The 124,988-nt window shown below is 46.7% G+C and overlaps 7 protein-coding genes and 3 non-coding genes across 15 annotated transcripts in view; 4 read left to right on the top strand and 6 right to left on the bottom strand.

Moving 5' to 3' along the window:
• LOC125709709 (plakophilin-4-like) overlaps positions 1 to 13,072 on the bottom strand; it is a 48,030-nt gene extending 34,958 nt beyond the window's left edge. For 2 of the 3 annotated variants that reach the window (XM_048978403.1, XM_048978405.1), the window contains exon 1: positions 12,891 to 13,072. The gene's annotated coding sequence lies outside the window, so the exon portion shown is untranslated. Of the gene's footprint in view, positions 1 to 8,939; positions 9,098 to 12,890 lie in introns of those variants that run through there. The other variant, XM_048978404.1, reaches the window with a different exon arrangement.
• A 31,619-nt stretch (positions 13,073 to 44,691) lies between these two features.
• On the bottom strand, positions 44,692 to 50,183 carry upp2 (uridine phosphorylase 2). Its single transcript, XM_048979759.1, has 8 exons — positions 49,558 to 50,183; positions 49,389 to 49,462; positions 48,932 to 49,049; positions 48,438 to 48,596; positions 48,052 to 48,166; positions 47,069 to 47,278; positions 45,872 to 46,018; positions 44,692 to 45,040 (listed from the first exon to the last, which is right to left on the bottom strand). Exons 2-8 carry the CDS (start codon positions 49,439 to 49,441, stop codon positions 44,862 to 44,864), a joined length of 981 nt encoding a protein of 326 aa, XP_048835716.1. The 5' UTR covers positions 49,442 to 49,462; positions 49,558 to 50,183; the 3' UTR covers positions 44,692 to 44,861.
• A 146-nt stretch (positions 50,184 to 50,329) lies between these two features.
• Positions 50,330 to 60,953, bottom strand: LOC125709407 (uncharacterized protein C7orf57-like). The gene is made up of 9 exons (XM_048977778.1): positions 60,913 to 60,953; positions 57,611 to 57,662; positions 57,250 to 57,334; positions 56,169 to 56,349; positions 55,644 to 55,748; positions 54,987 to 55,143; positions 54,152 to 54,231; positions 51,314 to 51,420; positions 50,330 to 51,052 (listed from the first exon to the last, which is right to left on the bottom strand). Exons 1-9 carry the CDS (start codon positions 60,951 to 60,953, stop codon positions 50,985 to 50,987), a joined length of 876 nt encoding a protein of 291 aa, XP_048833735.1. The 3' UTR covers positions 50,330 to 50,984.
• On the top strand, positions 59,571 to 77,294 carry LOC125710226 (activin receptor type-1-like). 2 transcript variants are annotated; one of them, XM_048979754.1, is made up of 11 exons: positions 59,571 to 60,089; positions 69,961 to 70,034; positions 70,523 to 70,786; positions 71,127 to 71,384; positions 72,097 to 72,308; positions 73,062 to 73,161; positions 73,708 to 73,854; positions 74,062 to 74,313; positions 75,721 to 75,918; positions 76,287 to 76,417; positions 76,552 to 77,294. In XM_048979754.1, the coding sequence occupies exons 2-11, from the start codon at positions 69,968 to 69,970 to the stop codon at positions 76,684 to 76,686; spliced, it is 1,764 nt and encodes a 587-aa protein (XP_048835711.1). In that variant the 5' UTR covers positions 59,571 to 60,089; positions 69,961 to 69,967; the 3' UTR covers positions 76,687 to 77,294. The 2 variants fall into 2 exon arrangements, with proteins under 2 accessions (XP_048835711.1, XP_048835710.1); XM_048979753.1 differs by having other exon boundaries at positions 59,573 to 60,089; positions 74,062 to 74,337.
• Positions 77,295 to 80,231: 2,937 nt separating this feature from the next.
• Positions 80,232 to 90,167, top strand: LOC125710231 (activin receptor type-1C-like). Its single transcript, XM_048979762.1, has 2 exons — positions 80,232 to 80,523; positions 89,661 to 90,167. Exons 1-2 carry the CDS (start codon positions 80,454 to 80,456, stop codon positions 89,915 to 89,917), a joined length of 327 nt encoding a protein of 108 aa, XP_048835719.1. The 5' UTR covers positions 80,232 to 80,453; the 3' UTR covers positions 89,918 to 90,167.
• Positions 90,099 to 90,169, bottom strand: trnag-ccc (transfer RNA glycine (anticodon CCC)). The gene has a single exon. It is a non-coding gene; the product is annotated as a tRNA-Gly (tRNA).
• Positions 90,170 to 91,518: 1,349 nt separating this feature from the next.
• On the bottom strand, positions 91,519 to 91,589 carry trnag-gcc (transfer RNA glycine (anticodon GCC)). The gene has a single exon. It is a non-coding gene; the product is annotated as a tRNA-Gly (tRNA).
• Positions 91,590 to 92,079: 490 nt separating this feature from the next.
• On the bottom strand, positions 92,080 to 92,150 carry trnag-gcc (transfer RNA glycine (anticodon GCC)). The gene has a single exon. It is a non-coding gene; the product is annotated as a tRNA-Gly (tRNA).
• Positions 92,151 to 93,591: 1,441 nt separating this feature from the next.
• Positions 93,592 to 102,845, top strand: LOC125710227 (activin receptor type-1C-like). Of its 3 annotated transcripts, XM_048979756.1 has the most exons (8): positions 93,592 to 97,072; positions 97,204 to 97,572; positions 97,673 to 97,906; positions 98,193 to 98,360; positions 98,592 to 98,748; positions 99,255 to 99,379; positions 100,797 to 100,927; positions 101,352 to 102,845. In XM_048979756.1, the coding sequence occupies exons 2-8, from the start codon at positions 97,401 to 97,403 to the stop codon at positions 101,469 to 101,471; spliced, it is 1,107 nt and encodes a 368-aa protein (XP_048835713.1). In that variant the 5' UTR covers positions 93,592 to 97,072; positions 97,204 to 97,400; the 3' UTR covers positions 101,472 to 102,845. The 3 variants fall into 3 exon arrangements, with proteins under 3 accessions (XP_048835713.1, XP_048835714.1, XP_048835712.1); XM_048979757.1 differs by having other exon boundaries at positions 93,592 to 97,572; positions 97,676 to 97,906; XM_048979755.1 differs by having other exon boundaries at positions 93,592 to 97,572.
• Positions 102,846 to 109,344: 6,499 nt separating this feature from the next.
• Positions 109,345 to 114,857, top strand: LOC125710228 (cytohesin-interacting protein-like). The gene is made up of 8 exons (XM_048979758.1): positions 109,345 to 109,593; positions 110,203 to 110,249; positions 110,404 to 110,458; positions 110,629 to 110,731; positions 110,864 to 110,957; positions 111,965 to 112,031; positions 112,331 to 112,397; positions 113,002 to 114,857. The coding sequence occupies exons 1-8, from the start codon at positions 109,420 to 109,422 to the stop codon at positions 113,400 to 113,402; spliced, it is 1,008 nt and encodes a 335-aa protein (XP_048835715.1). The 5' UTR covers positions 109,345 to 109,419; the 3' UTR covers positions 113,403 to 114,857.
• Positions 114,858 to 124,988: the final 10,131 nt, after the last annotated feature.

Here is a 124,988-nt window from a genome sequence, read left to right as displayed (position 1 = left end):
TGTAAATGTCCGCCGTGTGTTTTCTTAATCTTTTTATGAGTTTGGATAAATAGAAGCTCACAGCAGAGTGGCCTATGTTTTAAACACACACACATGCACCAACACACATGCCCCCCCCGCCCAAGGGGTGGTTATTTACTTAACGCCACCACCCCCCACTCCAAACCACACAGTCTGGGAACAAGGCAGTGAAACCACTGGGGCGCATTAACAGCTGCGCGTGATGAAAGCAGCCGCGTACGCGCATTACAGCGCGCATTCCGACACCCTCGGGATGCTCAAACGTGCCTCTGAACTGGGATCGGATTCTGGCCTAATAAAGTGCTCAGGTGTTCGCCAGACCTCTCCCAGACCTCGGGAATCTTTTTCAAATGGAGCCACATGGCAGCAAACTTATTGGGAATTTTGTCCCATTTCTCGGGTGAGGGTGGGGCCAACAGAGCACTAAAAACACCACCTAGCGAAGGGGGAAAAGCAGGAGCCGTCCGTTATCACTGTCAGCACTGCAGCCAGACCGGGGAGGAAAATCGAGACAGAGCAACGCCTTTATTTATGAATCACACAGACCGGGAGACAGCCGGAATCAACCCAGCCCAGATAAGGGCATCCAGCCCCCATGCGGAGAGAGCCAGCACACCCCAGGACGTTATTCGGAGAGCTGGAGATGAACGAGGCCATATTAGCCGTAACACCAGAGGAGGTCACCGCAGAGAAGAGCCCCCCCTCCCACCCCCCCAGGTGTCCAGGCCTCATTCTGGTGAGCAGAGAAGCCGACCTTAGATCAGGGCTGCACGTGGCATGGATCCCACCCCACAGACCCGAGGGTGGGGGGCAAGCAAAGGAGTAACTCCCCCGTCCCACACTCCCCGTGCCTCCCGCCATCACCCGCCTCCATCAGTAAATTAAGGAATAAACACCCCAGCAAGACCATGAGGAGAGGCCGCAGGGGTGTGCCGCCCCAAACGCAGTGTCCCGTCACTGACTGCCTCCCCCTTGCCCCCAACGGGTCGAGGCAGCACCTTTAACCACGATTCTTACTCATCCACAGGAAGTGCGATTGCGACAAAGAACACAATTGGGAGTGCTGGGGGAAGTAGCATAGGGATGGGGGCGGGGCATGCTGGGGGCAGGGCATGCTGGGGGCGGGGCTTGCTGGGGGCGGGGCTTGCTGGGGGTGGGGCTTGCTGGGGGCGGGGCTTGCTGGGGGCAGGGCTTGCTGGGGGCGGGGCTACAGGACGGCTGATTAAATCCCCCGAGGAAAAACAAAGGCATCCCTGTGTGGCAGTAACAGGGGTGACGCTCAAATGATTCCCTTGAGGAAGTGAAACATCCAGCACGACATCTTCGGAATTCCATGGAAGCCCATCCGTGCCTTTGCTCACACAAGGACATCCGCCCTGACGGGCCGCTTCCTGCCTTCACCGTGACACCCAGCCTCCGTCTCGGAGGAGCCGTCAAACCGAACGTTTCGGACGGATAAGCGTACCATCATTCCATGGGGGGCGGTAAGTGACTGCGGTTTCTGCAGCATCCAGCGCCCCCCCCCCCCCCGCCCTGCCCTGTCTCAGGTGGGCACCCCAGCCTGCTATCGGATCCCATTTCAGCACAGATATTAGAAGTGAGAGCTGTCGGCTGCAGATACAAGCCCAGACGGGCGCCATGTTCACAACACAGGCGGGTAAACAGATATTCTGCACTGGAGAATGATTTACAGCTTTCCTGATTGGCAATTAGGGGGACAGCATCCACCCCCCGGAGGGGTGAGCTCCGTGCCAGGCCCACACCGGCCTTATTACACTCGATGATGGGCTGTTTGATGGGGGGGGGGGGGGTAATCATGCAGTGTTGCCCTTGTTAGCAGACAGGCTGCTTATCTGTACGTCATTAGTCCATCATGAAGGATTTAGGGACCACAGCACCCCCCCCCAGGACATAATATTTATCCTACCCACAGCCCGGGTCCATGGAGAGGCTGTGACATTTGGGGCAGGGCGTACGACCCCCCAGACTCACACACCCATCTTTGTTTTATACTTATAGTTTGTCTGAATGAACAAAAAGACCAATGAAAATAGTAAATGAACAAAATGGCTCCTGACAGTGATGAACTGCACCCATCCCGATCAAAGCAGCCTCATTAAACACGCACTGCATGGTGGGGGGGGGGGTGGTTGCACACAGCTCATTATTCAGGACTTCATATACTACCCGCCTGTGGGCGTGGCCAGTGTACCCTTCCGCGCCATCACCTGACTCGCCTACAACAAGAACAGCCCCGCCCCCCAAATTACCACCAAGATGGACTTGTTGCCATGCAACAAGTCCCTCAGCCTCATGGTCCACATCCCCTCCTCAGGAGCTCACAGAGCCGCTACACCCAGATGGGCATTTCTCTGAGCTTCAGCAGACCCACCCCACCCCAAGCCACCTCACCGCAACGATAAGCCTAGGGAGGAGGCCTGGTTCCATCCATCCATCACTGCTTATCGAGGGGCATAAAGCAGCGGGCCTGGAACCCACCCCAGGAAGTACATGCAGGGTATGCAGGAATAAAACACTGACCCCCACCCCCCACACACACACACACACACACACACACACACACACACACACACACACAAATTCACACCCACCAGGGGGGGGTGTCACTGTCATTATAGCTACTGTGTCTAACATTCATCAGCATTAGTATCCTCCAACACGCCCCCATTTCTGTGATGTTAGTGTCACAGTGACCAATCGGTTATCCAGGTTAGCCCTGTGACGGTCACTTCCTGGCAGACGGTCAACCCCACAGTTGGGATCGTCCTCGCTCGTGCTCCCGGCCACAGGACCGCGCATGCAGAGACGTCGCGTGACATTTATCGAGCCCACAGATCGTGCGCAAGCCTCACTGTCCTGTGGTGCCGCTGCCCTTGGACACAGAAATGGGAATCGCACGTCGACGTAAATATACATCGTTAAAATCAAAGACACTGAGGAAAAAGCTCAAACTTCCAAATATGTGGCACATGGGAAGCTGCAGAGTTTTCCAGAAGTAACACAGAGCAGGAGGACAAGGGTGAAATGGAAACGCCGAGCGTGAAACAAGGTTCCAGAAGAAGATGAGAAACATAGCAGAAACGGTAGTGTTCCTCAGTATGGCAGTGCAAAAGGACGACTGCTAATCCAACCAGGTATCAGGCCTCGACTATACCAGCAGCTCCAGAAACCACCTTGAGCAAACTCACGGTCTCTAAGCTCACAGACAGGAAGATGACCTGTGACTCATAAAACCTTGCAGTCTGAGGTCATGAGGACAAAGAACGTATATGAGCAAGACCCCAGAGAGAGCAACCTCCAGACCGGAGGGCAGTGTCGAGGCATTTTTCATGTCCTGCCACACTGGTGCGGTTTCGCCAAACATCACACCGGAGACAGCAGCCACCTTTCATCACTCCGCACCCAACACCAATAATACTGTAATTACGTTGCTCGTTTTCACAATTATCGCATTACCGGCTGCGAGTGGAGGCTGAAAGCAGAGCTGCGACGAGAGGCAGGGCAGATGTGAGCGGGCGGGTAACACATAAGCGTCTTTGATGTGTGCTCAGCACTGCTCACAGCATCCGTCTCTCCAAAAAAAACGCCTGCCGGTCCCTTTCTAACCAGGACAGAACGGGACATGGGGGGCAGTCGGTGTGAACCCCCCCCCTTTCTATAGAAGCTGATTTCCATACTGCAGTAAAACCTACAGACACTTTCCACTGTGAATCCGTCAGAGCCCATACTGAGGGTCCCAAAATCCACTTGAACCCAACAGTCCAAATTCAGACTATAAATGGTAAATCTGTCGTCAGCCGTGACGTTGCAGCTGTGACCCAAGCCCGTCAGTGTGACGCTGTGACACGTAGAGGCGTCCAGGTTGCCTTCTGAGCATGGGACGGCCCCAAAGCCCCAAAACAACTCGGAATGCTCAGCCTCCCTGCAGTGCACATCATCACCACAGCGGCCCTGGCAAAATACCAGCAACGATGCATTAAAAATGCATTATGTCATTTTAGCTCCTTCGTTAAGCACTTTAAGTGCAGCGGGTACAGCGGGATCAGAACCCAGAACCTACCGGCGTCCACACTGTACCACCTAACTCAGCGATCCCATTAAAGAGTGATGAACCCATAACCAGAGCTGTTGTCACACCTGAAGGAAGGAGCTCCAAAAGGGCGACGGCGGGAGGGTCCATCTCCCTCATGGCCTCCATTTCACCATCTTCAATGGGTTCTGGTTTCCCTACTTAGTGAAGTCCAAGTTTAGCTTAAACGACATTTCTGTGGTTCCGTGGTTCTGATGAGCTGGTCATAGTCTGATCGAGCACGGACGGACGCACGGACAGACAGACGGACGGACAGACGCACCATTGTCCAAATTTTGACTGATGCCAATAACCGAAATCAGAAATTAGCAGAGGTAAATAGGGGAGAAAAAAATGCGTTCATCAGCCTACATGAATCGATTATCAAACTGGCAATAAACTTCCTCGATCTGTAAAAATTCACTTTTGGCATCAAAATAAAGGTAGGTGCTGCAGACAGACGTGCCAGCCCGCGAAATTCCAAAACGTAGGATGACAAAGGAAGGTTCCTTAATATTAATAAAGGGAACACTGCCTAAAGGGCTTTGAGCTTTTGGGAAACTGGCCCCTGTTTCGTAGCACATAACACTCCCAATCCATCATGTGTAACGATGAAAATTAATGTTCTCAGACTATACTTTCTTAAACATTCCCTTAATGATGTGTACTCAAGTTCCCAGGATAATACTTCAGTGGATCTCTAGATCTTGCCCTCAGGGCTGGTACTTCGAGACCTCTTACAAGCAGCGAAGAAGCCGACGTAACCCTGCACCCTCCGCTATGGAAATGTCGCTCCATCCTCCATATCAGCCGACAATATCAACCAAGACTTGCACATTGGACCGATGTCGATATCTTGATTTTTTTACGAACATCTGCAGTATATTGTGCATCTTTAACGCATATGCACACACTCTCACACTAGGACAGGGCAACAGCATATCGATATTATATGATGCATGTGCAATAATCGCCAGGGCTTCAGATACCGGCATTTCTGTACCATACAGACACTAATTTGCAACCACAATTTGGTAAGCAGATTAGTAGCACCATAGTAGCAAACTGGGCTTATCTTTATGTTTATTAAATTGAGTTAGCAGAGCATGCCACATACTACTGTTTTGGTATACTATGGTTTGGTATACTTCAGTGCGATATGCACTGTAGCGGAGCACACCACATAATACTGTTTTGGTATACTATGATTTGGTATACTTCAGTGCGATATGCACTGTAGCGGAGCACACCACATAATACTGTTTTGGTATACTATGATTTGGTATACTTCAGTGCGATATGCATTGTAGCGGAACACACCACATAATACTGTTTTGGTATACTATGGTTTGGTATACTTAAGTGCGATATGCACTGTAGCGGAGCACACCACATAATACTGTTTTGGTATACTATGGTTTGGTATACTTCAGTGCGATAGGCACTGTAGCGGGGCACACCACATAATACTGTTTTGGTATACTATGGTTTGTAATACCTCGGTGTGATATGCACTGTAGCGGGGCACACCACATAATACTGTTTTGGTATACTATGGTTTGGTATACTTCAGTGTGATATGCACCGTACCGGACCACACCACATAATACTGTTTTGGTATACTACGGTTTGGTATACTTAAGTGCGATATGCACTGTAGCGGGGCACACCACATAATACTGTTTTGGTATACTATGGTTTGGTATACTTCAGTGCGATATGCACTGTAGCGGGGCACACCACATAATACTGTTTTGGTATACTATGGTTTGTAATACCTCGGTGTGATATGCACTGTAGCGGGGCACACCACATAATACTGTTTTGGTATACTATGGTTTGGTATACTTCAGTGTGATATGCACCGTACCGGACCACACCACATAATACTGTTTTGGTATACTATGGTTTGGTATACTTAAGTGCGATATGCACTGTAGCGGGGCACACCACATAATACTGTTTTGGTATACTATGGTTTGGTATACTTAAGTGCGATATGCACTGTAGCGGAGCACACCACATAATACTGTTTTGGTATACTATGGTTTGGTATACTTCAGTGCGATATGCACTGTAGCGGGGCACACCACATAATACTGTTTTGGTATACTATGGTTTGGTATACTTAAGTGCGATATGCACTGTAGCGGGGCACACCACATAATACTGTTTTGGTATACTATGGTTTGGTATACTTCAGTGTGATATGCACTGTAGCGGACCACACCACATAATACTGTTTTGGTATACTATGGTTTGGTATACTTCAGTGCGATATGCACTGTAGCAGGGCACACCACATAATACTGTTTTGGTATACTATGGTTTGGTATACTTCAGTGCGATATGCACTGTAGCGGGGCACACCACATAATACTGTTTTGGTATACTATGGTTTGGTATACTTCAGTGTGATATGCACTGTAGCGGACCACACCACATAATACTGTTTTGGTATACTATGGTTTGGTATACTTCAGGCTTTTGCGGCATGACCAAAATCTCATATCCCAATAATGATATGATTCACAAACATGCTGAACCCTTTTCACTTGTACAAACTGCTCCGTATTTTTATAGATTTGATTTTACTCAACAGAAATAAAAATACAAATTTGTGGATAGTAATGTATTACTGATTATTTTTTCTCTACAGATCAGCAGCTGCGGTACAGAGTCCCTATGAGGTCTGGGTGGGAAAATATTTTTTTTTACGTTCCCTCAAAATACTTTTCTGTTACTAATAACTCTGCTGTGTCCGTTTATAGTACAAAAGAAAAAAAATATCGAACTAATAAGCTAAACAATAGAAACATGTCCAGCTAAGTGCTTTAAGCATTAAACTGTGCTGCTTAGAGTTCTTGGCGGGGGGGGGGGGGGGTTATTAAATTATCCATCACGTCCAACAGGTGTGGGTCAGCGAGATAACGTCCTAGCCCTTCCCACAGATGATTCATGAAGAGATGGCGGAATTATTGCCCCCGGGGGCACCGTGTCCCGGCATTAATCACACATATGCCACGGGCCGCCCTCCCCAGGCCAAACCCGACATTAATGTATCGCTTGTGACACGGAGCCGTTCCCGACGTGATGGATCCCATAACACAGCGGAAAGCAGAACCAGCTGACTTCCGTCAGATTCCCAGTCACGGTTCCAGCACGTCGGCCGTTCGTTTGGGCTGCGTGTTTCAGGATTTACACCCCCCACCCCCCGTCGCCCATCAGGGGGGCAGATTATCCCCACGTATACCAGGAACTTGCAGCTGGGAGCGCGCCTGTGAGGGGGGAGAGGGCTGACATAAAATGGGGGGGGGGGGGGGCTTTGGAGTGTCCCGAGCTCCCGGAAGAACAAAAAACCAGCAGCGTGAACATGGGTCGTGAGCTGGGGGGGGAGCGGAGAGGGGAGTGCCACCCTTCACTGACCACCAACACGCGCGGCTTAAGCGTGCAACAGCCCACGGTGACCGCATCTCCGCCAGTCAGCACCTTGTCACGTCTTCACGGCAGCCAATGTTATCTTTCTGTTATTCTAATGCAGTGGCGGCCATCGGACGGGGGGGGGGGCGCTCTCGGCCGGGACCGGGAATCCGGCGCCGCCGTGCGGAGGAGCCCCTCGGTCTGTGCCACGAGCGACAGATGGCCAGCGAGCGGCTCTGCTGCTCACGCTGGTCCTGCAGCAGATCGGCGTGACCACGGCGGGGGCTCTCTCGCCATGTTAAAAAAAGAGAGAGGAAAATAGGCCCCCACGATAGAACCGGCACGTGACGGCCTAGGAGCCCACGCACTCAAACACGCCGAGACCGCGCCGTGACCGTAATGCGACCGCTCAACCCCATCACAGACGGAAGCACGCGTGATTCACCTTTACGTCGAATTAGCAAAGGGAGGGACACTGAGAAGCACGCCATATGTCTGTCCTTCCTGTTATGGACATACACACTAATGCATGGTCAAATAAAGCCGGCAAAAATACCCTAGTGACCCCCCTCACCCCCCGCCCGGAGGGTACGGCAGACTGATGGTTATTATTTGATTGTATGATAGACTTGTATTTCCACCCAAAAAACCACCCCAGTGTCAAAACATAATTTATTACAGGCACTGAGAAAATGGCTAAATTATGTATAGCCCAAAAATTGCTGTTTTTCTGTAGATGGCTCCAACCAAGCGGTATAAAAACCACAAACAGACTCCAGGGGATTTTAAAAAAAAAAAAGCTAAGAAAAATCTTTTCAAGCTCTTAATTGAGAAAAACTTATGTTATGACTTCATTGCTGGTTAATTACGGGAAAAGGCTGGAAAATCTTCCCATAGCAAATCTGCCTACAGCACAAACTTAAAAAATGTAAATACAATGGAAAAACAGTGGCAGGGTGCAGGCGGCGTCCCTGACGGATAAACGCCCCCCAGTGCGGGTCCCAGCCGCCAGCCAGTATCCAAAGCGACGTGGCTGAAGCGCGTTCCTGGGACGTCTGCTGCAACACCAGACCACCACGCTTCCTAAAGGGAGGCCCGAAAGCCGAGCGAAATTACAGCCCGGCAGCGGGGCAAAATGCAAAGCAGATGGCAGCGGGGCAGATCACCAGGGCGCCCGCTGGAAACATCCTGCTTTCACTAAAAGCGCGTCCCACTGGGGACGGTCCTTCTCTCACTCGTAAAGGCAGTGTTTTAAAAATAAACGCAGATTAGGAGGCTCCTTAACATCCCAGAGGAGCCTGCAGCATGAAGCAGCTTCCCACCCGGAAGCCCACATTATTATTTGCTGTTGTTATTTTTTTTCTCCAAGCAGACAAAACCTGTTTAATGAACGCGTTTTGCATGTTACCTCCGATTCCACGTGGTCGGGATCCAGTTCACTTCCTTGCTGGGAAACTCAGCCGCCCGGATCGAGTGGGGATCCGAGCGGAAAACCCCCACAGATGGAAACATGCAAGGGACCTGACGCTGTTACCAGACAGCCGAGATAATCTGCCGGAAATTTCAGTTATCTGCCTCCGAATGGAGGAGTGAATTGGGCTCCGAATGACCAGACAGGGACAGGGGGAGGAGTGTTTGATACTCAGCTTAGGCGGGGCTCAACCCCCCCCCCCCCCCATGCCTGACGAGGCCTGACCCATGGTGCAGGGCAGCAGAAGCACAGCTAAAATTCAAATGCGTGGCTGAAAACTGAGGCTGACGACACCATCCAAAGGACAGAAACAATCGTGGCCCCAGGTTACAGCCTGTTGGGACACAGGAGGGGCACTGGGAGGGGGGGTGGGGCTCACAGCCAAACAGCTTTGGACAGACCCTTTAAATATAAACAAAGTTTGGGGTCAAATGGAACAGCAGCGGGGAAAGACCCGCCCGCAAGCCGATCTGGAGAGCTGAAAGTAAATAGTGTGTGTGGGTGGGGGTGGAGGACAACCGGGCTTTTGGCTGACCCAGACAATGTGCCGTTCTCCCAGCTCTCACCCCCCTGTAAACACACACACACAGGGCAGATTGAGAGCTCACTATTCACCGAAGACCAGAGCCTGGGGAACTCAGGGAGTCCCACGTGAGGCTGCACAGCCTCCGTCTGCCTGTCTGCACATCTGTCTGTCTACCTACTGTCTGTCTCTCAACACGTGTCTGTCTGCATAGACGCCTCGGCCAGTCGCTGCATCAGCCCTGGCTCCCCGGTCTGGGAAACCCAGGAGGTCTCTTCCCGCCCCGCTAGGAAAAGCACACTGATGGCCATCAGCTGCCAGGAGGATGGGCGAGCGGTAATGAGCGTCACGGGTCCCCCTCCCCCTTCCCAGGACCGGCGTGAGTAATGGGGAATATGGGCACACCCAGCCTGGGCCCTGTGCCACAGCGTGCTTCCAATGATCAGCTGTTAACCGCAAAGACAGACCCACCACGGCGTGAATCACATGACACGTAATGGACTGACAAGCGAGGGAGTGGATAACTACCCACAGCTAAGGGGCAAATAGCGATAGGGCCAGTCCCCCCACCCCCCAGTGTGTGCATAGACGTCAGTTACTCGTGGCCACTGGGCAACTTTCTAAACTTCAGCTTTTTTTAATGAGACATCTATGACAGAACGCAAAAGGGGAGGGGTGCGGGTGGGTTCATCAAAGGTGTTTCACTGCCACTCTGATCCTGCAAGATCTAAGACTCATCTAGTTCAGAAAGCATCCCCCAGCGTCATCTCACACCCCAGCCCTTCCGGAAACAATGCGCCGACTACAGAAGGAGCCAGAAAAGTTTACCAAATGCTTGCCTGGAAGCTAGAAGCCATAAATATTCACCAGAACTAGCAAGTCTGCCCTGGGGAAACTTAAACGGTCTTAATAACGGAGGCTTAGCAGTACTATCATGCAAGCCTGGAGGGGGGTCTTCCTGGTGCTTAACAAATGCTTCCTGGTGACACACAAACATCTTGCACATTCTGAACACTCAGTCAAACCTCTCTGCCATATTGACAGCAAGGATCCGGTTCACAAACTGAGCTGTTGGCAGCCAAGGCAGCTGTCGACTGAGTTAAACAGACAGCAGCGAGACGGAGGGCCGAGGTGACGGAGGACTGGCCTGTTCTCTGGTCTCCAAGAGCTTTTAGGTGTATTGATTTTAGAGAACCATCAATCGCTGGAGAACGGAGGACAGAAATGGAGCATTTAAACCACAGACACCCATGTGATGAGTTGCTATGCACAGACCCACCTACTGCTACAGGCCCAAAAATCCTGAGCTCCACACACTCCGAGCTTACAGTTTTAAATCGTCTCTCAATTTTGTGCAGTGGAACTGGGAATCCCAGCCCCCAAAGGAGAGCAGATGAACAGTACAGAATGTGTCAGGACGCAGAAAGGAAGCTTTGCGCAAGTTTATTTATAATTATTTCAGAAAACTCCACTGCATAGTGATACACCATGCTTGGGCAACTCAATGCTCACTTAACTCACTACTGCTCTAATCAGTCATACATCACAAGGCCTACGTGGTATTTTTTGCCATGTAATGCATGGCTAACACGTTACCAGACGCATACAGGTAAATCAAAGCGGTGCAGCTAATGACACTGTGTCCAGTTGGGATTCAGCCCGCTGAGTCCGATATAAGCAATTTTACATTTTCAGCCAACGTGCGAGTGCAAAATTCAGTTTGCAGCTCCAAAGACTTCGGCTTGAAACGACTAGTCTAAGTGGAAAAAAAGTCGCAAAGCTTCATTTTGTATATAAAAGCAAACTTTTTAAATGATGTCTTCCACGTGCCACGACGACTAGAAAGACGTACAGCAAATAGGTTTAATGTAAAAACTGCAAACTGACTGTGTAAAGACTTTGAACTTTGACTGAGGTCAGATACGCCATGGCTCCTTGTAAACAATTAACCAGTTTGTTGAAAAAAAATAAGAAACTGGCCTTTATTCATCGCGGAAATGACACTTGAAAGGTTTTGCCATCCAGGATCTGGGTGGGTAAAACACACACGGGAGATCAGTCCCTGGCAGAAGCGCTGGACTTTGAAGCGGAGTTACAAAGAAAGCAGCGTTTGAAGAAAGTGTTACTCTTCATGACTGCCATGTTTTAACTTCCACACGTACGTTACCAGCGCATTTCATTATAAGCCACTTACTAGCTAGATCAGCAATCGCTCACATGGAAATACAGAAACAGCGACAATCTGGGAGAAAAAAAAATCTCTAAACGCGATCGTGTAAGTTCACTGCGAGGTCCTGGATGTGCCCCGATCGTCCGATTAGCATTGATATGGAAAGATGCCGTGGACGTCGCCGAGGCGATCATCTCGGGCAGGACCCTCCCGGCCGACGTGCCGGGGATGGGCAGCAGGCAGATTGATTCCCGCATGTGAACCAACACGCCCGCAACTGCGCAGCCCTCAGCGGATGAGCGGCGCCCCGATCCGCCCCGACATGCGCCGCCTTTGACTTCCCAGATCCAGACTCCGCACAAACCGGAACAGCGGGGCAGCCTGCCTGGGCTCGGCGGAATGCTGTTAAATATAACTCTAAAGGCCAAGTCTCCATCTTTTCTCTCTTCGCGACCAAACTTAAAAACAACTCACGTTTCATCCCACTGCTCATTTCGTCCAAGAGAATAAAAGGTTATGAAAATGACCAGATTTTAGTTTTAAATCACAGCAGAGTAACTAGATTTTCTCGGTCCAAGTGCGTCGACGGATTTCTCTGTGTCCCAATAGAAAAGTTATTAGCAGATATTTTTAAAATGCTGCCACGAAAAAAACGTGGGGATCCGAAAGAAAAAAAAAACGCGGTTACCGGTTCCTGACCACCTCGACCGTAACACCGAGGCGATGCCCGGATTCCTACACACCTGCCTCCCAACGTGCGCTGCGATCGGGGCTCGTTAATCGATACAAAGTAAATATCAGCGGCGCAAACGGCATAACATGTAGCGGACCAGAGAAAAGTCGTCCCGGCGCACGCAATGACTTCCCATTCAAGGACTATGTGGGGAACATTAAAATGCCAGGAGACGTAAGTGTGAAGGTCTCCCGGAGGTGCGAGGTGAACAAGTGATAAAGGGAGAGATCGCGGCGCATTAGCAATTCCAACTCAGCCGTCAACGCGGAAGAAACGCTCGATGCGAATTAAAAAAAAAAACAAAAGTGTGCAGGGGCGACAGGGATGGAAACTGTAACCAGATTGTAGGCGCGGTGGTGATTTCTCTACGATCCGATCCGCCAAAACGTGAGCCAGATCGGACTCACCGACGCTGCGGGTTACAGGCAATCATTAAAAAAATATATATAAACGGAAGCTTACCGTGGGGAGGTGAAGTATTACCGCAATCCGTGCGCTCTGGAAACGAACTCCATATGAAATTGCAACTTTGGCGATTTGGAAGTAAATTGAGAGGAATCCTGACCTAGCCCCATGTACGGAGCTGGGTAACTAGTCTCATTCGGGATTGGAGCGAGCCCCCTCTTCCCCCCCTCCCCCGAGCTTCCACTCGGCTGGAATACGAGTGTGCATGACGTCACCCGCAGCAAGGGCTGAGGCTTCAGACCCCATTGGGCAGGATCGGGAAAAGGAGGCGTTCCATTGGAGAGTCGTGCCATTAAATTGTCCAATGGGAAGGGATTAAAACGGTTCCCTTAGCTACAAGTTTTGTCAACCAACTTTACGTATGTAAATTAGATGCGAGGTGGATGACAGTGATGCTTTCCGATTATTTTCATAGTCCTTCTCCAGATGGACGCTCAGTAAAAATAAAGCAGTCACTAATCGCACCACTTGAAAATTATAACCTGTATCAGATTCATGTAGTGCATTTGGACTCCAGCCAATTATGCTTAACTGCTATATAAATTGATTATCAATATCCGCAAAATAAAAAACGATATAACACACACTATATGAAATACTGGTCCCAGAGTAATTTCTTAACATTCTCCGTTGTATCCCAAATGTCATTCTAAATCGGTGTTTTCATATTTGAAGAAATATTTGCATGACTAAATCCAGCACACGAGTCAGCAATGTTCAACATAATTAGCGTTTATTTGCTTAGCAGACGAAATTCAGCATCGATAAAACAGTTTTATGTTTACAAAACAATGATGTTTCAGTTACTTCCCAGAAGCCCGACTCCCTCCTGATAGACTCCTTTTTCTGCGCAGACATCAAAGTCTTTAACTACCAACCATTTTCAGTCCTTTTAAAATGTTAATCAGGCAGCACAACATCATACCTCGTGTTTCTTTTTTCTTTTTGCATGCAAAGGTATTGTTCGGCCAAGTAGCTACGGTGCATAAATCTTTGCTGGGTTCAAGTCATATCAGGTATAAACAGGTTTTCGTCGTTGAAACACCACAAAGGGAATTCAAAAAAGGTGTGTTACACCGTTTTCCAAGTTCATGTATAGATATATGGATCTGTAATTTAATAAATCGCGTGCAGGCAAAGCATGTCTTTATTTTGTAGTATAAACTTAAATGTGTGTGCTTCTGTTCAGTAGTAAACTTATCGTCCAGTGAGGATATCAAAGAAATATACCGTATCACAGTAAACTTAAAGTATTTATCCCTGGGGATGTCCATTGTAATGCAGCCATTTCAATATCTATTTTCAGTTCTTCGTGAGTTAGAAGGACAATAGCCGAGGAACTGGCTGAAGAATTTTTGCTCGTGTCCGTTTGCTGAGATATAAGCAAGGTGGGTCTAGTTGGATAACAAAAACTGCTTCCCTATTCCCTAAATACCTGACCTTTTAAATTCCAAATTGCACAACACACTACGGATGAAAACATCAGCTGGACCGATGAAAGAGGGCTCCCCTGCAGGGCCAGACACATGAGGCACAATGGTCTGCAAGCTCAGTGCTCCACTGCCATCTTCCGCGACGCCGGTCTCTACGTGGCGTTTTCATTTCATGCAAGTCAAAGGAGATACAGATGAACCCTTGGGGGAGGGCAAGTGCATTTCAAGCGGTAATGAAGTGCCAGGATAAGTAATTAGTGTGTCATAAATTGAGGGGAAAACAATCGTCAGCCTATCTATAATTTCGCTAAAATAAATTGGTAGCGCGCAACAAAACCCTGATTAAATAAACAAACACCAATCTTTTTACAACAGGAAAATATTCAACAACGTAGCGCCTCTTTCTAATGGTCACATTACCTAGAAAGCTCCTGAAACACACACAAAGAACAATTAAATTGCATTTCAAATAATATGCATTAAATACAGGCTACATCTACTCACAAACTCTTGCCAATTTTGCATGTCATTAAAGGTTAGTATATATTTTATTTTTTACTTTATATCTGCTGTTGATTTCTTAAAATAACTATGTATTTTCCATCTTTTCCGAAGCTCCGCACTTACAACACGAGCCCAAGTTATTCATTGAAATTGCAATACAGAAGTTAATAGGCTAATTTAATATTTTGCAAATATCTGAGAATCTTGATTCTGACAGGACTCGCAATAGTCCATCAGGATTCACTGATTTCAACAAGTGGAACTCCGAAGAAGCATAACATTGTGTTGTTTCTTGCGGCCCTTATTAATTACCCATAAACAAATTGTCTGACCACCCAACGACACACCAAATTTAATCAACCATTAGAGATTCAATCGAATTGTCGCTGGTGTCACATGTGCAGGCAAAGACACAGCTCTGTTTTTGACTGAACAGAAACGGGCTTTATTCGACATACACTAAACAATCCTGGCAACAATGACCGAGCTGGCAAACACAGTGAGGGCTGAGCACATATATACACTGAACAGGATGTACAGTCTGGAGACAGGTGTGGATGGTTAAGACATCAGGGCTGGGAACAATGTAATTACAGGATGACCAGCGACCTCTGCTGGCCAAATGGGGAAAAGACAGTGACAGTAATCCCCCTCTAAATATTGCCAAAACCAGGAAAAAAGAGCCGAGAAAAGGGACTGGGAAATCTGGATGTGAAAACCCAACAGAATGGGACCAGATTAGACTAAATTCCTTGGAGTGTGTAGGGAGTCAATGACCTGTGATGCTGTAGAGGGGACTCCGGGACCTGGCGCCCCTCTGTAGGCGGGGACCCTGGAACACGGTAAAAACGGCCCTCTGTGGGCGGAGACCCTGGAACACAGGCGGAGCGCCCCTCTGTAGGTGGAGACCCTGGAACACGGGCGGAGCGCCCCTCTGTAGGTGGAGACCCTGGAACACGGGCGGAGCGCCCCTCTGTAGGTGGAGACCCTGGAACACGGGCGGAGCGCCCCTCTGTAGGTGGAGACCCTGGAACACGGGCGGCGCGCCCCTTTGTAGGCGGGGACCCTGGAACACGGTAAAAACGGCCCTCTGTAGGCGGAGACCCTGGAACACAGGCGGAGCGCCCCTCTGTAGGTGGAGACCCTGGAACACGGGCGGAGCGCCCCTCTGTAGGTGGAGACCCTGGAACACGGGCGGAGCGCCCCTCTGTAGGTGGAGACCCTGGAACACGGGCGGCGCGCCCCTTTGTAGGCGGGGACCCTGGAACACGGTAAAAACGGCCCTCTGTAGGCGGGGACCCTGGAACACGGTAAAAACGGCCCTCTGTGGGCGGGGAACCTGGAACACGGTAAAAACGGCCCTCTGTAGGCGGAGACCCTGGAACACGGTAAAAATGGCCCTCTGTGGGCAGGGAACCTGGAACACGGTAAAAACGCCCCTCTGTAGGCGGGGACCCTGGAACACGGTAAAAACGGCCCTCTGTAGGCGGGGACCCTGGAACACGGTAAAAACGGCCCTCTGTAGGCGGGGACCCTGGAACACGGTAAAAATGGCCCTCTGTGGGCGGGGAACCTGGAACACGGTAAAAACGGCCCTCTGTAGGCGGGGACCCTGGAACACGGTAAAAACGGCCCTCTGTAGGCGGGGACCCTGGAACACGGTAAAAACGGCCCTCTGTAGGCGGGGACCCTGGAACACGGTAAAAACGGCCCTCTGTAGGCGGGGACCCTGGAACACGGTAAAAACGGCCCTCTGTAGGCGGGGACCCTGGAACACGGTAAAAACGGCCCTCTGTGGGCGGGGAACCTGGAACACGGTAAAAATGGCCCTCTGTAGGCGGAGACCCTGGAACACGGTAAAAATGGCCCTCTGTGGGCAGGGAACCTGGAACACGGTAAAAACGCCCCTCTGTAGGCGGGGACCCTGGAACACGGGCGGCGCGCCCCTTTGTAGGCGGGGACCCTGGAACACGGTAAAAACGGCCCTCTGCAGGCGGGGGACCCTGGAACACGGTAAAAACGGCCCTCTGTGGACAGGGAACCTGGAACACAGGCGGAGCGCCCCTCTGTAGGCGGGGACCCTGGAACACGGTAAAAACAGCCCTCTGTGGGCGGGGAACCTGGAACACAGGCGGAGCGCCCCTCTGTAGGCGGGGACCCTGGAACATGGTAAAAACGGCCCTCTGTGGACAGGGAACCTGGAACACAGGCGGCGCGCCCCTTTGTAGGCGGGGACCCTGGAACACAAGCGGCGCGCCCCTCTGTAGGCGGGGACCCTGGAACATGGTAAAAACGGCCCTCTGTGGACAGGGAACCTGGAACACAGGCGGCGCGCCCCTTTGTAGGCGGGGACCCTGGAACACGGGCGGCGCGCCCCTTTGTAGGCGGGGACCCTGGAACACGAGCGGCGCGCCCCTTTGTAGGCGGGGACCCTGGAACACGGGCGGCGCGCCCCTTTGTAGGCGGGGACCCTGGAACACGGGCGGCGCGCCCCTTTGTAGGCGGGGACCCTGGAACACGAGCGGCGCGCCCCTTTGTAGGCGGGGACCCTGGAACACGGTAAAAACGGCCCTCTGTGGGCGGGGAACCTGGAACACGGACGGCGCGCCCCTCTGTAGGCGGGGACCCTGGAACACGGTAAAAACGGCCCTCTGTGGGCGGGGAACCTGGAACACAGGCGGAGCGCCCCTCTGTAGGCGGGGAACCTGGAACACAGGCGGCGCGCCCCTTTGTAGGCGGGGAACCTGGAACACGGTAAAAACGGCTCTCTGTGGGCGGGGAACCTGGAACACAGGCGGAGCGCCCCTCTGTAGGTGGGGACCCTGGAACACGGTAAAAACCGCCCTCTGTGGACAGGGAACCTGGAACCCAGGCGGCGCAGGGTCTGGTGAGACAGGCTCTGGCAGTGCAGGGCCTGGAAAGGCAACCTCACCTGAGTCATGCGAGTGCTGCAATCTCATCAGGCACATTTATACACGGAACAGGATGTACAGTCTGGAGACAGGTATGAAAGGTTAGGACATGAGAGCTGGGAACAATGTGATTACAGGAAAGCCAGTGACCTCCGCTCTCTAAGAGTGGATCAGACGGAGGCGGATCAGGACACCGGGACCACCCATAAGAGCTCAGGGACCCCCCCCCCCCAGATAGAGAAATCATGATTCGCACTCCCCATGACCTCTGACACAATTTGAATACTGGAATCCACCCAAAAAAATCCCCAAATGGCCATCCCAGAATAGTCGATGTGTTTGCCTGTTACTACCTGCTTAGCATTCTGTATCATAGCACGCATATCATAACAAATTCCTGGGGGGAAAAAAATATACCTGTTATTTGCACTAGGAGACACAGCTTGTTCAGACGGAATCAAACTGTATGACATAATTAACTGACCGACACAATAAAACTCAACTGTGCCGAGCTCCCTGTAGATCTGCTTACAGGGTTTGTAGCGACCGGACGTGACAGTTTAGTGCTTTGGCCTTTGGTGGCACCAGTAGCAGAACCTTATTAAGCACATCTTCAGTTTTTTATGCTGTTTTATTTTCCTTGCCGTATTTTCTTCTATAATCTGTTAACTCAAAGCCTTAAGACTTAAGACACACGAAAAGAATGGAACTACCAGTAAATTAGACCGCGGCTTGGATTAAATGTTAGGCTGCGCAAGTCACAGGAGAAAATGCCGTCGGTTCTGTCCTTGCAACCGTAAGCAAGTCACTTGCTCTTGACTGATTTAGTAGCAACACTGGCTCTATCGGTGGTTGTCATGCGGAAAACTGTAAGCCTACTGTCCTTATAATGTCTGCAGGGTGTTTCTGCATGCAGGCGTCTGCAGAGCTGCGCAGTGCAGAGACTGACGGAGCACGACCACCATGCTTGGAACCTAGCTGCTGTTATATATACCGTATCGCATTGATTATATATATATATATATATATATATATATATATATATATATATATATATATACGCACACACACACATGACAGTGACTGATTTCACCGCCGCTGTAACAAGTGAGCGGCTGGATCTAGTTGACAAACTGAGTGACATCTCATCTTAGACATTAGATTTCCTAAGTCAGGTCGCAGCTGTTTTGCAAGAAACATATCCATCCAGATTCTTAACACAGTTTGCGGAGATAATAAAGAAATGGAACAGATTCTTCCTCCGTTAAATGCACGCTGCGGAGAGATGCGTTTCATGGTACCATCACAGATAAATATTTTAAAGTGCTAGAGATGTTCTGCAGGTAGCTGGAACCAGATCTTTGTGGGTGACACACTGAAGATGCTGGAGTGACCTGGATCTGCTCAGTACAGAGTCATAACGCATCACTGTAAAGATACTAAGGGCAGGTAGCTCAGAAGCATCATGCTGGGCATGTGAACTGAGGTCGACAGAATTAACCTGAAATTAATTCTTAGTTTTTTGTCGCATTTTCAAAGTTGCAGCATGTCTGTGGTATTGGATACTCTGAAGACACAACACTCAGCATATCTGAACTAATGAACCGGACTGCCAACGGAGTTCTGGAAGTAAGATAGTTAATTAACACGTAATCTGTTACATAACACAAACTGTCGAGTGGTTATGAGAGAAATTTGGAACATGGCATATCAAAAATATCTCATATTTAATGTCAAGACTCCAGTCTGCTGAATTCCTAAACAAGTCACATCATTGGTGTTTGGTGTTTACATTGACTTTACATTATATATAAACTCATATTAATATGTTTTTTTTTGTCAGTACTACGGCTTATTTTATGTCAGGTTTAACATAATGGTTAAATGTATTTGTAAGTCATATTTGCAAAGTAACAAAGGACGTTGTTTTATTGTGAACAGTAACAGTTTGGGAATATAAATACACGACGCATTTAAATGTAAACTATTATAATAGAAACATTTCATGCAGGATCTGAAATATACAAATGAAATTTCAAAAATATTCAAATCATGTCGACCACACGCCGTTTCATTTTCCATGTTCAAGCCTAAACAAGTACATTAAAATCCAGAGGTTGCACAGCACTTTACGTAACAGCTGCTGTTTATTGTGAAATCTCTCGATGCTGAAAATGGATAAAAAGTGTAGAAATGAAAAGGCCAATGATAAAACCCTGTGAGCCCACTGATTGCCCACCTTGAAGCTCACCCCCATGTGACGAGGCGACGCCCCCCCCCGGCAGAATAGGGGATTACGCCCCCCGAAGCTAGTTAGTAAATTACAGACGACGCAGCTCAGCATTTCAGAGCATCGTTAAAACCTCCTAAGACTCGGCCGATTCAGCCCCACTGCACAAAGCAGATAAGGCCGCCTCTGTATGCATAAGCTGGCTGAACCGAACATCCCACGCCTCCCCCCCCCACTCCGACAATGCTTGTGGGAGGCGTTTAAGGGTAATGAAATAAATCAGTGAGGTCCGCTGTGGGATTTGATTAAGTGACATGGATCGTTGGCTCATGTGGTCAACCTCTGTGACATTTCAGGAGACCGACCTTATAGGAGAGGCAGTGTGCTTACGAGAGCTTCCCCTTACCTCGTCATCCTATGATATGAAAGGATGATATGGTGTAAATTGTGAAAAAGCAAAACAACCATAATTGTAAATATCGACCCCTCAGCTTCTCTTCCTTAACCAGTATAGGGTAGTGGGGGACTATCCCAAGAATCCACAATCACACGCTCGAGCCTTAAAGTACAGGACAGCAGTGATACCCACTGAGCCAATGTGATTCCCTCTTCCTGCCATATGTTTCATTATGCTGTAAATGAAAGAAAATGTACAATATGCCAACAACACAGACCAGCTCCATCCTCACCCCTGGAATACTGGAATTTGCCATCCTCAGTCAGCTAACTGTCTCCAATAAACTAAACCCAGGTAGCTTTCTGAGGGTGATGCTTCCCCAGAAGTGCCCCCTCTGCTGTCTCGGAGGCCCTCGGCACTGTTAGAGTAGCTTCATTCTCATTCTTCAGGTTCCTTTAGCTCCACCTGGCAACCATCTCTGGTGACGGTCGGAAGCCTCTTAGCAAGCTTGCAGCTCTCTGTCCCACGGGTGCTATCTCTGGGGGCTCTGCAGAGACAGACACACGGTCCCCTCTGTCTTCTTACGGCATGCTCAGCTTCTTGGTTCACTCATCTCCTCACCGTGTTTCCCGTCACTCTCATTGGGCTTGATGCTGCAGTGTGCTTTCGCACTTGCAGGTCCACTCATCTCTCACCGTGCCATTTGTCCAGCTGTCATCCAGGCTTTGATAGTCTCCTGCCAGTCCTACCACCACCGTGCACCATCAGACCACTGTGCTTGTCCAGAACACCAGTGCCCCCTGCTGCATTTATCTGTCTGCCAACCCACTCTCCTTCTGTTGGAACTCAAGGCTCAGATATCTCTCTGTTAATCATGAAATGGCACAAGACCCACCCATAAGAACTGCATCTTGGCCCAGAAGCATTGATGGCTGTATTCTGCTGGTAAATGTGAAGACTTTGCATACAATAATAGCATACAGTACTATGCATACTTTACATACAATAATAACATACAATATTATGCATACTTTACATACAATAATAACATACAATATTATGCATACTTTGCATACAATAATAGCATACAATATTATGCATACTTTGCATACAATAATAGCATACAATACTTTGCATACAATAGTAGCATACAATACTATGCATACTTTACATACAATAATAACATACAATATTATGCATACTTTACATACAATAATAACATACAATATTATGCATACTTTGCATACAATAATAGCATACAATTCTTTGCATACAATAATAGCATACAATATTATGCATACTTTGCATACAATAATAATATACAATACTATGCATACTTTGCATAATATTGTATGTTATTTAATGGTTTACCTTGGGACTTCATAGACAATACTGTCCATGGACTGTAGTATTACATAAATTTTAGCGAACCAGCATAACTCTGCCATTGTGTACACTGCATATATACTCTACTTAAATAAAATCATATTTTCTGAAAATATATTATCACTCAATTTTGTTTGGTATTTTTCACCTGCCACCCAGTAGGATAAACGGTTTGGAAAATTTATGGATGGATGGTATTTTTCACTGAGTGCAGCGTTTCTGGGATAATAATTGCTTGTTACGTGTTAAACAAATTTGGATATTTTTTTTGTATGTGAAATATTTCATTGTTACAGTGCTGTTATGATTTCTAAAATCAGATCTTATGCTGTCCCCAGATCCTCTCGTTTAGCTTGAATAGCGTTAGGCTAAGATGGTCTGAAAACGGACTGCATTCTAAATTATTCTCTGCGCAACCATCAGAAACGATACATGGTCACATATGCCGCAATAAGCGAGTGAAACACGGGTGTCATCAGCACAAGATTCCCCGTAACGTTACCGGCGCCGGGAGGAGATTGGAGCTGTCGGTGACGATGGCTGTCGGTTACATCAGAGCGAGTTTTCGAATGTGAGGTGCGTATTTAGCGCCGGTCCGTGTGGCGGGTCACGGTGTTTCGGAGATGAGGTTGTCTGTTTCTATTTGCTGTCACCCCGCTCCTTCCTCCCTGCTCACTCCAGTGTGTGTCGGCTTTAGTATTTGAAATATTAGAAGTGTATTACAGGAGTCAGGAACAAGGCGCAGGGTTAAGAACAAGGCGCTCGGCAGGCGCTGCAGGTACCTCCTGGTCTTCATGACAATGGGGTTGGCAGTGAAGCAAAACAGGCACCTATTTCTTGCAGTTTCTTTTATCACAGCATATCTGGACACACATACACACACACACACACACACACACGTACACACAGGCACGCACATGTAGGGTATACCTATCCTTATGGGGCCCACTCATTCAGTTCTATAAGAAAAATGCTAACGCTAACTATGACAACCTTAACCCCCACCCAGCCCTAACCATAACCATAAGTAACCAAGCAAAATACAAGAGTTTTTGCATTTTAAGTTTTTTCATAGCAGTCACTGATTTTTATAAAATAGAGTTTTCCCAGGAAACCAGTCCCCATAAGGGAAAAAAAAAAACGGATATTTATCACGTTATGGGGACATTGTGTCCCCATAAGGATAGGTATACCCGCTCACACACACACACACACACACAGCATTCATGTTGGAGAGCATCACCAATGTCAATGACCTCTTCAGGTTTCAGTCTTTGTGTCTCAGTCTGCTTCCTATTTCCGTAAAAAAAATTCTTCTTGAATAGTTGCTGCTGCACCTATAGAAAACCTGGTATATTTCTTTCCTTAACCTTCCCAGTGGTTTCAAATATTTCCAAATGCTGAGCTGTACATCTTCAGACTTTAATCTGACAAGGAGCAGCTCAGCGGAATAATAACCTTTGGCGCTTCGACGTGACTGAAGGCCGTCCATGTCCTGCAGCCTATCTGAGAGTGTTAGCGGGGGCTAGAAGTGCACGCAATCCCAGAAGCCTCGGCTGCAGGCCCCCAGTGGGGAGAAGGACCCTGATCTCAGTACCTGAAGCCCCACTGAAGCATGGAATACCTGCTATAGGTATCTTATCGTTCAGGGACCAATGTGAAAAGTCAGTGGGGGGAGGGGAAGTGAGATACCGCAGTGGCGACTCAGCATGCTGACCAGAAGTCGGTCACATGATGTCTGCTCCCCATCTCACAGGCCCTGCCAGAGGCCACGAGTGCTGATCACTCCAATACACTCTTTCAGGTGTAGGCAAACTTCAAAACATTCTTAGGTTGGTGCTCAATAGAGCAGAAGAGCAATTTAAAGGGAAACATATTAAATCTTGGTTTCTTCTATGTCGGCCAGATTGAATGCATTTTTTCCTTGTACTGACGAGAGCAGAAGACGTTTTCTAATGATTAGATGCATTTCTGACAGAAATGCTTCAGGCCATGTGTTCCAGACAGATGTAAAACTGCAAGTATATTGTTTCTCTTCTGTGACTGATGGATTGCTATTTGGACTGGCTGACTGGTGTTTGTCTATTATCGGGGTGATGGGTCTCTCCCTCTAGGTAATGTGACAAGTTAGCCCTTCATCAATATCAAGAGTTTTTCTCCCTGATAGGTGTGACAGGTCAACTCATGATCTATGTGTTTGGATCTCTCTCCCTGAGAGGTGTGACCAGTCAGCCCCTCATCAATGTGATTGGATCTCTCTCCCTGAGAGGTGTGACCAGTCAGCCCCTCATCAATGTGATTGGATCTCTCTCCCTGAGAGGTGTGACCAGTCAGCCCCTCATCAATGTGATTGGATCTCTCTCCCTGAGAGGTGTGACCAGTCAGCCCCTCATCAATGTGATTGGCTCTCTCTCCCTGAGAGGTGTGACCAGTCAGCCCCTCATCAATGTGATTGGATCTCTCTCCCTGAGAGGTGTGACCAGTCAGCCCCTCATCAATGTGATTGGATCTCTCTCCCTGAGAGGTGTGACCAGTCAGCCCCTCATCAATGTGATTGGATCTCTCTCCCTGAGAGGTGTGACCAGTCAGCCCCTCATCAATGTGATTGGCTCTCTCTCCCTGAGAGGTGTGACCAGTCAGCCCCTCATCAATGTGATTGGATCTCTCTCCTCGATAGGTGTGACACATATCTATCTCCCTGAGATGGACCATCACCCTCAGCATACTTGGCCCTCCCACCTCCTCCTTCAGTACTGATACCCTACCACTTCACCCCATCACCGTCACACCCCTGCTCACTCTTGCCCTTTCTATCCGCGTGTAGTCAGACCTGTAAGGCTTATGTTTTACTTGTATTTTAACTTTTACCCTTGGCAAAATGCTTATCCTCTTCGCAGTGTTACCGGTCTTTTGGCACTCCGCCCCTAAGAAATGACCTCTGAATTGGAGAATGTGCTAAGATTAATCGAAATGAGTTTCTTCATGCCAAAGCAGCCCAGATGGAGAGTGGACCTATATCTCTGTTTTTGCTCAGAGCCCATAGAAGTAAGAATTTGGAGGAAAATATCTGCCTCTGTGTCAACTCATAAGTAAACAGCAGGGAACGGCACAGACCGGTGTCACCGCCTCCGAACACAGGTCTGACATCACCAGTGACCCCCGCACTGCCTGCTCACGTCATTGGTCAGGAGATGATGCTCTGAAAGCTCTGTGCTTGGAGTCTGGGGTTTGTGAGTGTGATGCCTCTTTCCAACCTGCTTGGGGCTTAGGACGTTTTCCCAAACACAGAACCTAGAGGTTTGTGTCCAAGATTCAGCTAAACCTACTTAAATCCCTTAGGGTACTACATCTGTTTTCAACAAACACTATATTTGTAGGATTTTTGCATGGAATATATATGAGAACGCTTTGACATTTTTTTCAATTTCTCCACACACTGAGTTTTAAATCATCTTCAGATAAATCTGTGCTGTTGTCCATGAGCTTTGGATCGAAATGCTTACATTTCTCTGGACTGAAATACTATCCAGTAGGATCAGTTACATTTTTTATATTGTAATAGTATCAGATTCCTATTACAAAACCCCAGACGGACTGGAGTCACAGAAGGACAAGCACACAGGCTGTTGCTGTGATTCTGTAGCAGCTGTATGGCTGTAATTATGTGGTGAGCTGTTTGCGCTCTTTCCGGAGACAAAAGAACTCCTTTAAAAAGCGTAATCAGCTGGCAATGGCACTGGGTTACTGCGGCTGTTATTTCTGAAGGGACCAGGACGCGACCAGGTGCTAGAGGGTTTCTCATACTGCTACACACAAGGACTGTCCATCATTAAAGTCCAAAGTGTCCAACATTACTGTGCATCATCACTGTGCATAATTACTGTGCATCATTAAAGTCCAGTGTCCATCATTACTGTCCACCATCACTGTGCATCATCACTGTCCATCATTTCTGTGCATCATTAAAGTCCAGTGTCCTTCATCACTGTTCATCATCACTGTCCATCATTACTGTGCATCATTAAAGTCCAGTGTCCTTCATCACTGTTCATCATCACTGTCCATCATTACTGTGCATCATTAAAGTCGAATGTCCTTCATCACTGTACATCATTACTGTTCATCATTAAAGTCCAGTGTCCTTCATCACTGTTTATCATCACTGTCCATCATTACTGTGCATCATTAAAGTCGAGTGTCCTTCATCACTGTACATCATTACTGTGCATCATTAAAGTCCAGTGTTCATTATTACTGTTCATCATCACTGTCCATCATTACTGTGCATCATTAAAGTCCAATGTCCTTCATCACTGTTCATCATCACTGTCCATCATTACTGTGCATCATTAAAGTCCAGTGTTCATCATTACTGTTCATCATCACTGTCCATCATTACTGTGCATCATTAAAGTCCAATGTCCTTCATCACTGTACATCATTACTGTCCATCATTACTGTGCATCATTAAAGTCCAGTGTTCATCATTGCTGTCCATCATTAAAGTCTAAAGTATGCATCATCACTGTCCATCATCACTGTTTGACCCTCTTGATCCATATCAACAGTTTAATCTGTGTCTGAGCAGATGTGTGAATGGGGGGGTGGGGTATGTCTTGCAGTGACTCTGACCTGGGATCAGCCCCACCCACCTTCCCGTCCTTGGTGCGCTCGAGCACTATGGATTTAATCAAAATGCTAATGAGGATTTTCAAATCAGGCCGACATTTCAGTGCACTGTACATACAAATAAATACACAGAGCGATTATCAGTGGCTCTGACTCAGAGAGTGCGGATGAACTCTGCTCTCCCAGCTATAATCCTGACCTACTGCTATGCCTGACTCTTCTACAAAGTGAAACAAGTCATGAATATCTCTGTTTTCTAATAGCAGCTTTTTTTGATAGACCATTTCGAATTTTTTTTTTTACATTAACAGTTCTGAAACACTCCACCTTATTAGGACAGCTGGGGGTGGGTGGGGCGGGATTCTTAAATTTCCCATGAAAAGACATTTTATTGCTGTTCTCTACTCAGCTACAGGGGGAAGGGGTAGCAAATGCGGACAGACCGCTGTGCAGGAACATGCAGACTCATACGACCGCAGATGACGGCACCACCTTCAATTCCACACAAATCAGAGGAGTCACGCAGAATTAGGTAGCCATCCCTGCCCCCCCCCCCCCCCCACTCTCCCATTAAATGCCACTGTCACTTTAAGAGGTAAGAGCTGCTTGAGTGCTGCTTCCTTCAAATTAAATAGGGGGCATCTGCTGTGGAAAATCGCCTCTGCAAGCCACACAGGGGTGCCGAAGAGGTTGCTCTGATAAGGGCTGTGATGCCATGGGAACACTCACTCAGTCACACACGTGCACACACACACACACACACACACACACTCAAACACATACACTGACTCTCACAGGAGACAGATACAGACTCACATACACAACAGCGAAAGCAAACAAAGAGCACAAACACTCACTCCTCGACTGCCCTGCTCACACGCAGATTCATACACACATAACGTATAAACACACAGACGGTTTCCTTTATCCCTGAGTCACGCAGTAACTTTCGTCTCACCTCGTGGCTCTGTACCTGCCGGGCTGCTTCGTTCCCGATGAAGCCAGCCGGCCCCTAAATGCCCCCCCTCCTCCGGTCAGCCGCCATTAGCCCTCAGATTAATATTGTTCCCCGCTGCTCCAATAAGCCAGCCAAGTGCGAAGGATTCTGCACAGGCCGTGACATTATGATAAATCGTCATCAATGCACTGCACAGGGATGCAGTGCAAGGAAACTTTCCCAGAAAGTGAGAAACAACTTTTCCCAACAATGCCCTGCCACATGTGGTATAGCCCGGCTCCCAGCTGCTGTCCCCCACCCTAAGTGGTATAGCCCAGCTCCCAGCTCGCTGTCCCCCACCCAAAGTGGTATAGCCCAAATCGTGTGCCTCCCTACCCCCAAGCCTCTCCCACTTCCTACACAGTCCGCCTAGTCCTGCCATGATAAAATGATCATCGGGGCCCGGATGGATCTCTTAGATGGGCCCTGATCTTCTCCTCCCTGGCAGCCGCTGGACTCACAGTCTCTCAGAAATATCTTGTCTGAAGACCTGAGGTCAGCTGTGTTGGGCTCAGACCAAACCTGCTGGCTTTGTGCGCTTAAATCGACATTGATGTCCAGAGTTCACACATTTAGGTTTTTTTGTAACCAGCATTAAGTGTCTCTTCACCAGAATCCCCTCCAATGGGACAACAACAGACTAATAGATGCCATAGTCATGTCAATAGATACCATAGCCATGTCAATAGATGCCATAGTCATGTCAATAGAGGCCATAGTCATGTCAATAGATGCCATAGTCATGTCAATAGATACCATAGCCATGTCAATAGATGCCATAGTCATGTCAATAGATGCCATAGCCATGTCAATAGATGCCATAGTCATGTCAATAGATACCATAGTCATGTCAATAGATACCATAGTCATGTCAATAGAGGCCATAGCCATGTCAATAGATGCCATAGTCATGTCAATAGATGCCATAGTCATGTCAATAGAGGCCATAGTCATGTCAATAGATGCCATAGTCATGTCAATAGATGCCATAGTCATGTCAATAGATGCCATAGTCATGTCAATAGATGCCATAGTCATGTTAGCCACACATCGTTTCATTGTTTTTCACATGGCAATGACCTTTATTATTATACTGATTGGTCAGTATGAGGTATGACAGCCAGACTCATATGCAGACCTCCCTGGCCCCCAGCCACTGTTCTACAAGACCTACAGCAGTGCCCTCTTGCAGAAGGTTCTCGAACACATTTGGTGCTTGTTAACCCTGGAGCAGGAGCTTGTGCTGACACAGTCCCATCTGTAGAAAATGGTCACAAGAAGATGCAGCCTACTGATTGTCAGAGTCCACTCACAGACAGGGGGTCCGCTCACAGACAGGGTGTCAGCTCACAGGTCAGGGTCCACTCACAGACAGGGGGTCAACTCACAGGCTGGAAGTCTGCTCACAGGCCGGGGGCCTGCTCACATGCTAAGGGTCTGTACACAGGCTGGGGGTCTGCTCACAGCCTGAAAGTATACTTATACACTGGGGGTCTCCAGTTTTTGGTTTCACCTTGTACCTCCAAACGCCCCCAACATCCCACTTGCCCCTAGGGTTTTACAGCTCAGAGGATTAACTCCGCGAGGTGGCCAGTGAGGAACCATGCTACCCTCTGTATTTACGTAAAGACGCCCTGAGGTATCCCTTTGTTCTCGCTTTGGCTTGTGTGGTTCACTTGGAAATGAGAGTTAAGCATTTTATTCGGCGTGTGGCAGGGCTGTGCGTTTTCCCTCTGTCTCGCAGGGCAGCCAGACTGGTCCTCTGCAATGCGGAATGCGCTCGTCGCATGCGTTACGCTGTCTGCCACTCTTCAGCGGCTCTGCACACAGAAGGCCTCTGTTTCTGTTTCCTTCTTCATGGGAGTCGACTAATTAAGATAACGAGCCACCAGCGTTGCGCCTTGATTATCCCACAATGCACAAGGCCTGCTTGTCCAGTTGCTTACAACTAAACGTGAATTATAAAGGCTTGCCATTGACTAATGTGTAGAAGATCAAGGTCTCCCACACACTCTGCCCTTCATTCTGGACCTATGAGGGTAATTCTTTTCCTGATTATACCAACCGGAAGCTCTGGACGGGGTCTGATGGGCCCGTCTGATTGTTGAGGGTGTTTGTGGATGAAATATGGCTGACTATCGTCCACAGCGATTCACCTGACTCAGCATGGAGAGAACTCCTGAGTTTTGGGGAACTCCCAGGAACCCTTGTGTCATGTGGTTAGAAGAGGCTCTGGTGCTCAGAATGGCTGAGGCTTCCCTGGATATTGGTCTCTCTCGGATGAACTTATCTTAAATCTGCCTGGTTTTATATTTCTACCCACTACCCAATGCTTCCTAAAGGATTTTGACGATGTGACATCCATGTCATTCCTGATTAATGCTTATGCATTTACTTCAGATCAGAATAAAATATCACAGACTAAACAAGATCTAGCTGGCATCTGCAGCAATTAAATTTAAGTTTCCAAGGCTCAGTCACAGTAATTCGAAAAAGTTTATATTCACTAAATGTTTGTCCTTGACAGCGGTTCTCTTCTTTTATTAAAAAGTTTCCAGATCATTCTGTGTAGACTGTCAACGTTTATCTCAAGCATACTGATTCAAACAGGCCGTTGGCACACAGCCTACTTTGTGAAAGACGACAGTATTTCACAGAAATCCGAAAGCCTACCCTCCCGTCCCTCAATTAATCACTGTGGGATTAATTAAGGTGGAGTTAAGCAAATGATGTGACCAGAACGGGCGGCGGTGAGGACCTCCCCAGCACAAGCCCCGCAGGAACGTTCGGTTCGTGGTCATCGCCCGAGGCTCTCCATCTCCTCTGCCGGACCCGGTGGAACCGTGATCTGTGCTGAAACAGTTCCAAATTCTCTACCTTCTCTGTTGGACCCAATAAAATGTGACCGTCTGCCAGAGAGTCTCCTAAACTTCTGAAAATCGCCCTTCATTTTCCGTGGTTACAGTAAACAGCTGCTGGTGATGAGATGCCTGAGGTCTTCACGCTCTGAGAGAAACGGCTGCTTCAAAACGGATCCTTCCCAACCTAAAGCACTTTCAACTTTCTGACACTCGTTTTGTCATTTTATTGTTTTGCTCTTCTGGGTTTTTTCTCAGCCAGATGTTCGCCAGGGTTACCTCGCAGTGATGCAGTCCACAGCTGTGTCTCCCCCTCCTCCATTTGAGGAGTCCTCTTAGCCTGTCATGGTGATGAGTGGCAAGGAGAGAAGCCCTCGATTGCAGGCGGTCTGCATCCTGCTGCGGCCCGTCTATCCGCGGTCTAGACAGCCGAGGCCACATGTTCTCTTAGGATGATGAGTCATGGGGGGGGGGGGGGGGGGCGCTCATGGATGCCTCGCTGATTTAAATGCATGCTAGGGGCAGTTTAAGCACTACATGCCTTGCAGGGTCATCAGAGGAAGGCAGAGAACCTGAGGGGAACCCATGCAAGCATGCAGAGAACATGCAGTCTCTGCACAAGTGGCCCTGGTCCCCCTCTCTACTATGAATGTCAGAGGTGGGGAACCCATTCCATGAAAGGCTGGTGCGGGGGGGTGGCTTTTTGGGATGACCTCTCAATCAGCCAGTGATTAAACAGTGGTTCTCAACTCCAGTCCTGGAGACCCACAATAACTGGCTGATTGAGAGGTCATCCCAAAAAGCCACCCCTGCCCTGACCCTCCATGGGGCAGGTTAGCCACCCCAGATGCAGGTGGTTCCAGATCATTCCTGAGTCATGAGATGTTTCTGGCAGCTTTTACTTTTGTACATGTAGGAAATGCACCTCTGATACAAATCTGTACGATGTCTACATCATTTCAAGCATTTAAATCTCTCTTTGGTTATTTATCTAACTTACAGTAGAGGAAAGGGTTATGGTCTATGAGCACTAGCAGGGATTTAAACCCATAACCCTCACATTGTCAGTACAATGGTTGGATGAAAATAGTCACGTGACATGCCATAAAATAGATGTAATATGTGAAATTTACAAAATATTCAACTTGCCCTAACTTTAAATAGAATAATAATTTTGTGATTTACACATGTTATAGCATTAATTGTGATATGAAAAAATATTTTTGTAAGTTTAGTAATGTAATTGAGAGCTGAACAGGCTATTACTGGTTGGGGGTGTATCGTGGTTCTGTTTTCCAGAACCCTGACATGGGATCGTGAACGTCTGTATCGCAGTTTCAGTTTCGGTTTCAGAACTGGTACACCAGTAGTTTCAACCTCTACAGCCAAAAAAATTGTGCGCTATACATGAAGTGGTGTTTCTTAGCTGCTCTGTACTGGACTGCCATCCCATCCAGGATAAGTGGCTGGAAGGTGAGTGGAGACATTCACTAACATTTACATTTAGTAACATTTACTGCTAGCCAATCAGAAAAGGCACAGCCAGCCAGTGATCTTCTCACAGCGCCATCTATTGAAATGGACCTTTAGAAACCTGCATCTCTGCAGTCTTGTGAGAGGGTCTTCATATATACGCTTTCCCAACAGGTTGTAGGAGAAGGGGCAGCACCGATGTCGATGGCATAAAGCAGCCCAGCGTGACAACCTCCCACCTGGTCGCCATGGAGATGACCATGGAAACGTTACCATCGGATTTACCGGGCCGCCCGCTGTGGCTATTCGGCCCGGCGTGTGTGCCGCACTTACCGCAAGCTCATTACCCGCCTCTGCTCAGCGACCCGACCCCGACGGACTTGGTCTCACTTCTTATTCTCTGTTATTCACTGCAGATTTGTTCTCGGCTATTTACTATCTGCAAGCCCCTTCACACAGGTGAGCCTGGAAGCAAAAGCAAGCCATCAAAGTCCATTTTGGCTGAATAGCAGAGATCCTTGGAAGCGTCGGGTGTGGATGGGGCGGGGCCACCCTGCCTCCCCGGTCAGCCAATGACATACGGAGGCAGCCAGTGGCAAATAATCGCAATAATGGTCCCGTGTTCGATGGGGACTCTTTTCTATTTTGTTCCCCTCAGATATCATTTAAACAAAGCGGAGATAAAAAGAGACTGTCACACCTCTCTTCGTCTTCTGAGGAAAACCTCATAGTCCTGGCGGGGGGGGGGGGGGGGGGGGGGTTCAGGCGTGACTGGCCTGTTTATTTTTCATTTCATTCCTCACATCCTATTTCCTGTTTGTCCCACACGGGTGACGGAGGTTCAAACCAAACAGACTGAGACGCCCTTTTTAAGACAAAACAGTCTGATACGGGTTGATAAAGCGTGAAAGCGTGGGAACGCTGTTCAGCAGACAAACACGCACACACACATACACACAGATACACACACACACACGCACAGAGGTGTTAATGGCTCTGCTCACAGTCCCGCAGATTTTCGGAAGCGGCCTCTTATCTTATCTGAGGCGGGATGCAGCTTGATTGATAGTGTAATTATGTGAGGCGGGTATGAGAGCTGGTCGGGCAGCCGCAGTCTCTGTAGCTGACATTGTTCACCTGTTTCGATAGGATATGTCTATGAGAGGCTGCCAGTCTGAGGAATAGCATGGGAGAAATTAGGATCAATCAAAACACTATCAATTCCTTTAATTTACTGTTCGTCATCCTTTGTGTGTATCGAATTTCTCCTCTCAAAACAAAAACAAGGATCAGTTGTAAGGTGGGACTGGATGGTTAAATCGTAAATTCGGTTTGCTTTCTGGAGAGTGTATCTTTTTTAATAAGTGTAGAGGGGTCTCTCTCTTTTAGTCGACCCTAGTAAGGCTTTTACTTCTTTCCAGCTGGCTTATGTTTGTTGACAACCTCATGCTTTCTCTTGGGTTCCTTCGAAAGACTCCCCCCCAGCCTGGGATTTAGGCACAGACCACAGATTCCCTCTGGGAGGCTCTTTATCTGTTTATTTCTGGCAGTTTTTAAGCATATTGTGTGAAACAGAACAAGCGGAGGGTGTAGCATTCCACAGACTCTGTGGTACAACAGCCGTTTCCCACTTGCTGAACGGGGCCTGACATAGCCGCACCGCTGGGCCCGTCAGGAGATCGGAGGCCGCCAGGCTGACTGTAATCTGAAAAGGAGCCTCATTAGTCGTGAGAAGAGGATTCGCACCGCAGGCGCTGTGAAATCATGGCAGCACAGTCCCCCCACGGGAGGGACAGAGGACTGAGGCTATGATGATGTCATATCCCGTGGCTGGGGAGCTGAACTGTGCGGCAAAACGGAGGAGAGTGAAGAGTTTGCACCTGGATCTCATATCGATCTGCTTGAAAATCCACTATCTCTTCATTTCAGTTTGAGTCTCTGCCGTGACTCCATGTGTAGAGTGTGGAGTTTGCATGTTCTCCTCCTGTCACCATGGGGTTTCCTCCAAGTACTCTGGTGTCCCCCCACAGTCTGAAAACATGTTGAGGTTAATTGGAGTTACCAAATTGCCCGCTGGTGAGTGCGCCCAGTGATGGGTCGGTCCTCCATCCTGGGTTGTTCCCTGCCTTGTCCTTGTAACCCTAAATAGGACGGGCAGGTATAGAAACCACAGATAGTTCTAACCCTATATAAACATACACATGATACAGTTTAATCAGTTAATTTAATATTATTTAATATTTTTGTACCGCGGTTGACTGTGGGTAACTGAAACCATAGAAACTGAAGCTGAGGACACCGTGATACCCGTTGTATTTTGAAGTCTTTTACCATAATTATAATACCTATAATTGTTTGATGGTGGCATGCTGGTTCTCACCTTCATGGTCTGTGGAGGTTGTATAATCTCCTCATGTCACACATCTAAAGTTGCTAAATTGCCTGTAGTGTGTTGTGAGTGCGTGCATGTGTGTGCCCTACAGTGCATGAGCATCCCAGTCAAGGTGTACCCTTTGCTGTCTGGCACTGCCCTGGAGTCTGTAGGCCTGCCCTCTGGCTGAGCTCCTTTTGCTGGCTGGTAGCTCAGCCCTGGAGTCTGTAGGCCTGCTCTCAGGTTGAGCTCCTTTTGCTGGCTGGTAGCTCAGTCCTGGAGTCTGTAGGCCTGCCCTCCAGCTGAGCTCCTTTTGCTGGCTGGTAGCTCAGTCCTGGAGTCTGTAGGCCTGCCCTCTAGCTGAGCTCCTTTTGCTGGCTGGTAGCTCAGCCCTGGAGTCTGTAGGCCTGCCCTCTAGCTGAGCTCCTTTTGCTGGCTGGTAGCTCAGTCCTGGAGTCTGTAGGCCTGCCCTCAGGCTGAGCTCCTTTTGCTGGCTGGGTGGCTCAGTCCTGGAGTCTGTAGGCTGCTCTCAGGCTGAGCTCCTTTTGCTGGCTGGTAGCTCAGTCCTGGAGTCTGTAGAACTGCCCTCTGGCTGAGCTCCTTTTGCTGGCTGGTAGCTCAGCCCTGGAGTCTGTAGGCCTGCCCTCAGGCTGAGCTCCTTTTGCTGGCTGGTAGCTCAGCCCTGGAGTCTGTAGGCCTGCCCTCTGGCTGAGCTCCTTTTGCTGGCTGGTACCTCAGTCCTGGAGTCTATAGGCCTGCCCTCAAGCTGAGCTCCTTTTGCTGGCTGGTAGCTCAGTCCTGGAGTCTGTAGGCCTGCTCTCAGGCTGAGCTCCTTTTGCTGGCTGGTAGCTCAGTCCTGGAGTCTGTAGGCCTGCCCTCTGGCTGAGCTCCTTTTGCTGGCTGGTAGCTCAGCCCTGGAGTCTGTAGGCCTGCCCTCAGGCTGAGCTCCTTTTGCTGGCTGGTAGCTCAGTCCTGGAGTCTGTAGGCCTGCCCTCAGGCTGAGCTCCTTTTGCTGGCTGGGTGGCTCATCAGCTTTTTTTCAAAATGATGAATCCAACAGTAAAATATTCGTCTCTGGTTTGCTTTGGCAAGTCTGACAGAGGGTCTTGTTGTCCCTCCATGTCTTCAAAGCACTCTTCGTTAAGAACGACACCGATCAGCGAGCCTAATAGCTGGTAAAACTGCCACCCTGAACTACAAAAAAGCTGGAAAATCCCTCTAGCTGTTTAGCTGTCCAACTAAAACCTCCACATTTGCCTCATTTGCCGATTGATTGAGTTCTTTAGCTGCTAGCTGCTGATTAATCTTGCTTGAAAGAATGAAGCTTGTAATTTTCATTTCGCACGCCTAGCTGTCACGCCTCGGCAGCCTGACGCATATGAGCACAAAAATGGCGTCCACTAGTGGCGAGCCTCTGGTCCCTGGCCGTGGGTCTCTGCTAGACACAGTCGCGGTAAAGCGCTTCACCTCTGATCTGTCAGGCCACCAATGACCAAGAGCCCGTGAGCTCAGTCGGGGGCAGCTGCTTCTCCCTCGGTGGATGACAGTGTGCTGTGTCTATAGAAAGACTCATTTTTGCACATGCGGGGAGGGTGCATGTGTTGAGTACCTGCGCTCTCTCTGAGCAAGACGTCAGTCTCAGGAGACATTACACTGTCAGGAAAAAAAAGTACCAATTTATATCTTCTCTGTTCACTGGGGCTGTACCCTCAAGCGTCTGCCAATTGTACCCTATAGCTCTAGGTAACTATACCTTTTAAGATACAGAAATGGACTATGAGGAACATTATTGTACCATTGATGTTGTGTGCACCTTGAGGATGTTCCTTTGAATCCAGAGTGTAGCAAAAACAACAAGAGCAGGACAGCCTCAAGGCTGGACATGATCTGATGTATCAAACGGCTGTAACGCCTATTTATAACAACTGCAGATGACAGGCCACCTGGAGAAAGATTTATTTCCCCATATTAATGCGTCAGCGTGGGGTTACGTGCAATGTGCAAGACTAAATAACAGATTAATATGACTGGGGTTTAATCATGCTAATGCCGCTAAGATAAACACATTTGCACGTCTTTCTCGCATTTGCAGAAATACGTTTTCATTATTCTGTGGGCCTCTCCGCGGCGTGCGAATAAGCGTTCTGTAAATTCCGAACAGCTGCCGCCGTGCTCCCTGGGCAGGCCGGCTGGCTCGCGGCGCTCCTGCTGCAAACGCCTGATACACCATTAGCATATCGTCCCCCTGGAAGCTAGTCCTGGCTCGCTTGCCGCTCCATGTGTCCGTCTGTTGCTAATGCCACACGTAAGCTTCTGCCAGCTGTCCAGGGGGCTGCGCCTCTCTGCCGACCTGTTGCGGGCCCTGAGGGGGCTAGCAGATGTGGAGGGAAGACGGCAAAGAATCCGGCCTTCACCTGAGTCTCTTGGCCTAATGGGAGGAGGGGGCCAAACTCAAAGACTAGCGAACTGGGGACAGGAATGAAAGAATAGCAGAAATGCGTTTTGGCTGCAGGACGTCCTCAGGACGCATCGTCATTAGTCTGTCTGTATGAGGCATCCTCAGGGGTCACATAATCTTCAAGAATTCCAGTTCTATCATCATGTGCGCCAAGTACAGCGAAGTCCGTACTTCCATGTCTGTGTCGCATGTCCATCAGGCTGAAGGACCACGTCCCTCGCCAAGCTGACAGGAGGTAATGTGAGTCTGCCTGGGCTCGTCTCGACATTATTTCTGATGGTCCTTACATATCAGGAGTCTGGGTAATGAAGTCACCCCTGACGGACTCAGGAACACGGAGAATTGCAAAAAGACTGATAGAGGCAATCGGGCTGGAATTGATTGCGCATTGTTTGGCGGGATAATTCAACAGACAATGAAACATTATCTTATTGCTCGCTGATTGGTTTCTGTCCCTCTGTCTGATTTGTTGGAGGGCCAGAGTCAATAACAGATCATTATATTCACATTACTCACACAAATGAAGCAGGACTTCACTGGCGATCGATGTTATTGGCACGCCATATCCTCACTGCTCGTGTCTCCTCCCCACCTTCTGTCGCCTCCCTCTACCCTCACCCACCCCCCCGCCTCGCACGGGTTGTGTCCGACGTGGCTTATTTGTTACACCTGTGTGTTCCGTTTTATTTTTGTCTGCCATCGTTGCGACAGGAGCAGAAGGAGCCAAAACCTGGAGCGTCTGTGCCAGGCAGGTGGCATGGGCCGACAGAGAGAGACTGAGACTGAGAGACTGAGACTGGAAAAAAAAGCAGATAGGAGGTCACATGATCTCTGAAAAACAGGCAGAGCCGATAAATTGCTCCAGTGGCTGCAGAAGGAGGCTGAGCCACGGCAAAGAGATGTAGCGATGGGACCTGCCGCGCAGAGAGCAGAGGGGCCCCGGACGGGCCCTCGTGGCCCCTGACATTTGGAGAGCAGGTGGACCTGCACTCACGTGTACGCTGTGTGAAGTGGGAGCCAATGAGCTTCTTGGCAAACGGGTGCAGCTTCCACTACTGCCGGATTCAGTGAAGTTGAATGTCCCACTGTAAGGGGGCATGGGCATGCATCCATCCATCCATGCATCTCTTCACCACTTATCCTAGTCAGGGTAGCAGGGAACCTGGAGGGTAACCAAGACAGCATAGGCTACAAGGGATGGGATGCCAGTCCATTGCGGGACACACACATAATTACAGGCAATTTGGAGAAGCCAGTTAAACCTACTGGCATGTATTTGGAACGCAGGGGAAGCTGGAAAACGCAGAGGAAACTCACGCTACATGGGGAGGGTGATAAAAACAGGCTTCTGCGTTGCGTCTCGTCCACAGATTTGTACCTGATCCAGTCTGATAGAGCTTATGTTTTCTTGTACTTAAATGGCTGTCTTTTATTCTCCATACCTATGGCTGTGGGTGCATGTCCCCCAAATAAAGTCCTCATTCCCTCCTCCCATCCTTCTATAAAGGGGGTCCGATCACCCACCCAACTGGTGCAAGTCTTGCACCTACCTATGTCCTGAACCTGCCATTTATTATTAACACTAACTAACTAACTAACTAACTAACTAACTAACTAACTAACTAACTAACTAACTAACTAACTAACTAACTAATTGATTAAATAATTGATTGATTGATTGATTGGTTGGTTGGTTGATTGGTTGGTTGGTTGGCTGATTGATTGGTTGGTTGATTGGTTGGTTGGTTGATTGGTTGGTTGGTTGGCTGATTGGTTGGTTGGTTGGCTGATTGGTTGGTTGGTTGGCTGATTGATTGGTTGATTGATAATTTAAAGCAGAGGCTGGTGAGTCACTCGGTGGGCTAAGTCTCTGTGCCTGTGATGAAAAGATCAGTTTTTATCACTTAGGATTTATCATTTATAATGCGTTATTGACAATGCCTCAGCCAGCACGCCTCCTGCTGGTCCGAGAGCAGTAATGCAGCAGTCAAACCTATATCCCCCACATAAATGCAGAAAGCCAACAGCCAATGAATATGCATGAGTAAATTATCAGTTTGAAACACCTACAGTCTCCATGCAGCTGCTTTTAAAATCTTTGAATAACACCCCCCCCCCAAAGACCCATTTCCACTCTAATTAAAAGAGCCAAATATGCAGTATGTAAATTTTGTTGTGTGACTTGTTGAGTCACAGGTATGAAAATTCTTCAGTATAAATAAATTGCTATCAAAATTATATGGTAATGTGCCCCTCCCTCCCCCCCAGCTGCTTGGTGTCACCCTCCCCCCATGTAGGTAATTACCCCGTGAATCTCATAGTGGCACCCTGGATGGGTGCCAGCAGGCTTTTTCCCAGAAAGCTCGGCTGATAAAATCAAGCGCATAAGTAATCAGTCTATTTCTAGTCTTAAATATTCAACCAAGAGAGTCTAATGTAGCTGGCGCCGTACTCAAGGGTCAAGATGTAAAGACTGCAGCGTACCTGTACATGTAATAGCTACATACAGCAACAGACTTTACCTTCAGCATGTTCAGTCACACCCAGCATGACGAACAGCAAACGAATACAAATAATGACTAGAAAACAGAAAACAGACGTTGCTATAGTAACGCTTAAGAAATTACAAGTCACATGAGGTACAAGAGCAAGTAATAGTGTAATTTCCTTTTGGATTAATACAGTTTCTGTCTTTGTAACTATCGAGCTCTTCCAGGTTTGACTGTCGATGATCTGGATGGCTTGGGGAAGGAAGCTGTTTCAGTAGCGGAAAAGAAACTCAATTTTAATACTTAAGTGAAAGTAAAAGTGTCTGGTTCAGCGGGCTAAGCCTCCCTGCAGTCGGAGCGTTACTAGTTTGAGTCCCGGCTTTGGCAGAATAGTCATATGTGCGTGAGAACCTGAGTGAGACCCCCAACCCCCAGCTCCAGAGGAGATGCATGCTGGCTGACCCTGCGCTCTGCCCCCACCCCAAGCTTGCTGTAACCTGTATGAGTGTCTCTGTGTCTCATGCAGAGCAAGATGGGGTCGGTGTAAAGAGAATTTGCCCACAGGGATTAATGAAGTATCTCTGTTGTAGAAGTACAGATACCCCAGCGAAATGCTACTCAGCCAAAAGTCATCCAATAAAATACTGCTCAAGTAAAAAAGGAACAAAATACTTAGTGTAAAAGTAAAAGCAAGAAAAAATACTACCCATTCTAATCTATTGATCGTACAGAAAGCCACTTATTCTTTTAAATTTACTTAAGACAAGTTTGAATATAACTGTACGTGAGAGTGCAGCACAAAAATGAAAATCTGAGTAACATATTTTTTATACTTTTTATTTTAAAAAAAGCTGTGAACTCTATAGCAAGCTACTTCAGTATAGTAATAAAGCATTTGTTCCTCTATACATCTGGGTCCCATAATGCAACAGCAGTCAACCTTCCGTAGCTATAGCCAGGGTGGGAGTGGGCTGCTGATTATGTCACCCGGCATATAACCAGGTGCCCCTTTTGTAAATGTCCTCCCTAGGCAGGTTATCAGTGAGTTTCCAGTTCCCTCTGGGAGGTGTGCTGGTCGTGTAGTTTGGGCAGCCTAGTTCAGAGCAGCAGAGCAGAAAATAAAGGCTGATACAGGACTGGAAGTGTTTAGGCTGGAGGTGAAACCTAAGTAATGAAAGAGGCAGGGAGGGAGTCGAGACACACTCAGCCATGCAATGGACCCTCTGCTGTTAGTAAAAAAAAAAAACACCCTGTGTAATGACGAGCCTGACCACCAGGGGGCAGTCTTATAGGTGAAGGGGAGCCTGGGAGGATAACATAATTGACACTTTATTGATCCCCTGTAGGGAAATTATCTTTATGCCTCCCTCAACTTGCTCTTTGTGGAGTAAGTTGACCGCGAAGGGCTGCCACCTGTAGTGGCGCCCAGGAAGCTGGGGGTTAAGGGTCTTGCTCAAGGACCCGCAGATGTGCTAAGGCTGGGTTCGAACCTGCGACCTTCTGATTACAAGGACACAGGCTTAGCCCACTGAGCCACACGCTGCCCCGAATGTGGGGAATTACTATGCAAACTGCGTTCTGGGGGGTCCCTGGGTTCTGCACCCACCATTGCATCCAGCAATAAGAAATACTGACAATAATCACCATCAAGCAAGTTCCCTGCCTGAAATCTCATCAGTTTATTAGCAGAGAGTTCCGGCAACATTACATAAATGGCGCTCAATATTCTTTGAAACTTAAAATAATAAGCCACGGGCCATCTCTTACTCTGACAGGGAAAAATATAGGCTTATTAGTCACTGATTTTAATGACGACTTAAGGACTTTCCAGTGCAGTCAGGCAAACAAAACAAAGAAGGTCAAACGAATGAAAAAGAAGATTAAGGTCTGCCTTAAGCCATCCTTCTTTTTATTGCTCCAGAATTCAGTGTTATAAGGAAATCTTTTTTTTTGATAGTAACTGTGCGCTGTGATTTCGCTGTTTCTTTTGATGAAGACGAGCAGTTGGGTATGACGTTCACAAAAGCATGGCAGGGCAATGGCAAGAAAACACAAAAGCCATTTTAGTGAGTATGGGTGTGTGTGGGGAGGGGGTGCAAAGGGTACTGGTTCAGAAAAGCGTTACGGGGGAGTGCTGGTTGCGCACTAGGGTCCAGACACGTTTACTGGGGTGAGAGCAAAGGCCTGAGCACGTAGCTAAATGAGTTATTATATTAAATATGATATTTCTCTTCCTCCACAGTTTCCATTTGAATCCCTCGTCAGACTATAACTACTTGCAGGGACTTTTGCCAGCATCACCCGTCAAATTCCTAACAGTCTAGATTGTCTGTCAGCAGGGCCTTTTAAAAACGATTATTTCAATCACTAGGAGTCTTGATGTTTTCTTAATGTTATGTTTTGATGTCAGCCCCCCCGAATATACAAAGAGTGCATTAGTAGGATATACTTGTCTAACATATGCATTAAGGATGACGATGCAGTTCAAATTTATGCATAAGAAATTACAGTAGAAGAACATGTTTGTGAAAATGGTTGGAAGATGAATAGATAGATGTATGACAGTTAATCTTCCCACTGATTTCTTCTGATGAGGGCTGATTGGATGGATGAAAATAATAATAATAATAATAATAATAATAACAACAATAATAGGGTTACTTTTAAAATGCTTTTAAAATTTCATTTTTCCTCCTGCTAGTACCACATGCCAGGTGTGTTCACCAGAGATCAAATAACACGTTTGCCACTGCCACCTGCTGGTGCGGTTTAGTTACTGCATGTAGCCTGACACTGGCCCCTTCAGGTGTTTGCAAGGTGGCAGATGCTGACCTCATGCAAGATGATGGGCGGGACTTGAGTCTGAAAAGGCCAATGGTAGGAAGAGGAGGGGGTGCTTACCTCACCTCTCCTCCAGTGCCACTGTTTGGTTTTGCTTTACTGTAAGTTTCACTGCCCGGTGCAGGAGAACAGGGTTATGCTGTTATGCAAGGCGTGGGGCTGTTATCATACAATAATATTTGCCCTGTTGAAACTGCATCTAAACTGCCAAGGACACACAGTGAAAGAACACAGAATGGAATAGTTTTATTTCTTATCAAGCCTGACAGACTCTTACACAACAAGGGCTCTGCCAGGGCAGTCAGCTCCCACTGAAATCTCTGAGCGAAATCGCAGGACGGCGGCGCGACACCTTGTTTGGCTATGAGAAGTGAGTGAGACTGCAATACTCTTCCTAATCTTCTGTAAAAAAGAAAAGGAGTGTGGATGAGAATCGCGCTTAGAGGAATGTGAGAAAGGCCCACATAATCACCTTCACAGCTCGCTGTCAGGAGGAACAGATCCAGTAAGGTCTGTGTGAGACGGAGAGGGAGCGGACGTTTCATGGGGCAGTGCTCACCTGCAATTAGTTACTGACTTCCGCCAATGTGAGGCAGGCTTTCCTCTGGACAGAGTGAGCCACCTGGAAGCCACAAAGGGAAGTATGCCGGGTCCCCCTGATCACCACCTGGAGCTTCCCTGTCTGTCAGTGCATCGTTAGAGCTGAGATTCCGCATTTGTGTGTCCTGGTCTGTATGAATGTGTGCCCCCCCATCCCATTCTCCCAGCTCTCGTAATCAGCCTGTAATCACCCTTAGGGTAGGCCCAGCTTGGAACTGTGTGGCTGAAAATATTAATAATTGACAGGAGAAGAGCAAAGTGACATATAAACTGACAATGAGTAACACAGGTGGCTGGAAGCTGGAAAGAGGGAGAGAGAGAAGGGGAGAGGGAGAGAGAGAGAAGGGGAGAGGGAGAGAAGGGGAGAGGGAAAGAGAGAAGGGGAGAGGGAGAGAGAGAAGGGGAGAGGGAGAGAGCGAATGGGAGAGGGAGAGAGAGAAGGGGAGAGGGAGAGAGAGAAGGGGAGAGGGAGAGAGTGAAGGGGAGAGGGAGAGAGAGAATGAGAGAGGGAGAGAGAGAAGGGGAGAGGGAGAGAGTGAATGGGAGAGGGAGAGAGAGAAGGGGAGAGGGAGAGAGAGAAGGGGAGAGGGAGAGAGTGAAGGGGAGAGGGAGAGAGAGAATGAGAGAGGGAGAGAGAGAAGGGGAGAGGGAGAGAGTGAAGGGGAGAGGGAGAGAGTGAAGGGGAGAGGGAGAGAGAGAATGAGAGAGGGAGAGAGTGAAGGGGAGAGGGAAAGAGAGAATGAGAGAGGGAGAGAGAGAAGGGGAGAGGGAGAGAGTGAAGGGGAGAGGGAGAGAGAGAATGAGAGAGGGAGAGAGAGAAGGGGAGAGGGAGAGAGTGAATGGGAGAGGGAGAGAGAGAAGGGGAGAGGGAGAGAGAGAATGAGAGAGGGAGAGAGAGAAGGGGAGAGGGAGAGAGTGAATGGGAGAGGGAGAGAGAGAAGGGGAGAGGGAGAGAGTGAAGGGGAGAGGGAGAGAGAGAAGGGGAGAGGGAGAGAGTGAAGGGGAGAGGGAGAGAGAGAATGAGAGAGGGAGAGAGAGAAGGGGAGAGGGAGAGAGTGAATGGGAGAGGGAGAGAGAGAAGGGGAGAGGGAGAGAGAGAAGGGGAGAGGGAGAGAGAGAAGGGGAGAGGGAGAGAGAGAAGGGGAGAGGGAGAGAGTGAAGGGGAGAGGGAGAGAGTGAAGGGGAGAGGGAGAGAGAGAAGGGGAGAGGGAGAGAGAGAAGGGGAGAGGGAGAGAGCGAAGGGGAGAGGGAGAGAGTGAAGGGGAGAGGGAGAGAGCGAAGGGGAGAGGGAGAGAGTGAAGGGGAGAGGGAGAGAGTGAAGGGGAGAGCAAGGACCTAACTGGACGACTCTCAGGTGCCGCACCGTCACTAAAAGGAGAAACAGACACTTCTACCCCATAAAGGCTCCGGTTCTCAGCTTGCCAGCGTAACACATATTGCTTAGACTGAAGCTTCCTGCATACGGCCTGTATGGATCAGTGCTGCGCTCTGCAAGGCTGCGGGTTCGATTGCTGGTCCCAGTGCTGTCTGCATGCTGTACTGTCCCTGAAGGCCTTACTGAGCTCCCGTGCGGTTAGGTGTATAGGGGCTGTGAACGCTGTGTGTGAGTGTGTGTCCTGCGAGGGACTGGAACCCCATCCATTCTGCCCCCTACCCTGTCCCAGATATGACCACATTATTTCATTGCTGTTATTCTATATTGGAATAAATTGTAAGAAAAAGATAAATAGATGTAATAATTATGTAAAGCAGTCCTGCTAACATACCTGCCACAGTTCAAACAGGCCCACATGTCTGCAGCTGTCCGATGTCTCACTTGATTTTAACATGGAGTGTTATAAATATGGTTTAATTTGGCTGAATAGAGATAGATTACAGTTATAGCTTCAGTATCACGGGCGGTAATCGGGCAGGTTTTGCCGCTGAAGCTGCAGTTCCTCTCCATTCATACTGCACGTCTGGCAGCTGAGCAGTAGGTGGTGCTGTAAACGGTTAGCGGGTCATGTACTGGGCCTATGCTTCTGTGAGACCCACCTCAGGCGTCACGCGACCAAAAAGCCCTTTAAAAGCCAACAGGCGAGACGTTCACATCTGACTGCAGGCCAGACACGTTCTCATGTATGTTACTTGACATCACGCTTCACATTCATCCGCATCGTGCATCACGTGTGATTTCCAGACATACACAGACGCCAGCAGCCCAAAGAGAAGCGTGACTGATTCTGTTTGTACAGTGACTTATTAAAGCAAAACAGCATTAAAAAAATCAAGATTACTGCAATAAAACATGGATTCCAGAAATCAATAGTTACCAAACATTCTTATCAAGAAGAACAAAGTACCCACTTTAAATAAGGTTGTTAAATAAGGCTCATGCTATGATCACAGTCCTACACCCCCTGCGAGGTTCGGGGTGGGGGGGTCGGCATGATGTCCAGGCCCAGGCACTTCTTTATGAAGTGGGACACCAGGTACTGGGGGCGCTGCTGGTACTCCAGCAGGACATCATGGGGGGTGGAGATCTGGTCGCCCTCAAAGCGGTCCAGGAGAGTCACGCACACGACTGCCGCTAGAAAAGGCCACAGATTGTCCTCGTGAGGACCAGGGACAGCGAGTGATGGGGTGGCACCAAAACACAGGAAAGCATCACCGTAGTGGCAGTCATGCCATTAAGTGGTAAGCTATATTATTATTATTATTATTATTATCCAGTGTGTGTCTCTTTTCTGGGACAAAGTACTAAATGCGACGTTCCCATTTGCCCGTGTGATGTTCCCGTAGTTCAGCCCCCCCCCATCTCCAGAGGTGGAAAGTTCCAGTTCTGAAAGTCCAGACCAAGTTTTTGTATCAAACAACCAGTTACAGAGGACTCAACTTGGTCTGGATTTTTACTTTCTGAACCTGAACTTTCTACTCCCTTCCTCCACACTTTGGGATCAGGGTACGTGGCAAACATGAAACCCGAGCCGCCCCTCCCCAAACACCTTGTGTCACGTGGGGTGGACCTGGCCACCTCCTCAGGATGCACAGACACAAATTCAGCCTCACGGCAGCAAACGCTGCTCTTGAGCGCCGCAGTTAGGCTTCGCTAGGGATGCAGCATCATCGATGATCATCGATCATCGGCGAACTGGGATTTTCTGTCAGCTCCATAGCGACTGTCTCCTTAACCTCCATGCCCTCTGGCTGCTATTAACGGTATAATCTGAGCAGGAGAAGAATCTGCCCAAGTCAAGTCAAACTTCTTCTGTGCAAATGACTGGATACATTCTGCAGGAACTCTGGTTCAGCACCGGGGATTGAGAGCAGAATACCCACAATCCCCTTGGTGCTCAGTACCCGACTGTCGGCTGACACATCAGCATGTCTCAGAAAGGAAGTTCATGGCCCAAGTGGTTACCTCTGAGGCCACAGAGGTGGCACATGGCGGCGAAGACCGTGGACTCCATCTCGATGTTCCTCACCCCGGCCTTGTGGGCCTTGTGCAGGTACTCCATCTTCTCCTCAGGGGTGAAAGAACAGAGTGCGCCATCCAATCGGCCTTGACCTGTAGGGGGAGCACTATCCTTCAGCCAGGAAACCAAACCTCTTTTTTTTCTGCCCACCACCAGCCCCCCTCTTCGGAGGACAACTTTATTTAAAATTAAAGTTACAGTATAAAGATATTCAATTCCAGGGTGGCCACTCCGAACTCGCCCGCCCTACTACCGTGATTATACAAAGGAAGAAAAGATGAATAAAAATTAAAAAATTAATTAATAAATTAAACCGAAGAAAAGAAAAAAAAGGGGGGGTGGGGGGGTGGGACAGAAACACCAATCATAACAATGACAGATATTAATCACCATGGGGAGAGAGAAAATAAATAAATAAGAAAAAATACAAATACAAATAATAATAATAATAATAATAATAATAAAGGGTGGAAGGAGAAAAGGTGTAGGGGAATGCAGAGAACAAACAACCGCAACACACATGACAGCCATTAAAAGGACATCAAACAACAAAACAGTAACAGCAGGCTAATAATGACAACAATAAAACGTTATAACAATAATATCAACAACAACAATAATAATAGTAATAATGTTTCAAATAGGTATTGTATATATGATCATACACATATACACATATATTTCAATTCCTATATCTATGAGTTACTTTCTTGGCCAATCTTATCCTCAAAGGGTCAGTGTGTATGCAGGTTTTTGGGGTAACCTTTAGGTCTGCTGTTCAAACCCAGGTGTGAGGACTCTTCAGCCAATCAGTCCTCTAATTAGGGAGTCGCAGCTATGGTATGACTGGCCCCCTCTGCCCTAAGCTGTAGGCGTGGACCAACACCACGACATCCAGGATGATGTCAACATTTGCCAAAAACAAACAGCAATCTTTCATAGAAGGTTGTGTCCATCGAGTGTAGCTGCATGCATAACCTGTGCCGTACTCTGAACTTTAACCAACTGTTCCACATGTTCTCCCCAGCTGTGCGTTTTCTAACTCTGCATCGCATCGGTCTTGCTTGTCTGCCACATCCTCCACGTCCCCGCTGAGCAGAACGCTCTCTTTTTGCACCGCGGTGACGTCGAAGGGATGTTACCTTCGTAGAAGTCAAAGGTGCACATGGTGTCGCCGATGACGGCGGGAACAGCCGGGAGCTCGCTGGAGCATCGGAGCAGCTCTTGCGCGAGACCCTTGTCCAGCTCCGTGCTCCTGACGATCACCTGGCCGAGCACCACCTGCTCGAACTGCGGCCGGAAGAAGGAGTCCACTGCCTCATCGGTGATCACCACCGTCCCTGGAGGCAGGCCTGCGAGAGACATTCACCACTTGCTTATTTACTCTGCAGAAGCTACTTTCCTGAGCACCACGGATGCAACATCTGCAGATAAGCGCAGTAACGCAGCAGCCTAGAACACCGTTGGCACTGAGTGGCCCTGAGTGATTCAGCATTCGTCGCTAAGTAAGTGTATCAGATTCAATCTGCACAGGACACCATGAGGCAAGCTGTCGTGTCAAACCAATTTACTTGTTCATAAGACTATTTTCTAACGAAGCTATTTGCATGACTTACTGCAATGTTATTCGACGATAATGCTGCAGATCCGAGTCCGGAAGATTCTCCAGTTTCGACTGTCTTATTTAGGGCTCAGATAGGCATTTAAATCACTTAATTTGCTCTAATGATGTTTAATAGGCTTAATCAGGTGGTTCAGTGCTCAGCCCTTCCGGAACATGGAAAATTCCTCCATCTCCATCCATGAGCACATTTGAAAAGTGTCATTTTAATTCTGGTAATTTATGCTAAATATTGAAACAGTAAAGCCCCATTATTATTATTATTATTAGTGTTGTTTTTATTGTAAAGCATTAGATATATACAATGCTTTTTAAAACCCAAAGATGCTAACAGTTAAAAAATGATAAAGATTGGGGCAGAAAGGTACCACCTTGGTAGATGCTGAGCAGGTTCTTCACTCTGAGGACTTCGATATTTCACCTTTGAACAAGATACCGAACGCAAAGAGCGTAAAAAGTAAAAAGGACCTCAGTAAAAAGGACCGGCTGTACGGATGAGCTCACCGATGCCGCCTGATGTGCCGATGCGGAAGAGGATGACATCGCGGCAGTGGGCGTGGTGAAGCAGTTTGATGAGCTCATGGAGCATGATTGATATGGATGGGACCCCCATGCCGTGCTGGAAAACCACAGTGGACAGTCACGTGACCCTAAACCTAACCCTAAACCTAACCCTAACCCTAACCCTCCTTCTGAACTGACATGCATGTAACGGCTCATCTTAGTGTGAGGGAGCGTTCAACCCTCACCGCCAGTACCCCCTCTGTAAAAACGGCGGTGCTCGTGTGAGGGATGCTGTCACTCGTCAGGGAAACGGGTTCCGTGCGGTTGCCGTGGAAACTTCAGGACCCACGTGTGGTAGAGGTGTGGGAAGGGGGGGGTTTACTCACATTGACTGATAGCACAGGTCCCACTTTGTACATGCAGTAGCGATCTGTTCCGGCACAGATGTCCTGGATGTCCCCGGCATTCCCGGACAGACCCAGCTCCTGGTGCATGAACTCAGCGAAGGCCTTCATGCGGCTGGCGCTGCCCCCAACACACACAAACTGGGGAGGCAGAAGAAGGCGCTCAGCTTATTATGCAGGCGACAATGGTCCCGCTCCCATTTCTAATGTGCCAGGAGTCCCGGCAGCCTTATTGACCAAATAATCCTTTTTTTCTCTCTTTCTTTTAAATTCCTCTAATTGGATTTTCTCCTCTCCTCGGGGCTCTCTCCGTTTTAGATTTTCGCATCCATAAATTTTGATTAGTTGTCATCTGTTTTAGATTGCTAAACATTATTTTAATCATATTTATATGTTTCTAAAGGGCCTCACGGCAAAGTCACAGGAAAACAAACGCAGTTCAGTAACAATCTGCGGGAAGCTGAACTTCACCCCACCTTAGTATCGCCGAACATTTCAGGCAGGTTGTGGGTTCTTGTGCCCAGGTTGAAGTGATAGAGGATGTCTTCTTCCATGGAGTCCAGGTATGGGTTCATCACAAGCACCTCCTGGCCTCTGCAGAATATTAACCCTCTTTTTTACTGGGATGTCACCCCAGGGCAGTGTATTTCAAACAAAACCAGGCTGATCGTCACTGGTTTCACAATTAAAATTAGACCACACTGCACTCTTGTACTTAAATAGCTTAATGATATGAAATTTACTCTCATGAACAGAACACGGCAAATTCATCTCATCACCTCTTTCCATCAGAACGTACTAGAAAGTTCTTACTGTACACGGAATTCAAATAGATCTAAGCAAATGGAGCATCTAATTTTTTTCGAATGCTGTGCCGGAAATACTGTTGAGATGAATACTGCATTTTAACAGCAAGTATTCACATAACCTTACCTTGTATATTCACTGTGCTCATTCCCAGTGCTTTTGAGTAGTTTTTTTGACATCTTTGACTAACTGCAGCTTTCCTGAAATAACAATAATGTCAGAAGACAGGAAATATGTCTTAGACATAGTGACACATGACTCTGTGATGTGAATGCACCTCGACACCGGATCTTACAGAGTGACGATGTGTCGTCTCGGCTCTCGGTACGCAACTCCACTGTCACGTCCACGCTTGAGGAGGATCTTAAAGATCTGCCGCAGACTGAGGAGCTGTTATAGCCTTTGACACTCCTGGCCCAAATCAACAAACAATCCCGCGGACAATGAACCCTCAGCTCCGCCCCCAGAAAACCCCGCCCATAAGATGCAGAGTCGCTCCATGTCACGCCCTCATATTGGCCGTAGCTGCTGTTTTCTCACAATCCCTCACATTCGACAATCATTCTCCATATTAAACCAGTGGGCCTGTGTGGCTGGTATAAAACACTGTGCATTCTTGCTGTGAGTAAAATACTATGCAAAACACAAGTAGAGCTCATTGATAGAAACTGTAGCCCCCCCCCTGCAATTTTCATCATGATGGGAGTGTTCACAAACAAACACTGTATATTTGATGCAGTGTGGGGTGGGGTTTGGTGGGGGTCAGATTCGTTTTGAAAGCTGTTCCTGTCAATGTTCAGCTAATTCCTCAGCACTGACAGTAAGGCACATGTCTTTGGTAATACAAGTTAATCAATAAACATCCAAAGGAAGCAACTGTTTATGCTGGAACACACTGCGTCCAAAACATCTACAATTTTCCTTTTCTCCAGTGATGAACGAAGTTGGTTGCTCTGCGACAGCAGCCAGCAGATTCTGACGGAGTTAAGGTGAATGATGCTGAAACTACACTGAAAAACCCATTGATCAATATAAGGTCCTTTTCAAATGAAACAACAACACGGATGCTCCATGCACGTGCACGTTTAATGTTTGGCTGAAATGCCATCGGCAATGACGAATGCAAACATTTGGTTTTGATCAAAACATCGGAAGACCTTGCATTTTACACTACAGCTTCCAAAAAGAATAGTAACAGTCACACCAAAGCAAATTAGAATGTCACAGTGACGCTAGATATATATCAAGAGAAGGAATTCGATGAGGAGAATTTGCTCAATTACTAATAGCAACTTACAAGAAGGTCCCTGCCTAATATCGGACTCACAACCCTGACTGGTTGGAAGATGGACTGACAATCATGCACGGCAGGTGAGATGCTTCTGTAAGAGGACAGCTTAAGTTTACGAAGGCCTTAGCGATACTCAAACGCAGGATGCGGGCCTTCTCAGGCACCGAACAAAAAACTTCTCCTTCACAGTTGAAGCAGAGGATCCCAAGGGGGGTGTGGTCCGAGCGACAGAGTCCTTCTGATGCTCGTTAGGAGCTGAGGCATATGGGAGACCCAGCAGGGAGACGCTGAAAGCAAACATCGGACGTTGGCAATAATAATCATTGAAAAACATCATATATACAGATGCATACAAAATAATGATAGAAGATGGCCATCTGGAGTGAAGGAGGTCGGATTGTATGGGTGGCATTTGTGGTACGGATCCTGCTTCACTCCGCTTCACCGGGACCTGTGTTCTCCTCTGCTGGGGTGGGGTCTCTTGGATCAGAGGTCACACCTGAGGAGCAGAATCGAGCTTCTGAGTAGCAGTTCATAGTGGTTGTACTAGTGAACATTTCAGCTATGAAGAACAATTGCCAAGTGGTGCATAATATAATTGCAAGTTACCATTCAATCCCTGGATAAGGAGCTCCGATAAGCAAATCATATCAACGGCTCGTTTCAGCAGCATCATATAAAACGCGATCATGAAATCTGCGGCAACGCACCGTGGGAGTCTGACTGCGAAAATGCCATAACAAAATAAAAGACCCCTTACTATACTCGTCATCGTCGTCGCCGATGGGTGACTTCTTCTCATCTTCGGCGTATCCGAAGCTCAGTAATTTTGACATGCTGACAGGAGTCCGCTTTTTCTCGAAGGACCTTCGGGGGAATCGCAAAACAGGTGAGACGCTGCCAAGCCTCGTCAGACTGGAGGACAGGGGGCATGATGTGAGCACTCAGAATCGAGAAACGACCAGACAAGGTCAACCCTCAAGACGAGTCTACTGGCAGCAGTGAGGCGACAGAACGTGGTGGGACCAGATTAGAGCAGAGCCAAGAGAACAGCTGGTTTCTCGCGGTACACTGGGGGTGTGGAGTTACTGCCGTAGTCATATAGCCAAATGGACGCTTCGAGGTTAGTAGGCTTTGAAAGCATAGCACCTGGTCATTGCATACTGCTGCCAGGCACATATACTGCCATTGTTCTCCACGTGTTTGTGCTTTACAAACAGTGACAACATACCTTCCCCCCCACCCCCGCCCCGTGAGGGGTGTAAATATTTTTTATATGAGACAGTCATATAACGAGATTAGCATGCTCAAGCAATAAGGTCATAGTAGCACCAAGAGCAGATAGCTATGTGGTTCAGGATTCAGACTTAGCACCTGAAGGCTGTTGGTTCAAATTACACTCTTTTGAAAGCCACTTAGTCTAATAATAGCTGTAATGAAATATCCCGCTCAGTTAAGGGCTTTGAAAAACGCCTCTGCTTATGCCTTTCATCCATAGTAAATAAACGTACAGTGAGTGAATCTCACAAGGTCGGGCCCATGCGGACACCGGCGAGTTCAGCTGTCTGCCAGAGACGGCCTTGAAAACGGCGAAAAGTAAACAGCAAGCCTGGTTACTCATTACCATCAAAACATTTCATTAACGACCTTTATTTATTTATTTCAGAAAGGTCAAACCGTGCAGTTTCAAACGAAACCAGAAAGGAATAATTGGTTAAGATGGGCCAGAGAATGAGTCTTGGCACTAATTGTCCATCCACATCCTCATTAAACATTTTCTTCTCCGCGTGCGATCAAAGGTCTCCGAGTTAAACGAGATGCTAATTAACCTTCTGATATGGGGAAAGGAACAAAAAACCATGCTGGTCTCCAGTGAGGGTGACCGTGTTCCCACCGAGATCTGAGCCCACCACTGCCTGAGTGCTGATGTACTGGAGCTGGATGGAGGTAGGACTGCAGAGACAGTGGGGAGTCTGTGCCCTAAGCACACAGAGCGACCACGTGCAGCGTGCCCTGGGCGCAGAACCTGGCACCGTGACGGCAAACCCACAGTTCCAGACTCTCTGATAAGGGCACGATGGGACTGCCAGGGTGGAGGTAGCAGAGGCACCTGTGTCACGTGTTAAGATCTCAGCCTATAAGCTGGTTCATACTTACTGCGGACGTGCCTGCAGTAACATAAATTTCATCACAGGGGTGGGGTGAGGAGGCTGTGTTCAAGCGCTTTGATTACTGATGGCAGGACTTTTCCACAAATAAGTAGATAATCATTTCCTAACTCGTCACAGTGTAAAACACAAGGCAATTAATTGGCAGATGCAATCAAAACTGCTTGGTCAACTAACTGACCTCCACCTTTTGGTTTACGATAAACTTACTTGTCTTTTGATAGAGGACAGATTGAGGTGCTTTGGAAAACACCCAATATTACTGAATGGAAAGTGGATCTTCTGGCAGGAATGAATCTTGGAACTGTAATCTCTAATATACAAAGTGATACCAGCAGCATATAGCTTGTTTTTAACATTTTTTTTTGGCCATTTTAGTTTTAACTAAATTCTAAAGGATATTTAATTCTGACTAGTTATAATGACAAGTCTTACATTCATCCATTTTCCAAACCGCTTATCCTACTGGGTTGCGGGGGGTCCAGAGCCTATCCCGGAAGCAATGGGCACGAGGCAGGGAACAACCCAGGACGGGGGGCCAGCCCATCACAGGGCACACTCACACACCATTCACTCACACATGCCCACCTACGGGCAATTTAGTAACTCCAATTAGCCTCAGCATGTCTTTGGACTGTGGGGGGAAACCGGAGTACCTGGAGGAAACCCCACGACGACATGGGGAGAACATGCAAACTCCACACACATGTAACACGACAATTCTTGACATCAGAAATAGAATTTAGCTTGGGAGATTCAAAATGCATCTCGTTTGTTTTAATGGGAGTTACCACTGAATTCCTGGTATTAGAAAATTAATTTTCAACTAGTTAAAAAATATTTCTGAGATCAACATTAGGCATTTTGACTGGTTAAAGCACAAGCCGCTGTGGTTATCAGCTTCTAAGATGGTTTGCACTGGGAACATTCCTGCATCTCCCCCTAAGCCATGGTCGTTCAGGCCGATTATAACTGTGAAACTTATGAAAGCATGAAATGTGAGCAGGTGATTTCTCTGTACATATGAAACGTACATCCTGTCGCTTATCATTAACGCTAATTGCCTTTATCATGCAGATTAGTAGTCAAACTTGGTTACACATATTCTGCGACAGGGGTACAGACATAAAAAAAAAAAAAAAACATACTTTTTGCCAAGATACAAATCTGAGTCATTTTCAGTATTAACTCCACAGGATGAATGAATAATCAAACAAATGATTGTTTAAAAATACACACCATGCCAGAAAACTAATTAAAACCTTTTAATTATATCTTATACAACACGTCTTACTGTTTGAAATGATATATGAATTGTATATTAACTGAAGAATATTATTACGCTGTTACCGCAAAATGAAGCATTGACAAAAGCACACTGCCACCTAGTGAAGAGATGCGGGAAGTGCATGTAGTAAGTCAGTACTCACGTTTTCTTGAACTTGTTCACCTGATGGTCATCGTCAGACATTAAAGTCATTTTATCCATTTCCTGGTTCACTTCGGAAAACTGCACATCAAAATGAAAAGGGAGTTAAATCAGATTCTCTACTTCTGCTTTGCTATCTGATATTTACATGATGACAAGAGAAACTAAATCACACAGCACCTAAAGGGACACGTGCCACGTCCCGTAATCTTGTTCAGAAACAGGCACCCTTTTTACAGTCACTGAATGACATTAAATCACATCAAGACCTACGATCACTCAGGGTGGTCGCTCTCATGGGAGAGTTTATAGTGATACAGAATAGGCTGAAAGCAATTGAAGTTAATATATTTATGGCTAAAAGCTAGAAAGCGATAATATTTGCTTCATGTCCCCTAACAGAGTCAGGATAATGATGGGCTCTGATATCAGTCATTTCTGAGTTATTGCAAAGCAGAGAGAGAGATACAAGCCATCTGCCAAACCAGAGCTTGGCGAAACTAAATCGGAGCAACTGTCACATCACAAATTAGTCATGAGCCTAACTTATGCTGGACGTTTGCAAGCACATCTCCGGCCCCAGATTCTGGACAGCTGAAATACGACCAAGACAAGAAAAAAAAAATTCATTCCACCAAAGGAGTATGAAATTCCCGCATTGTAAAATAGTGGATTATGGCCAGACCATGTATTCATGCAGATGGTACAAATTATTTTGTAAATCCAAGGCGCAAAGCGAGCAGCTGTAAGGCAGAAAGTGTAAATGAAATGATCGATATGGAAGAACGGCGTGTGAGGGGCAGTAACAGTTTGGGCTGGTGGTGAAGGTCATTCACCTGCTCTTCATCAGGAGATGTGATGTCATTCTCTCGCTCCCAAGCTGACTTATTGTCCCCCCCAAAGGGGGCATTGACTGGCTGCAAGGTGCCTTCAGTCACATTTTTCTTGGCCTCCTCAGGCGTCATGATAACAGCACTTGTTCTTTGAGTGAAGCTGTAAGTAGAAAAGCCATAATCATTTTCCTCCACACCAACGACTGAAATACAAACTGAATTATATAACACTGAAAGTTATGCAATTCAATGGCATCAAAGCAAACAGTTTTGCTTTTTAAACATTGGATAGTCTGTAACTAATGTAAAACTAAATATGCAAAACATATCCATTAGGAATTCAACAACGTCAAACTGCCGCTTAAGGGTGAAAACAAGACAAGCTTTTATTAGTCACATAATTAAGATGTATATATGTGCATTTTTCTCTAATAAAATTTGAAAAGTAACATCTTAAATACTCAAAATTAATAGTACATTTTCTTAAAAGCATAAAATAATTTAAAAACCGTGATATATTGAACCATGCAACTATGAAGAATATTAAGTTTTATTTCACTGTCAATGTAAAACCAAACAGAAGATATGATAATCCACAAGGTCTCATACGAATTATACCGCAGCACTTGGTGGGGGAGGGTTAACCGTCACATCTCTTACCATTCATTTTCTTTAGAGCCTAATTCGGCAGAAAACCAGTCAGGGGGTTTATACTGACCACCGGCTTTGGTGGCCACATTTGATTCTTCGTGCCACAGCAAACCTGAGCATTTACACGAGGACACAAGATTTTAACGTTAACCAGCCTTCTCTGGACACGGTCAGCTGTCCATAACTTTCAACAGAGTGCTGGATGCATCGACTGAATGTATGGGATCTGTGCATAGCCGGGCCAAAACAACAATACCGCCATACATTTCAAGCAATTTCCCTTATCAGTAAAAAGGAAGCATATTTCATTTACAGTTTATCAATGGTGGAAAGTTCAGGTTCAGAAAGTACAAATCCAGACCAAGATTTTGGTTCAACCATCCTGTCGCGCATACAGAGTCACGTTTATAGAGTTCTTAACTGCTTGGTTGGAACAAAATCTTGGTCTGGATTAATACTTTCTGACTGGAACTTTCCACCGCTGCAATTCAGCGTGTCTGGTTGAGGATGCAGCTGCAGTTGATTTTTTACCCTTTTGCCCCCCCTTGCTTGGCGAGTTTAACGTAATCGGAATCGGTCTCAAAAATGCCCACGCGGCGACCGCGTGTCCTCTCCTCAGGACCCGCCTCCACATTGTGGGACAGCCCAGGGATCTGCGAAGTCGGGCCCCGGGATCCGTTGCTCACTGGGTCACTCGGGTGGAAAGTTTTTATGCCTGCAAGGAAAATGTAGTGGGGTTCAATAAGGGGGTATTTAAGGTAGGAAAAAAGTCACTGTTCATAACTACCAAAACTGATTGCATTATTGCAGAATATTGCAAAGTTATTAATAGATCCTAAATCACCAGAAATGTATAAATATATCAGCATGTACAGAAAAGCCTGGCTGCAGTGTGCAGAGCCATCAGTGCCAATTTTTACTGCGTGGGTTTTCATGAAACTGCGTGGTAAACTACACAGGCAGAATAAAACACTATGAAAATTACCTGAGTTATGGATGTATTACTTTGTGTATTAAATAGTGGGGAAGGAACACAAAATACCATTCTGATTAGTGCATTTAGTAGCATTTACATGTCTGGTTTTGTAATACATTAGATATTCATTTACTGCTTATCTATTTGTATAGCAGACCATACAGAAACTGGTTTGTATTTTCCTTACCAATATTTCATTAAAAAAGTCAATGGTACACCCATTACATAAACTGAATCAAAACTAGAAAAAACTAGATAAATATCTAAAATTTAGATAAAACTAAAAATAAAAATAGTTTCGGTACCAGCGCTAGTAAAATTTTGCAAAACATTTAAAAATGAAACAAGAAAACTATAACATGATTATATCTGGACGAGTTCGTAATTTTAAAATGGATGTAAAGTAAATTGATTTTTGAAGTGTTTGCAGTCTACCGTACTACCTGACGAAAACGCGCACTAGGAAAATTACCAGCGCTTGTTTTTCCAAAGCAACGATTAACCGCACAAAATAAGCCCAGTGCCAAGTAAGATCGGCGGGGAGTAGCAGTTGACTGACTAATTACAGTCTTTAGTGCAATGACACCTTACAATGACTACGGTCAGCCCGCGTTCCAATTTTAGATCTGGGACACTTGCCTTGCTTCTTCCGTCGATGATCTGCATCGCCGCTCATGACTGACGAGGATGTCTTAAACAGCGTTTCTCTGATTCTGCAGAAAAACTGGAAATGGGACAAAATAAGCTAAATTACTAATGTAGATACAGAAACAAGGAACGCAGATGTCATGCTAAAGCAATAGCTACCGCTGTGAGCAAGCTATGCAGAAAACGGCAAAGGGCCTTCGATTTAACGCCATTTAAAAAGTACATTTAGTAAGATCAAATAATTTTCTATGTGAAGTGAAACGATCCAACGCACAGCAAAGAGAAAAAAATATCAAAAATCGGAACTCTGTTTCTCCAAATGAAGTGTAAGGCGATGACGAGTACGGGCTACCTGGCTCCTTCGCTCGGCGATGTCAGCGCTCTGACTGTTTCCGGAAGTCCAGCTGAACAGTTGCCATGGCGATGGAACGGAAACCCCAAGGAGCATCCAGTGCCGCACGAAATCGCGTGCCGGCGAGAGTTAAAAAATAACTTTATTAGACTGACATTATTAATATTTTTATTCTCATTTATAATTTATTATTATTATTATTATTATTATTATTATTATTATTATTATTTCCGTCATTGTTGTTTGTTGTTGTTATTAAAGTACATACTTTAGTAATTCCTTTCAGCAAAGAACCATACACCAACAATCGAACAAAACGGGCACAGATATACACAGAAACACATACACATAGTGCAAACAATTTCGTTCAGACCATAAACACAGTGAAAACTTTTAGTTTTCTTCCTCTGGTTTTTCTTCTTCTTCTTCTTAATAATAATAATAATAATAATAATAATAATAATAATAATAATAATAATAATAATAATAATAATGATAATAATAAACAGTGGATGTAGTAATATGTGTCACACCCCCAGCCAATTAAGCAGAATCCACGTCCTGTCCTGCCTTGCCCTGCAGTGCCCTTCCCTGCATTGCCCTTCCCTGCCCTGTCCTGCATTGCCCTGCCCTGTCCTGCATTGCCCTGTCCTGTCCTGCATTGCCCTGCCCTGTCCTGTCCTGCATTGCCCTGTCCTGCATTGCCCTTCCCTGCCCTGTCCTGCTTTGCCCCTGTCCTGTCCTGCATTGCCCTGCCCTGTCCTGTCCTGCATTGCCCTGTCCTGCCCTGCATTGCCCTGTCCTGCATTGCCCTGTCCTGCCCTGCATTGCCCTTCCCTGCCCTGTCCTGCTTTGCCCTGTCCTGTCCTGCATTGCCCTGCCCTGTCCTGCATTGCCCTGCCCTGTCCTGCTTTGCCCAGTCCTGTCCTGCATTGCCCTTCCCTGCCCTGTTTCCTCTGCCTGTCCCTGTCTTTCCCCCTCCTTGGTTCCTGCTGTTCCTGTCTCCCCGACTTGTGCTAGACCCGTAGGCCATCAGCCACAGACTCTCTGCAATCTGTCACTCTGACTACCGCCCCCTGCCTGCCGGCTTGGATTTAATTGATTTAATCCCAATAAACTGCCCTGTCTCCTGCAATTGGGTCCTGTGCCTTTCCTGAGTCTCGAGTGTGACAATAGGGACGTGGACAGGACAACAAAAGCAGCAGGCTTGCTAGTGATTTACTTAGTTGCTTCGTTTGCAGCCGGCTTGGCCAGTTTTACGGTGAACTCGAACCTGGAAGAATGTCCATATATTTCAAGCGACATAACTCGCGTGAAGGGACAACTAGATTAAAATGTTTTTCATTAATCACATATCGTGGATTTGTTGTCAAAGCTCCCAGCTAATGCTTATAAATACTTTCCTATGCCCGTGTATTACTAGTCTTGATTAATTTGTACATAATTCAGGTTGGCTATATATCTTGATTTGGGTGTTGACGTGTTTTTGGGACATTTCCCGAAAACAAGAAAAAAAAACAATATTAAGATTAATCGGATATGTTATAGCTGTTAATTACGTTCCAGATGAAGTGTATTTTCATTTCTGGCGCACAGCCGCGCTTATAAAGCGTATTACATTAAGCGGCAACATAAAAGGCAGGAGCTTCGCACACTGTCTAGACGTTTCTACGAGGCTCGCTAATACTCGCCCTAGAAATAGGACCCGGAAATATATAGCTAAATTTGGATTTATGGAGCCGATCGCCACTTTAATTTTTAATTGCCCGCATATTGAATTATGGCCAAATTCTTTTGCAACTACATATAAACCTACATTAATATTCAAATTTACCCCCGACCATGTCGACGGAGTTTAAAAAGACATTAATTGATGGTTTCAATTTGAATAATCATTCCCCATTTGGACGCTAACAAAGTGTTAAATAGTTAGGCATGTAAAAGCAATTTGAAGGCAGTGGCGACTCTGCATTTACATAGTCGTTTGGTTTTTACATCTGTAATGGCAGCCCTCGTTATCTGTAAAGGGAAAACCAAAGGGCTGGAGAAAAAGTGTGTATAGCTTAGAGGTGACGAGGGACAAAGCTTCCTGTGGGCGTCTATCCCAGGTGGCGGCGGTGGGAGTCATCCCGGAGGAAACTATGTCCCGGTAAAATCCCTGTAATTATTCGGGGCATCGAGGCCACTTCCTCCGTCTAGGTATGAGACGAGGACTTTCGCGGCCCCCGCACCGCCGACGGAGAAGCAGGACGGGTCTGATCGCCGTCTCGCAGACTTCCGATGCAGCTGGCACACAGTGAAACTTCATGGGAGAAACTGAAGAAGGACGATGTCGGCTGAATTTGGACTCGTGCCTCTTAAGAGACAGAAAAAAAACTCAGTTCCCCGCTTTCAGACGGATGGCTAATTACTGATCACATTGCAAAGTACGCATTGGACCTCGGTCTGGAAGGGGTTTCTTATTGTATTCTAAGTAAAGGTAAGTTTTGGGCTGGTTTATGTTGTTGGTTCTAAACTTGCTGCTCTGCTTGCTGTTTAAGTATAAAGCATGCGCAAATAACTGCATTAAATGTGAACCGCACTGGTTGGAAGCCACTTTGGCATCCCCCAGGTTTCATAAAAAGGAAAAACGTGCCTTTTCGATGTTTAGTTGAGATTCTTGAAGGTATTTTTTCGCGGTGCACGCTTAACGTCAGGCTGTTAAATAGCTGTATGATCTCTGTTTTTCCTTCATATCCGAGAAACACATTTGAATGTTTGGAAAAGACTTCGAAATGTTCCTTCGTGGTGAACTTTGCGTTCCAGTAATGAATCCCTCCCATCCACTATGCGTACATATTTTTACATGCCGGCAGGTTTATGTTTTCACGGCGTCTGTTCTCTGGCGTTTTTTTTTTTGACGTAGAATTGCTGGGCGATCGCCACTTCGTTACTGCCTTTGTCATGTTAAAGGTGCCCGAGGCTGGATCCGTCTGTGCCACGTCGGGCGATGACCATGACAAAAGAGGGGAGGCTTTTTAATGGGTGACCCAAGTGCTGTGAAGTCTATGGGACCAATTCCTCATGCCCAAAATCTATACCCTGAAAGTAGCGATGGGAAAATAAAATGTATTATTATTTGCTCGCATTACTTAAAAGAAAACGTTTACGGATGTTCATTCATACGAGGAGCAGGGTAATTCGTACAGTGTATGAAATAAGGCTGTTGTCCGGCGTGATTGGCTTTAAATGTCTTTACGTAAAATTTAAAGTTGCAGCTATTCTTGGGAGAGGCAGAAATAAATGTGACATCTCCAACTAACCGTGCACGCTGCATTGGTGAGCTCAGGTCCGCATCGGGCATGTCGGGACACACGCTGCTTATGAACGGGCTTATTAACGGACGTACGCCGTGGATTTAAGGTTGCTTATGGTTCATACTGCACTGAGTGGTTGAGTGAGCTTGAGGACATTTCAGACCATGCTTAGAAAATACTTGGAAGAGGAGTAGGTGTTTCAGACCACTTATTAAACAGTTTGTCATGGTGAGATCATCTTGTCAAGTCAAACCAGGTGTACCTTGAGGATGACTGGTGAGTGCGGATGACTGATTGGCTGGCTGGTGTGTTTTTCGTCTGAGAGGCTCCTGGGGGTGATAAGTGACAGGCCCGTACCACGATGACAGTTCAGCCTCAAAAGTCTGCACAACATCTGCACAAACCCATCATTACAGGCAGCAGTGGGGGCCAGGCGTGAGTTGCAGAGTGGTTAAATGGGGGAGGGGGGGGAATCTGGAACGATGATGTCAGGGTGCCTCTCTTTTGGCGCCAGGATGCCATCCTCTCCCTGATTGGTGTGCTCTGGTTCCCAGATAGCAGATAATTGGAGCTCTGTCTGTCCTGGCTGAGGGCTGCATCTTGTAGGGGGGGTGGGGGGGGGGACTTATTAAGGTGGGGTGTCTGATGTAGCTGGCTCTTTGCCTCACATTCAGAAATCAGGTTACGTTCCTTCATTTGGAGTGAAAGGCGTCAGGGAGGTGAAGCTGAGAGTGGCCGTGATTATTACCACGGTATGGAGGCTCGGGCGGATGCAGTGGATTGGGGTGACGTCTAGCAGCAGCTCCCACGCCCCACAGTGGAGGGATGACTTTAGGTGGATGTTTGTGTGGGGTGGAGACAGAGTAAAATCTGGTGTCCCTGCATGTCGATAGCTGGGATTTTCTTAGTCAGTCAGCACACACTGATATCAAAAACTACCCACGTACCTTGAATTTTAACACTTTACTCATTTATGTTTAAGCTTGTATGTAGGACATGAAGTGTAATCTCTTAACCTGATTGGCTAATAGGCAAAGTTATGTCCATGCCCCCCCCCACACACACAGTCAAAGCAAAACCCCCCCCCCCCCCAGTGCTAGACGCACTAATCTCTTGTAATCTTGGAATATATTGATCATTCTGCTACAGTCTGCTAGCTACTGTTCCACTGGAGCCGTTTGCTTTTTGTTTGAGCAGAAGGGCATTCTGGGTAAGGGCGTCCACTCAGTGAAGGCTCCGTAAACGCAATGGGCAGCCAGCAGTCTGACGCCCATCCTCCCTGTGGATATGTGTGCTTATGAACTGCTTGCCTGCCAGTCCACAGACGAGGGGTCATGCTTCTCCAGTTTACCCCCATGATGAAGGATACCCACGAGCGCAGCCAAACCGGCTCCCGGCCTGTATGCTGTGCCTCGCCCTTGATTTTCAAAGTGCATTATGGTTGGGAGTTTAAGGAAATAGTCGTTGTTATTTGCGTATGTGTAGATAAAACAGGATTTTCTTGCACTTTGATGAACCTGGGGAATGACGACGTCAGTGTCTGGGAATCGGACATCGATTCGGATAAATGAAACACAGGCTTCGCCCGGCCCGGCCCGCTGTGAGGGACCCTGACATCAGATCCGGAGCGGCAGGCTTAAAACGAGCCCTTTATTTAAGCGGGCCAGGGCCGGCTATGCACACTGAGCAGCAGAGATAAGATAACAAAGTTTACAGTGTTAAAGGGCCCCTCCCCCCCGGCTTCATTATGTATGTGAAGAGCACCTTTGAGTTATAGACATGAAGAAACGTGGCAGGAATTTAGAAGGTTATAATGGCGTTTAATGTCATCATACAGGGCTGAATATTAAACACCCTGTTCGGTGGTATCTCTCAGTGGCCAATTCATGGGGGGGGGGGTACCCCTCACCTTATACCTCCTTAAGTTTCAAAAGTGAAATTTAGCGTACTGTTTTTCAACCTGCACCTCAGGCACCCACAGTAAGTCCACAATTTTGCTCCCTCTTGGGAGCTGGGAGGGAGCAAAAACATGGACTTTCTGTGAGTTCCTGAAGACCAGGATGGGTACACTGGTTTAGGGAGTCACTGCATGCTGCTGTTGTACTGAGCTGTTGTTTTTGCACTTGTGGCCTTTCTGTTAGTCTTAATGAGTCTGGCCATCCTCCTCTGATCCCTCATTAACAAGGTGTTTTCTGCCACAGAAATGCCATTGACTTGTGCAATTCTAAGCACTCTAGGCACTGGAGTGTGTAAGAATCCCCAGAAAGGTTTCAAATGCTGGAACCACGACTGTGATTGTCCAATAGGAATGCTCCTTTCTAAACTCTAATTGGACAATCATGACTCCTAGCTTAAGTCACACCAGCTAACTGAGAAATCCTGCTTTGTAGACCCCCCCCCCCTTTTGGGCACTACAAAGATATCATGTTTAAACTTAGATCTTAGCCGCTAATGCTTGGTCAGACAGCGGGGGGGCCTCTTGATCCCGCGTGTGTCCTGTGTATATATTCAGTCGCAGCCTCATTAGCATAGCAGTGAGTAGCGCTATTTTTAAATGATCGACTGGCTGTGAGTCCCGCTCAGGGCGGGGTGATGAGCAGGGTCATGTGACCGGGGGACCGGGGGCTTTATTTGGGGACAGGAGTGATGGAGAGGAACGAAAATTGGAAATCACAAGGGAGGGGAGCCCCCCGATGGACAGGAAGTAGCCCCTTTGTGCGCTATTGCATTAAAAATGTGAAAGCTAACTGCCCCCCTCCCAATTTATGTGCCAAGAAACGGGAACCGACTGCAGTCCGCCGAGGTTCTGCTGTCCCTGTGACTGGGATAAACGTGCCTGTGTGTGTTTTCGTCCTGGACCTGTTTACAGCACCTCCTTGGACCTGAAGCTGCTGAAAATATGTTTTTACCGTTAATCTTGCTGTTTTTTCTTTGTACCGGTTGGTCGGAATGGAAACTGCATCGCTGTACACTCAAAGTTTGACTGTTTTGTGCTTCTGCCTGGAATCTGTCTTTCCCCTTTGGGAGGGGGCCCTTTACCAAACTGAGTCACATCTGCGGAGCTTTTCACAGAGCTGGGGGCTGTGGTGGGGGGAGGCAGAGGGGCTAGGGGGTGGTGAGTGCTTTGACAGCAGTGATTTTGGGCCACGTTGCGATTTGGCTGTTTGGTGGCAGCTGGTAATGTGGGCTGGGGGGTGGGGCCACAGTCTGGGGGCGGGGCTATTATTCAGGCTCTCACTAAAGACAGGCTGTGAAGTGCACGGGTGGCCAGAGACTGCAAGTCTGGGCAGGTGCCTGGGACTGTACTACAATGCTTGGTCTGTGTTTGCGCCTGTGCTCAGCGTGCGTGTGCTCAGTGTGCGCGTGTGTGTGTGTGTGTGTGAGATCGTGTGTGTGCGTGCATGTTTTTGTAATTATTGAATTGTGGGGACTGGAGAAAACCTGCAGTGTTCTCCTCACCGCAGAGGCTCACGGAGCACAGTCCCCTCCCGACAGATGGGGGCTTTAACCTGGAAAACCGATGAAGCTGCCTAGGATCCCAGAGCAGTTGGACACATGAAAGCTTAAAAGTTCAGTGTGACAGTGGAGCTTGTGGAGATGGCCATAGCTAGGCTGAGGCTCTGGGAACCGCAGGACCGGATTTGGAAGAAAGTCTGAGAGGAAGCCTGACGGGAAGCTCGGGGCCAGAGCACGCCGCTAAAGGGGGTGTGTGGGGGGGGGGGTTAATTAATGCGGCAAAGGCACAGTTGTGAATATCTGCTTTAAGGACAGCAAGACATCTCAAAGGGGCTTGGTTGGGAGACCTTTGTCCTGTGGTCCCGGGGGCAGCTTCTGTGTCTGAAAGGGCTTCCTGAGGGGGGGGCACGGGACTCAGCGACTGAACAGCGGTAAAATGTCAGACATCTTCTGTCCTTTAGCAGGGACGCAGAGGACTGTAATCGGGGAATGGATGCTGGCCTGTATGAACTGGCATTCCAGTCCTGTAAGGACCTGGAGCGTCTCTGACAGACTCGCAGTGGGGAAATTGGGAAGGTACAAACCCGACACTAAGAAGAGTCAGACTGTCTCATTTGAGTCTGGAGTCGAGGGTGGGGCGGTGGGGATGTGAACTGGATTGCTAACTGAAAGCTGGAAACCTGTGCTGACAGTGCGAGTCCAAACAGCTGGTCAGGCGTCTGCTGTCAGATTCCGACCTTTGACTTTGGATGTAACTCAATATATTAGGCTCATCTTTCCAATTAAGGAGGCGTTAATAATATAGTTTTATTAATATGACCGTTAAAGTCACATAGAGCAAAGTGACCAATGTAGATTCTTTGTGTTAATTTTGTAGGCCTGGAGTCTCACATGTCGCAGTCCAGGGCTTCCAGTCGCTCATTAAATCGTTACCACGGTGATGTTGGCCGTGAGGTGGGGGCTCTCGTCTCAGTTTCCTGTCCTCTGGTTCGGCTTCTCTGTCGGCTCGGGAATATTTTGAGATTTAAAACTCTTCTCTGCTCGGCTGTGGGGTGACGGGTTGGGCTGAGTTCTTTGGTTGGCGTGTGTGAAATGGCCCGGCCCCCCATGTGTGAAAGCACCCCCCCCCCACCTTGAGTTCAGGGAGGGATAATTGCCATCTTTTCCTCATTCCTTGCATTCATTCACCTGGAACTGCACTAAAGACTGGCAGCGAAATGAGGAAACATCTCAAGCCAAGAGCTCGTCTAGCTGGCTGGTCTCCTCGTAAAGCTTTTATGAAACTCGCTGATGAACACAACTGGCTTATTTCTGTCTCATCACCTCATTCACTAGTACATTTACGCATCCTCTTCTTAGATTAAAGAGTGACTTCCGCACTCTTATTTTCTTAAGTTTTCCTTGTGCGTTTGTGTAGTGTGTACTTTGTTAGCGACGTCTCGCCTTTCCCAGAATGCACGTAGTAGATCTGTTGCGCGGTGATCACTGTGAAGCCGTGCACGCTGTGAGCTTTCCTGAAGGTGTTGGATTCTTGGACAGAAAACAGCCACTTGTTGGGATGTTTTTATAGAGCTATCGGGGGGGTGGGGAGGGGGGGGCCTTCTCCCACCAGCTGACCGCCCTCTGGATCACGTAACACCACGCTCTCCTGCCTGCTGTGTGCTGGAGCTTGGAGTGATATAGGTGGCTTCTTCTTGTGAACATTTCCTGGTTATCACCTGCATGCCAGCCCTTGTGACAGCAGTGTAGGTGAATGTGTTTTAATGCTGCGGGGCTGGAAGTGTGGAAGCTCTGTGGGGCGGGGCTAATGGAGTGGGAGACCCCGGGTGTCCTGTGTGGTGGGGGGGGGGGTCTCTCCCTCGTGTGTAGGGGCTGTAACGTGTCTCCTTAGCTGTCTTGTTTCTGGTTTTGCAACTCCAGACCAGAGCCCTTTGGCTTCCAGGTCTAGGCAAATCCGGATCTGCTGTCTTGCTAACGCCCCCAGCCCCAGGGGGTCCCGGCAGGCGGTGGGGCCCACAATAAACCAACACCCCTTCCGCAACCTTCCCAGGGTGCTTATGGAGAGCCCGATTTCCACCCCGGAACCGTAGATCCAGCACGTGTCTCTGAAACACACAAACTGGCAGAAGCTCATATTGGGATTGTATCGCATCTGCTGCTATATGGGTTTATTCATTATTTCTTTAAAAGGTTACTGCTTAAAACATATTTCCCTTGGTGACAACCCCCCCCCCCTTTTCTGACCTGGGGGATTTTCCAGAGAGGGGGCTGCTTGCTTGAGGATCTCTATTCCTATTTATATGTGTCTTTAGTCGATGCTCTGCTGGATCTTAAAACACGACAGGGATCTGTATGAGGGGGGGGGGGGGGGGCTTGAATCTCAATCCTCATAGTGAGACACTCCAGGCCGATCCTCCTGGAATGGGGCGGGGGGGGGGGGGGCAGATGCCATGAGGAGCAGTTGCTGTTATGTCAAGGGTTAGTAAAAAAGGGTGATTTTTATTTGACATCAAAGCGCTTTGAGATTACTTTTTTTTTTTTCATTTTTGAGGACTTTGTAAGTCTCTGACCGCAGTGGCATTTCAGAAACGCGCACATTTTTTGGAATTTCAATCTGTTCCGTCCGCGGCGGGATCTGGAATTCTCATCTTTGGCGACACAGCAGCTGTGTCAGGAGAATTTCATGCCCGTTTTTCCCAGTGTACTTGCTTAACAGATTGTCCTCCTGTAGAATACTGTACTCGTACCTCACAAAGCAGACACAGGGCATCCTGTTTGGGCTGTGCTGCTGCCTTCTGCTTCCTGGAAGGTGCTCCAGGCTCCAAGTGAACCTGACCAAGATGGATGGATGGATGGGTGGATGGATTGCTGGCTATTTTCTTCAGTTGCTTAACTTTCTCCAGAGGTGCTAACATTGCTGAGATTCGCTTCCATTTCCTCTGGAGAATGCAGACCTAAGGGCAGCCCCTCCCATTTTTGGGAGGGGGGGGGGTAAAATAAAGATCTTTCTACTGCCATGTTGTGCACTCTCACATTGACGTGATGCAGGACTCCGTCGGCTCATTCGTCACTTAGAGGAGGGTCTCGGAGTACCAGGCCTCACCATGTGCTTCCTTACTGTTTGTTTTTCTCTCTGTACGGTTCAGTTGCTGGCCTTTTGTCAGTTATATACTGGTGTGTTCTCCCTATTTAATAATAACAATAACAAACGAATGTTCATAGATTCTACTTTATGTGTATTGCGTTAATAGTGCATAATTAAGCACCCATAGTAATATTTAATATGTTTTCTGTAAAGTTAAAAAAGGTTTGAATTCGCATTATCAAAATAGTCTAATAATCAAAGCATGATAGAATTGTTCCCACAATAACTGTATTTGAATCGATTTACGTTGAGGTCAGCGATTCACACCCCTAAGGAACAAATTATGAATATTTTAATGCGTTATTGATTATTGACTGTCAGTGCTTGCTATTTGAATTACCTGTGATTGCTTGCTATATTAATTATCAGCATATTATATGACGTGCAGGTTATTTCAGTCATTTCTCAGTGTAGTTCTGCTTATTGAAACTCAGCCTGCCCTCGGCCTGCTTGTTTACTGGGTACCCGGTGTTCCTCAGAATTCACTCTTTTATGTGTGTTTGTTGAAGCAGAGCTTGGTTTTCTCCAGATGGGGGTGGGATGGTCTTCTGTGCCTGTTCAGGAGGATAGATGGTGTATTGGCATGTGAGACCCCTCCCCCAATATATACACAAAACAGCCCGGTGTAGGGCACCATCTGTGTGTCCTTGCCCCTTCCAAGGCGCAAGCAGACGGCCAGATCCTGGCGATCTGACTCCGCCTCCCGGCGCCCCTTCGGGCCAATGATTCAGCGACTCCTCCAGAGAGGAAGGGGGGTACCGTCTCCATCCCCCTCCTTTCCATTATAAAAATAGCTTCTGTACTTCAGAGTGGCCCGATTACACCTCTTGACAGGCTGCTGGATTTCTTACATCATTCCAAACTGCCGGAATTCCGGAATTTTCCACCCCAGTGCAACTTTAGCCTTGGTTCAGGGGTGTGACGTGGGCCCTGGTGGCTCCCGTGCGGCCCCCAGGCGGTGCCCCTCGCCCCCTTCTGTCTGAGGGATCTGTCCAATCTCTGCTCCGCCTCCTCGGCTTGGGATGTAGACACGGCTGGAGATACGACACTGCTGCCTCCAGTATGACCGGGGAAACTGGACGGGGATGACTGGAGGAGGGGGCGGCGCCCTGCAGACCATCCCTTGGCCAAATGCGCCCCGGTGGTTTCGGAGGCTGACACCCCCCCCCCCCCCCCCCGAGAGCAGTGCATTATGGGAGACGCCTTTCTGCTGCGGTTTTTGACAGCACACACAGGAATGTTGTTCTGAACCCAGCAGCCCTTGCTCTTTATGTGTTTTTCCGTTGGTGTGGCGGATGGGTTGGGGATAGAAAGCTATTTATATGCCCCCATCGCACGTAGTCCTGAGGCGAGGCTCCAAATGGCTGCCTGCGAGACTGAGCGTCCTCCTGCTCCAGGCAGCCCCAAAGGTCCCGCGTGTGAAAACATTTTGGCACCGTGCATGATAGAAGTGGCCTGACTTTGTTTAACAGTGACAGACTCCAACCTTCTGGAAAATGTGGTATTGGTTTATTTGGACTAGACGGGCTGGAAAGTTCTGGATCTTGCAGGGCACAACGCCAGCCCCCCCCCCCCTTTCTCAACTACCCAGGTGTGATGCCACTGAGGACCACATGGGGGCGATGTGTGTAGCCTGTGGTTAATCATCTCCGTAGCTTATGTAGGAGTGAGGCAGGCCCAGCCCCAGCGATGTTCCCTATTCTGCGTGTTGCCAACCAGGCCTCGGATCCTGTTTGGGGGGCGGGGGGCGGGGGGGGGACATGCGTAATGTATTCATCAAGGATTTTACCCTCTTAGTCAGCCTCCAAGAAGAGGAATAACGGGCTGACTTTGCTGCGAAATCCTCTCTGTCGGGCTCCCCGCACGTCCTCCTCCTCTTTCTCCTCCCACGCCCCTCGCGTCCGCAGGGCCCGCCGTCCCTTCCGCCTGCTCCCCCAGCCAATGGGAGCGCGCTGGTCTCTCTCCGCTCAGCGCCGTGTTGCCGGGACAACGCAGCCGCATGCCATCCACTCGGGCTGAGCGCTTCAAACTTGGTGTTGACTCTCCACTGGCGGCGGAGCGGCCTTTTATCTCCGCGTGAGAGTCTTCCTCATGCCGCGCCGGCCTGCCCCCCCACCCGCAGGGCGCTCTCATGCTCAGAATGCCACCTCAGAGCGCGGAGTCCGTCATCTCCGTCTGACTGGAAGCCCGGTGTGTTCGGCGACAGTCTGCCGTCGGCTCGCTGCAGGCGCCGTGGGTTCGAGCTCTTGTTTTGAGAAAACACAGCTTGTTTTTTTATATATTTTTTGTCTTGTCCTGATTGTTCCTCAAACTGCGCCAGCGTTCCTCCTGTGCTGAAGACAGAAATATTTTGAGGCGTCCTGGACGTGGAGAAGGAGCTGGATGCCGTGAGCTCGGTCTCTGCGGTTTATCTTTTTATTAATAAGCTCTGATTCCTTTTGCTTCGTCTCCAGGTCTGTGATGCTGTATGGCATCATGGTCTTCGTGCTACTGCTGACGTTGGTGTTAAGTTCTCCCAGCTTGGAAGGTAAGTCCTGTTTGGGCTGACCCCCCCCCCCTCCTTCGCTCCCCCAAGCCTTGAAGCTCCGCTTGTCTGCTTAAGCGAGACTAACTCTCACTGCCAGTCTGGAAGTTCTGCTCCGTTCTGGATTCCCGGTTGTGTGTCGTGTCCCAGCCCACACCACAGGGGACTGCTGGCCTGGTATTCCTCACCTAGTAGCCTGTTGAGGCTCCACAGAGCGTATTTTAAGGCCTTTTTTTCCGTATTTGATTCAGTGTTTGTTTTTAAGTTTTATTTTTAGTGGAGGGACAGATCTTTAAGGCATTATCTCTCACAGCCATGCCGCGGTGCCCTGAGCCTTTTTGTCATTGTGGGGGTGCAGGATGTGCCTTCCTCCATCTTACCCCGCCCTTAACATACCAAATCACGGCAGGGGAAAATTCCCACGTTTTTCTGTGGGCAGACGGATGGATGATTCAGCCCTCTGCATACCCCCTGTCCTTCTCCCCACCTAGGCAAGGAGGTGGAGCTCCAGCCCAGGAACAGCGAGTGCTTGTGCGAAGGTCCAGCATGTGCCACTGGGGGGCGCTGTCTCGGCCCGCAGTGCTTCTCTGCCCTCCTGGTCTCGAATGGGACCGCGACGCACCGGAAGGGATGCGTGGTGGGGACAGAGGATGGGGGCGTGGACTGCAGAGGCCCCGCCTCCCCAGAGCTAGTGGTAAAATGCTGCCGGGGCCAGCTCTGCAACGCCAACCTGACCGTGGAGCTCCCACTCAGAGGTGAGCGGCGAGTGCGTGGGGAAGGTACTGCGGTGTCCACATCGCTGAATGTGTCCCTGTATCGGGGACCGTCCTTCAACTAGAAGGTCATGCCCCCAGGTGCTAAGCTGGATGGTGATCCTACAGCCTCTGTGGACGGGGAACAAGTCTGACCTGTTTGAAACTTCTCTTCTTGGATTTTTTCTCCCAAAGAGAGAGTTTCATATGTGTGTTTGTTTGCTTTTCCTGTCTGTCTGTTAGTGTCGAGTGTTGAGGCTCCACCTCACCGAAGGACGTGTAGTTTTGCTGCAGGTGCCCTTTACTCACCTCTTTCCCTCTCCCTGTGCCTCCCCCCACCCAGAAGAGAAGCCCTCTCCCCGGGAACATGAGTGCGTGTGCGAGGGCCGCTCGTGCGTCAGTAGCGCCCGCTGCTGGGGGCATCAGTGTTTTGCGTCGGTGACGCTGAGCGGCAGCACGCGGCTCTACCTGAAGGGCTGCTTTCGCGTGTATGAGCAGGGCCGCATGACCTGCAGGACGCCGCCCTCTGCTGGCCAGGTGGTGGAGTGCTGCCAGGGGCACCTGTGCAACCACAACATCAGCGTTGAGCTGCCAGTTCAGAGTAAGCCCCACCCACCCCACATAGTGCACACACCCGATTGGCTCGGACCTTTCTCTCCAATTTTTTTATGCATTCTTAAAGCCACTGGCTACATCCTGAAACTATTTTTTTGACAGCTCCCTCGCTCCCCCCCTTGACGACTCGCTGTCTAAAGTTGAAAGTTCTCGAAGCTGATGAGGGAAGGAACAAGTGAATGAGCGAGGAAGGTAGCATGAGCACAAAGCGGTGTTGGGACACACTTGCATCCTCGATGACTTAGAAGCTCTGCTCCTATGTATAAAATCATCCCACTCAGCCAAGTAATGCGTGGGTGTCACCAAGAGTGAATTTTTCTCCGCAAAGGGTAGTCTCGACATTTGAGTGAAAATCGACCCTCAGTGACTCGTTCCCTAAGGTATTGGGACAACACTTCAGCACCTGGAATTTGGATGGGTGCTGATGGTTTTGGGATGTAGCCAGTGCGTTCCACTGTTAGCACCTGACACAAGATTTCTGGGTCCTGTATTCCCGTCTTTCTCCTGATTCTCCATCCTTTGGACAGTGTCCCAGGTGCTTTGGTGTGACGCGTGAGACACTGAACCTGTCGGTAACGTGATGGGTTTAGCGTGTGTTTGGTCCGGTGATCTGAGCCGTCCTGCGTCTCAGCTGTGCTCGGTACCGCGGCGTTTGAAGTGCTTCTGACTCTATCTCCCCCTTCCTCCCACTTGCTCAGGGGAGCCCCCCGGTGGCCTGAGTGATGGCATGTCCTCGCTGGCCCTGGTGGTGGTGGCCCCCGTGGTCGTCCTCGTCGTTCTCGCATCCGTCGCCGTCCTGGTCTTTCGGCGGATCCACCAGAAGCAGATGGAGCGGCTGGCGTCCCGTGACGCGGAGTACAGTGCCATCGAAGGGATAGTGGCATCCAATGTGGGCGAGAGCACGCTGGCGGTGAGCCGGGGATGGGGGTCTTTGGGGGTGTCTCCCAGACCCTCTGCCACCTGTCTGGGGCCTCGTTCGCGGGGGCTGTGCTGAAGCTGGCAGGGGATCTGGGCCGAATTTTAGGGCCCCCTGTCCTATGTCTGCCCCCCCTTCCCCCCTCCCTCCACCAGGCTGTCCCTGCTCTGTACGCTTGTTCCTCCGCACAGCTGCAGAATAACTGCTTGTTTTTTTTTTGTTTTTTTTCCTGCATCTGATCGTGTCACGCCTAGCTCTCTCATTACAGGAATGCTTTAACTCCGATGGGATAGACCTCCTGGGCGTGCGTATGGGGGCGGGGGGTGGGGGGCTCTTCTTCAGGAAATCTCCTCTTCAAATTTTTAGCACTTGTGTCCGGCTTTCCTCCTATTTCTTTGTGCAGCAGCGCCCTCTTGTGGCAGCTACAGCTTACTGGCAGGGGCCGGCCAATAATCCTGTGTGGAGAGTGGATATAAAGACGTGACTTAACACCGAGCACGAGGAAGGGATTTAATGAGATCTCTCGTCCACCCACTGATCACAGGAGTCGTTTTTCACCCGTGAGGAATTTCGGTTGCAGCGAAAATTCGGGGCGGATTTTAGAAGTGACAGTTACACCACCCACTTGCATACAGTGTCCATTTTTCCAGTCACTGTCTCCTGCTCTGCTGTCATCCCCATGCTGCCATGGAAGGTGTCTGGCTCGCGATCGGCCGGCCTGCTGATGCCCTTCCGCTTCCCTCGCAGGACCTGCTGGACCACTCCTGCACTTCAGGCAGCGGCTCCGGACTCCCGTTCCTGGTCCAGAGGACTGTTGCCCGGCAGATTACACTCAGCGAGTGCGTGGGTCAGTCCTCCCGTCGTCCTGGCAGAGTGCAGCATGATCACTATCACATCCTGCAGGGAAAGTTTTACTTGTGGCGTTCAGTGGGTGGTGCTGTAGTCTCACACCTGCGGGACTTTGATTCTCACCCTTGGCTCTGTGTGTGTGTGTGTGTGTGTGTGTGAGTGTGTGTTCTCCTCGTCTCTTCCTGGTGTTCCTGTTTGTTCCTCATGCTCTGGCTTAGGCTCTAAGCCCAGTGAGACCCTGTAGTGTATCAAAAAACTATGAGACCTAGAAAAACAAACAAAACAGTAAAGTTCTGGTCTGTCTTCTGTCGGGAGGAAAGAGAAGAAACCAGATATAAATGTATATTTTGAGGGTGTGACCCTTCCTGCACTCGACAAAGTGATTGGACGACAGGGGTCAGAGCCTAAATCCCAGCCACCTCCCCAGCCACCTCCCCAGCCATTTCAAACAGTCTTTCATAAGTAAGAGACCAGGTTGGTATCTATCCGTCAACATACACCAATCGACCCGAACAGCCCATCTGACTTCCCACCCCCACCACAGGTAAGGGGCGGTACGGGGAGGTGTGGCGGAGCCAGTGGCAGGGCGAGAACGTGGCCGTCAAGATCTTCTCCTCCCGGGATGAGAAGTCCTGGTTTCGGGAGACTGAGATCTACAACACGGTGTTGCTGAGGCACGAGAACATCCTGGGTGAGGCCGCGTGCACCTGTGACGTTTAGTGTCTGCCCTGTTAGCGCGTGAGCGGTTAGCGTGCAACGGTGCGTATTTACCCCAGTTGTGTTTAGATCATGCGATCAGTTAAATTGGTTCCTTGGCATCGTTTATTTGCTCTGAAGTTCGACATTTAAGGCTCTTAAGGCGTGGTCTGACCCGGCCGGATGGCTCCGTGCCTCACAGGCTTCATCGCGTCGGACATGACGTCCCGCAACTCCAGCACGCAGCTCTGGCTGATCACTCACTTCCACGAGCCGGGCTCGCTGTACGACCACCTGCAGCTCAGCACGCTGGACGCCGTCGGCTGCCTGCGGATGGCGCTGTCCATCGCCAGCGGCCTGGCGCACCTCCACGTGGAGATCTTCGGCACGCAGGGCAAACCAGCCATCGCCCACCGCGACCTCAAGAGCAAGAACATCCTGGTAAACAAGACGGGTCAGTGTTGCATCGCCGACCTGGGTAAGTGTGGCGCAGCGGGGGACAGAGGGACAGACGGACTGGGGGAGTGAGGGACAGGAGGACGGCGACACAGGGACCGAGCGACAGGGGGACAGATCTCAATTCTGACTATGAGCATGAAATATTAGCGGTGCTTGAAATGAAGCAGACCTTCATAATTACCTATCATTGGAGGACATCTATATCCATACCTTAAAGGTTAATGTTCTTCACACTTATGGTTGGTAGAAATCTGCAGTCTGGTACCTCACCCCACCTTGCACCCCCCTCCCCCCTCCCCAGACGGCACACTGTGCAGAACTGCGCTAAATGAAATCCAGTCTGCTCCTTGTGAGCTGATCAGGGTTGTGCTTCAGACGCAAAGTCAACAGTTAGAAAGTCAGACTAAAGACAGAAATCATCCACGCAATGTTTGTGCAGCGCATTTAAGCAGACGCAGTGTGACGACAGACCTGGACAGTAAACAGGAGCGCACAACTATGATTAACATGTTTCAGGATCGACGATAACGATGGATTGTTTGTATTTTAAATACTTTCATGGTGGAGCCACAAGGGGGCAGCAGGGAAGTAAAAACTGCTGTATTGGTTTCGGCGCCAAATTCAGCTTGAGGAAAATTTTTTAGCTTGCGATAGCAAAAGTTACCCAAGCACGTTCGAGATCATCCCCCGTTTACAGAACCTTGCAGTTAAGAAGTGTTTCAATTAAGGTAGTGTATGTGAGTTTAAAAGTGTGTGTCAGATTTAATTTTCAGTTCTTTGTCATTGTACTCGACGACAATGAGATTGGGACATCAACCAGGGTCTCCAGCTTTGGAGAGAAATTTCCATTGAGATACGTCTGCACAGGCATTTATATGTATGTAGCAGTTTTATCACCTTGTAAATCGTCTGTAGGGTTTGCAAACTACCCCAAACCGTCTGATGTAGCTAATTTTAAGTTTATAATGGAATAACATATATTTGGCATACAGTTTCGTCCATGAGATGCGTGAGCGTTGGCAACTCAGATAGCAAACAAAACACAAGCCAAGACATGTAATATTAAACTGTAGCTAATAAATATGTGCTAAGTACAAATGGATAGATAAAATAAGGTGGTGTGGTGCTTTTTAGGGGGAGGGGGTTCAGCTTGGCTACCCCATTGGGATACTGTTCTGGTGGGGTGGCTTGACTGCCCTTTATCTTCTGCCTGATGCTAACAGTTCAAACAAACAATGTCCAGGGTGTGTGTGTGTGTGTGTGTGTGTGTGAGAGAGAGAGAGAGAGAGAGAGAGAGAGAGGGCTGTTAATGACCCCCCCCACACACACACCCCTTTCTGCTGCAGTCTCATGTTGACCTTGTAGCTCTGCGTTGTAATTCCTGTTACCCATCGCCTTCTAGGCCTGGCCGTGATGCACTTCCAGGACACCAACGAGCTGGACGTGGGCAGTAACCCAAAAGTGGGCACCAAGCGCTATATGGCGCCTGAGATTCTGGACGACAGCATCCAGACGGACTGCTTTGAGTCCTACAAGAGGGTGGACATCTGGGCTTTCGGCTTGGTGCTGTGGGAGATCGCCAGGAGGACTGTCAGCAATGGTTGGTGCTTTTTGTCCTTGTGTGGCCGCCGTAGATTTTCTGTGTGGGAATGGATGCAGCCTGACTTAAAGGTTTAAATACCTTTATTTATTTAGGCTAATGGATGGACAGCCAGCCCTGTTTGTTAAACTAAGGTTACTAATAAATTCAAGGCTCTGTAATTCCCTTGGTTTTAATGCTAATAATGATGCTAGAATAAGCTGTTGCTACATTACGGTTCGGCTGTGAGTTTGACTATTTTGCCAGCCATTTTGCTACAGAGACCGTCCTCTAGCAGACCTTTAGAGCTCTGTGCTCTGACTGTTTCTGTCCACATGGGAGGACCTTTCGATGACACGCTTCCATTTCTCCGGATCCCTTCCGCTCAGGGATCGTGGAAGACTACAGACCGCCTTTCCATGATGTGGTGCCCAGTGATCCCAGCTTCGAGGACATGAAGAAACTGGTGTGCATCGATCAACAGAGACCCAACGTACCCAACCGGTGGTGCTCGGACCCGGTGAGTAGATCCGACCCAGAACCCCATCGTGTTTCAGAAACCCGAAAATGTCTGTCGTCGACAGCCTGGGCATATTTAAATGAATTGTCCTTTAAATTACAGATAAGGTGAAGGCTTGAATTGATGTTTTCCAGACACTGATGGCCATCTCAAAACTGATGAAGGAGTGCTGGTACCGGAATCCATCCGCTAGACTGACCGCTCTCCGCATCAAAAAGACTTTGACAAAGATCAACAACTCGCTGGACAAAATCAACTCAGATTGCTGAGTTTCCTCCAAGAGGGAGGCACCAAAGACCTCTGGCAGTCTGCTGGGGAGCTTCACTGGGGAGCTTCACTGGGGAGCTTCACTGGGGAGCTGCACTGGGGAGCTTCACTGGGGAGCTGCACTGGGGAGCTTCACTGGGGAGCTGCACCGGGGAGCTTCACTGGGGAGCTGCACTGGGGGGCTTCACTGGGGAGCTGCACTGGGGAGCTTCAATGGGCAGTACGACGAGAGGTGTGGCTGAGGAGGCTCCCCCCACTTCTGCGTGGCGGCAAACCTTATTTATCGTAAAAACCCAACAGGACACGTTTTGCTATTCAAAGAACGTCAGTCGACTGCCGATACTCTGAGGGGTAAAGTCATACTAACAGTTCCATTCTTCAAGGAAGAAACACCTTTGAGCTGCCTTTCTCACCATGGCCTAATTTCCAGGAACGTTCGGAAATGGTTCCTCCAGCAATACGGATTTATGCTTCTGCACAACCAGCCTCCATTCCTGTCTTGCACTGTTCTGAGGATCATTCCGGAATCAATCCTGGACCCCAAAAAAACAGGAAGTTAATCTTCACTAACTACCTTTTTAGCTGAATAAAGAGCATCTGGAGACTCTAACAGCCTCACCTCTGCCAGTGTTTACAGCTATGATGCGTGTCGGTTTTTAACTGAAACCTGTAATATCTCAAATGCAGCAAAACAAGGAGCATGTGGCCATTACAGGCGTCCCCTACGCGCTGTCAACTACGCGGCGCCCCCTACGCGCTGTCCCCTACGCGGCGCCCCCTACGCGCTGTCCCCTACGCGGCGCCCCCTATGCGCTGTCCCCTACGCGGCGCCCCCTATGCGCTGTCCCCTACGCGGCGCCCCCTACGCGCTGTCCCCTACGCGGCGTCCCCTACGCGCTGTCCCCTACGCGGCGCCCCCTACGCGCTGTCCTCTACATGGCGTCCCCTACGTGGTGCCCCCTACGCGCTGTCCCCTACGCGGTGCCCCCTACGCGCTGTCCCCTACGCTGCGCCCCCTACACGCTGTCCCCCACACAGGGCCCCCTACGCGCTGTCCCCTACGCGCTGTCCCAAAAATGTTAGTTGTAAAATAAAAGTATTTTGTTTTATAATATGTAGTAATTTCTATGAATTAAATTGGAGGAATATTTCAACAAACTGTTAGCTGCTTTATTTATTTACTTTATAAAATTTTGGTGTTTATGTTCACTTTGGGAATTATGGGCTGTACAAGTCACAGCCGCACGTACTATTCAGCAGGAAATTAATTCATGTGTACGGCTCTCTTGTTCCTGCACTTGCATATTGTTACACTTTATTTTATTTTAATAATAAACTTTTTTTTTTTTGTGACCAAATTTTTATTTGAGATTTTTATAACAAAGAACAAAATGGAACAAAACAGAACATACTCCACCCCCACCCCACCCCCAATACACCCTGAGACAGCAGTTCAAATATAAAGAAACAAAAAACCAATAAAGGTCACCGGCACACTCAGCCACGGAGAGCACAGATAAAAATTGAGGATAAAAGAAATAACACACTTATACCACTGAAAAATGTTAGAATTAGGAAAGTAAAATCAAAACAAAAAACAAGGAATATGGCCTCAGGACATGACCTGCAACCAATCTTTGACCAGCTGCACGTCATGGACCCAGCTCTGGATTGTAGAACCAGACGAGTTGTTAATCCGGGCTGCAGAGAGTTCCAGCAGAAGCAGATCAAGAAAGGTGGACTTCCAGACAGAAGGAATGGCACGATCAGGAGACTTCCAACGAGAGGCTAATAACAACTTGGCCGCTAAGGAGGCAGACATCAGAAGCCTCTGCTGGAAGCGAGAGAGAGAGAGAGAAGAGATGTCCAGGAGAAGAAGGACCATGGGAGACAGGGGGATGGGAGAGGAAAGAACTGAAGAGAGAGATCTGGCCACATAATCCCAAAGAGCAGCCACTGGAGGACAGTCCCAGAACATATGGAGAAAGGTACCAGGGACCTGGAGGGGACAAAGATGACACAAGGGGTCAGGCTCTAAGCCCATGAGATGGCGTTTCCTGGGAGTGGGGTATAATCTGTGAACAAACTTAAATTGTGTTTGCTGGTGATTGGGATTTTTAGAACAATTTTTAATATTATGAAAAATAACACTCCAAGATAAGACGGGGGTGGGAGAGAGCTCCCCCTGCCAGACAGAAATTATGGGGAGAGGTTTATGAGAGGATTTGCGGAGGAGGGAATAGAGACTGGACACGGGCCTAGAAACAGGAGAAAGGGACAGAGCAAATCTGCACAGCGGGTGAAACGGAAGAGGTGAGGAAAAGGAGATATTACAGGCCCTAAGCATGGACCTCAGCTGGAGGTAGAAAAAATATGAAGAAGAGGGAAGATTAAATGTGACCTTAAGAGACTGGAACAATTTGAGACCCGAGCTATCAAAAATATCACCCAGGGTGGAGATACCTGACTGAGACCAGGGCGAGGAAGAGATGGGGCGGCCTCCAATGTTCAGGACAGGATTATGGAGCAACGGAACACTGGGGTGCCATTTTGGGAAGGGGCCCAACAATTTCTCAACCCTTCTCCATGTGCGAAGGGCCTGACAGATAATCGGACCGACTGAGGCAGAGATGGATTTGAATTTAACAGGGAGGAAAGGAAGCGAGGCTAGACGATGGGGGAGAACATATTCTGCTTCGATAGGAAGCCAGGCAGGGGGATGCTGGGGAGGACTGATCCAGCTCCAAACTGGCCTTAGAGTAAAAGCAAGGTGGTAAATTTCGAAGTCCGGTAGAGAGACGCCTCCATCCAACCGGTCACGGATTAGGGTAGAGTGTCTGACGGAGGGTCTCTTGCCATCCCAAAGAAAAGTAGAAATAGTAGACTTAACCGAAGCCCAGTACCCAGGTGGAGGGGAATTTTAATAATAAACTTAACAGCTAACACTAAAACGTAATGTGCTCCTGAATGTTACTTCACTTTCGGCCTAGATGTTTTTATTTTTAAACTGGCAAAAAAATATTTTTTTATTTTATATATTTTTTTATCTACAATAACCGGAACCTTTTGCAGCTAGGCAGAGCTTTTAACTAAACCAAGTTAGTTGGGGGAGGGGATTTTGAATAATTTATCATGTGTGGTTCACATTATAAGCAGACGTTCATATTTTTCAAACAGTAGATTGGTATGACAATTACTGGCTCAACTTGGTGAAACTTACTTTCTAAGCACAAGTCACCACAAGATCGCTAATTTACTTATTAAAAACGTAGACCCAAGAGCGTCTCACTCTAATTAGAATTTCCGTGATTTTAGGTTTGTATGGATCCTTCGGCATGACGCTAGGATTCACGTGAATGATCAGGATCCGTAATCCGACAGAGTTCACACACCTGACAATGTGAAAACGAAGCGGAAAAACTCGACATTCGTGTTTTTTGGCAGGTTTTCTGCACCTCTGCTACTCAGAATAGTTCTTAGTAACAAGTCCAGGAAAGTCGGTCAAAATATCACCCAGGAGTACGCGGTCATCTGTGCTGTGCGCGAAGGATGAGCAGGTTAATCCTCTTTAGTGCTCGTCGGTCAGCCCCGTTGGGGGGCGGGCCATGCATCCTCTTTGCATGTTCATCTCCCTGCTTCTTTTTCCCGTAGAGTAATGCGAGAGAAGGGGGGGTGAAAGATATTTTTTTCGTTTCAAAGGCATCCTATGCCGCATTTAAGTGCGGATACAACGCAGCGCTTCCATAGATGAGTAGATGAGCTTCCTGCCATGGTCCGTTCGAGGCGCGCTACCGCAGTCACAGGGCTGATCGCCGTGTCGCTCTCGCACATCTGCGCAGGTAGGTTGCGCAACCTCACTGGGCCGGGAATGTATTTTTTTATGTGAATGCATCACTTGGGAAAACAAAATCGGCTTGGACCGAATCAACGGGGACTGCCTTGGGGTTGTTACAATCGGCCGGGAAAAGCGGCTGCTAGTCACTTAATAAGCTAATAATTATATTATTACTATTAATAATTATAGTAGTATCATTCCATCCATCTATTCCAGACATAATGGGGCACAAAGGTGGAGAATGCCAATACTGTATGTGACTGATCTGATGTAAACCTGGACAACCAGAAATACACATGCAATACAACTGAATGACAGGCTAGAGTTGCTGTAGCACGAAGGAGCCACAGTTGATTTGCAAAGGTCCTAACTTGCATACAGATGTTATACAAATTAATGTTACGCTGCTCTCAAATATAATAGTAGGTAAAACACCCAGTATAGATTTACAATGACTCAAATCAGCATGCATTTATAAATAATTATGGAATAATAGTTCATCCAATGAATATTGACATAGTGGTCCTTCCCAAACAGTGCACATGGACATCTTGAGCTGAAAATCGTTTTATAATGGCCATGTGTCTATTTATATTTCCTATCTCAGGCTTTACTGTGTCGTAGTTTGTGGTTCTGCCCTGTTAACATCAGTTGGTTAGTACTCTATATGAGTAACCAAGCCCTCCGTGTAGTGGATGCATGTTGTTGCGGAAATAATTCAGCGTGTTTCCATCGAGTTTGTTTCGGTTCGGCTGCGGTTTCTGGTTTTTCTGACTTAGCGTAATGTTTCCAGGATTTATAAGATTATTAATCTGATTTGCGGTGTGCTGCACGCGTTCAATTAAAATAGCACTCCGCTGTCTTAATGCGATGCGCTGCTTTTGTGTCTGTAACAGCAGATAAAACTCCTAATATTATACATGCAAACTTTCCTCGTTAGGGTTGGGAGCCTTAAAGACACGGGACCTCCCAGTACGTACTTGACTCCAACTTAATTTACAAGATATTCATCTTTAAAAGTTTCTTCTACCTTGAAATTTAGAAATCCAGTTTCCCCAGCCATTTTTAATCGTCGGCTATGACTAGTTATGGGGGTTGAATGGAAGAGGAAGGATTTAAAGGACGCTTCCCGATGACCTTAATGTGACAGTGACCTCTACTGGGGCAAATCTATAGTAGAAAACCTATAACAATTTGGGTTTAAGGCACTGGGAACTCAAAACTAATACTGCTGAAAAACGCAGTGTGGAAAAAACACCATGCATTAGATATTTCCGTAACTATGAAATATGAGCATGTTCTGCTTGCACAGAGATTTTCTTTGTACAGGTTTTCTCTCAGCGTCACATACTAATAAATCCTGAAAATGCACGTTGAATGGGTTTAATTTCATGCTCAGAGCCTGAAGTTTCCTTACATGCATTCATTTTAAGCGCGTTGATTGATTTTATACAGGCACACAGAAATTCACCATTTTTGATGGTAATTCCATTACCAAAACAAAGAAATGTCTGCGTATCTGCTTACTCTTCAACTGATGGTAGAATCCCTTGAGATTCTTTTCCTTCAAACCCAAATGCCTTGTCAACCGTACCCCACCTTGGAGAAAATGCGGCGATGCAGCTACAGTCCGTACACAAGTCTGTTTTCTTTTGACTTTTCAGATCAGTTTTTAGTTGTTTTGGTTCATTATAGCTAATTGATGGTATCATTTGACCTTGAAAGAGGTGTGGCAGCTGTGAGACCCAGGACTAAGGACAAAATTCTGTTCAGTAACATCCAAGAAAACTGTTTCCTTATTTGCTTTCCATAAATTTTATTCCACGAAAAATTGCAGATTAGAGGATGTCAGTTTATTTCCCAAACCAGTGTAATCTTAAGAAACCACACTGATAAAAGTGATGGTCATATTAACACCTGAAGACCTGGAAGGTGTGTGCACTAGTAGGTGCATGCTAAGCACCTGCATGCAAATGCAGCGCTGCAGCATTAGTTTTTGGGAGTTCTTGCTAGTTAATTTGCTGGTAGACCCAGGGTTTTGCTGGATCAGGTATGAAGGAATGGGTTTCTTGTCACCTTGCCATAGTATGTTAATAATGAATGATATCAAATGTACAAGGATCAAGAACCATTTAATTTTTCATTTCAGTGCAGTATCATAATCTACTTTAAAGTATACCTCGCTAACGATTTTTTGCAATGTTTACTGAGTTATAATTAATGAGGTATGGAGACATTCAAAGTGTCCAGTTTTCCTGACGTTCCCAGAACTTTATCCCACTACTGCAACTGTTACAATTAAGAATAATAATATAAATGCAAATGAAGCGCCTGGTGGAGCAGGGGGTCACAGTGTGGCTTTACGTCGCTAAGGTCATGGGTCTGAGGCTGGCCAGTGTATTAACAGTATACACACATTGGACATTTCTAAAACATTTTATTATAAAGCAATATTTTTCAACATTGTTGTTCAACAAAGTTGTTCTGGACTGTAGGTATGGTATCACGCAGGGTGTATGGTATCACGCAGGGTGTATGGTATCACGCAGGGTGTATGGTAACACGTAGGGTGTATGGAAAACACGTAGGGTGTATGGTATCACGCAGGGTGTATGGTAACACGTAGGGTGTATGGTATCACACAGGATGTATGGTATCATGCAGGGTGTATGGTAACACGTAGGGTGTATGGTAACACGCAGGGTGTATGGTATCACGCAGGGTGTATGGTATCACGCAGGGTGTATGGTAACACGTAGGGTGTATGGAAAACACGTAGGGTGTATGGTATCACGCAGGGTGTATGGTATCACGCAGGATGTATGGTATCACGCAGGATGTATGGTATCACGCAGGGTGTATGGTAACACGTAGGGTGTATGGTATCACGCAGGGTGTATGGTATCACGCAGGGTGTATGGTAACACGTAGGGTGTATGGTATCACGTAGGGTGTATGGTATCACGCAGGGTGTATGGTAACACGTAGGGTGTATGGTATCACGTAGGGTGTATGGTATCACGCAGGGTGTATGGTATCACGTAGGGTGTATGGTATCACGTAGGGTGTATGGTATCACGCAGGGTGTATGGTAACACGTAGGGTGTATGGTATCATGTAGGGTGTATGGTAACACGTAGGGTAAAAACAAAGCTGGCAGCCAGGGGTGGACTAACAACTAGAAGCAGGTCAGGAATTTTGGGGGTGGGTGTGGAGGTTCCCTTTGGTATGTTTGGCAGCTGACTGAGGTGGGGGGGGTCCCTTTGGTATATACTGCCAAATCGCAATCAACCTGTTGGCCACAAATGATGAAATACAGCATTATCCATTAATCATCTCCTATGATCAACCTGGAACATGCCAAGCTCAACGGACAGCTTGGGCACCCCTGGTATAAAGGCTATGTCATGCTGTGGTCTTCAAAAGACTGGCCTAGCAGGAAAACTCCCAAACTTCTCCGATGGCCGGTCTGCTGAGAAATGCAACGTAGGTGGTGACATGACATTAGAAATATGATGGAAGTAAAAACAAGCCTAATTTTTGAACGCAGGCAAAAAGGAAAGATTACTGTACTTCTGTTACCAACCACTTGTACTCATTTATTTTTTGACTATACCTGTATATTTCAAAATCCTTTAGAACTGGACCACGAACGTTGTGTTTAAGAATCAGAAACTAGGAATCTACAGTGAAGCAGAACTGCCTTCATCTAATTTGTTTGAGTTTGTATTCGGTTTCAGTAATAATCACTTGAACTAACTAATTATCTTCTATTATTAATCTTCGGAGTGTCTTCAGAGTGTTGGTTGTTTCTTGGGCTTAGTTACAGGCACTGTAATTTCAGGTGGTTTTTAACTACCAAGAATGCTGTGTGGCTTCCCTGATATCACTTAGTTTCTCGGCATGTAATTCCATTACCAGTCTGTAATTCCGTTACGTGTGAGTTTAAACTGAAAGTGTTCATAAGCGTGAGAAGTGATAGAAAACCCTTCGGTTCATAGGGTTCATTATAGACTCGGAATATCTCAGCTGTTTATATCCGTCAGCAATTCGGAGGTTTCTGTTGTACAATATTATGATTTTTTTTGTTACATTTCTGAGGTAATTCAGTTACCAAAATGGCATGTCTTTTCCTTCATTAGTGGTAAAGGTTGCAACCCATTATGCAATATAATTTGATAGTTGGGATACAACAGCAGAGATCCGATGGTATTTCAAGCACTGCAAGTCAGTCATTTTCAAATTGTAGCCCAAAATGTAGCCAGTGTTTCCTCTGACGGCGATTCATTACAGTGGAACCACCTAGGAGTGTCAGTAATACTTTTGTTCACACGTTGTAATTCCTACTGTTTCTTCGATTAATTTTTGGCATCTTTTTGTTCCCGTATTGTGAATCTCATCTCTGGAGTTTCTGCTCTTTAGTTCGGTGGCACTGCCCGTGCTTGGCACGTCAAATCGACTTTCCGCAAGAGCCAATGAAATACGCGCTCTGCTGCCATGAGTTTCTGCAGGGTTGCTCCGATGTGTCTGTTCCCCAGCTTTTTTAGGGCGGCCTTTGGTTGAAGGCTTTCTTGCGGTTTACTAACAACCATCATGGCCATGGTATGACATCGCTTTTGGGCTGTTTACTTGGAGGGACGACTTGTTTCAGAGCTCACTGTAAGAATTTCCCTGCTACTGACAATGTTTGCATATACTGATTGACAGATCTCTAAGATGTGTATGCAGAATGCCCCACTCAACAGAGCACTGTTAACTAAGACCCTATAGATGTGATTGTTTTCTTAGCTTGTTATCTATTGGCTTGTTGGATTCTGATGAAACTCACTAATGTCAGACAGGCCAAGGGGTGGGACCTCTGATCACGTCCTGCCCAGCAAGTCTGCCTGACCTTCCTCTCTCCTTCCTCACATGGCCCTGAAGGGCCACACCTGATGCTTTTTGCCCTGCGTTAGTCTATGTATTTAAGTGCCTGTTTTGTTTCCTGTGCCCAGTCCTCCCGTTTTGATCCCTATTGCCCCATTACTTCCAGTCTTTGTTCTTCAAGTTCAAACCTCCTTTTGTTTCTCCACCATGTCTGCCCCCCAAGACCTTTGTCCCGGTGGTCATGGCAGTCATTTAATTTAATGCACATTTAATTTAGACTGGCTTGTTTTGGCAAACACTTTTGTACATATATATACACAATATAAGCAAATGTAGTGTACTACCAAAGTAGTGATATGGTGTTGGTTTTTATAGGAATTTCGATAAATGCTAATGTGTCTCCCACTTCTGATTGTATGTAGTGGCGTGTTCTTTATTGTATGACGGGTCTCCTAAACTTATATTTTATAAATGGCAATATATCGCCTTGCTCACAGTATCTCAGTATATCATAATACATTGAATCGTAAGTCCTGTGTCTCTCGCCATCTTTACTGCACAGTTATCTTACTGACCTGCTACCAAATAACCTAATTAGTTGAGATATTCAACCAGGTGTTTTGTTTTAGAATCGCACAACTTTTGCTGCCCGTCTCAGTTTTGAGGCGCGTTGCAGGCATTTCAGCCTCAACTGGGTTAGGGTTAGGGTTAGGGTTACCTCTACTGGGAGGTAAAGTGGGCTATCCCACAAAAACAAAGTTTTGAGAAAATGAGCTCCAAAGTAGATTTATTTTTTTTTAAATCAGTGTGCCTATACCCTACAATTGATATATATTATAGGTAGCACAGAGGTATGACTTAGATAATAACAACGTATCCAATTGAAAATATTCAATAAAAAGGGGGTAGGGGTCAAAAATGTGGAATAGCCCACTTTACCTCTCAAGGGCACATTTCACATGTTGTTCTATTTTCAGTTAAATATGATTGTAAATCATTGCATTGTTTTAATTTCCATTTTACACAGCGTCCCAACTTTTTTAGAAACGAGGTTGTATATCGTATTGCCAGATTCTTGCCAATACACAGCCCTACTATTTTATGCTATTTTCTTTTATTGCATGAAAAAAGTAACTATATTTTTATATTTGGGTTTCCCTTATGGGGTGGATCAGGCTGCCTTGGCGGTCGCACATTCCCCAACCCTGCTAGAGGCCAAATGTGTAGTTAAGCACTCCAAGCTGTGCATTGTGTGTGTTAAACACACGGTTGCAGTGGCAAAGAAATGTAAACATATACATCATACAGTCACAATTTTTTTTTCATTAATTTAGATTCATTTGTCTCTTGGTATTCAAGTGTGTTAACTGCCAATTATTTAAATAGGGCTACAAGTGCATTACATCAGTAAATCATTTTAATATTAAACCACTGACTACAGGGCCTGGTCCTCACTGTTACTGCTCCTTTTACAGTTGCCGTTAATCTTACATTGTGTTCTGCATCTGAAATTTTAAATAACAAGAATGGGGTGCTATGGTGGTTAGTGCTGTTGCCTCATACCTCTGGGACCAGGGTTTGGGTCTCTGCCATGTGTGGAGTCTGCATGTTCTGTTGTGGGGTTTCCTCTGGGGACTCCAATTCCCCCCCCCCCACATTCCAAAGAAAACCATGCTGAGGTTAATGAGGTTTGCCCATAGGTGTGAGTGTGTCCTGCTATGGGTTGGTGCCCCATCCTGGGTTGTTCCCTGCCTTGTGCCCTGTGATGGGTTGGTGCCCCATCCTGGGTTGTTCCCTGCCTTGTGTCCTGCTATGGGTTGGTGCCCCATCCTGGGTTGTTCCCTGCCTCGTGCCCTCTGATGGGTTGGTGCCCCATCCTGGGTTGTTCCCTGCCTTGTGCCCTGTGATGGGTTGGTGCCCCATCCTGGGTTGTTCCCTGCCTCGTGCCCTCCGATGGGCTGGTGCCCCATCCTGGGTTGTTCCCTGCCTTGTGCTGATAGACTCCAGACTCTCTTTGAACAAATGGTCACAGAAAATGTATGTATGGATTAATTAGAATTAAAGACCATAAATGCACACTGATTGATTGCTGTGATTCATCTAATGGTAGTATACTTTATTGGTCCCTGCGGGGAAACGCTCTTTACGCCTCCCCCAACTTGCTCTCTTTAGGTGAGAGCAAGCTGGTTGTGAAGGGCAGCCACCCAGTGCAGCACCCAGGGGGGCTGGGGGTTAAGGGCCTTGCTCAAGGACCTGCAGGTAGGCCAAGGCTGGGCCTGAACCAGTGACCTTCTGATCACAGGCACAGAGGCTTTGCCCACTGAGCTACACGTTGCCCCTGTGGTGTAGCTCTATTTGTGAAAATTACGTAATCTATCTTTTGTTTTCCGCTGAGACAAAAAAAAAAACAATGTGAAGACATTTTGCTAATTTACCCTGGCAGGCTTGGAAAGCTTCACAACCAACAACCCCCTCGGCTTCAGCAGGTGCCTCAGAGGTTACCAGTATCGGCAATATTGGGCAGTATCGGTAAAATTTGCACATTGGTGCCCCACTACCTGTGACCCCGCCTTGGGATACAGTATATAGGTCATTGACAGGTTCATTGCCACCCTTTTGTTTGAGTTCTGAGGGAATCGCTGACAAAACAGACACTGCTGTCTAACCCCAAACGAAGGATGAGGACAAGCTACGTTAAATTCGATCCCACAGTGTTGGCTTCAGTGTGCTTAAAGGGGCAAGAGTGTTTGGGGAGCTAAGCAGCTTTATGGCACTCTGGAATGTGGGGGCGGCATTACATAACAGCAGAATTCCCATTTAGGACACGGTGAGACAGTGGCTAGTGGCATAGAGCCATCTGGGAGAATGTGGTTGAAGAGATTAGCAGTGTCCTCACCCCTCTTGGCTATTCCTGGCTGTGTGTCATGGAGGCGAGTACGCCCCGTGGTCAGGGCTTCCGAAGAGCGACGCCGACCCTGCTGTTAATCTCCACCTCATGGCTCTATGCTGGCGGCCTCCTGACTGGACGTCTGGGGAAACACATTATCAAGGGTACAGAGACAAGCAATGACTGATGGGTCTGCTAGGGCTATGGAGGTCATTTGGCGTAAATTGTTAAGAAGAACTTGGTTGTTTGTCTTTGAAGGGAAGGTGGAGTAGCTCTATGGACCTGAATTTGCCCGTTTGTCTTTTTGAAGGTGATGTAGCTCTAAGGACACGAACTGGCCGGTTTGCCTGTCTGAAGGTGATCTAGGTCTAAGGACACGAACTGGCCGGTTTGCCTGTCTGAAGGTGGTCTAGGTCTAAGGACACGAACTGGCCGGTTTGCCTGTCTGAAGGTGGTCTAGGTCTAAGGACACGAACTGGCCGGTTTGCCTGTCTGAAGGTGATCTAGGTCTAAGGACACGAACTGGCCGGTTTGTCTGTCTGAAGGTGGTCTAGGTCTAAGGACACGAACTGGCCGGTTTGCCTGTCTGAAGGTGGTCTAGGTCTAAGGACACGAACTGGCCGGTTTGTCTGTCTGAAGGTGATCTAGGTCTAAGGACACGAACTGGCTGGTTTGCCTGTCTGAAGGTGGTCTAGGTCTAAGGACTTGTCCCCACTGGCCTCACATCACAACATAAGCAGAATTCTACATTAAGCAAGTGGTGTCACACAGCTTCTAGATGTTCATCTTGGATCTCAGAGGCTGATCTTTAAAATGCAAAATTATTTTTGCTATCGGTTTCCACTTGGTACTCTTACAGTCCAAAATCATGTCACTGAATAACCAAGTGCATGATTGCGATTGTGTGTGTGTGGGTGGGTCATGTATGTATTATATTGTGGGGGCCAAATGTCCCCATAATGTGATAAAAACATAATAAACATTTATTTCGGTCCCCACAATGGGAAACTCAATTTTATGAAACTCAGTGACTGCAATCAAAAAGCTACCAACAGTTTTGTATGTTGTTTGGTCATGTATGGTTAAGGTTAGGGCTGGGTGGGGGTTAAGGTTGTCATCATTGGTATTAGGGTTTTTCCCATAGAAATGAATGGAGAGTCCCCACAAAGATGTGTGTCTGCACTATGGAGGACTGGTGTCCCACCCAGGGTGTCCCGTACTGCGCGGGTTTCAGGTTCCCCGTGACTCTGTGCTGGATTCACACTTACTAAGATGGATGGATGGTACAGGGTTAGTGGACAAGCGTGCACTAACTGCATGTATACCCAATGACACCTTTAAAAGAAGGTATTTCCTGTTTCTGTATGTGTCTCCCTCCATCCTCCCAGGCCTGAAATGCTTGTGTGAGCTGTGCGCCAACCACATGTGTGAGACCGGGGTGGGCGGGGCCTGCTGGAACTCGGTGACGCTCGTGGACGGCCGGGAGGAGGTCGTCAAATCCTGCCTGTCCCCGCTAGAACTGAAGGGCCAGCTCTTCTGCCATGGCTCCTACAACGTGTCCAAGAGGAGCTGCTGCTTCACCGACTTCTGCAACAACCAGACACTGCGCCTGCAGCCAGGTAGCGTGCAGGTTCAGCTCAGGTGACTGCAGCTCACACATGATCCGTGGATCCAGTGACATCACCAGGTCAGCCAAGGGCAGCTGTTGAGCGTCGGTGATTTGGCTGGTTTATAAATAGCCTGGAGTGTGCTGGTGTATTGTGATGATCGCGCTTGTGACGACGACGCACCCAAAGGGTTAATGATCTTGAAATGCAAAACGTCATTGCATTGGCCGGGAATCGAACCCGGGTCTCCCGCGTGGGAGGTGAGAATTCTACCACTGAACCACCAATGCGAAGATGTACAGTCATGTGACCCTGGAAGTATTTACTAAAGGCAAACTAAACACCTTACTTTGGAAATGGTTTTTACTGGAATTTTATTAATTAAACAGGCATTAACTTATTAAGATATGCATAGAGGTGTGTCAAAAAGGAATCCAGAAGTTTGAGCTTACCATTGTGTTGGTCTTACAGCTTGTCCAGCGAATCACCTTTATAATCTGCAAAAAAGTGTTGATCAAAATTGATTTTGGATAAGAGATTATGGATTATCCCAGGTGCTTTCTCCGCTGAAAGGTAACGCGCATGAGCATTCGTTTTGTGAAACATGCTAATCACACAACGTAACCTTAATTATTGGCTAAGGCAGCGGTTTCATGATTAGTGGTAAAATACACTGTAAAGTACACTTTAATGATCCCAGGAGGAAATTCTTGAAATGCAAAATGTCATTGCATTGGCCAAGAATCGAACTCGAGTCTCCCGCATAAGAGGTGAGAATTCTACCACTGAACCACCAATGTGAAGTCATGTGACAACGGAAGATGACATCGTTGGGGGGCATAGACTCTCTATCAGTGTCATAACCTAGGAGGTAGAGCTGGGTGGTATGACCAAAAATTTATATCACGGTATTTTTCAAAGTTATATTGGTTTCATGTTCGGCCAACTCGGTATGTGTGTGTTAACCAGCGTGAGTGTGTTCCATGGCTATTGAGAGGAGGGGAGGGGCTGCGCGAGTGTGTGTGTGTGTGTGTGCGTGCCTGCACGCGTGCTTGCGCTGTAGGGGTGCTGTGTGAAGTGCGGCGAATGAGGCGAAAACCGCACTGTTGGTATCGAAAATGGTGAAAATGAGTATCTAATCAGATAATAATTTTTAATATCGATTAGTATCTGAGAATTGATTCTTTACAACCCCAGTGTCTCCTTATTTTCAACTCCAGTGTCAGCTATATCTTCCATTTCTAATCTTGTGCGTACATTTTTAGCGGTGCATCAGTGAAAAAAGGTCCCTCTTTAAACAGCTTCCAGCTGTGCCACTTTCCGAACGTTGTGTAGGCTATTTAAACTGGTAGTGCGGTATATGAAAAATTCATATCAAAACAATAATAAAAACGGTTTTCGGTATGAACCCGTATACTGCCCAGCACTACTGGGAGGTTGTATTTATTATAGGCAAACTAAACACCTTACTTTTAATAAGGTTTTTACTGGAACTGTAATTAAACAGGCATTTCATTTTGTGAAACACGGTTATTAGACAACATAAACTTAAAGATTGGCTAAGGCAGCATTTTCATGATTAGTGGTAAAATACACTCTAATGATTCCAGGAGGAAATTCTTGAAATGCAAAACATCAATGCATTGGCCGGGAATCGAACCCGGGCCTCCCGCGTGGCAGGCGAGAATTCTACCACTGAACCACCAATGCGAAGATATAGGATCTTGTGACCATGGAAGATGACATCATTGGAGGGGGTGTAGACTCACCATCACCCTCATAACCTGGGAGGTTGTATTTACTAAAGGCAAATTAAACACCTTACTTTGGATAAGGTTTTTACTGGAATTTTATTAAACAGGCATTAACTTATTAAGATGTGCATAGAGGTGTGACAAAAAGGAAAGCAGAAGTTTGAGCTTACCATTGTGTTGGTCTTACAGCTTGTCCAGCGAATCACCTTTATAATCTGCAAAAAAGTGTTGATCAAAATTGATTTTGGATAAGAGATTATGGATTATCCCGGGTGCTCTCTCCGCAGAATGGTAACGCGCGTGTGCATTCGTTTTGTGAAACACGCTAATCACACAACGTAACCTTAATGACTGGCTAAGGCAGCAGTTTCATGATTAGTGATAAATACACTTTAAAGTACACTTTAATGATCCCAGGAGGAAATTCTTGAAATGCAAAATGTCATTGCATTGGCCGGGAATCGAACCCGGGCCTCCCGCGTGGCAGGCGAGAATTCTACCACTGAACCACCAATGCGAAGATATATAGTCATGTGACCATGGACGATGACATCATTGGGTGGCGTACATTCACTATCACCGTCATAACTTGTGAGGTTGTATTTATTAAAGGCAAATGAAACATCTTACTTTTCCAGTAAAAACCTTATATATTTTATTAATTAAACAGGCATTAATTTATTAAGATATGCATAGAAAAAGATATGCATAAAGGAAACCAGAAGTTTGAACTTACCATTGGTAAGTTGGTCTTACAGCTTATCCGGCGAATCACCTTTATAATCTGCAAAAAAATCGTTGATCAAAATTGATCATATGTCAAAAACCGCTAAATACTAACTTGAATTTGTTTGTGTCTCTTTATTTGATATCAAAATACCACATTCTAAATTTAAATCTAACCCGCAAGGCTGCCAACTCTTACGCATCTTACGTAATACTCGCACGTTCAGACTCGCGCTGATCGCAAGAGATCTTACAGCAAATCTATATTATTCCATTATAAACCTCACATTAGCTACACCGAAAGTGTTAGGGTAGTCTGCAAACCCTACAAACTATTTACAAGGTAATAAGACGGGCTCACACACATTTTTATATATATAAAATGTGTGTGAATGTGTGAGCAAACGTGATTCGGCATAAAATCGCTCCAGCCAGCTGATTTAAGTTGGCAGCCCTGAGACCGGGTCAGTTTTCAGGGCCCGTTTGAAGTCCCCGTTTACCACCCGGAATTTAACCTCCAGTCCATCCATCCATCCCTTTCCTGTATTGTGGCGATTGCGGGAGTCATTTAAAACTGCTCTCGCTTTAAAAATGGAAGTTGCTGTTTTTGTTCTTTTCCATCGCACAAACATAAAAGCCATTTACGCGACTCTCATACTCAGGCTTACGGAATTACACGCATCCCACGGCAGGCAGCACACGCTCACAATACTTACTATTTACAGCATAAAACCCCAATACTGATGGAATTTGCGAAAAGAGCTGGAGGTTCAGTTTAAACAATAGTTTGGACGGAATTTGTAATCAAATACTCAGACATTGTAACATTAACCGCTAGGCCTGTTCGTCTCGTTACCAGTAGCACCTGCGCATGAAAATCGGTTTTTTCGGAGTTTCGTAGCACATGCTCGACGATAATAAAGATATTCTGTTAAGAATATTTATGAAATACAGGATGCACTAAAATGCAATGAAGTTATTACTTTCCCATAATGCATAAACAAGTTTCATACCTTCTGAAATGCAAGGTCCAAGGCTATTTCCAGACAATTTTTGGTCAAGTAAAACTTGAAATTGTTTGCACTATCTGTACTGTCTTTGCGCATTGTCTCTTTGGCACCATATGTATGTTCGTCTGTGCACTAAATTCTCGCAGCTTTGTATACCAGAAGTTTCCTCCTGGGATCAACTAAGTCCACCTTAATCTTAAGGTAAGCGTGTTAATGGCGCTAACTTGGCAATGCCGGGACTCACCAGCAGGATGTGCTAAAGGCAATGCTGTATGAAGTTCAGAAAACCATGATGCCATGTTGCTCAGAAAAGGCAATTTAATAGTTGTTTTTAAATTTGAATGTTTTTGTATAGGGGCCGTAACGGTGTCTACAGTCAGTCGAAATTTACTCAGAGTACATCCCTAAGAAACAAAGTAATTTCAGATTGTACCTAAGATTTTTGATTCTCTCTGAGTTTTAGTAAGCTTGTACTATTTAATGCATGTTTTTTTTCTTGCCCTGTGCTTCTGGACACTGGATCCAGGTGCACTTAGACCCTGTACTACCTGAGCTGTTATGGAAGGTGGATGGCTGAAATAAAAATACAGTACCCGTCAAAAGTTTAGACACACCTACAGAAAACCATTTGTTTTTCAACAAGATTGCGACCTTTAGCATGCTTCAAGGTTGTGTAAGTGCTCTATTATCCTGTGAACATGGAAAGAGATGGAGTGCTGTGACAGATGACCCGGCCCCCACAATCCCCCGACCTAAACCCAATAGAGCTGCTTTGGGATGAGTTGGATGGAAGAGTAAGAGCAAGGTAGCCGACTTGTACCCAGAACCTGTGGAAACTCCTTCAGGACTGTTGGAGAAGCTTTCCAGGAGGCTACATCTGGAAGCTGGTTGAAAGAGTTTGCAGTGCTATCATCAAAGCAATAGGGAGCCAATTTGATGAGTAAAATTTAAGAAAATCACATAGCTAAAACAGATAGATGCATTAAAATCTGGTGTGTCCAGACTTCTGACTGGTACATTGTATTATATAATAGCTGTACTTAATAAATCCAAAATAAAAAATCATTCTGTTCTAGAGTAGGGGTGGAGTAGTGGCTATGAGGTTAGGGATCTGTGCTGGTAGTTGGAAGTTTGCTGGTTCAAATCTTGTGAATGACAGGATGCAAGGCCCTTAATGTGCAATTGCTCCATCCTGGGTATGGTGTTAATCTACATCCGGCCCTGTAAGCAGGTTCTCCAACTTTCTGGGAAAATTTGGGGGTTGGTGGCAGGATCGGCACTCCAGCCACCAGAAAAAACTTCACACTGTTGTGTTCCTCTCAAACTAGTGTGGTGCTGAGATATGACCCGCTGCACTCAGGTTCTCATTCCTGAGGTGGGTCGTTGGGTGATGAGTGTAGTTCACACTCTTTATTTCTCTCAACTGCAGGGACTACTCAAAACTCAGCACATAAATATGAATTAGCTGGACTGAATACTATTTTCTTAGCGGCATTCTGAAGTGAAGATTAGTTTAACAGAAAATAACAGTTTCACGTTAAAGGTCGTTCTTGGTAATCGGTAACTTGGCTGTTTGACAGGCAGGAATGACTCAGTCGAATATAGGAATGACTTTCACTCTCTTTCAGTTACCGCTTACTTGGACGCACTATATAGACCTTTGTGCACATCTGACGATGCACCTGTCCATTGCACAGCACACTTGCATGCCCACACATTCACACACTGATGGATAATAAAATCAAAGGGGTTAGGAAACAGGAGCACAAACAGGAAACACATGCAAGATGTCAGCGTTGCACAGGCTGAGCTGGGAGCCAGTCTGAACCCAGAGCTCTCTCAAGCCGCTGTCCCCAGAAATTAATTAAAATGCATAATCAAGTGCAGAGAGTACAGTGCATGCTCCAGTCTTGCTGGATTTTGCAGTATCTTCCTGGATGCCTTTTAGGATTCTTTCCATCCTGTTTGCAGCAGCTAGGCGCGTAAGTTGGAATCTCTCACTGAATGGCTGCATGGGTACATGGTGGTTCCTGCAGCAGGCCAATGTTGTGGTGCCACAGAGGGCAACCAGATCCTTGCTAAAACCACTAGAAAAAATAACCAACATTTCCTCCAGCCCACTGTAACTGCAATTTACTGGCCACCTAAAATCATCAAAGGATAACATTTTCTGGGAGAGAAAAATCATGCAAGTTTTGTTTACTAAACGGCCTGACATGGAGCTATTTAAAACAATGATCATGACTCTTATGGCTCGAGCCAAATTAACGATATTGCTCACATATTGCATTAAAATATTGGTTGCATGTTACAGGCAAGCTTACCAAGAGTCAAGAAGTTTATTGGCCATGTTAAATGGATGCATTGGAATGTTTGCTCGTCCGGCCACACTTGGGTTACAAAGAGACTACAGGCAGTGCAAAATAGTGCAGAGGTCTGACAGAGTGCAAAAACTAGATAATTATGCTGATATACAGAAGCTCACAGAACGTTTTACTTAATTCTGCAAAAATGTTGCAGATTTATTGGTTTCATAATAGAAGTCCATTGACAAGCAACGTTTAATATCTTCTGCACATATATTTTATTTGTAATAAATGTGTATTTTTTTGACTGACAGTTTTTTTTTGCCTTTTTGGTCTTAATTGTGATTGGTTGATTTGGCTCTCAAAGGGATATTAAAAACAAATGTTTGATATTTTATGTTATTGCAGAGGTGCTACTAATTAAAACGCACTACGATAAGACTGCTTGTCAATTAACTTTTTCCTTTAGAACTATAATTTGGGTTTCAATTTATTACTATACTTGAAATGAATATTCTATTTAAAACTACTGAATGTTTGTAATGTGATTCATATATTTTTGTAAACGAATAATAATAATAATGATTTTTGTTATAAAACCAATACATTTTCGAGATTTTTACTGAATTAGGCAAGTTTCTGTGAGTTTTGTATGCTGATATAGTGGTTTCATGGATGTGACTGTCGAGGGAAATGTGGTCATTGGAAATGCAAACAATCCGGGCAAGGAACCTATTCCTGGATCTGCTAGTCAGTGTCCTGATGCTGTGAAACCTCATACCAAACTGCAGGGGGGTGAAGAGTTTGTGGCTGGGGGTCCTGGATAATAGACTGAACCACCCAGGGTGTCCCCTGCCTTGTGCCCTGTGATCTTCTGAGCAGACTTCACGACCCCCTGTACGGCCTTCCTGGCATGAGCTGTGGTTCTATCACACCATCCTCTGATATTCCGAACTGCTCCCTGATGTCCACTATAACCTCATGTGTTTCAGTGACCTTCAGGGCGAGGTCGCTGTCCATGGAACCTGTTCACCTCACCCACTACACCAGTTTTCTGGCTGATAAAAGGGTGTATTTATCTGAATGTCCATCTGTATTGTAATGTTTAAATTCACATCAACTCAAGGTTCTCGCTTGCTTTCATACTTCAAGTATACATTATGGTGGACGGTGAGGATCAAAATATCATTAAAATGAGTGGAAAACCTAGCTGCCTCTGATTGAACAATGGCCTCTGTACTACAGACGTAGAGATCGCGGGTGGTGCAGCTCTCTCAGAAGTGGAGGAGATGACAGACCATTCCTGGGACAATTCCTTTGCCTGTTTGCTAACAGGGAGGACATTTCAAACCTCGACATGCTCAACTAAGTGTCTTTCTGGTTAATATCACATTCTAGTTAAGTTCATGACTTTTCTGCAGACCAAAATATTTCAACATATTGTATTTTATTGTGTTGATATATAAGTATAATGGATAAATAGTTAAACCAGAACTCAAATAATTTGTACTTCCTGTTTTTTTGATAGACCACTAGAGGGCAGATGTTTTGCATGTGATGCCTTGTCACAGCACCAGTTGTGGATGAAGTACTGGTGTATTTAAAAAGGGCTGTGAAAATCGCAGCAGTTTCCTGTGCTTTTCTCTTTCTGCAGAACAACTGCAAGGTGAGTCCAGCTGGCACAGACTGGAGGTGGCCGCAGTGGTCCTAGTGTCCTCCATTTTGATGTTTGTAGCTATCCTGCTGGGTTTGTGTATGGCTCAGGGATATCGCTGTGCCCGCTGCAAGGCCCAAAATCCCGATTTGGAGGAGCCGCTGGATGATCAGAACCTCATGGCCCCCAAAATGTGTCTCAGGGACCTTATCTACAATCTCAACTCCTCAGGATCTGGATCAGGTATGATGCCATGTTGCCCTATATTTACAACCATCATCCACATTCAAAGCCAGACCAACATGGAAAAAAAAGACCAACATAGTGCCTCTTTCTCCTTTAGCAGGACTTCCGTTGTTGGTCCAGAGGACTATTGCTAGAAGTATTATCCTCCAGGAGATCATTGGGAAGGGCAGCTTTGGTGAGGTGTGGCGGGGCGTATGGAATGGGCAGGATGTGGCCGTCAAGATGTTCTCATCCCGGGACGAGTGGTCCTGGTTTCGAGAGGTGGAGATCTATCAGACAGTCATGCTGAGGCACGAGAACATCCTGGGCTTCATAGCAGCCGACAACAAAGGTTCGAATCACACTCACTTTTACTCCTGTAGACTTTATTGCCAAGTTTACAGAACCAAAGTCCTATTCTAAGAGTAAATGGATTTTAAAATGATGTGCATCACCTATGCTGAGATATCTCTGGGCCTTTTGCGGTGAGTTTGCGTACGCTTAATCCATTCACGTTGAACCAACTTCCAACAAAATGTCTGCATTTACCGACACCATATTTCATTTGCTAGTTCTCTTTTTTCTAATCCGGATCCAAACGTGCAGAGGCTGTAAACGGTCTGTCATTCTCGTTGCAGATAACGGGTCGTGGACCCAGCTGTGGCTGGTGTCAGAGTACCATGAGCACGGCTCCTTGTTCGACTACCTGAACAGGCACACGGTCTCCATGGAGGCCACACTTGTCCTGGCTCTCTCTGTAGCCAGCGGGCTGGCTCACCTGCACATGGAGATCATTGGCACTCAGGGTGAGCAATTCAAAGGTCACCCTGGTGTACAGTCTATCACTCTTCCACATCAATTTGATGTAACTTGTCCCTCTTTTCAATAAAGTAAGATGGTGAAGCTGGAAAGGTGCTCTCTAGGGGCAGCTTATGCTCTTAGGACGACCAAGGCCGAGTGTGAACTTTTCTCAAAGTGCATTTGGACGACGCCAAGGTAAAGTTCTGGTAAAACCTGGGCCACTATCTGTTTGGCAGGAAAACCCGCCATCGCTCACAGAGACTTAAAGACCAAGAACATCCTGGTGAAGAAAAACGGCAGCGCGGTCATCGCTGATCTGGGCCTGGCAGTGAAGCACGACTCCATCGCCAACACCATTGACATTCCATCCAATCACAGAGTGGGAACCAAAAGGTGGGACTCGCCTTACCTGAAAATGGCCGCATGAACGTTTGAGCTAGCTGACCTATAATGCATTCTTCAAATATGGTTTTTATTCAGATTTATTGTCTAGGTTACTATAGCCATTCACACTAAATGTGTCCAAGATGATTCTGCAAATATTTGACCTATCTCTGTGGATGGTGGTACAGCGCATGACACCTGTTTTCCCTCTTAACCTACATCTATTATATTATACATCTATATACACCTATATATTACCCATCACAAAGTCACCCTCTCTTCAAACAGTTATAAAGTAAATCTCATTGCCTGTGACAGCAATAAAGAATTTCATGAATACCCGGTGATCCTCTCCACTATAGAGATGCTCTTAAGTCAGTACCTATGACCATTGAGTATTTTAAGTCATATTTGATGGATTTCCTTAGAAAAAGCGTATAAATAGAATAGTGGCCTCCTCATTTACTTGTTTTGGAAAAGTGTGTATGTCTAAACACTGACGAGATTCACTGCAGGTACATGGCTCCAGAGATCCTGGACGACTCGATCAACGTGAGCAACTTTGAGTCCTACAAGCGGGCAGATATTTACTCCCTTGGCCTGGTGTTCTGGGAGCTGGTCCGGAGGTGTTCTCTGGGCGGTACGTTCGCTGGGTTCAGCAATGCACAAGTATGCCTGATGGTGGCACTGTAGTAAGAGAACTGATTCTTAAGGTTGTGTTATGTGGTGATGTGTGGTTTGGTATTTGGTGCAACTTGTGGGTAGAATTTTATTGCTGGGCTTTGAGCAGCCTTTTGAAGTACATGGAAAGTTGGCACGTAGGCATGTATTATATTAGCATGAGTATATTTGGCTCCTATGAATTTTGATGGAACGAAATGCTTCATACTACACTATATGGACAAAAGTATTGGGACACATTGAACTGGAATCATTGAAGTCAGGTGTTTCATTCAGCCCCACTGCCACAGCTGTATAAAATCCAGCACCAGCCATGCAGTCCTTTCCAATAAGTCAGTTTCTGAAATTTCTTCCCTGCTAGATATTCCACAGTCAGCTGTAAGTGGTATTATTGAAAAGTGGAAGTGTTTCGGAACAACAGAAACTCACTCTTGAAGTGGCAGATCACATAAAGTAACGGAACAAGGTCGCGGAGTGCGGAGGCACATAGTGTGTAAGAGTTGCCAACGTCCTGTTGAGCTGCAGAGTTCCAAACTTCCTATAACATTAACCACAGCACAAAAACTGTGTTTCGGGAGCTTAATGGAATGGGCATCCATGGCTGAGCAGCTGCATGCAAGCCTCACATCACCAAGCGCAATGCCAATCAGATGGACTGGTGTAAGGCACCCTGTCACCGGACTCAGGAGCAGTGGAGATATGTTCTGCAGAGTGACGAATCACACTTCTCTGTCTGGCAGTCAGATGGATGAGTTTGGGTTTGGCAGATGCCAGGAGAACGTTACCTGCCTGACTGCACTGTGCCAGCTGTATAGTTTGGTGGAGGAGGGATAATGGCATGGGGTAGTTTTTCAGGGGTTGGGCCCTTAATCCTAGTGAAGGGAAGTCCTTTTGGAAGACATTTTGGACAATTATATGCTTCCAACTTGGGGGGAACGGTTTGGAGAAGTTTCTTTTCTGTTCCAACATGACTGGGCTCCATTTCACAAAACAAGGTCCATTAAGACATGGTTGGAAGAACTTGACTGTCCCGCACAGATCTATCACCTCAACCCCATCAAACACCTTCAGGATGAACAAGATCGGCGACTGCGTGCCAGGTCTTGACGTCCAACATCAGTGCCTGACCTCAGAAATGCTCTTCTGGATGAATGGACAAAAATTCCCACAGACACACTCCAACATCTTGTGGAGAACCTTCCCAGAAGAGTGGCAGCTGTTACAGCAGGAAAGGGGGGACGAACGCCATACTGATGCCTATGGATTTAGAATGGGATGTAATAAAAGTTCCTGTGGGTGTAAAGGTCAGGTGTCCCAATACTTTTGTCCATATAATGTACATTTGTAGTTGCTGATGCTTCTTCTGTCATCTGTAGGGAGCTGTGAAGATTACCAGTTGCCTTACTATGACATGGCGGGATCAGATCCTTCAGTAGAGGAAATGAGGAAGGTTGTCTGTGACCAACAAGCCAGGCCCAGTATTCCAAACCAGTGGCACAACTGGGAGGTAAGGAGGATCATTCTTAACCAATGGCTATGAGGCAGAAGAATAAGGATCGCAAATTACATGGGGGGGGGGCATTTCTAAATAATGGCAAAGCTGTTTAATAAGGATGGATTGTTCCTAATCAGTTGCTTTTAGCTAAGGTAATTAAAGTTTTAAGATGAAATTTGGGCTGCAAGTTTGGATAGTATCACACTAAACCTGGGATAATTGTGGTATGAAGAGCCTGAAAAGAGGTCACATGACCCGGATAAAACATCACAAGTTGTCATTCATGCTGGTGCTGGTGGTGTTCATGTAATCTCTCTACGCTGTATACGGTCCTGCTGCTTATCCGTTCCAAAATCCTGCCGATTTGTAGGTCATTTTAAAAATAGTCCTTCAGCCGACTACAAGAATGAAAATATACGTCTCTGCGTTGATGCAGGCACTGAGGATCCTGGGAAGGACGATGAGGGAGTGCTGGAATGCCAACCCCGCTGCCCGACTCACCGCCTTGCGAGTTAAGAAGACCATCACGCAGGTGACCGTCGTCAAGACCAACTGATTAGCTGAGCCGCTGCTGCACCAAGGCAACTGGCCCCTCCAAGCAGGACACTATTCTCCAGCCTATCGGCCATGTTGTCTTCTTGCTGTGCTGGTCAATGTACGTCACTCTGCATGAGAGTACATCAGGTTAAAAAAAAAAAAAAATCCGTCAGACGTTATACCAAGCAGCCAGCAATCTAAAGCTGACACAGAAGTTGACCTCCTCAGGTGAGACGTCCTGCTTACATACTGATTATGGGCAGGTTTTCATGTTACCTCATAAACGCTGAAGCGCCCAGACTTGAAGCTGGCCAGTAACTCACATTGGTGCTATAAACATAACATAAGAGTTAATGAGGATCACATCACAGGGCTGTCATGCAGAATTACATACCACACAGGGGTCTTGTCCGTTTATCACGCATATCTCAAGGGGACCCATTACTTTAGTCTCCATACCAGACAAAACATTTTCCTCTCCTTGTGTAGGAAAAGTTGGTCTGTTTTCAGTGCTACTGAACATTTGTAGGACAATGTGCTGGTGGACCACAGGCAATCGAGAATGTGATAGGAGGAGCTTAAGAGAAGCCAGAGAAAAATCCACTTAACCAGCTAAAAAAAGGTCTTTAGCTAGATCAACTTATTTCAGCTTAACGGACGTTTCACATAAGGAAGGACACTTGATGTCCTCTTGCAGCTCTCTCCGTCTAGCCGTCCTACCGTATAAACCAGTGATTCCCCAACCTGCTCCTTGGGGTCCCAATACCAGTTTACATTTTTGCTCCCTCCCAGCTTCCTGCTAGACGGTCCATGTTTTTCCTCCCTGTCAGCTCCTTACCAGGACAAAAACGTGGCCTGTCTGTGGGTCCACAAGGACTGGATTGAGAAACACTGCTATAAACCAATTAATGCAACAAGGGTTATTAGATTTTAATTGCTTACATTATCGCTGCTATAGGTAACCAGTTGCAGAAAAGCTAAGAAACTCAGTTAAACTCAGGTCTATATGCCTCATGAGCATCATCAGGAGGAAGAGGAAGGTGAAGCAGCATGTATCACCGGTTCTCAGATCTCTCCTCAGGAATTGCCTGCAGCTCTGTGACTCGGACTGCGGGATTTATCAAACCACGCCATTAAGCAAACACCTCATTCTGTACATATTTTTAAAAGGCCAATGTCAAGTGTAAATAGCAGAAATATTTATATTTTATATAAAAATTCTTATGTCCTTTGTTTTTTGTTGCTTGTGTTGTAAGTAAAGAAATTGTATTATTATTTTCAGTGCATAGTTTGTATGTAACGTCTCATTGGACATACTTGTATGAAGATGTTTATGTGTTTTTTTTGTTTGTGGAAGCTGCTGGTTGACGAAGCTCATGGTGATGTCAGTGGTGACGTGATTGCATTAAACTGTACTCTCCAGTGTTAACAGTGTCGCAGTTTTTTTTCACATCGCATGCAAATCATTCTTGCTCAGACAGTGACCATTACACTGCTTCCTGGATAATCAGTGTTTCCCAACCCGGTCCTTGGAGACTCCCACAGTTCACATTTTTGCTCCCTCCAAGCGCCCTGCCAGACAGTTCACATTTTTGCTCCCACCTAGTAGAAAGCTGGGAGGGAACAAAAACGTGGACCCTCTGAAATTCCTTGAGGACTGGGTTGAAAAACACTGGTCTGCATGTATACAGTTGTAAGATTTTGAGGACATTGTGATCTGGACAGAGGGCAGCATAAAGGCATGGTGGCCCAGTGGGTAACAATGTGACCTCACACCTTTAAGGCTTGGCTATCTGTTTCGAGTCTGCATGTCCGGTTCTGTTCAGGTGAAGTGGTGTCTCTAAGTTTCCCAGAGTATATGTTAGTATGTGCCCTGGGATAGACTGGCATCCCTCCAGGGTGTCTCCTGCCCCTGTGCCTTCTGGGAAACCCTCCAGTTTTACCACAACCCGACTAGATGAGCCCTTTTGAAACGAGGATAGGCGCATGATCCACCTGTACCGGGGGTGTAGATGCACCGCCTACCGTTTGGGTGAAAATGCTATTTGCACATCCATCTTCTGTAATCACTTGTCCTACACTGGGTCATGGGGGGGTCCAGAGCCTCCAGTGCCCTTGTAGGCAGAGGATCAAAGAATGTAGGCCCTCTAAAATAGACAAACGAAAATACATTGTTGATAAGCGTTGCAAATTGTTTTGGGCTAGGGGTCCCACGGGCCCCCTGCACCCCAAGGGCCCCTGGGCAGCGGCCCCACTGGCCCGGTCCGTAATCCGTCCCTGCACACAGGCAATTTGCTAACTCTGATTAACCTCAACATGTTTTTTCACTGAGGGAGGGAACCAGAGTTCCTAGAGAAATCCCCACACAGAAAGAGCATGCAAACTCCACACAGGCAGAGCCATGGCAGAGACTCGAACCCTGGTCCCACAGGGGTGAGGCAACAGTGCTAATCACTGCGCCACCATATTTGAACATGTTAAGTCTAATACATTTAAAATATATTCTGAAATTATATATGAAAATGTCGCTGGTGCTAGTCATACCAATGCATAATAATTTCTGCATGTACTATGTTTTACGTTTGAGGTATCCTGTAATGAATGACTCATTTTGCTCTCTCATCTTGCACCCCCTGAGCAAAAAGCCTACTTGCCCATGTGTATGACACCTATTTTTACTCAGGTTTGCACAGTTACTGCAGTTTGCTTGCTCGGATTAGTTGTTGCTTAGTTATATCCTAAATATGTTTTCATAAATTAGTCCATAATGAAACCCATCCAGCTGGTGTTTCCAGCATGTTTCCATGGAGACGTCGCTGTCAGCTGGGTGACTGACCTCTGCCTGCAGAAGCGAGTGCCGGCCTCCTTCTACAGGCAGGAAGGGAAACGCTCAGCAAGCAGCCGCTGATTTAAGAAACAGATGAAAGTGATTCAGAGAAAAACAGAGATAAAATCAAACAATATGGAGGCGGTTTGTCTGTGGAACAGTAAACCTGAATGAAGAGCAGCCCTCTGTTTCCAGGCCACCTGCCGCTTAATAATTGAACACTGTCCACTTTTTCTGTCTTTTTTTACTGAGAGTATAACAGAAAACTGGACTTGCAGTTTGAGAGATGCCAGCTTTCAGCATCTTCTAGGAAGTGTGTCAGCTGGTCCAAGAAACTGCTTTATTCAGACCTACTTATCAATGCTCCATTTATCAAACCTAAATCTTCAAGCTAAACTGCAGAGGTCAGGGCTACAAATGTACATGCTGTGTTCTGCAATCTTGCAAAGGGCTACATTGTTTGATGGGATGAGGAGATTTGCACACAGCCACTAGCTCAAAAGATATGAGTGATGCTCTGAAATCTCACCAAATTCATTATAGTTGCATCTAAAGTAAAAGTGTTACTCTGGGCAGGATTGGATGATCTTGGCGGCAGAAGGTTATGTGACGTGCACAAACTCTCCAGCAGACTCGCAAGAATTGCAGGTATTTGGGCCTAATTATCCTTTAAATTATTGTGTAGCTAATAAAAATTATCCAGAGATATAAGTGTAGAAAGATTACAATAGCTCCCACTACCCCTGTAAGGTAGCTAATGGTAACTCTTAGGAGAAGGTTGTTAGTTCAAGACCCAGGCTGGAGTGCTGGCATGAAATGATGTCTTTTTTGCAGAAGTACACTGGATTGCTACTTTTCACAGATCCCATCTTTCTCTTCCTTGTAAGGTATGTACTGGTGAAATTGAGACTTGGAGTCCAGGTTCTGCCATTCATCTGGTACCCCTTCCTCACGGACCCACCAGCAACACCACTCTGCTGGTCCCTGGGCTCGAACCAGCAACTTTCCGCTTATGAGTGCAGAGTCTGAAGCTGCTAAGCCACGAGCCACCCCTGGGGGGGCTATGGTACCTCAATCATGCCGAGACACCCCAGGTCGTTCTTATTGTAGTTGAATGATGAGCCTGGAGTCTAAATAAAGGAGAGCAGCCACTGTGAATTTTTCAGTTGTACATGCTTTTCTTTAGCAGAGTAACATTTTCCTCCTTTGAATGATTTCGTTTCATTGACACTACATGCTTTAAAAATTCCAAATGAGATGTTAAGGTACCTTCTGCTCTCTTGATTTCTTCAGCACATAAGATGGAGCGAAGCGGAACCATTCCTTCATTCTACCTTCACTTAGCTGCTTCTGCGTATTGCTGTTCTCTGTGAATGACGCCATGTTCCACTAACGATGTCTGAGAACTCACCAGACTGGGAGATGCATCCATTTCTGCAGACACTAGCTGCATTCTGCAGGATCGCTTTCTGACATTAACCAGTACAGGCCCTCAGTGGGCCTGGATCCCATCTCAGACCGCACAGGAATCAGGGCTGGAGACACTCTGGATGGGCTGTCTACCAACCAAAGAGGAGTGGAACCCCTCCTTAACATTTATGTTGAAATTTCAGCCATTCACTCACTGCAGACCTACATAGCTTCTCTCGTTTACCATGTTTACTTACATTTGTTGTGCATGAATTTGTGCATGTGATGCTTACTGGATGAACTGAAAGTATGTTGCCACCACAAGGACCCATGTTGGTTTTACATAGAAGCTCCAGCAATTTCTATAACGGGCAAAATATTACCCTTCTGAACTGTCATCCCATTTATAGGCTTATCACAAATTCTCCTTTCCAGGACTCTGGATGCCACTGTAGTCACTCCTAAAGAACCAACCTTCGTCAGACTGCAGGGTCGAGCTCGTTCAGCCTGAGGATTCCGGGATTGCTACAATATGTTGTTATTAAGTCCTTAATCACAAGGCTTTTGTTTAACTGCATCTGTCCGTTATACAGGACTATGATCCCTGTAGACCAGTCATCTGTAAATGGATCATGCTTAGTAGGGATTGTTGATTTTTCCAGAAGATTTCACCGTTGAATGAAAAAGGCAGTGTCAGATATGCTATCCATTTCTTTTTCACACTATTGCGATGTTGTACTTGTGGGAAGTCATGACTGAGGACTGAATTGGGGCTGTCAGTTGGGCAGAGGAAGCCTTTACCATCACATTTGGCCCATTTGCGATACTGTAATGAGTCAACCTGTTTGCTTACTGTGACTGACAGGACTGCAGCGTCAGCAGTGAGGAAAAGCCTGGCCGAGTGGCCTTTGTGGTTTTCTGTGTCTCGCCTTTCGGAGTCCCAGCGGTTCTCGCAAAAGGGAATTCAGAAGCGCATTTCGGTAAAGAGAGAGAAGTGTGCCACTAAGGTAAATTAATGCTACACCAGTTATTTTCCACAAACCAAAAGAAAATCCTCCTTACTCTGCTTCGCCTGTCGACACACAGAAACAAGCATCGGCACAGCTCCATCAAGCGTGTCGGTCTGAGACAGGAACCCAGGCACTTTCAGAGTTATTTTTCAATGATGCGTTTCTGTGTTTCTTCCGCACTTTCATCCTATATGCAAAAAAACTCCCATTACGAACTGAGCGTAAGAAGGTTCTGGTGATTTTCAGCTGATTTTCATAGCACTCAGTAACCTCTGCCAGCTGTAATAAACCGCAAACTGTTATATAATAATGTACAATATAATTGTCTGTACCAACAGTCTGCATAACAGGTATTGTTTTACTACTGAATAACCTCCTGTAATTCGCTGCAAGGTATAAAAAAATCTACACATTAAAACTGCCACATATCTACTGGCACCAGCAAGTTTGCTGATTTTTTTTTAAAAGTTACTTCACATAAACATTGCCAACGGTTATTGTCTGAGAAAATTCAGTGGACCCCTCTCTCTCCCCCCCCACCTTGCTAAATTTACTATACTGTAGGTGACCCCAAAGTCTGGGGCTGATTTTTACTCCCAGTCCAGCAATGCTGTCACTTTGGTTGCACGTTGCACTGCAGACCTGAACTATGCTATTTCCTGCCACCATGTACCTATTTTCACCATCCTGACTTATTTCCAGATTTTTTGAATTAATGTTATAAACAGCTGCGCGGTAAACATGACGTGGCACCGTTTGGAACATGTCTCAGGTGCTCCCATTTCATAATAGGTATTTTAACAATTCGTCTTGAGATATACAGCACTGCAAAAGACAGGCAAAAGAAAAGCTTAAAGCTATTTATCTGGGTAGCAAGTGCACTTTTGCTCAGAGCGAAAACCACAGTTTCACATTAGAACTTGTGAAAATTAAGAGTAACACGTTAAAAACTCACAAGACTCTCTTCTGTTCTCCAAAAAGTTACTGATATCTAGTTGGACAGTTAGATGAACACCGGTTCAGTTCCCAAACTCCTCCTCAGGGGCAGCGCAGCCATTCAATGTATTTCTTAAATTTCACCACTAGTTTAAAAAGTCAATGAGATATTGATTAACCATATGAGGTGTGCTAGTGGTCGAGTCAAAACGTATATGGGTGCACTGGGTGGTTGCTGCAAATACCAGGGTGATTTTAGCAGACATTTTGAAACGGCCAAGCTGACACACTGTGACAGACATAATATCATAATTTACACCAACATGAAGATCATTTAAATGATGCTTCTACCACCTCCGCGTTCTTGCCCTGTACAGAGCAGTGTGTTTAGAGTCTTTGTGGTTGGAGGACGATTTCATTTCAGGCCATTTCATTCTTTGCCTTCTGAAGTACTTTTCACACCTCACCCAGCTGGGCAGGAAGATCACGGTGAGGTAGGTTGGAGATGTCATGCCTATCTAACCTGCAGGTCACAGCTTGTCCACATCAATCACTTCCTATCTGACACTGTGATGGGAGTGACCCCAACCAACACCACTGCCACCATCCCTGTTTTTCAATTACAGCACAGACTCCATGTGATCTGGATCTCTAGAGGTTTGTGGGATGTATCACTGAAGGACATGAAAGGACAAAAAGACAAAAGTCTGGTGGAGAGGTTTGATTTTTTTGGGATGGTAATAAAAGACCAATCTGCAGGTCAATGCTGACAAAAGACTTCAGTCATCATCCAGAAAGAGAGAGAGAAAGAGTGTAGAAATGGTGCAGAGCTGTAAGTGTCTTGGCATCTACAACAGTGACCGGTTGGACTGGCAATACAACATTGAGGAGGACTACAAGGTTTATGGTTTGTATCACACAGGACAGCCTTCATTCACATCCCACATCAAAGAGTCCTGGCCGCTCATCACCCTGTCAGTGGTTCATGGCTTTTCCCTCCGCGGACGGCTCTCAGCAGGTCCTCACCACGGCGGACCCTGAGCCCACAAGCCTTACCGTTTCAGAGACGCTCTGACCCAGTCTTCTGGCCATAATGTCTTGGGCCTTATCAAAGTCGCTCAGACTTTCAGACTCGCTGCCCATTTCTTCGGCATTCATCATGTCGACTACAAGTACTGAATGTTTGCTTACTGTCTAATATATCCCAGACCTGCATGTATTGTTTTTGACAAGACCGTTGACGTTATTTTTTAGAAATGGAGGCGGTCATAATCTTTTGACTTGTCATGTTTTTGTTTGTTTGGGCTGAGTGCTACTGGTGCAAAAAAGAGCAACTTTTATCAATAAATCTAATCTTAATCCTGCCACATATGGCTACTACATCATCACTTTTAATTAGGTGCACATTATACTCATAGAGGCTTGAATACCTCCTGTCAAGGCTTAATGTTGTTTTTAATGTTCTACTAAAATAACAATTAAAAAAATCAACTGCAGACATCATGACCTACATACATATAGTCCATATAGTTTGACCCATATGGCGAAATACTTAGTAATTCCTGTCCCTTGAAATGTAAAGCAGAGCTGTCATTGACATAGATTAATAATGGAAAGGGGTGGTGCCTTATTGTGGGTAAGCATGAAGCTCCTGGCAGGTTCACAGCGATCACATGGTGAGCATTTCCGTTCTGAAACACTTTTACTCTTAACGCAGCCCAGAGCCCGAGCTCACAAGCCATGCGACAGCCTGCCGTGACTAGGGGACACTTGTCAGCTCCACGATGAACTTCAGCAGGGTCAAAAGGCGAAACAGCCAGGACAGCTACCTCCAGAACGGTGCCTCCACGGGCAAGGCGCAGCTGTGGCAGAGGCGATCGTTCAATAGCTGCAGCGATGCAAAATCCATGGCGAACGCGGCGATGACCTTCGGGACTCTGCCCAGGTTGCAGACGCAGGTGAGCAAAGTGCATTGCTGCATTAAACACCATTAACATTTTAAATGTGTTTTTGAGGAGTGTGGAACAAGGAACGAGCAAAACATTTTGCTTGTAACTTTTTAGTGGGAACAGATGAAACATTTTGCATGCAACTTTGCAACAAAATGAAGCACTTTCCATGCAAATGTATGTTTTTTTTTGTCGTTAAGGGGAATGCAGTTTGAGTAAACTGTTTCCTTGAGTTTGAAATTAAATAATGGGTTTAATCGATCAAAAGGGCATGTCTGGCATATGTCTGTGGGCAATGATGGTTTGATCGTTGAATGAGTGTGGGCATTTGTGAATAATCTGCACGATAAATCAAAAACCAGCTACACATCTTTTCGTGTGAAATGTTTGTGGGGAGATGATTTTATGAATGAGAGCGTACAAACATGTTTGCCAGTGAAACCTACTAAGCATGTTTGTTCCTAAAATAAAATGTTGCCTTGCTATCTTTATGACTAAATAATGATGCACATCATCACGACCTGTCGCATATACTCTGCATAGTACAGGCTTTGCATACTTAACAGCAAGACAGTGACAGTTGCACATATCTGATGTAGTGCAATGTTCTCCTCTCAGGTCAATCGATCTCGCTCCAACTCCCTGGTAGACTACACCGATGTCAGGTAACACCCCACTTCTCTTTATCTGTTTTGGCCTTTAAATAGCGCTCTTTTACAGCATCGAGGGCTTGGCGAGTCATTGGTGATGCTGATGTCTGCCATTTCTATATTCATTAAGAAAAGTCTGACACGTCTTTTTTTAATGTGTTTTACTCAGGACGACAGTATCACTGGAAAAGCAAGACAATGAAACGTTTGGGTTTGAAATTCAGGTAAGGCACTGTTGCCGCACTGTTTCAGTACTGAGTCTTTACCAAACCACAGATCAGTTGTGTAGTATTCATAGCAGTTGGGTCGACTCTCTGTGGGTGGGTTCCCATACTGGCAGATGGGGTTCTACTCAGCTGTTGATGATGTTTGGGTGTTTATTTTGTCTGGACAGACCTACGGTCTGCGAGCACAGAACACCACCCTGATGGAGATGTACACCTTCATCTCATCCGTTCAGCAGGACAGCCCGGCCGAGCGTGCCGGCTTGACAGTAGGTGAGCTCACCCCTGATCCCACTTCCTCCACAAACTTCCTCTGCAATGTTCTTTTGCAGACACCCACCCATGTAACACAGCTAACCGCTAAGGCCCACCACTCCTCAATCACCCCCCCATTTCTCATGCCAGGTGACATAATCGTCACTGTCAACGGCGTCTGCACGGAGGGGTCTGCACACCAGTGCATTGTGGACCTGATCCGGGAGTGTACCAACTTTTTAACGTGAGTATGCTGTGGCACTGCATTGTTGGGGTTCCAGATGAATGTACCTTGAGAAGGTCCCAAGACAATTAGGAATCTGAACTTAGCCTGAGAATCCAGAAAGGCTAATTATATGCTAATTATATCATATTTAGACATACAAATGCAACTAGTGCAACATTTCCCCAATGTTCATTGAATTTAATTTAAGGGATTATGACTAATTGGTATGAACGTGCTCTCGGTAATAGCTTCCCCGAACACACTGTCCTCATAAATTTTCATGAAAGATTGTTTATGCTAATCAAAACATGTTTAACGGTAAACTGCACGATTAACGATATCTGGTGACAAAATATGACACTTGACATAAACAAGGGCCTGCGATCTCTGTTTTGGGGTGGCTGCATTTACGCGCAGTTCCTGCAGTTATTTGCGCCACCGTTACTCGCCGTCTGGAGCCGAACGGCGAAAACACGAACATAGGCGCAAACTGAAATCCTTTCTGCAGGCGCATTTCTCGTCAGACTTATTTTGGAGAAAACGCAAGTGCGTTTTAGGACACGCGATTTCTGCAGCTTTGTCTTCGCGAACTCGCCGTCAGAGGACGGTTTCGTTTCAGTACCATTTACGTAGTTAGATTTCACAGCCACGACACTGGTGTCCCCACTGTGGTGCATTGCTGTTTATTCAGCCCCATCAGCAATTCATTCATGCTGGAGGATCTCACTCGCCCTTGTAAACATTGTATTTCCTACACAATAAGTCTGATTGCGGTGCTGAATATTACACTCTCTCAACCCGGTTATGCACCCCTGAGTGGGAAAAAATAAGAAAAGCAGGGGGGTTTTCTCATTGATGTGCCTCTATTTTACAATTATATTGAGGATTTCATCAATCTAATTTTGGGTATGTTCTTAATCTCATTGTAACTTACGCTGTAACAAGTCATTGTAACTTAGGTTGTAACACTGTAACTTAAGTCACTGTAACTCAGCACCTCAATTGTCTTTTCACCTGGCCTACAGGATCGAGACGGTGGGGGGCACGGCTGTGAAGATGATCGAGCTGGACCGGAAACTGAGGCAGCTGAAGGTACATCTTCCCCCTCCCTCCTCTTCCCGCTTCACTACTCTACCGGAGATATTTACCGGATCTGGCAGCGCAACATCCGCTGCCCTGAGCGTAAAACTAAAGCTGATCACCAAGAAACTAAAAACAGCTGAGCTTTCTTCTGGGAGTGACCGGTGCAATGAAGTCACTCAGTAATCACTTCAAAGGCACGGCTCTGGAGCCTCGGCGGTTCGCGAGCGCTGAGGCGTTTCCGCCGCGCGAAGAGTCCGCGCATGTTCTCACGGTCCTTTTCTCACGTGTCCCTGTTTCTCCCCGCTCAGAAAAGCCTGCGTGAGAAGTGTGTGGAGCTGCGCGCGCTGATGCTGAGAGAGCGACACCTTACCGGAGGTAAACCGACAGGTGCTGCCACAGCGCAGGATGTCCTTTCTGCCTGCATAACAAAAAAACAATCCATGCTAACATGCAGATAAGGTGCTGTTACTGTAAATGCCCGCTTTCTCAGATCATGTCTGACAGCTGACGGCTTCCGTTGTTTACCAAGCAAATACATTTTATTTTTTAATTAATAAAATTAATTGAGACCACCTAAAACAAAAATCTAAAAAAATGTTTTAATTTATCATTCATCAAATTTTTAGATGATTATTTCGGTCTGTGTCTTTGGTGTGTAATGTGACTCCGGGCAGGACTGAATTTAGGTGAGTTAGGGGCCCTGAGCTAAAGTAATTTTTGAGGCCCTATCTACAGTATAAAATCCTGCTGTAACATCCAGGGAAAAAATGGGTTCTATTATAGTTCTATTATTATCTATATATTATCTCTATTCTATATGTTCTATTATCTATCTATGGTTCTATTACTCAAGGTCTTGTGCTACAGCCCAGGTTAGCCTATGTGCAAGTCTCGCCCTGCTCTCATGTGACCTGAACGAACCAATCGTGTCACGCTGCATGTGACCGACCCAATGAGGAACCCTCTCCTCTGTTTCCAGGCAATCTCAACGACTGCCTGTCGCTGGACTCGGCGGGGTCTGTGGCCTCGCCCGGCGGGCGCAGTGGTCTGCGCTTCTCCAGCGATAGCAGCTGCCGCAGCTACACGATGGAGGACGGCGAGGACGCCAGTGTGTTCGAGGACCCGAGCCCACGGAGTCCGACGGCGGATGATGCCTGCTTCTTTCCCGCCGACTTCCCGCTGCATCCGCCGCAGACCTCCTTGTGCCGCACGCGCAGCGTCAGCCAGGGCAGTAGCTGTGGCTCGCTCTCTCCCCGGTGGGATCTGCCAGAAGCTTCCTCGCCATTCGGGACGGTCCCCCGCAGGCTGAGACAGGGCAGCGTCAGGAAGCGTTTCCTGAAGTTCATTCCTGGGCTCCACCACTCCCTGGAAGAGGAGTGACCGGGCAGTCGGCCCCAGAGACACGGCAGCATTACTGGCGCGATACGAGATGGGACTCGGTGTCGACCTCCATGCAAACACGTTTGGAAAGACTTTCTGCCACACTCAATTTTCACAAATAAGAAACATTATTAATCATTTTCGCATAGAGTCAAGCAGACTTGAGTGTTCGGTATGAGTTACAGGTGATGAGAGGTTGATTCACCCCCCCAAGTAGCATTATAATTCTGCAAAATATATTTTGGTATTTGTGTGAATATATATGAGAGCACAGCAGTCGTTCTTGTCTGAAGTTACACATCTGCGAACTAATTTTTACCACTACGCCTTACCACTCATCACTGGGTGGTTTTGGGCTATTACAATCAGACAACGCTTTCTATTTTTATTTACATTAGGTATGCACCCTGGGATTTGAACCAACAACCTTGTTAACACAATGCTCTCTTTTTTTGAGCTACAGGATGTACTTTTTCAGTTTAAGGTTTCGTTTTCAGCAGGTTCAACTTTTAAGATGGAGGAAAAACTCCATGTGTTCATGCATAGAGAAAAAATTAATTGTTCAAACAGAGCAACAAGCATTAAGCGATGGACGGATGGATTTTTTTAGGCTAACAAAACTGTGAATCCACCTTCCTGGGAAGCATAACACCCAGCTCTATTTATCCTACAGTATCATGTCCTTCACAGATGGCTTTGGCTGAAGGCAATGCTTTTCTGAGCTCCTTCACAATGGTTTCAAAAACACAGATCCTAATGGGTTTCTTTTCTGTTGGTTTCTGCCATCCATCAAACTCGGTACATGCATCTGTTTTCATATTTACAGTGAAAAGGAACTGTGACCCACCCTGTAAATTAGATGTATCTTTGTATTTTCTTAACACTTGCACAGATCTTCTGTGAGTTTGCATTGCAGAACTGGATACTGACTATTTTAGGCTCCCCTGTCAGAGGCTCCTCTCAGAGTCAGGGGCCCCTGTCAGAGGCTCCTCTCAGAGTTAGGGGCCCCTGTCAGAGGCAAAGTGGCAGCAGACTGTGCTTCAGTGGTCCTGGGGCAGTGGGGTGAGCTGACCTTCGAGGGGAGTACGGCAGCAGTAGGTCTGCTCGTCGTCCCTCAAAAAGCTGCACAGAAGTTGAAAACAGGATGTGGGTGTCTGAAGGTGTGAAGCGTGCTGGCTGTCTTTCCACCGCAGCTTTCAGCCCCCCCCCGACTGAGATATTTACGCACGCCACCCATCTCGGTCAGCCAGTGTCTGGTTCTGCTGTTTTTTGCATTTGCAAAACTTTGCGTTCTTATTTTCAGCACAGGTCCTCAATGCCAGAAGGGTGCAGCTTGCTTTTTTACATGAATATCAACTGCATGAAATTATTCTCCCATGTCTGTTAACAGCAAAACTCCATCAATGTACATGTTTATATTAAAAGCATAAATTTAAAAAAAACTCCTGCTGCTTATTGAGAGAAACTTATTCATTATTGAGAGTGACATTTAAAAGTACATCATTCAAGGCTCAGATGGTGGACCTGTAGCGACTCAAGTTCAGGGTTGGGGGTTTGAATGCTGGCCCTGCTGTGTGATTGTGGAGTTGACCTGTCCTCTTCCATGTTGAGTGGATTTCCTTAGGGCAGCCCCATTCCCATGCAGGTAGGAGAACTGGTACCTGTGAACGATATTGGTTGCCTGTGTGTGGATGTCTGCTTTGCGATTGACTGGCATCCCGGCCAGGGTGTTCACCAAAGAGAAAGGTTTTTCCTAAAGCCATGTCCAACTTGCTGGTAAGTACTGAAATGTATTCATTTCAGACGTAGAGTGACTCCCATTCAGTGTTAGACTTCATTTGAAGTCATGGAGACCTGGGGTTGAAGTGCTGTTGTGATCCTCAGCAAACCGATGTGGTCTGATTCTGATTTTGTTTTTGCTAAAAGTGGAAATGTGGTTTCACAAAAAAATGTAAGTTTCATACTTTTCAGCTGTGCACTTGCTGCATGCAACTGGTCCGGGGAGAATCAGAATCATACAGCCGTGGTCCGGGGAGAATCAGAATCATACAGCCGTGGTCCGGGGAGAATCAGAATCATACAACCCTGGTCCGGGGAGAATCAGAATCATACAGCCGTGGTCCGGGGAGAATCAGAATCATACAGCCGTGGTCCGGTGAGAATCAGAATCATACAGCCGTGGTCCGGGGAGAATCAGAATCATACAGCCGTAGTCTGGGGAGAATCAGAATCATACAGCCGTGGTCCGGGGAGAATCAAAATCATACAGTCCTGGTCCGGGGAGAATCAGAATCATACAGCCGTGGTCCGGGGAGAATCAGAATCATACAGCCCTGGTCCGGGGTGAATCAGAATCATACAGCCGTGGTCCGGGGTGAATCACAATCATACAGCCAAGGTCTGGGGAGAATCAGAATCATACAGCCAGGGTCTGGGGAGAATCAGAATCATACAGCCAGGGTCTGTGGAGAATCAGAATCATACAGCCGTAGTCTGGGGAGAATCAGAATCAAACAGCCGTGGTCCGGGGAGAATCAGAATCATACAGCCGTGGTCCAGGGAGAATCAGAATCATACAGCCGTGGTCCGGGGAGAATCAGAATCATACAGCCGTGGTCCGGGGAGAATCAGAATCATACAGCCGTGGTCCGGGGAGAATCACAATCATACAGCCAGGGTCTGGGGAGAATCAAAATCAGGTTTCGTAAATTTGCTGACATATACAGGGATTCTGGCTCCTGGTGTCAATTGCTCTCCTGTGTCTTTACATGGCAGCTAAACATGCACACACTAGACCCCAGATGTGGTCTAGGCCAGTGTATTATTATACTAAAGTAACCCACATTTATTTGTGCTCTGTCACACCATCATCAGGAAATGATGTTTAAATGATCTTCATGTTGGTGTGAAACTATGATTGCATGTCTGTGGAAGTGTGTCAGCTTTGCCTTTTTAAAACTCAATCTCCACCCCACCTAGTTTGCCTAATTAACACATCATTGAGTTAATTAATAAGTTTTAGAATGGCTGGGATGCCCTTGATGAGAGGTTTTGGAACGAAGTGGTGTTCATCTAGCTATCCAACAGGTTATCAGTAACATTTTGGAGAACAGGAGAAATTTCCGTTTATTTTTTAAATATTGTGTGTTGTGTAATTTTCATATATTTTAATATAAAATTGTGTTCCCCCCCTTTACAAACACACTTTCTACTCAGATAAATAGCCTTAAACATTTTTTTTGAGTGCCTAAGACTTTTGTACAATACAGTAACCCCCTCAATTTTTCATTTTTTTTGAAAGTGACACCCAAACACACAATGTGTTCTCTGCATTTAACCCAACAAATTGTTTTACAATGTGACACAGCAGGGGGCAGCTAATTCAGCGCCCGGGGAGCAGTGCTTGGGGGGGCGGTGGCTTGCTGGTCGGGGATTGGAACTCGGGGATCTTTCAGTTACAAATGTGCTTCCCTTCCCATTAAGATACCACTACCACTGGTGCACCAATTAAAAGAGCATATCATTTATTAGTTAGAATGTCTTAAATGTCTTGTACTTCAACCATAGTTCCCAGTATAAGGAAGTAGAGTGGGGCGCTGGAGGGTTTAGGTATTTATAAAGCACAGAGACGACTTCTGGAAGGTTGGACGTTGTTGCTTCTGCATGGCGGCCGCAGGCTGTCGCCACACCCAAACCACACCAGAAACGTTAACCCTCAGGTTTCGCTCTGCCCTGTGTTCTCTGCATCAGCCCCGGAGTTCAGCCATTCGTCAGAGCCCAGTACTTTTATGGGAGGCTGCTTAGTGTGGTCGGGGGCAGGGGGGTGCTGGTCTATGAGGGAACCACCCAAGCTGACTATTCTGTGCTTCCTGCTGGCTCAGAAAGACGGGGAACTGTGAAAATACCGTGGTAAGGAGGACATTTTCAGAAACTTCAGTCTCCTATAGGGCAATGAACTTCTACTGAATCACCACTAAAATTCTAGCCTCATAATTAAAAGAAGATGCTGCAGATGAATCTCACAGAAGTGAAGGCTGCTTCTTTGGACCCGTTAGAGCGTCAAATCACGTGACGTAAAAACGGATTTCTCATTTTGTGGAGAAGCACAGTTTACTTGCGAACTTCCTCATTCCTTTCACATGCATACGAAACCACCCAGTGTAGTGCAGTACTAAAATAGCATCCGATGATGCCACAGGACTAAACTCATACAGAGCTGATGGCCTGGATGCCCCATTGTAATTCTTACTGGACAGCCTCGTATCCAGTCAGTCTTTAATGTCAATCAGTTTTAGAACAGATTCCAAAGCACTCTGCGTGTTATAACTTCACCACATGTACAGCAGAGTTCAATACATTGGGTCAGTGGTCGCACCACACAGATCCATCCATCCATCTATTTTCCAAACCACTTATCCTACTGGGTCGCGGGGGGTCCGGAGCCTACCCCGGAAGCAATGCACACGAGGCAGGAAACAACCCAGGATGGGAGGCCAGCCCATCGCAGGGCACACTCACACACCATTCACTCACACATGCACACCAACGGGCAATTTAGTAACTCCAATTAGCCTCAGCATGTTTTTGGACTTTGGGGGGAAACTGGAGTACCCGGAGGAAACCCCACAACGACATGGGGAGAACATGCAAACTCCACACACATGTGACCCAGGCGGAGACTCGAACCCGGGGTAACCTGTGATCTTTGGTCAATACTTACACACAGTAACGTATTATCGCAGATTTTGTATGATGTGATCCATTTTATTTACTAATTCATTTAATATGTTTTTCCAGCCTGTGCTATTGTTGTGTTCATGTATGTTTCAGCCAATCAGCATCCCAGTCTGGAATGACTTTGAATGTTTCCTCCAGTCAGGTTCCCTATCTCTGCCTCGCTTTACGATTCACTGTCTGCAGCTTCCCAATATGATGTTTTATGCCTTTATGGAGATATTTCTAATAATCTGCCTGTTCCACTTACATTCAGTCACCCACAAGTCCCCGGTTCATTTGGTTTTATTTGACGCTTCCGTTCATGCTTTTATATATTTTTTTCTTGAAAAAAAAAAACACCGTGATGATTTTTATGCATATGTGTTTAGTGCGCATGAAATCCCCTGACTTCTGAGGTACAGCAGCACAGCACAGCACAGCGCCTAACCACTTCCCATGCGCCTGCATGTGTCTGCGAGTCGAAGGTGTCCTTGACCCAGAGCTGCCCCGTGAAATCCCCCCCTCAGCTGCTGCTTCTGCCTCTGGCGTCATCAGCTGGCCCAACATCACACGTGAGATCTGGTAAGCTGTGTGTTGGGAAACAGGCAAATGTCAAATATGCACATTTACATTTTTTTTATGTAATTTCTGTGAAGGAGACAGGATGAACAAAATCAGCAGCTTTTAAAAACATAAGAATTTAGCACAGCAACATAATGCGTCCTTTGCATTTAACCCATATGTGACATAGCAGGGGGCAGCTAATTCAGCGCCCAGGGAGCAGTGCTTTGCACAGGGTGCCTCAGTGGTGCCTGACTGGTCAGGGATTTGAACCTGAAATCTTTTGATTACGAAAGTACTTTCCTAACCATTAGGCCACCGCTGCCCACAACATAAAGCATAAATATTCATTCAACCATCCTCCATAACCGCATGCCCAACTCAGGGCCACTTTCAGCCAGGAGTCTATTCCGTAAAACACGGGGCCCATCACAGGGGACAGGAAGCCTGTAGGCACATGCTCACACATCCCCGGCAACTTGGAGACGTTAATTCAGACGCTATTTTTTTCCCCACAAACCACTCTATTCATGTACATACTGTGTGTCTGCAGTCCTGCTGTGTCACGTGCTCTGTGTGTGGTCTGTGTCCAACCCCCATGTTTCCACTTGTATATTTAATCTGCACTTTACCCCTTTAGTTGTGTACATACACCCCCCCCCCCATGTGTCTTATGTTGCACTATGGTCTGGGGAGAATGACGTCTTGTACCACTGCATACTTGTGTATAACTGGCACCGCAATAAAGTCCCACTTCACTTCACTTGACTTGAGCTAAATGCATGCTGTTGATCTGGAACAACAGAAGGAAACTTGCAGAGAATGTGCAAAAAAAACTGGGGGTGGGGGGGGCTTCCGAAACAAACCAACAGGTGCCAACAGGACTGGCCCCATAATAATGATGATAATAATACTATTCAGGTGAGAGAGGTCAGGACGTCTCATCTCTGACATCTAACTGTGCATGTGATGGAAACTCAAGACCAAAAGCCCCATCAAAAGCTTTGATGACTGTGGACACCAAAATTCATGTCTGGCATCTTTTAGATCTCATGAGTGAGTTACATGGGTGAAGTTTTGCCCATTTATCCAGAAGAACATTTGCGAGGTCAGGCACTGATGTTGGATGTGAAGGCCTGGCTCACAATCTCCATTCTAGTTCATCCCAAAAGTTTTTGCTGAGGTTGTGCTCAGGGCTCTGTGTGGGCAAGTGAAGATCTTCCACACCAAACTCACCCAACCATGTCATTATGGACATTGCTTTAGCACTGAGGCACAGTCATGCTGGAACAGCAAAGGACCCAAAGTCCCAAAGTGTTCATACAAAGTTGGAAACATAGAATTATCCGAAATATCTTGGTATGCTGAAGCATTAAGAGTTCTCCTCACTAGGATTAAGGGCCCAACCCCTGAAAAACTACCCCATGCCATTATCCCTCCTCCACCAAACTATACAGCTGGCACAGTGCAGTCAGGCAGGTAATGTTCTCCTGGCATCTGCCAAACCCAAACTCATCCATCTGACTGCCAGACAGAGAAGTGTGATTCGTCACTCTGCAGAACATGTATCCACTGCTCCTGAGTCCGGTGACAGGGTGCCTTACACCAGTCCATCTGATTGGCATTGCGCTTGGTGATGTGAGGCTTGCATGCAGCTGCTCAGCCATGGATGCCCATTCCATTAAGCTCCCGAAACACAGTTTTTGTGCTGTGGTTAATGTTATAGGAAGTTTGGAACTCTGCAGCTATGGAGTCAACAGGACGTTGGCGACTCTTACACACTATGTGCCTCCGCACTCCGTGACCTCGGTCCGTTACTTTATGTGATCTGCCACTTCGAGACTGAGTTTCTGTTGTTCCGAAACACTTCCACTTTTCAATAATACCACTTACAGCTGACTGTGGAATATATAGCAGGGAAGAAATTTCAGAAACTGACTTATTGCAAAGGTGGCGTCCTATGACAGTATCATGCCTGAATTCACTGAGCTCCTCAGAACAGCCCTTTCCTTCATGAATGTTTGTAAACCTGACTGAATGGCTGGTGCTGGATTTTAAACAGCTGTGGCAGTGGGGCTGAATGTAACACCTGAATTCTGTGATCAAGAGGTGTCTCCTAATACTTTTGTCTATATAGTGCATGTGGTCTTAGTTCTGGATCTCACATTTAATCTCTTAGCTGGGCAAACTCATTGCCAAACCTGACCCACAAACTTCACACCAAATTATTATCTAGATTTGAAAGGCAGCCAAACGGAAATTATGACAGAATTAAGAGTCTCTTTTATACTGGTGCTGGAAAATAAAGGGCTGTTCACTGACCTAGAAAAATAACTCAAATTTCCTGCTGCTCATTTGTCAAACTCACTTAATGATTTACACAGTGCAAAATGCATCCCTTTCTATGCTTCAACCAATTAAATTATATTTCTTCAGACAATTGGAGTGACAGGAGATTTGGCATACATAAATGAAACAGTAGCATCCAATCGGATTTTTAAAAGCTTTCAAGTTGGCAGGAGACAATGTTTGCATAATGTTAGCACAAAGGAGCAATTCTGAATAATACAAAACAGAGAAACAGCAGACGTGTGATGAGATGGAGCGTTCAGTCGGGAGTTTCCCAGAAGCTATCCTGTTGTCCACAAGGCAACCAGAGATGCTGCTGTGAAAGGAGAAGACTTCTTTACCCAAGAGAACTGTGCTGAGGCCCAGTGGCTGAGGTTCTGTGGCGGCATTGCTGAGCCAGCATGATGCTCAGATGGATGTACGATGCATGCCCAAGCCGGGGGGGTGGGGGGGGTCAGTGGCTCATCTGAGAGTGCTGAGATGATCGGCAGTAGCGATCCCTCCGCGTTCCGCGCTGCTCTGACCGCATCGCCTTTCTCTGCATCTGCATCCACATCCCTCAGTACAGAAGCACTCAGAACGTAGACCACTGGGTTCCCAGAGGAACTCCTGAAGGAACACGGAACGCAGTCCATCTGAAACATCCAGGTGAGGTGATCTTTGGGGCACTATCTCCATTATTCTTTCATATCATGCATTTGTTTATTTGTTTGTTTTTTGATGTATTTATTTATCTATTTGTTTGCTTATTATTTTTGATTATTGACCTTTAACGGGGTGAAATAGGCCTTCTCAATATTTTGATGCTCCAGACCGCTGGAATTGACGGGGAGGGATATTGAGAGCGTTGGCAGCTATGATAAAAAGGCTGAGGGTGGTACTGGAGGATAGATCAGGGATTTCATAAGTCTAATCTCTGCAAGACCCCCAGCGTTCGGCCGCCCGGCTGAATACAGTTGATGGACTGGGGATGGGGAAGCCTTACTTTAGACCCCCTGGACCAAAGAAAAGAGCTTTGTATGCTGTCTCTCTCTCAAATGCGTGAAAAGCAAAACAGATTAACTTTCAGGAGCCAACAATTATGGAAATGTGGCCACGAGAAAGGCGTAGGCTGGTGATGCTCACACTCTATCTGCAGGAGCAGCAGCTCCGGTCCTCATGGAGGAGGAGTCTAGGGAGGTGATGCATGAGGCCGATCTCTCCCCTGTGCCTGCCGAGGGAGCAGCCGGTCCAGTAAACGGGGAGACGGAGGTCCTGGAACCAGGAGATGAGGATCTCCAAGGCGAGGAGGAGGGAGAAGCGGCAGACAGGACGCTACTTGACCGTAGCTCCCAGGAATCTGCAACCTGCCCTGTGACCAGTCCTCCTTTCAGCTCGCAATTTCCTGAAAATATGCCCTCTAGTGACGAGGGGAGTGTCACAGCCACCCTCAGCAGCCATGCAAAGTGCAGCACCGTCTCTTACCGCAGAATCCGCAGGGGGAATACTAAGCAGAGGATTGATGAGTTTGAGTCCATGATGCACATTTGACAGTAACTGTTCTGCCTTTACCTGCAGCAGTGACATAATGTAGTGCAACGTCGCAATGTAATGTCGAAACATGTGTCCATTGCATTCATTCATTTCTTAATTGATAGATTTAGCTTTGAAATCCTAAAAAAAATAATGATTTTTTTTTTAATTGATAGAACTTGTGGGGCCTGTTCAGGCAAACTTTGGGATGCCTCTTATTGTATGATTGACATGGGATCTTTTTATATAAAAAGAGCATTACATTTATCATGATTATAAATGCAACTTCAAATTTACATTTACACTTACAGCATTTGGCAGACGCCCTTACCCAGAGCGATTTACATAAGTGCTTTAAGACTCTACAATGAATTTTTTTTAATTTTTAAATGTGCAATAATTAAATTAAAAGTCAGTTATAAATTTCACGGAGGAAACATCCCTTCCAGTTGGGTTTCATGGATGTGAATATGAAACGTAATAATGTAACAAATATGTAAAAAACCTTTCAGCTTCATAGCAGACAGGATTGAATTCTTCTCACATTATTTTATATTTGTCTGTGTATGGTTTTGCTATAACCCTTAAGAAATTAATTATATTTACCGCTGCGCTCTGTGTTGATAGTATAAAAAAGACCGTAACTAATCTTGTGTTTCTATTTATAAAGAAATTTGAGGAGGCGTACTATTTTTGGAAATTTATTTACAGTGGCCCATTGTGAGTTATGACTCAAGCAGATATTTTCATTGCTTAAAACAATTAATATGGAATATTATTTAGTGGGTGGCATGGTGGTGCAGTGGTTAGCACTGTTGCCTCACACCTCTGGGACTCAGGTTCAAGTCTCCTCCTGGGTCACATGTGTGTGGAGTTTGCATGTTCTCCCCATGTCATTGTGGGGTTTCCTTCGGGTACTCCGGTTTACCCCCGCAGTTCAAAGACATGCTGAGACTAATTTGAGTTGCTAAATTGCCTGTAGGTGTGAGTGTGCCCTGCAATGGGCTGGCCCCCCATCCTGGGTTGTTCCCTGCCTCATGCCCATAGCTTCTGGGATAGGCTCCGGACCCCCCACGACCCAGTAGGATAAGCAGTTTGGAAAATGGACGGATATTAATCAGCACTATATAACGTAGAATATAAGTATTATGATATTATTAAAAAGTATGCCAAATATCCATGATGTAGTCATTACAATGTAAACACTATAATGTAATCAACTGAGTATGTATTTGCACCTTTTGTTAGTCTGAGTTTATGTTAGCTACTTTATGGTAGTCCTGAATCTATGAATATCTACTTTTATTAGCGTATATTTTATCACTATGTTAAAGGACAAATATATTATCAACCTTCTAGTTAGACAATGTGCAACAGGCTGAAGCTGCCAAGGTTTACTACTGAAGGAAGGGATTCGCCTGAGTTCACCAGAAGTTCACGGCTGAGCATTTTTAAAAAACCAAGCGGAGCTGCTCACGCCACATTATGTTCAGCCGAGGAACCAAACGGTAAAAGAAATGACTGACAAACTTATCACCTGGGGTGTGGATTAAGGGAAAAAACAATTATTGTGAATGGTTGAAGGAATGATGATGCTTAAGTGAGGAGATATTGTTAAATGATAGGAACTTATAAAAATTGCTGTAAAACAGTACTGGACACACCTTACGTGTCCGGCCTTGGTTGTAACTTCATTGTTGCAATAAAGTCTGAATATGGATGTTACACAAGCGGCCCTCTGACTTCTGATTTGGCGGGGAAGGAAAAAACCACGACATTAACTTGTTGCTGGTAAAAAAAACTCCAAAACACGAGCAGCACTGCCACCTAGTGGTGGACATTAAATTGGAGCCGGGGGGGGGGGGGGGGTAGTTGAAGCCTTTCATTTTCGGTAGCTATGTAAAGGCATCCATGCCCATCGCTTTGATTATTTAATTATTTCCACCCTTGTCACATGTCACCCGAACGGCGCTACATGCCTCATTACGTGTATATACGTTCCCGTTTCCCTTAAAAATGTACTCTCTGTTTTCTTTTTAGTAACGTATGTGATTGCATACGGTTTTTCTGTTACTTTATTACTAGTCGCATTCATAATCCTTCCTGTTATTTCACCAATTGTCCAGGAGTTTTATCTTTATTTTCACAATGCTTATGGAGATTGTATCTCCTGAAACAAACATTGCAATTTTTGCTCGCCTTATTGTGTTCTGCAAATTAGATAGGCTGTTCTGTGTAATTCCATGACAGTTACATTAAAGAACATGCTAATAGAAACCCTTGATTAAAATGACAACAGTTGGTGTTTGTGATTTACATAGAGGCCGTGTTTTGCTAATATGCCTCTTGTTACAACAGTCAGCCAGATACAGGCTGGTGAATAGTGACCCGTGACATTAGCTGCTCCTTATTATGCATGAGGTAATTTAATTATTTCATTATGAAGTG

Source organism: Brienomyrus brachyistius, chromosome 16 (genome assembly GCF_023856365.1).
Source record: "Brienomyrus brachyistius isolate T26 chromosome 16, BBRACH_0.4, whole genome shotgun sequence".
Taxonomy (NCBI): Eukaryota; Metazoa; Chordata; class Actinopteri; order Osteoglossiformes; family Mormyridae; genus Brienomyrus; species Brienomyrus brachyistius.
Note: the sequence above shows the minus strand (reverse complement) of the source record. Positions and strands in the feature narration are given on the sequence as shown.

Bases quoted from the DNA above. Each gene is read 5' to 3' on its own strand.
- upp2 (XM_048979759.1), bottom strand. From the start codon at position 49,441: ATGTCAAAAAAACTACTCAAAAGCACTGGGAATGAGCACAGTGAATAT. The intron at 49,050-49,388 runs GTAAGGTTATGT...AATATTCTGCAG, and splicing joins GAGCACAGTGAATATACAAG to AGGCCAGGAGGTGCTTGTGA. The intron at 48,597-48,931 runs GTGGGGTGAAGT...CTGCCTCCCCAG, and splicing joins AAATGTTCGGCGATACTAAG to TTTGTGTGTGTTGGGGGCAG.
- LOC125710226 (XM_048979753.1), top strand. From the start codon at position 69,968: ATGCTGTATGGCATCATGGTCTTCGTGCTACTGCTGACGTTGGTGTTA. The intron at 74,338-75,720 runs GTAAGTGTGGCG...ATCGCCTTCTAG, and splicing joins GTGTTGCATCGCCGACCTGG to GCCTGGCCGTGATGCACTTC. The intron at 76,418-76,551 runs GTGAGTAGATCC...GATGTTTTCCAG, and splicing joins ACCGGTGGTGCTCGGACCCG to ACACTGATGGCCATCTCAAA.
- LOC125710227 (XM_048979756.1), top strand. From the start codon at position 97,401: ATGTTTGTAGCTATCCTGCTGGGTTTGTGTATGGCTCAGGGATATCGC. The intron at 99,380-100,796 runs GTACGTTCGCTG...TGTCATCTGTAG, and splicing joins CCGGAGGTGTTCTCTGGGCG to GGAGCTGTGAAGATTACCAG. The intron at 100,928-101,351 runs GTAAGGAGGATC...GCGTTGATGCAG, and splicing joins ACCAGTGGCACAACTGGGAG to GCACTGAGGATCCTGGGAAG.
- LOC125710231 (XM_048979762.1), top strand. From the start codon at position 80,454: ATGGTCCGTTCGAGGCGCGCTACCGCAGTCACAGGGCTGATCGCCGTG. The intron at 80,524-89,660 runs GTAGGTTGCGCA...CCATCCTCCCAG, and splicing joins GCTCTCGCACATCTGCGCAG to GCCTGAAATGCTTGTGTGAG.
- LOC125710228 (XM_048979758.1), top strand. From the start codon at position 109,420: ATGAACTTCAGCAGGGTCAAAAGGCGAAACAGCCAGGACAGCTACCTC. The intron at 110,732-110,863 runs GTGAGCTCACCC...TTCTCATGCCAG, and splicing joins GCGTGCCGGCTTGACAGTAG to GTGACATAATCGTCACTGTC. The intron at 112,032-112,330 runs GTACATCTTCCC...CTCCCCGCTCAG, and splicing joins GGAAACTGAGGCAGCTGAAG to AAAAGCCTGCGTGAGAAGTG.
- LOC125709407 (XM_048977778.1), bottom strand. From the start codon at position 60,953: ATGCCCGATGCGGACCTGAGCTCACCAATGCAGCGTGCACG. The intron at 55,144-55,643 runs GTAAGAGATGTG...TTCTACTTACAG, and splicing joins GGCTCTAAAGAAAATGAATG to CTTCACTCAAAGAACAAGTG. The intron at 51,421-54,151 runs GTGAGTACTGAC...ATTCCCCCGAAG, and splicing joins GTGAACAAGTTCAAGAAAAC to GTCCTTCGAGAAAAAGCGGA.